General features: G+C 39.3%; 1 protein-coding gene across 4 annotated transcripts; it reads left to right on the forward strand.

Annotated features, from left to right (window-relative positions):
* Nucleotides 1-26,200: 26,200 nt before the first annotated feature.
* On the forward strand, nucleotides 26,201-108,721 carry CDC42SE2 (CDC42 small effector 2). 4 transcript variants are annotated; one of them, XM_039567136.1, is made up of 7 exons: nucleotides 26,201-26,287; nucleotides 27,233-27,290; nucleotides 41,113-41,177; nucleotides 75,073-75,396; nucleotides 101,483-101,584; nucleotides 106,127-106,244; nucleotides 106,666-108,611. In XM_039567136.1, exons 4-6 carry the CDS (start codon nucleotides 75,343-75,345, stop codon nucleotides 106,223-106,225), a joined length of 255 nt encoding a protein of 84 aa, XP_039423070.1. In that variant the 5' UTR covers nucleotides 26,201-26,287; nucleotides 27,233-27,290; nucleotides 41,113-41,177; nucleotides 75,073-75,342; the 3' UTR covers nucleotides 106,226-106,244; nucleotides 106,666-108,611. The 4 variants fall into 4 exon arrangements, with proteins under 4 accessions (XP_039423070.1, XP_039423073.1, XP_039423071.1 ...); XM_039567137.1 differs by lacking the exon at nucleotides 26,201-26,287 and adding an exon at nucleotides 26,563-26,649; XM_039567138.1 differs by lacking the exon at nucleotides 26,201-26,287 and adding an exon at nucleotides 27,086-27,104 and having other exon boundaries at nucleotides 106,666-108,721.
* Nucleotides 108,722-144,179: the final 35,458 nt, after the last annotated feature.

Here is a 144,179-nt window from a genome sequence, read left to right on the forward strand (position 1 = left end):
TGAGAACCAAAATTTTCCTTTTTTGTCAATATATAGGGACCCATGCTAACCATGTACCAAATATTTCCGATGATTCTTTTTGAGTGGTTGATGATTTCTGCTACCCCTGCTGAATTATGAGAAGAGTTAACAGCAGCCTACTCCATGCCAGATAGCTGTATATGCAACATGTAAATCACTGTGGATATCCTGAGTCCATTAAAACCAGAAAGGCTGGTGCTTCTTGTGCCTTATCTTCACTCATCAATCTCACAACAAGGAAGAAGAAAGGTGCTGTATGAAAATACAATTTTAAAGTCCCAAGTTGTGTTGCCTTCATCCACACCATTACTGCCACAGCAGTGGGAGAGGGCTTTCAGAAAGGAGTGTCTTACTTCCTTAAAGCATGACTTCATATGAAAATTTCAGCTGTGGCATAGAATTTGAACTGGGTAGCATTTGAGCAAATACATGCTTCCACTTATATAAACAACCTAATTAAATCCACTGCTTAAAAGCTTGCAGAACTGGCAGCATGCTTTATAAGGACAGCTTGCCAAGGAAAGAAGGAACTTGGTTCTAGATTTTTTCTGTCTTATGTACAGAAGCAGTATCATTGGATTCACCTTCTTGCATAAAGCAAGCAGAATTTGGCATAATCTTCAAAGTGTGCCAAGCTCCTGTGTGCCATGTGTGCCTTTGGATATGCAGTAGCCTAAAAGTAATACAGAAATCAACAGAAAGAATGCACAACCACTCATTTTATTTCTGGAGCCATTTTAAACTTTTACCCTGGCAAATATTTGTATAGATCTTCAACACGGTGGTTGATTTACTTTCAAAGAAAGTAGCTTTGTGGTTCATGTCTTGTGTGTTTTATCTCTACTGACAATGTGGCTGTTATCTAAGAAGTGTATCTAGTGCAGTTAAATATATACATATGTGTGTGTAAAGTATCATCAGTCCAAAAAGATATAGTCACAGAACCAACTGCAGAGAGCATCGACAAAGCCTTTTTCAGACCTTCTAACCAGTGCTTGCACATTGCATTTTGGTACGGAGCAAAAAAATTGTACAAGAAACTCAACAAAGCCTCACACTACTGAATGCTTGCACAGTTGCACATGCTGCTTCAAACCCAAGTTAGACACTGTGTCAAAGTGTTTTAACTTCTCTCATTTGTTATGCTCATCTTTATGCCTTTACATATGGCATATTAATGCTTTAACAGATATTACGTGGCTTAAAGGGTAGTTTGAATTATGTGTTTGATTTTAGGAACCCTACATTTGACACAATAAAGTATTCTAGTTTTCTGTCCATCTGTGTACCTGAACACCCTTAGATGGTGTTAACCTTAGATGGACACAAACACATCAAACACAAACACCAACACACAGTTGTTTTACAGCTTTCGTCTGTGCTTTTGGCTCCTTTACTACATGTAATAATGTCTCCTTGCAGGAAAGATGGGAAAGCTAGAGATGTGAATGGATAATTGATCCTTGGCATTCTAGTTAAAAGTCTGATTCCATTAGAAATGCCTTCTCAGAGCTCCAAATGGCAGACAGTATTCTGGCCTATTTCCAGCTGACCCTAAGGAGCCCAATGAATGAAGCCAGGTGAGGGGCAGTTGAGGCAGTCCGTAGGGCACTGCTCAGAGACAAGCACGGCATGGGAGCAGGGAGGGGTAGTTACACACACTCAGCCCACAGCTGCTGTTACTGGCACTTTGGAATGGGCTGTGCAGGACTTGGAGGTCCTGCACTTTTCAGGGTCCTAACATCCTTGCACAGTCATCCCCAGACTAGTCAGTTTCAATATTCCAAACAATGCTGCTGCCATGATAGCCTCTCCCCTAATGTACAGGCAGGATTGGATCCTCCCAGCATCATCTGGCACCTTGGTCAGTAGCTGGCCCCAATCTCTGTTAGACAGGAGTGGTTAGCAATGACCAGCCCCAGGCATGGCTGTTCCCAGTGTCTGAACATGAGCAGAGGGAAGAGGTACTGAGGAAGGCATGGGACGTGGCTGGGGTTTTGTGGGAGATGGGTATCACCCCACCGTGAAGAGCTGGGTAAGACAACATTACAGAGGATTTGTGGAAAGATCAAAATGCTGCTTGACAGCTGCATCCAGACCCCTGGAGATCCACAGGGGTTTTTTCATTCCCTTCAGTAGCAGAAGAGCTTCCCGCTTGGAGTTTCCTTATCAGTTGAGGCAGGTGAGTGCAACAACCAGAGGAAGAGCTAGGAAAAGCTGGTTATATTGACCACAGGAACTCTTCCCTGTCTTTCCTCCTTTAGCCAAAGAACTTGATGTGATCCAAAAGCCTCTGAGAGAGGGCCTACAGACCTCTCTCTCATTGAACAATCTGTCAGCAGCAGGTGCTGGACTGTTTGCAAGCCACAATCAGCTCAGGAAGCCCAGATTTGTCCCTGTTGTTTCATTAGCTGTAGAAATAGAAATGTATTGGTTTTAGGTTGCAAATACTTTATAACTATGCAGATTACATTTGCATTTTGATGACAGTATAGAGGCTGAGGACTAGCTGCAGTTCTAGAATCCTGAAAATTCCTTCCTTCTTCCTTCTTGCTAGGAACAGTACTCTAGCATAGAAACTATTTCAGGGAAAGGGACATACCTTTTTTTTTTTCCTTCTTCTTCTTCTTTTTTGGTTTTTTTTTCTTTTTTTCAGGACTTTTTTGCTGGGGGGAAAACTGTCAAAGTTGACTGTGTGATATTCGTATGTCAAAACCAGTAAGCAAAAGTGTGTGTCTGTAAGTCCTTATATATGTCACAGTTGCAAAACTAGTTAGAGTGGGTACTTCAAAGGAGCATTTTTTTATCCAAGTCTCAGTTTGGTAGGCCAGGTGTTGAGTGTAGACCTATAGTTATTACATGAACAAAGGAAGTAACAAGAAACTGTGAGCAAGATCTCAAAAGTTATAGTCCGTTGAATTTCATTGCTCAGTGATATTTGACTGGTTCTTTGTAGTCTCCAAAAAGATTATTTTGTGGTTCAGGCCAAACTTTGCAAAGGGAAAAGCTTCTCTATAAATTAATAATTACAACTATTTGTAATTTTAAACAGTGGTAAAAGCAAATGCCAGGAGGACAATGCCTTAAAATGCAAGGAAGAGATTATAAATTAGTTTAAAAAAATGCAACAAAGGTAGAAATGGAGCTGAGTACCACAAAAACTTGACCTATCTACTCAGACGAACACCACAAAGTTTTATTTTAGAACATATATGTGTACTCCATTAACAGAGGTGCATAAACTGAGATAAGAGTTACGAAATAGAAATGGGAACTAAGGAGAGAAAGCATCGCCAGCCAGTCAAGGGAGGCGATTGTCCTGCTCTGTTCTGCTCTGCACTGGTGCAGCTTCACTTTGAACATTGTATGCAGTTTTGGTTACCACAACACAAGAAAGATACTAAGCCTGTAAAGAGGAGGACCACAAGGTGGTGAAGGGCCTAAGGGAGAAGCCATATGAGGAGTAGCTGAGGTCATTTTGTCTGTTCAGGCTGGAGAAGGGGAGACTGAAGGGATTGCATTTACAACTTCCTCGTGAGGAGAAGAGCAGGGGCAGGCACTGATCTCTGCTCTGTGGTGAGCAGTGACAGGACCCAAGGGTATGGATTAAAGTTGTGTCAGAGGAGGTTTAGGTTGGATATTAGAAAAAGGTTCTTCACCCAGAGGGTGGCTGGACACTGGAACAGGCTCCCCAGGGAAGTGGTCACAGCACCAGCCTGACAGAGCTCAAGAAGCATTTGGACAATGCTCTTGGGCAGATGGTGTGATCCTTGGAAACATCCTGTGCAGGGCAGGCAGTTGGACATGATGATCCTTATGGGTCCCTTCCAGCTCCACATATTCTGTGATTCTACGTGATTTCTGTGATTTTCATGAAGAAAAGAATCCAGAGATGGCCAGAAAGAGACTGAGGGGACCTCCAGAGAGAGAAAACAATGACGTGAGGGTAGCAGTCTCGTAGTATAGAGGGTGAGATGCAGCAGAGGCTGAATTCCTAGAGCAGACCTGGCTCTCACTTAACTGGGAGGTCAGAACACCAGCCTTGAGTTAAAGCTAATGAAGAGGGTTGGCAAGGCCAGGTTTATAGACAAGTTGAACAGTTCTAAGATCTACTTTATCGATCAAATGGCAGTGGGGAGCCAAAGAGAAATAAGTTTTAGTAATCATGGTAGTAGGTTGTGGGAATCCATACTCACAGTTTGGTTACCAGAACAGCAGAAAAAGATCAGGTCAAAATCTTTTGAAGAAAAAATATTTCATGTGTTGTTATTTCTTCATATTCTGATCATAGCAGTGGGTAGTGTTTAGGATAAAATCTCTCTGACCTAGCTAGGATAGAAATACTGCACTGGTTGTGACACAGGACTGTTTTGAATAGAAAACAGGAAATTAAGCTCTGACTGAGATCTGTTTCTTATCACTTTTGTCCTACTTTGAAGTTCCTATGTCCAAAGTATTTTCCCTGCAAGCACAATATTGTTTTCATAGTAATAACTCCCCTCCTTTCCTCCCTTCATGAAATTAGCTGTTGATTCCTTTACTTACATATACTGTCTGAAGAAAACATCTGGAGCCAAGGCAGGAGTGAGGTATCCACGTCAGGGTCTGGAGTGTCCATCTGTGTGGCAACATAAAGGCACCAGGGAGTGTAATGAAACCTGCCCACGCTGCCTGGTCCGGAGTGAAGGAGAGGTCAAATGCCACTGAGCTCCAGATGTCTGGCTGAGTGAGGGGGTGAATGTTGGCTGTGTACCCGCAGTGCATTAATGGCCCACGCATTAAAGGCAGCTGAAGGTAAGAAATAGATGCTTTCAGCAGAAAGGACTAGAGCAGGTTATAGTTTGCAAAGGCAGAGAAAGCTAGCCAGAGAGCCATAGTCAGGTTGCGTTGTCTGCGTGACACCACAATTGCTTTCCAGAGTGACTGTGTCTCTCTTTTGCCTTCTGTATTTTATCTGTAGGAACAGGACCACTGCAAAATTTAGCAGTGTTTGGTGTGCATTTGCGTCCACAGCACAGAAGTAGCGGGGTGATGAGTGTGCACTAGAGTGGCTGTACAGAATAACCAGAGATTGCTCTGTTACTGACCCAAACATCCTGCACAATGTCAGGGCGAGTGGGTGGGATGGGGTGGGAGATAGTCCAGGGAAAAGTGAGTATGAGTGATCAGCAGCTATGCACATAATCACTACAAAGAGGACACTTCTTAAACTGGAACAAAACACACAACATGAACAGCCAAAGAAGCAGAATAGCACCACCTTGCAGCTGGCCACAAGCAGACCTGTGAAAGGGGGCTAAGAAAAAGAGAAAGGTTATAGTGGCATTGCAGAATTTCCTTATGGGAAAGTGTCTCCTCCATATTAATGGAATCAAGAGCTTGGCCCTCCAGGGCACAGGAATAAGGCTACCTGTTTAAAGGCGCTGTTTTGCATTATGCACTCCAGGACCTGGGTGTCCTTCTCTGCATAGCTTTGTGGAGACATATCAGCAGAGGCAGTTCTCATTTCTCATCTTTAAATTAATTTGCCCCAAAAGAGGAAGCTGCACCGAATAACTTGGGGAGGGAAGGGGGGCGGGGTGGGGGCGGGGTGGGTTTCACTGCTCTGGTAAGAAGAAAACACCTGCCTTTGCCTCTTTAACCTGGTTTTCCATGACATGTCCATCAAAAAACAGCGTACAAAGGCCTGAAGGAAAGGCAGAGGTCTGGTACTTGGGGTAAAGTTGTGGAGGTCAAGTCCTTTTTTTCACAGTGTGAATCCCAACAATATTGTTGGGGGAGAAATGTCCTGCTCATACAGGTCATGTCCACTTCTTGTACAAATAACTGTACCTTATCTTATTCATCTTGTAATGCCCAGTTTTCAAACCCTCCTCCTTTCTATGAGGAGACTGGTACCTATGCATGTGATTTACATGTTTGTGTATGCACTCACAAACACATACATGAAAAGTCTTGATAGCACTACTGTCATCTTGTCATAGGTCACCTTGATAGGGTTACTTTCTACTGGTTTTAACAGTGAAACAGTAGTACTCTTTAGGGCTTTCTATCTGGAATAGGAAATCTGGGAGCTGAAGAATATATCTGCAGGGACCAAATACTGCTCTAATTTTTCTGCTTCTCACAGCAGGAATTTTTGTTAGAAATCACTCTTAAAATTTAATCCACTGAGATATGGTGCAATGCTACAATTCTCTGATGAATTACATACAGCATCACTGTGCTACAAAATAAATATTTCATATGGAATGTATTTTCTGAGCAACAATTATCTGTCAGACATGCACTACCCAGAATAAAGCTGGGGAGAATTTTCTGGGGCCCACAACAAGATAGGAAAGATTATAGAAAATTGCTGGAAGTTTGTAAATCACTGTAATAGTTCTTGTGTGTGCTGTTTGATGTTGTACACTCCTACAACATAAAGAAAAAACACAGCCTGATTGCCTTTAGCTTGTCATAGAAGAAGCTCTGCGAAGTATGATTGTGTGGTTAATAAAATGCCTAGATTACGGATCATGATCTTGTGTGCTTGCATATTTATATATACCTAATTCTTGAATGTCTTGAGCCATCAGGTGACGCTTAGATCATGAGGCTCTAACACAGGGTAGCTGGCCTTTTCAGTGTTGAGCTCAGCTTAAATTCTGAACTGTGTCTGTGGATTTCCTGCTCTGCAGCACAAACTAGACCTTGCCTCAGTGTAAGGCTAGTGCTCTTGCAGGGCCGTAAGGACAGACCCAAACACTTCCTGCTGCAACATGCAGGTTTCTCATGCAAGTGTAGTGGCTGTGTTTAAAGTTGGCTTAACCAGATGCTGACACTGGCAGGCTGTGTTTGACAAAATTACACTTTAACACATATAATGCTAAAGGAAGTTACATGAGGAAACACTGAAGACATAAAACCTATTGGTTCTGGTGGTGCAAAATGTGTTCAAGACAATTTCTTAGCATACTATCATTGTTGGGATAAGCTTAACCATGATGGAATTGCCAGTGAAAAGGGAGGTTGTGCCTTGCTCTCAGGTACGTGTTCTCTTTCCTATCAAAATTAGAAGTTATTTGCCAAGTCAGATAAGCTTGTTGATCTGGTTGAAAACTGTGCCTTCAAGAAAGAAATATTGGCCTTCAGTAAGATCAGAGAGTTTACATGTCTCATGGCTGAGGGACCCCTACAAACATGCAAACACACATCAAACTTTAACAGCTGGGTATCACAGGAGAAGCAGAATTGCTTCTTTCAACAGCAACAGGGACTAAGATCAGCCCACGGTGACACTGAAACCACATCCTCACTCAGGACCAACTCAGTGCTGCTCCTGATTCTCAGGGGATAAAAGAGCACCTGGTAAAAAACTGCTACTGGCCTGTTTCATAAGGAATCTCTCCTTTGGGTTGAAAAAGTCTTAAAGAAGCCACAGACAATTTATGCCTCTGCATTTCCTAGGTGAATTGGATGTGACTCTCATTAATTGAATGTTTTTGTTCAGTAACAGCTGGGGACATTCGCAGACTGGCTTCAAGTCCTCTAAGGCACAAGTAGTCTTTATGGACATTTTCACTGTGGTACAGCTACAGGCTCATTATTGAAGGAAAACAAAGGAGGGAAAATAAATGAACATTAGATCCAGGCCATCCCAGCAGCTGTCACAGCCTACATTCCCATTTAAAATTATCCGAGCATATATTTTTGTGGAGCTGATGTCTTGTTCTATGACCTCTGCCTGTCTGGTCCCAGAGAGTTATCATGGATATCTATCATATAAAATTTCTTCATTTACCTTGTGGTGAAAAGCATTGAACAAAAATAACTTTGTCTCTGCCTTGGTAACAATATGAACCAGTTTCTCTTTGTTCACTGTAGACAAGCTTGTGAAAAACATTAAGTTTTATATTATTAGAGCTTTTTATGGTGCCTAAAACACCTTGGAAAAATAAGAATTTCATGGCTTTCTAGAAGATGTACTCAGAATAGTTATCAGAAGTAAACTGATTCATAATCAATGCTGCCAGGAAGGCATGTTTGATGCAAAGGAAGCATGTGGGCAGTGGAGTAAAACAAGCTCATTAAAGGAAATAACAGCTGCCTCCATATATAGAAGTTGTTGGTAATAAACACCAATAATATGAAATTTTGATCAGCAATAAAAATGAAATTTATTATTCTTATGACTCATATGTGATTCTTTTTCTTCTCCTTATTCTCCTTCCTTCCCTACCATATGGTATCCAAACACGACCTAGATCAAGTGGTGGAGATATTCCAGCTATTGCCACTTGTGAAAAAACTATAGGCATCTAGACAGAAGGACAAAGCCATTGCACTGCTGAATGTTGTATCCCTTAGGTTTTTGATGTCTAATTTAGTGGTGGAATGGAGTTTGTACCTTTTTTCATCAGTGCTTGAGATAAACTATGTGGCAAGAAGTGGGACTCACAAAGGCCATCATTACTAAGTCCTCAGTACAGAATTACATAAGGAGAAATCAAGTACCAAGGTTAGGCTGTTCCTTTCAGCTAGGTGACTTTCTGTCTTTTAGTGGACCTCCAAGGAACTATCTACCTCTCCTGACTCCCTTCCCTAAAACAGCCCTCGAGTAAACTGTCTTTTTTTTAGTTAAAAACTTTGGTGAAATTTAGATGTATCCTTTATTCAACCAGCTGTTACTCCCTAGTGTTGCAGCACAGTGGTATAATATAGCTCATAATAACTGAAACTAATTGCTAGTGTCAGGAAGACTGGCAGTGTTTCAGCAGAAGGGAACTGTACCATCAGTTAAATGGCTCTTGGGAAAGAGGCTTGGGGGGAAAAGAGAAAGGGAAAGGAAAAGGGAAAGGGAAAGAAAAGAGAAGAGTGAGTCAAGAGAACAGGAGAGACTGGCAGAATGACAAGCACCTCTTCTCAGGATCATTTTCCACTTTACCCAAATGCTCCATATGTTTCTCAACTTCAGAAAATCTTCAAATTGAGAGTCAAATTGTATATATTCTAAAAATTATGTTCATTTTCAAGATGTACCAAAAAAAATGAGCCTGACAATTTTAATTGATTAAAAACCATGGGGAAAAAAATGAAATTGATTGTATTTTTACTTTAGGGTTTCTAAACTATTCTCTGCCAGATTAGTATATGACACCTCCTAACAAAATTACTTGTAAAATAACCTCCAGATCTACAAACCCATGAAGTAAATTCTGCAATGAAGTGATTGTAGGCCTACACTAGTATCAACCTGCTAAGTAGCCACGGTCAGTCAGCTGCACAAACCCCCAGGACACATCAGGGTTATGCCTGTCCCTCCTACTGTGCTGAGACCATCAAGGACTGGGCAGTAACACCTGGCTCGTGAGAGACATTCTGTTCTCATGAGTTGCAAAGGTACTTTCATTGTAAAATGTAGCTGGCAAGCTTAGAAAGTATTGCCATTCTCATTTGACAGATGGAGTAACAGATGTGGAGTGGTTAAGTGGTTTATTGAAGGTCTTAGATAAAGTTGGTGGCAGAGCTGAGAGTATTTCAAGGAGACTAAATCTCATGGCCTTGATCAAAGTGACACTCTTTGGAAGGCATCTCATTATTCACACTTGCTTTTTTGTATAATAGAGAACTTAATTCCAGTTACAGGAAAGGAGAATGATAAGAAATGGTGAATTATGAAAACAAGTCTAAAATCATTAATAAACAGAGGAGGATGTCTAGTGCTGAGAGGACCACTATGCTGAGTAAATCGGAGCATGAACACTACTAGTTCTGGCTTCTGCAAACAGAATTTGTTAAATTAAAAACTGGCACAAGTCATCTTTTGCTGAATTTCCAGATATGGGCTTAGTTTCCCCAGAGCTGTCTTCCATGTATTCCTGTTTTAAATCATGTAAACTATGACTTCCTGAAAATAAAAATAGCTTTGTTAAACTTAGAGTTTTAGTAAAGTATGTCAGATTACATGAGGCAGGAAAAGTATTTCTTTGCATAATAAAAGCTTGTGGCTAGTAACAAGACATTTAAAGACTTAAAACATATGCAACATCCTGAGCTTCCTCTCATGTTCACCAGTTCAACTCTGAACTGAGTGAATGCTACTTCTCTTCACAATTAACTTTCTCCTCATGCTGAAGTTTTAAACAACAATAAAGCCCTAAACTCTTAATCTGAATTCTTCTATCAGACAGAGAAGTGAAACAACATAGAGCAGTATCATCATTTTGTATTTTCTTCTCTATGCAGCAGGACTTCAATCGGCATTCAAATTTGTGAACAGTCTTACTGAAGGCAATTCAAGTATTCCCATACCAGGGAATAAAGAAGAAGAATATGCCTTTTTAACTTGTGAGGCAGATTGCTGCTCTAGAGTTATCCACACGCAATCTGTTAGGTGAAATTGCAGCTTCTGGAAGTGTAGGAAATTGCAGCTTCTGGATGTCATGTAGGCAGCATTTAATTGCTGGGCTACCTGCACTCTCCTCAGAACAGGCACATGGCGAGTGCAAGCAGCACAAAGCTCAAGCACTGTGACAGGCAGTGTCAGACACGAGTGGCTTAGCACTTTAAATGAATGAGACAACTTGTCTGTATGAAGTTTGACATGGATGTGTGAAAGGCCAAGGCCTTAGCAATGTATTAGAATTATTGCAATTTTATTTTCAGAGAAAAACTAAAAGGAAAAGCTAAATCCTACAAATATCTCCTGAGATCCAAAAATAAGCAATGTACTATACCATCTTTCTGAGTTTGTTTCCAGGCCTGAATCACAGAGGACTGCTTGCATTGCATTTTGTCTGTTCACCACAATGTGCGTTTCAAGCAAGTTAGGGAATTTGGTTTTAATTCTGGTTCTCTGGTTAACACATATGGGGACCCTTTGCATCATCAAAGAATGGATGTTCATTCACTCTAGCCCAGTCAAAAGTATAATCCAAGAAGATTATTCCCTTGCTGAAGAGGGTGCTGAGGAAAGGGCCCTTCTTCCACGGGTACTTTCATTCATCCCTGTAAGTAGCTCTCTCTTTCACTTTTGCATTGCTGCAGGAGGTTTATAACTGTTGGCAATTGCAAACCCACTTCACCACTGACAGCAGTGAAGTGACAACTGGGAAAGATGTGTAGGAGAAGCAGGAGCTAAGAACACAGCTTTCTATATCACATTGCTGCCAGCCTGAGGAGACATTATAGAGCTATTCACAACATTTTCTGCAGTAGTTATTTTATCCGGGATAATAGAAGCACAAAATGAGAAAAAGTCAGCTTACAGAATTAGCAGCCTTGCAGTATTGGCATATTGTGACTATAGAAAGACAGCAATCACTAAAGTTGCTTCAGTTGTTTCTCTCCAGATAGCAGCATTGGCAATGACTCAAAAATACAGTATGAATTGCAACTGAAACACTGATACAAAAGGGAATAAAGAAGAACAATGAGGATGTTTTTAATGAACCACTTGCTCTTTTACAGGCAGTTTTAAGAGGTTATTTTTATGATTACTGTTATTTGCAAATGTGCTCCTGCTAGTACATACCTCTGACTCAGTTTGAGTATATTTTTTTATACCCTCACAGGAGTTTGGAGTTGCTGAAGCCTCATGGAAATGGTTCTCTCTCTGTCAACCATGCATGTGTGCACATGGATTTGATCTAAATATTTACTAATTCTCTGTAGAGAATATAAATACAACAATACAACAGTCCTTGTATGGCCAGGGCTTGACAGTCTAACACTTCTGAGCAATATTGAAGTGAAATATTCTATGCATAGCTGTTCAATTTACATCTTTTATTGTACATCACTGAATTCAGGTGGCCTAGGTCAGTTTTTAGGGCTCTCTACTATATTTTGAGATCTCTGTGTCATAATATGTTTATCTGACACTTAAACAAGTATACATAAATGTGGTTTTCTTTTCTGTACTGACAAATGAGGATCCAGCACTAGCTGTCTTTTTCAAACATGAAAATAGAAATAAGATAAATACCCTGTCTGGGGGAGATTGTAAAGATGTCCTGAGTACAGGCTGGGAAGGCAATGGTCCTGAGTTCTGGGAGAGGTTGTAAGTCACTTTCAAACCTTGATGGCAAAGTTACATATGTAAATCCATACTTAGGCATTATAATAGGGTACACGTTATGTATGGGCTGTTTAGAAGAGACAGAAAGCCTAACACATTCTGGCCAAGTTCTGACCACGGTTTGCTAAAGTCTGCTATGTGATGTGTTTACTCTAAATCTGGAATAGTTCAGAAAGAAAATTTCCGCATGAGCAAGTAGCATGGTGCAGCAGAAGCAGTGCAGTAGAGGAAAATACTCAATGCAGAGGACCCAGTGCTTGCACTACACACATTTTGGAAGTCTTGGAAAACAAATGCAGGTGTGAATTAATAGGAAATTCCTGAATCCACAGTACTTGAAAGAAAAAAATCTTATAAGCAAAAGAGACAATTAGAAAATAATTGGGCTGCTCAAAGCAGGACCTGTTTACTGCCCTCTACAACAGGAAAGGAGGTTGTAGCAAGGTGAGGGTTGGCCTCTTCACCCAGGCAACTAGAACACGAGAAGAGGACACAGTCTTAAGCTGCACCAGGGGAAGTTTAGGTTGGACTTCAGGAAGGGTACCTTCACAAAAGCGTAATTAGACATTGGAATGTTTAGGCTGCCCAGGGAGGTGGTAGAGTCACTGTCCCTGGAGGTGTTTAATACTGGATGTGGCACTTAGTGCCATGGTCTGGTTGACAGGGTGGTGTTTTGTCATGGGTTGGCCTCACTGATCTCAGAGGTCTCTTCCAACCTGGCTGATTCTGTGTGATTCTGTGATTTTGAGAGATGTGAGAACTTTCTTGTTTTGATTTTAAATATGACATAATGAGGGTCTTGAACGTTGGTTCAAGGTAAACAGTGAACAACAGCAAAACTAACAGCAATCATATTAAATATGCTGAGTTTCCATTGCATTTTCAGCATGTTTCTGCTCCCTGTTTTCAAAGCAGTTGACCACCCTGAGAAATGAATGAAGACATAATCATTTCCTGCTTCTGTACGTCGTTTGTTGTACTAGTAAAAATTGTATATGCAGGGGTCATATATGGGTGAACTCTAAACAGAGAGAAAAGCCAGAGAAACTGGTTCAGACACATACACATCAGTAGTTACAAAACTTGAACTGAAACTTGACGTATCTGAGTTTTTCTAACATTAGTATGGGACAAACAGACTGTGTCTTTACTGTGGCGTAAGGGCACTTTGTGGCACATCCCACATTCTGGACCACCAACATACTGAATGTAGGACCTGCTGGAGCACATTGCACGTCCCCAGTAAGCTGCTACTCCTGCTCAGCTCTGCATAACAACCAAGGTACAAGAGGCAGGTGCAGTGTGTTCCCATATCCCTGCCTGTCCACCAACTCTATCCTGGCATCTGCCCTTCAGCTATATCCTGGCATAAGTGTGCACACCTAGATTGAGAAACTGGAAAGACAGTCACAACCAAATTAATAATATATGCTGAAATGCATGGAATTGATAGTGACAGGTAAACATGAAATTCTCAGCACAGATGAGGCATTTTCTGAAACTGAATCTGTCCTGTTCCTGGGTTATAAATTTGCATGTGTGGAAGAACTATGATGCAGAGGTAGTTTTGGGAAGGAAGGGAGGAATTTTATAGCTTCAAGAGGAGGGTTTAGGGTTGTGTGTCTGTGTGTATATGTTTGTATTCTCTTTAAGTATCATTTGGGAGAAGTGGCAGTACGAAATTTGTAAAGGAAGACCAGAGCATATTGAGGTATTCTGTTCCCACACCAGATTGTTGGGCCATAATAAACAGAACACAACCCCATGTCTCTAATTTGATACTTTGATAGTCCCCCACTGTCTTTCTGCCCAAGGTAGACAACTATTCTGTTATTAAAGTTCCTTTAAAACTAACTAAGCTTAACCCAGCTCCCACTGAAGTCAATGAGAATTGTTAAATTGATTTCACTGGGAACAGAAATAGGCCTTTAGGATATATCCTTCCATTACTATTTATTTCCTTTTATTTTGTCACATTATGTCATCATAAGTACATCTGCATTCTTGAAGAAGTGGGCATGGGAGATAGATAAAGAATTTCATTTTCCAGGAAATCTCACATTATTTTCTAAATCTAGGATGGGTTGGGGGAAGAGCCCTCCAAATCTGTCCTGTAACCCAAATTAGTACATTCTTTTTGTTTAAATTCCCATTAACATGTGCCTAGATATTAAACTTGATTTGCCCTTACAAATATCTTATAAAGTATCTCGCAATACCAATCTGTAAACTTTTGCTAAAGGTTAGAAATTTTTTTTGTCAAAAAATTCCAACCTTTTCTGAGTGGCGTGAATCTGCTGGTGTAACATTACAGGGAAAGCTCTGGCAGCTATGCGGAACAGGTTTGAGCAGCATTGGTTGCCAGCAGCATGTCTTTGCTGTTGTTCCCACTTGTTTTCCACATTAGTGAAGTTGCTCTAGCACTGACAGCATGCAGGTTAAAAAAAATCTTTAAACAAAAGCTTAGTGCTTGAGAGGATTTAAATAGTTTTTAAACATGATCCCACATGGCATGGGTAAATTGGGCTATTTTCCAGTAAGATTGTGGTTTAAACACAGATCTGTCTATCAGCACTTGAAGTGCCATGGGGACAGGGCCGTAAAATCAAACTACAATATATAAGCAGATGCTGACAAAACTGTAAACACTGGGGGGGAGGGGAAGGGGAGTTATGAAGCAGAACATCATTCCCAGTCCTACTCCCACAACTCCCTTGCTTTTGGTGTCCTACACACCCTCTTCTACCCAATAAAGCCCAAAATAGCCTGTGTGGTACTCTTTGATGTTTTGAATTCCTTGCTCCTGGACAGGGCAATGTGGTGCGTTAAAACAAGGATGTCGCAGCTCATTTTGGTTCTGTCACACAGGTAGGCTGCAATACCCTTGGCGAAGCTAGTGGTGGTTAACTTGTTTCCAAGTGTGTATTTGGACTAGCAGAGCTAGAGATACAGAACAAAAAGGAAGCAATCACGTGGTGGAGACAAAGCACCAGAGTACATGCTGGCTTTCCAAAATTACACATCCTTATACCCTCCAGGACACAATCCTATTTAGATATCATTGCCATGTACAGCTCAGCTATGGGTTAGACCTTTTACAGTTTCAGTCAGGTATTCAGCACAGAAATCCTTGGAATATTTTCCTAAATATATAAGTGAGTGGAATATTTTATACAGTTGCTCCCTGCTGCTGTCCTGCATGTGCTCATTATAACTCTTCTTATTTAACTTTATTTCTGTTTGGTTTTGGTTTCTTATGCACACTGTAAACAGTCTCTTTGTTCGGGATTTTTAAACTGGAATACAATTCATCAAAAGTTTGCTCGGACTATTTTTGGGATGTTAAAAAAGTATTATTTGTACTACTTAGAAAAGGGTAGCCTGTTAAACTGCTGAACCTGGTCTGCTAGAACACCTGACTAGTATTCATACACTAGTGTGCTTTGTTTACAGAATGAACTGTACTGTGATGAATAGCTGAAATCTACTCAGACACATAAAAATTCTATTGCTTTTTAATAAGACATGTTTGTGAAGTTGCTGTAAATTTCAGTGGGAGTTCAATATCTGGAGCACCACCCAGATCTAAATTAGAACCTGAATTACCTTTACATTTAAAGCATAGGTTGTTTTTAAGTTTGTTAACACAGTCTTATCGTGCAGTGCCTGTTCTTTCTTTGCAATTACTCAGAGTCCACCAAGCTCTACTCAAATTGCTAATTAGCAGGAGCTGAATGCATCTATTTAAAGGGGAAAATCAGGTGTGCATTCCTTTGCCTTTTTTTCACAGAAACTTAATTGTATGAGTTAGCTTGTTTCATTACTTTCACCTCAAGTATTTTCTTTAAACAGTTCCAGAACAAGATGGAGGTAAGACTCATGTGAGACAAGTTGTGAATTCTGAATGTTCCAAGATTTCTCTGAGTCATTTGAAGGGAAGATGTTTCTCAGCACTGCAATCACCTCCTGCTGTGCTACTGTTGATGTCCCACAAAAAAAGGAGGTTCCAGGAATACTTGCAATACAACAGAGAGCAAGTAGTGTCAGTTAAAACAACTTTTGTGCTATTAAAAGTGTTATCATAATAAAATGTATTTAAAGTCTCGTCTCACTGAATACAAATACAAATACCGGTGCAGTAGGAAGGATGCTTTGGTCATCTCCCCCTCATTACACCAGTACCAATCTACTGCACTGCACCTGCTGTTGACTGCCAGGTATAACCCTGAAGGCACAGCAGCAAACTGCTTCCCCTGAGTGCTCATACTCCTGAAACCCACTTCTTCTGACACTTCTCAGGAAGGCATAATTGATTATCTTTTAGTTTGCAACTTACCTATTAATTCAAATAGCTGAACATTTTTTTCCAGCACAATTTCCAAGGCATTAAATCCCCTTAGTTCAGAAATACGTTTGTATTTAGTTTTGTTTTTCAATATGGTAAGATTGTATTTAATTCAGGTTAAATATCACGATGCTCTGATATGTTAGACAGAAATGTTGCTACCGAGAGCTCAGCAGTTACATCTGAGGAAAGCTTCCCATGTTTTGCATGGTTTCCTGAGAAAAGGAAATAAATTAACTATAGACTGGTAATGGGAAAGAAAATGGTTGATTAAAGCTGCCTTCTCAACTTTTTTGCCGTAGGGGAGAAAAGGCAGTCACTCAACACACAGAGGAAATAGAGTTTAAGACAATATTTGGATTACAGTGTTATTCGATTTTATTGCCACTATATATTGCTAAAGGCATAAAGCAGGAAAAAATGTATTCTGGCTGCCTATGGCAGGTGTGATTTTCGTCATTTCAACTGTAGTTGGGTAGATCCATTTTCTAGACCAATTCTCCCAAATCCATAAATGTGAAAATGTAAGATTTCTCTACACCTATTTTCCTCTTATTCTGTTTGCTCTCTTTCTCAGTTTTGTGCTAGATCTTTCCTTTTTGTTTTTTTTCCTTTTTGTTTTTTTTGTGTCCGCATAAGTAAGGCTCTTCTTACCTTAGTTCAACCTGTACATACTGTGCCTATCTGTGTGTTTATCATAAGAATGTAAAGTCCCAGATTTGTAGACTCTATAAGTTTGAGTAAAAGAGGTAGCCCAAGAGATAAGAGAAACACTGTCCAGGAGATGGAAAACACCAGAATCTTGTTTCCCTTTATTAGACTGTGGAGAAATTACACAGTAGGGACTTCCTGAATATCTCCTCTGCAAGAAATATTCTAGTCATTTGACTTTTTACCACACACCAGGGAATCAATTGCAGGACAGAAAATCTAAGAAACAAGAATACATGGGTTACAGAATTCATGGAACTTCATCCTGTTCTCTTACTGACAGCTGTATTTCAACCTACATGAATACATTTGTCTTCTTTTGTAGTTTTGGCACAGACTGAGATATCTCTTCCCTTTGCAAATCTGAGACTAGCATTCAGAATGGATGCTAACATCCATTTCAACTTCAGGAAAACATTCTCCTACACCATTTTCAATGTTATTTGCTACATCAGTGGGCTTGTTTGGTTCAGGAATGAAAAGGCAGGTGTTTGGGGGCAGGCCTGTGCAGACACCCATGCCCTGTTGTGGCAAATTCTCTCTGTCTGGCAGTGCAGCTGGACGTGCAAAACTGCACCTTCCCCAAGAATGAATCAGTGAGGCTGATGGCAAGGTGATAAAAAACCTCTATAACCTCACACACACATTTTCTGGGGCGTGAATAGCAGCTGAATTTAATTTTTCAGGTGACTTCTTATATATTCTGCCTCTGGCTTGACCTGAGAGTTTTCCCAAAGACTCCCAGCTGTGCTAGCAATTAGTGGGATTCTTGTTCTAGGAAAAACTCAGCATGGTTTTCCAAGCACATCAACTAGTTGTGAGCCCCAACTCTTTTGACCAGTGCTATGGACATGAAATAAACACCTCTACTCATCCCTGTCTGACATCCCAGTTGCAAGTTCAAACCCTATGCTTCAGGCCCACAGTCACTGTTCAAATGCTGAGGGCAGTTATTTTCTTCTCATGAATATGAATACCCTGTTCAAAACAAATGTCAGTTTGTGGTGGCCTAGGACTGAAAACAATTCCAAATTAAACTAGCAGGTTGTCAAGAGATCAAAAATACCAACAGTGTATGAGCTGATGCAACTTACTGCCAGTTACATAAACCAGGAAGGCATTTTAATGGAGTGATTGATGGCACAGCAAATACTACTGCAAGAAGTCTTTTAGAGTTGACCTATCATTTTTAGGTTACCTATCCATTAGCTGAGTAAGATTCTGTTCACTTGCCTAAAATTAAATAATTAAATTTAACTAGCTATAATAAACAGTGTAGGATAAGAAAAACAAAATCAAAGGAAAAGATACACTGTATTTTATAAGGTGGAACTGAACATGAAAGCCCCTGGTATAAAGAAAAAGTATGCAAACACACACAGCCCTCTGTTAGGACCTGAAATTTTTTACAAGGTGAAAAAACTGGTCCCACGGAAGACAGTTGTATGTCTTCCACTAAGTCATTTAAGGTCAGGATCAGACTGAGATACTTCCCTGTGTTTGGGAACCAGGGAGCCTTTAATGGATATGACAGAGATCTCCTTAGAAGCACAAAATACCCCTGACACTGGATACACCATTTTATTTTTCAAGACTCAGAAATAGAATTATTCTGAATGTATAGGGAATGCCGGTTTTCTTTTCATGTTCCTTTCGTTTTGGTGATGGGGCAAAGTGGGTTTGCACAGCTTAAAGTAAGAAAAATCAGTGGAGATTTATACTGTTATTAAATGACGGCTTACCAACTTGTCATTAATCCTCAGTTACACTGAGTTGGTTCTATTGCAAGGACAGGCAGCTTAATAGCAATTAGAATGTGAGTACAGCCGGCTTGCAGTTCAGAACAGGGCTGGTGTAGTTGCACTGAAAAAAAAAAAACAACAAGTATAAATCTTTAGTGGAAATGGCAATTAAAAAAGAAAAGAATGTAGTGGGAAAATTAACTCAAAGAACTAAACCCATGTCAGCTTTCAAAAACTGCTGGCTGGATGCTAAAAAGTCAGAGGACTTTTTCCCAGACAGATAAAAGCTTCCTAGAAAAATACTTGAACCTAGCTAGCAGCACTAATGAGATGTCTGTAAAACTCTTTGTGCCATTAGCAAGGCACTAGGAATATTAACAGCAACAGTAAGAAAAATTAGATGTCACAAAGGATTCCAGAGTGTTTCCTCCCATTCCCAGACCATTCTACCTGTTTTCATGGTAGCATGTTGCAAAGCCTGTAAAATGCAAAGCCTGCTTTTTACTGTGCCTAATGGAATGCCCCCAGTCTCTGGTAAAACCAGTAAAATTGTATTTTCATAAACAGGAAACCAAAGTTAATCCCTAGAGCTTCTGAAATAATAATGATTTTTAAAAGTGTGGAATTATTTATAATTTGTATCACAATAGCAAGTAGAGAAGCCAAACAAATTGGGAGTTGCTTAATACTGGGCAATGTGCAAACATAGCACAAACATCACAGAAATATGCAACCTAAACAGACCAGACAGCCAGAGGGTGAGAGAGGAAACAAAGATGCATGCTAAATAATTACGAATTTCCAAAGCCAGAATAAAAACCAAAGGAAGTTACAGAAAATACATTAGAAATCTAATTACCATGAGGGTTCTTGCAAGAGTAAAAAACGCTATTGTTTGTGGAGCTTCATTTCTGCCAGAAAAAAGGATAATGAATGAAGGTATACAGATATTTCACTGCAGGCTCACAGTGAACCAACTACATCACTGCAGCTACTTAGCAAAGTTCCTTTCTGATAGAAACAGTACTATTATCTGAGAAAATCCCATTGGATTTTCACTTGGTGAGTTTCTTTTGTATAATGATCTTTGTTTTATTATGCAGAAAAGCTCTGAGCCACTTTGCCAAGTTCAGGTCTTTACATGTTGAGTGAGAAGTTACTGAGTCAAGAGGACACACATTCTTTTCCATTCTCCCCACAATTTTTTGGTGAGTGGTAAATCTGCCTCACGCTACTTGGTGAAAGAGCACCTCAGCTTGCGTTTCAGGTCTCTGGATCTAATTCAGAAAAAGACATATACTACCTATAAAGCTTTAAGGGAGCACGCATGGTGCATCAGCTTCTGCACAGGCAGTTTGTCAAGCCAAACACAGGGATTTGTATGCAAAATGCATAAAGATTCAGAGAATTTGTTGGGACTTCCAGGTGAAACTTCTGCATCTTCTGGAAAAAAACCACAATTTTTTTCCTTACCTTGGCTTCTTCACAGAGAAGAACCAATTAGAGGAAACAGTGGAAAGTAAATATCCCCAGCAGCTTCCTCTTTCACCCTAAAAGACAAGCAAGAAGTTAGTCTTTCTGCTCCACTCCCACCACCTCCATTCACTGGGCTGACCTCCCCTTAAAACTGGCAGCTATGATTGGACTCTCCTTCTGCATTGGCCACAAACAGACCCTTGCAACCAACTGAACAATCAGAGCATAACACATCGCCTCTTGTTAGCTGAGCCACATTAATGGACTGTATTCCTGGTTCCTTGGCTCTGGCAACTGCAAAACAATACACATTTGCCTAGGCTGCTATCAGAAATCACAGAATCACCAATCATTTAGTTTGGAAAAGACCTCCAAGATCATCAAGTCCAACCTTTGACTGATCACCACCTTGTCAACTAGACTATGGCATTGAATGCCACTCCCAGTTGTTTCCTGAACATCTCCGGGGATGGTGATTCTACCACCTTCCTGAGCAGTACATTCCAATTTTTAACAAACCTTTCCATGATAAAGTTCCTCATGAAGGTATGAAGGTAGACAGTTGCCACAGGTAAGGAATAAAGGTATGGTCAGCTAATGCAACTCACTGAGTAGTTGTCTTGACCACTTTTAATTGCTGGTACACCCCTTCACTGGCTTCTATATGGCTACACCAGAAATAGGGGAATCCCATGATGTTCATGAGTGTTACATCCACATACTAGTATTTAGTCACAAATAGCATGCGCATTTTATTGCTCATTCAAGAAAAGCAAACAACACACTTAAATTTGGAATTATAAGCTAATTTTTCCCTTTTAAAATCAATCTTTCCTTTTTTTCACAGACACCATCAATCCCAGTAATGAGAGATTTTTCTGTCTGTTGTGTTCGGTATGTTAACTAGCAAACATTCAGGACCACAGAATGGGAAGAATGTCATTTACCATGAAAGGTTCATATAAATATTGAGTTATTTCTGCCTGACCATTTATTTCGTTCTTTGGCATGAGGCCCTGAGGACAGCAGGAGAGGAAGAGGTTTTTAAAAGATGACGTTCTTGCTTATCTTTGGATACGGCAGAAGTAATTAGTAAAAGTAGTCAGTAATATGGGCAAGACTGTCACTGAAGAAAGAAATAGGGAGAATTGTCAGTATTTAGTCAGAGGGACACAAGAGAGATACTTGGAAAGTGGTAAAGACACCATGACTACACTTTTGAGGAACTAACCATAATAAAGTAGAAGAAAAACTGTTGGTCAGAGCACATTTGTCCAACACAGTTCAATCTTTGGAAGGCTTAATTGAGTTTATTTGCAGGCATGGCTGCCTCTATACACAGTTTGTTCTCACACACAACACGATTAGTACTTTGTTAGTAACAATGGCAGCTGAATACATTGCTGCCAGAAGAAGCCTGGCACATGATGGTCCTCTGACAAGAATTTGGCATATGCTTTCACAATGCAGATCAATCTTCTGACTCTGATGCTAGACCTGGTTTGAAGAGGTTGGCTTCTTACAGGTTTATGCTGTTGGCTACACAATGTCACTTTGGGCACCCTAGTGTCTGTTGAGACCCATGATGGTAGAGAGGCCTGAAACTCTGAAGTTGTACCAGCAGCATCTAACACAGATGACTGTGGATACACTTGACACATCTTTGTTCCTTGAGGGGAATTGCTGTGGGGAACAGTTGAAACTGGGTGTTATCACAGTGCATGACGAAAATGCCACAACTCTTTAGAATATAATGGTACTACTAATTTGGACAGTGCTTCAGGATATCATTACTGTGTTAGCAACTTTGGCCAAAGATTTTTATAATGTTTCTGCAATTCATCTGCTCCTGCATGAAATGTAACCAATAAAAACTGGAAGTTCTTACATTACATATCTTAAATGTACTATATTGAAACAACATTTTGCATGGTGTTCCCCTTATTGGTTCATATGCTTACGAAACCAGAATATTTCTGCTGATGCGTAAATATACTTACTCCCAACATTTCCACATTTTTTTCTGTGCAAGTTCAATGCAATTTCTTTTAGAATGTCTTTTTCAACATTGTTTTGCTCCTTCTCACAATAGTTTTTCAGGAGTGGACTCCTGAGAAACAGAACTTGAGAAAGAAAACGAACTTGTGGTTTTAGACTAACTGGATCTGCACCCAAACTCTGAATTAAGTTTCTGGTTTTACCACATACTATATATGTATGACCTGAGGCAAGGTATACTGTCTCTTTATGCTTCAATTTCTCATCTTGAAAGCAGGGATAATAATAGTTTCTCTACATCACAGGATTCTTGTGAAGTAAAATCCATGAACCGTAATGAAAACCTTCAGCAGAATGGAAATAACAGTTGCAGGTGTTCTTTGCAGGTATGAAATAAGGCAAAGTGCTGGGTCCTGCATTTGGGTCTCAGCAAATGCATGCAGCTCTACAGGCTGGGGGAGAGAGCTGCTTAGCAAAAAGGGACTTGGAGGTGCTCATTGAGAACCAGCTCAATGGGATTGTGTTGGTTTAACACAACCTGGTTTTTGGTGGGCGGGAGAAAAGCTTTGAAACTTCTACTATGTCTGGCACAGAGCCAATCACTGAAGGCTCTGACAATGAGCAGGTTACTAGCCCAATTAGAGAAGTTGGTAATGCCTCTGTGATGACATATTTAAGAAAGGAAAAACCACGGGAAGTTCTATTTCTTCTCCTGAGGGGTGGTGAGGCGGTTGCCAGGGCCCTCCCGAGACCGGGGCCCTCCCGAGACTGGGGCCGCCCGTGCAGTGCCAGCGGGGACCATGCAGCCAGGGCTGCCCATGGAGTGCTGGCAGCGACCACATGGCCTGCGACGAAAACATGGCGAGCAGTTCCTCGATGTGGAGCCCAGGCAGGATCAACCTCTCGGCGTTGCAGAAGCTTTGTAAGAACTTTTCCATTGATAGTATCCTGAGAACAATAATGCCTATGGACAACAAATTCCTTTCAAGTCAGAGAAGAATAAAAAGTGAGGACATGTGAGGAGAACCAACATGGCGGCACTGAGGTCAGCACAAAGGCTGGAGGGGGAGGAAATGCTTCAGGCGTCGGAGCTGAGATTCTTCTGCCCATGGTGAGGACTATAATACAACAAATTGTTTCCCTGTAATTCATTAGGTGCGTGGGGGGAATGCATGTACCCATAAGCAGCCCATGAAGAAAAATGCTCATGCTGGAGCGTGTGGATGCTGAAAAGCTGTCACCTAGTGAGGATCTCGAACAGAGAGAGAAGACCCTTGCTTCCAGAGATAAAGAGAACCCTTGCTTCCAAACTAGAATAGCTTCTCCTTGAAAGATTAAATCCCATGAACTAAAATGGTCCATGCTAGGCAGTTTTGGAAAGACTGCACCGCTCATGGGAGGGACTCACATTACAGCAGGTTGGGTGGGCTGCTGTTCGTGAAAGTTAAAACCATGCTGGAAAAGTTCACAGAGAACTATCTCCTGTGGGAAGGATCCCATGGCAGAAGAAAGAAACTCTTTCCCTTAAGCGTACTGAAGAAAGAGTTTTAAGAAGTGAAAGACTGACCAAAACCCCATGTTTTTTCTCCTTGTGCGGTCGGTGGAAAGAGGGAGGGACTGCAAAGGAAAGGTGTTCTAAAGGTTTATTTTAGTTCTCATTACCCTTTTTACTTTTAATTCTGTTAATAATAAATTTTCTTTATAGTGTTTAAGTTTTGAGCCTGTTTCGTCTTTAAAATATTTTTCCCCTAATCCTTACCTCAACTCATGAAGTTTTCATTTTAATTTCCCCTCCTCTGCTTAGCTATAGCAGAGGAAAATGAGTGAATAGTTTTTTCGTGGGTGCCTAGCACTTAGCCAGCGTCAAACCCCGACAGTGAGCCAGTGCGTGCCCAAGTGGCCAAGAAGGCCAGTGACATCTTGGCCTGAACCAAGAATAGTGTGGCCAGCAGGACTAGGGAAGTGATCATCCTCCTGTACATGGCATTGCTAAGGCTGCACCTCAAGGTTGGTTCTGGGCCACTCTCTTTAAAAAGGACGATGAGGTGCTGGAGCAAAGGGCAAACAAAGGTTTGCCTTTGAGGTGCTGCAGCAAAGGGCAACAAGGCTCATGAAGGGTCTAGAAAACATATCTTATGAGGAGTTGCTGAGGTAGCTGGGTTTGTTTAGCCTTGAGAAGAGGAGGCTCAGAGGGAACCTCATCACTCTACAACTCCCTGAGAGGAAGCTGTAGTGAGGTGGGGGTCGGTCCCTTCTACTGTGCCTGCAGTGAGAGAACCACAGGAAATGGCCTTCAGCTGAAACAGCAGAATCAGATTAGATACTAGAAAAAAATTATCACTGTCAGGGCATGTCAGGCATTCGAATTTGGTTGCCCAGGGAGGTGGTGGAGTCACCATCCCTGGAGGTCCTTAGGAGGCATCTGGATTTGGTGCTGGGTGATGTGGGTTAGTGGTTTAGGGGTTACAGTGGTAGTGCTGGGTTGATGGTTGGACTTGATGATCTTAGAGGTCTCTTCCAACCTAGAGTCTACAGTTCTAAATAAGGTTGTTCATCATCTAAACACACACAGCAGAAACACCATTGGCAGGGCACTGAACTGAAACTGGTTTTCAGTGAGTGGCTCTTCAAGGGAAGATCAGTGTCAGGGCATGCCTGATGCAGGCACTTCTCACACTATGTCCTTCTGAAGGCAAATTAGACATAAGTCTATTGGTGGACACATACAAAGTCGTTTTAGAAAAATATCCAAAATTGTAAAAACACAGTCTAGAAAAATAATAAACCACAAATATGTTGACAGTCAAAAAATGTAATGTATGCCACATTTTTCATTTTAACTCATGCCATCGGACCATGAATGATGTGCAAAACCGGGAAAAGTCATTCACAGGTGAGACAGCAGTTTAAGTCTCTCTGTAAAGAACCACGGCTTGATGGCACCACAGTGTCAGAGTATAGCTGCCAGCCATAGTTCTGCACCCAGCAAGAAATACCTGATATTGCATGTTCATCGTGTTTCATATTTAAGTCATGCTTGCCACCTTCAGCATTTTTCCTTTCTTTCTTATTTTTGAAAGACAGTGTATGACCTGTTGGAATGGAGCGGAGATAGCTCTCTTCGAGAGTCACAGTGGTACCCTATCCATTTTGAAGCAGTAAACCAGCTACAGGTGTGGAGGACCCATGATGAATCACCACGTCTCTGTCAGCAACTGAAGTTGCTGCCGGGGCTACGGGGGTTGTAGGACGCAGAAATTTTACCGACACGCAGAGTGGGCTTGCTGCTGTCAACAGCTGGGGGTGAGAAGACAAACCCCCTTCTCATTTCCTTGTCCGACCACCAGCACACCAGCTTTCGTGACCTACTTTCCGCTACTCCTTAAGCCCGCGGCGATGCCAGCACATTTTGGCTAGGCGACGGTCAGCGCTGGGGTCCCGCTGCGGTGGGCAGCGAGCCGCGGGCGGTCGCAGCGCAGCGGGGCGGGCAGGGAGCGCTGCGGCGCCGGCGGAGCCTCGAACGCGCGGCGGCAACGGAGGAGGAGCGGGCGGCACAGCGATAGCGCTGACAGGCAGCGGCAGCCGCTCTTTGTCCCCTCCCCTCCCCGGCGCGCCCAGACCAGCCGGCAGCGCGGAGCGGAGCGGGCCGGCCTGGGGACTCCTTCCCCGCGCCGCCGAGGTCGCCATCTTCACCCCCGGGCTCGCCTCGGACGCTGCTGGCCGGGCTCCCGGGGAGCCACCGGGAGCCTGCGACGCGCCCCCCCCGCTGCATGTGACCGGCGGGCGGTAGCGGCCTCCTCCGCGGATCTCGGCTGCGTCCTCCTCCGCCCCCGGCGCGGCGGGGAGGGGGCGCGGGGCGCCCGGCAGCGGGAGACGGAGGTGCCGGAGCGCGGCGGGCACACAAAGGAGCGGGCGCCGCCGTGGGCAGCGGTGAGTGGCGGGGCAGGGGTGCGGAGGTCCCCGCTCTCGCCGCCCTTCCCTGTACCTGCCGGCGGGCTGGGCTGCGGCCACTCCCTTTCCCGGGGGCCCGCAGAGAGCGATGGGGGGGGTTGTGTCGCGCCGCAGCCTGGGACCGCCGGCGTTTCCCGCACCGACAGCCCCACGGCCGGGCAGCGGCGAGCAAGGGCCGAGCGAGGTGCCCGGGCGGCGGGGCCGGTGCTGGGCGGGGCGATGCGGGGGAGGCTCCGGCCGCGCCGCCTCGGGAGCAGGCAGTGCCGCGGGCGCGGTGGGTGATGCTCGGCCGTAATCTCGCTTGACGCTCGGACAAAGAGGAGCGAGCAACAAATTTTGTGGTGGGCGATAAAAAAAATTATGAAGAGTGGTTTGATTTTCCTGGGTTTGTGTTTTTTGGGTTTGGGGGTTTTTTTTTGTTTGGTTGGTTTTTTTTTTTTTTGTTTGTTTGTTTTTTTGGTTTTTTTTTTTTTTTTTTGTTGTGAGGCTTTTGTGGGGTGTGGGTTGGGGTTTCTTCCGGTTCTTTTTTTATGCCGTGCGCCCCCGCCCCCTAGCCCGAGCGTGCGGCGGAGGGCAGGTGCCGCGGTGGGCGGGAGCGGCGGGCAGCGGGGCCTGGGCTCGGGCTGTGCCCCGCGCAGGGCGTGGCGGGGATGCCGCGACGCCTCCGTCCCTCCCGCCCGTGTCCCTGAGCGCCGTGGGGAGCCCGGCGGGGCCGCGGGGGGGGTGTAAGGCCGCCCGGGAGGGGAAGGAGGGCGCTGGGGTACAGCAGCGATGACTTTCGTGCGCATCCAGAGAGGTAAATTAGCGTTTAACAGCGGATATTTAAAACGTGGCGCTTGTCTTTTGGGGCAAGCGTGTGGTTTTCAGGCAGTTACTCCGTGTGTGTGACCCTGTGCGCTTACCAAAATTGTAACTCTCTCACAGGTCAGGAGAACTTGAGGCCCTGTGGCATTTTGCTCTGAAGCTGGATATGCATTAAACTGTAAGTTTTCCAGTTTTGTTTCTGAACTTGGATTGATGAATGGAGTGATTGCTTCATGTCTGCGAGACAAAAACTTGAGAAATAATTTAAGTGAGATCCTAGGCATACTTTTGTGATGCCAGTTGCATATATACGCCCCTCCTGGACTGCAATAACTGGTTAAAAAATAGAAAAGTAAAGAAAATCCGGGAGAAAGGGATGCCTTAAACTCTTGCTTTTACGTATGGTTTTGCTGATGGGTCTTTATTAATTCTCCAGGGCTGACAGTCACCTCTTAGGCTTAAATTAGTGTATAGGAAATACCTGTTAGTGTAATACTGGTGTGTTTCCCTATATTTTAGTGAAATGACTAAGACTAGATGCTGCTTTTTCATCATTCTTAAGGCATACTTAGTCAGTTATTTTACTTAGGTGATCTGATTAATAGCAGCTCGTTGAAGGTACAGATATATTTCTGAGTTGTTTCTTAAAGTGTTAAATATAGATGAATTTTTGAAAGATGTAATTAATATTAAATTTCTACTGTAATAATGGGTTTTTTTGAAGGGTGAAGGGACTGTTGTAGATAAAATTGCTGGAAGTCATCAAGCAAATGACTACAACCACTAATGAAATAAGTAGCAGATCAAATAAGCAATGAGATAATTAGCTGTACAAATTTAGTATACACATAAACTTCACTGTCTGTCAATGGCTGCGTTACTGCTCTTTTAAATTTGGGTTCTTCTATTAGCTTGAATGAGAAGCTGGAACCTGGATATAGCTGTCTGGGCATCTAAGTGGTGCTAATGGGTATCAGTTATTCAGTGTTCAAGATGCTTCCTGGTGAAGTTTCTCTAGATCTAGGCCAGAGTTGTATAGCTTAGAAATTACATCGTGCAGTCCATGTAATATTATATGGCATTTGTGCAGCAGAGGAACGAAGAACTCTGACACTGTTGTTATGTGTATCTTGCCCAGAAGTGTTACAGTTAAATTATCTTTTATTCAAAGGCTGTTTTGCCAAAAAATAATTGTCAATTTAGTTATGCTGCTGTATAACCACACCAAATAAATTTCTTTTGAAGCCTCCTGGTAATTCTGACCTTATGAGGATTTTGGAAGTTCTTTGGTGGCTTGGTGTGCAGTGTGCTGGTCTGTGGTCTTGAGGGCATGGTGGCTGGTCAGGATAGGGAAAAACTGTTAGAAACGTTTGAAATATCCCATCGTGTCAAAAAAATGAGTTGATTTAGAAACAGCTAAAGGAGATGAGAAATATAGTGTGTGTTCCAACTTTCTTTCTGAATATTTTACTGTGCCTTTTTTTACCTATATATCAGAGCTTTCATTGCAGTGATAAAATATTAACCCTAAAGTGGTTTCAAAAAATCAGATCATGTGCCATAGAGGTATTATAGTAAACAAGAAGGATTCAATGTCTCATTTCATCTCTTTCCCCAACAAGAAGTGTAATTGACACTGTCCTGCTTTTCTAGGAGTAATGGCTCATGGTGGTGAAATAGCGCTAATCAACAGTTGTTGCTGTAATTGATTGTCCACTGGGGAGGAGTCCACGTAACACCCATTAACTTGAGCAAGCAAACCCTTAAGATACTTTTGCCAGACCTTTTGACCCTGCAGTGGGGCGTGAAGGGGCTTCTTTTTTTGCCTCTTGAGTTTCTCCTTGCTAGAATTACAGTGCACTATTAGAAAAATACTTTTTCCTTTACACCGCTGTCAAGGAAAACATATTTCATTCTGTGATATATCACTGAGGTGGCAGTTTCTTGAAGTTCAAGAATTTTTTTTCAAACTATTAGGAACAGCACTGAGATACTTGCTTTGCTTAATGTGATTTATAGATCTACCTTTAGGCATGAAGCATAATGTGAAATTAAATGACTCAGTAATGGAAAAAAAGAACCCCGGTGTTGAAGTACTCCCTGGAGATACTGCTCCTGTTGAATTTTTTTGTTGTTGTTACTTTCATTTTCAGTGAACTTAGCTTAACAAATTAAATGTAAACTTAGCATACCATACTGCTAAGGAAAATCTTACGCCAGTCTGTTTTGCATACTGTGTCATGATTTGTGTTAGCTCCGGACAGAAACCCGTTGGGTTCTGGTCAGTGTCAGTGAGTGCTTGGATAGAATTCAAATGTCACTAATTTTCACTTTTGAGTGATATAATTTGACTATTCAAATTAGTTCTCAGTAACTCAGTTATATCTCTTGATTACATTTGACAGCCTGAGTCCAGGTAGTGAGTAGCAGTTTATCATATAATTCATTAGTGCTACACATATTTTTACTAGACATAATTCTAGCAAGTATTATGGACTGTTGCCTTATGTAAACGTATGTAAACACTTATCTTTGGTCACCGCCTTACCCTTGGGTGTGTGTTTCTCGTTCTGCGTCTCTGTGTGTGTAGATAGAGAAAGTGGATGAAGGCTAGTGTGGCCCATGTTGTTCCTCGTGCCGTATTCATTAAAATGTGTTTGTTAGTGACTACTGTATCTGTTTAATATTAGTCATCTTGTGTCTCCTAATTTTAATATTGGCCTGTATAGCGAATAAAGAGTTTTAAAGGAGCTTAGGGTCTTGTGGAAGTGTTAGTCATTGTTGTCATGCTTTAAAAGTGAGAGAATTGCTTTCTTATATATGCTGAAGGACTGTAGAGAATTGACTGCTGAAACATGAACGCCTGTCTTCCAATCCAATTTTATCAATGATCAAAGTATATCTAGCAGGGTTAGCATGAAGGAGTTATTTTAATATTATAGCTGCTGTATTACTTTTGTGTTAAAAAGTACTGAAACAAAGTGTATATGATGACTGCACAAATAAATTACTTTATTTTTTTGAATAGACTAGATGTAGATGCACTAGAAAAGCAGCAACATGGTGTTCCTTCCTGTAACCAAGCCTGGGAGGAAAATAAAGGAGAAAGGGGGGGGAGGAATGCTGCTCAGAAAGATGCTGGTCCTGAGATGGGTGGATTGGATTCCTTTTTCTTTAAAAACATCAGTTGATCTGAAGAGAGGCTTTTGAGTATTCACAATCACTTAAAGGTTTCATGTTATTTTGATGAAGCAAGGCTGTCTTGCATGATGAGCGTCTCATTTTATTGTATGACTAGCAATGATAAGAAATAATCACGAATTCAAGGAAGAAGCAAGCTGAAGCAATTGAAACTGGGTAAGAGAGCAATCAAACAGCTACACTGAACATATTTAAGTAGGGACTTCATATAAAGGGCAGATTGAAGAGGAATTTTAGCAGTGAGAAAGCTGCCTGTTAGTAACAAAGTGAATGTAGGAAAATTAGGCTGGTGAGTGTCCTACAAGAGGGTCTTGGCTCAATGCCCATTACACAGATGGGTAACTCTGCCTGAGGACTCCTTTGGTCTTTTTCAAATTCAATGTTTTGTGTCTGCATACAAGTGGATGTGTGAGATGAAACTACTAAACCAAGAGTAGTCGTAAGAGGATCAGTATTTTCTGTTGACTGCTTCACCTGACTCCAAGAGGAAGAGGAGCTCTCTTGTCCATGTAAAAGGCAAAGTTATCGGAGTGCAGACCTACTTCAAAGCAGTCTTATATATTCTTTGTCAGTATCACATTAACAGAAGGACTTAGGAAGGAGGTGTAAGGAGGAAGATGTAAGATGTCAATACAATTGTCAGCAGGTTTTGCAGGCTTCTTCCTGGAAACATAACTGAACTGTATTAACTTCCTCTTTTAATTTATTTCGTTTTCTGTCCAGTCAGATTTGCAATATTTGTTGTGAGATGTCAGAGGGAGAACTGCTGGTGTGACTCTTGGGGATGTCATAGGCAGGGCTGAGAGCTGGACTTGATTATCCTTGGGGGTCCCTTCCAACTCAGCATATTCTATGATTCTATGGTACCTTCTGTCTGCCTGTGCAGTAGTGCATGGGCTACTATGGGAGAAGGCAAGCTGTAGATAATTGCACTGCTTGAAGCGCTAGGAACTGCTATTCAGCTTGCGTCTGTGTTATGGCTGAACTATATTCAACAAAAACCAAAATGGGTCTCTGAGTTGTGTTCAATGGTTTACTTATTTGGCTGATGTTGAAAGTAGGGATCATATTAGAGGCTGATATCTAGTAATGTCAAAGGCCTATTGAGTTGCAGTTACCTGAGCCCTTGATCTGATACCATAGTTATTAGAAAACAGTTACCTCAGTTTTTCACTGGATAGAGTTTGAATCCTTTCCCCACCATACATAAGTTGGCTTGTGATGAGGTTCGTTGCACTGCATGAACCAATGCCTCTGTGTTGGAGAAGAGGTGCTGGAGGAGAAACTGCAGTTCATCTTTATAGAGAAGGAGAAACTTTGATCTAAGCAGTGCGGGGCTTGTAATGCTGTGAGAGTATTACACATGGAGGCAACCACTCTGATCTAATAATTTTTCAGAGCTAAACAGCTAGAGTGCTTAGAGTTGCACTTTAGGCAAGCAGGGATAAAATATTTTAATTATTGCTAGCCATTTAGGCTAAAAGAGAGAGCTATTTGTTTTATTAATATATGAATAGTACAAGGGCAAAACTGTGCATGAACCAAGTAACTTATTGCAGACTGCATCATGGTTCACTGGGTATTTTGGTATCTTGTACTTTTTTGCAAATTGCTGTACAACTCAACCTGGTTTTTTCTGATTGTACGTGCCTTGGACTTTATCAGTTATTACAAAGAGTTCAAAAATGTTTCCTTAGGAAAACTTTCTTTTCATAGAACAGAAAGTGTGTTGTCACCGAAGTCTCCTCAGTTAAAAATCTCAATTATCCTCATAGAAAAAGTAAGTGTCTGCCTTTTGACTGAGTTTTGTGAATTCTGTCTTAAATTTGGTACATTTTCTGTCTTAAGTACTGGCTTATCTTTGTATGGGCTTGATATACTTTTCCCATGGTTCATTTTTGGAATGGGACTCTTAATCATTTTTCTTGTACTCATCCACTGAATTTGGAGACCAGCTGTTTAAATCTTGTGCAAAAATAGGACTTTTCTAAATTGCAGCTGGCTTCCTTGTCAAAACAGTCACACTACTTAACACTGAAATATTATATGCAGAAGGTGTCTTGTTACATTTATTGATTGCTTTTATCTTACAGCTCATATTCAATAATTCTTGTGCTGTCTGATAATATCTCTTTTAATTGGCCCCACGTGATGCAGCTATTAGCATCAAACACCATTTGCTAAAGGAATTCCACCTACTCCTTTAAAGCTTCCTGAGAACAGTTTTTCACTTGAGCTCAAGTACCTATTTCTTCTCTTAACCCTTCAAGTGAATGGTATCTTGCCCTGATCTTTTTGCACTGAAGTTCTTTTCTAGTAAGCTGAGTTTTATAAGGTTTGTTGTGCCTTGATAGAGTTTAAAAAAATTAAAATTGATGTAAGAATGTAGTTTCAAGTTGAGTAGTCCTGTTCACTTGAACTGTACACGCAGATTCTGAGATACAGTAGAAGCTGCTTCCCCCAGCTGAAAGTACATGTAAGTATTTCAGAAACAGGAGTTTACCCATTTTCTTTGATGTTGACATATTCAAAAAGTCAGTGTACAGTGGACTAGAAGAAAGCCTTAAAAATGTGTGTTTTACAAAACATCTAATTTTTAAGGCGAGGAAGAAGGAAGCAGGGAGTAGTCTTCACCAATTGTGTTATTTTTGGTATTTCATGCACTCCTTGCTGATCAGTTTGGTTTTGGTTTTTTTGTCCTCAAGCATATGTGAGGAATAATTTGCAGAGCTAATACAAAACTAAGCTCTGATGCATTCCGTTGTTTTATTTCTTTTTGGTTGGTTGATTTTGTCCTGTCAAAAATTCATCTTGCACAAATGTTTAGGTGATGTGCTCACAGTGGGAACATGTCACTGGTACAGCCAGGGCTTGCTACATAATCAAGTCTTTTTTTCAGTGTTGAAATAGGGACTTTTTTTGCAGGATAAACCTAGGTGTGTTCAGCTCTGTTATTTCTTATAATTGTACCTTGTTTTCTTCTAAGCTGTCTTGTAAATGGCAAAGCCTTGTGATACTCTTCAGAAATGTTAGTTGGACTTGAGACTGCATTGACGTGAATTTGAGGGGGCAGTATGTCAGTAGTCAGTTTCACTCTTGTGAAACATGTGGACCATCCTCCAGGGTCTACCACTTCCAAGCTTCCTGTAAGCTTTTTCTATAGAATAACCTGTCAATCCCTGCACTGGTGCCTTTACTCTCCATGCACGATTGTTAAGTGGTGCTTTCACTTAGCTCAGGCCTTTCCTGGGAAGTCAGCAGGAGTGGTGACTCCTTTCAGCTCTTAAGTGTTACAGGTCAAACCCTGGCTGTGATCAAGTTAGCGGTGAAGCTTTCATTTGAGATCCTAAATTCATTACAATTGTGTCTGCAAAGCAAGTTAGCTGCATCTCTGCAAGAATGCATTGCGAGGATGATACTGGCCATCACCCAGCAGGTAGCAGTTACAGTGGAGTCTTGTTCTTTGTATTTATTCAGGAGAATTGCAGTTAATTGTATCCAGAGCTGCTTACAAACCAAAGTATGAGCATTATCAGTGTATATACAGGAAAATACAAATACTGGAGGTTGTGGTGGATTTGTTTTTTAACATATTTATTACTTGGTTGGGGCACAATTGTTACCTTTGCTCCCAGTCCTTTGTCCTCAGTGTTGTCAGGATATGTGTGTATTCACAGTAAGATGATTCTTATTTCTTAAGATTTAAAAAATTATTATTTATTGCAGTTGAAAATTGTAATAAATAAAAGGAAACTTAATGAAGAATGATGACATTTGGGAGAAACTCACAGCAGGCACAGACCTGTGATAGTCCAAACAAGTGTGCATTTTAGTGAAATAGTATGTCGGTTAAGAATTCCATTAAAGAAAATATGTTCTGAAAATGACACTTCCACAAATAGGTACTCAAATATTTACAGAGGTAATGGGTGATTCTAGATTATGCTTTTTATACTGCATATATGCCATCTTTTTTTCAAGTTCTTAAACTTTGTTATTTTTCTTTCAAGGACAGAAAGTGTGATCTGAAAGCTTTGTTGCTTTGTTTCTACTGGTTGAGATCATATTAAGATATTTTTGTCAGAGTTCTTCTGTACAGACAACTTTATCAAACTATATGTGAATTATTGTCTCTTTAAATGTATCTTAATTTGTGTTTGCATCTATTCAGAGATGCTGAGGGCATTTCAAATGTTGTACTGTTCTGAAGTCCCAGGCAGCAAATTTTGCAAATCACCATGGTAATGTGCGTTTTGCACGTGGGAGGAAGGCTAAAGTTGGAATCTGCATTAACAGAATCTGTTAATATTACTTATGCTCAGTGGCACTAGCACTGCTTGTTCTTTGACATGCGTGTTCTTTGACTGCATGTTCTTTGCTTAATTAAAAGCAAAGTAATATGATGGCATTAAAAGCCCCTATTGTCTGATTTTTAATATTTTTTTTTTGTGATTCTGAAACAAATCTACTGAAATAATCAGACATGGGGGTAATTGTGGAATCTTCTTTCTGTTCAGAAAATGGCCTGTGATAGTCTTGTAAACTAGCAAAGAAACTTCAAAATTTCTTTGTTCCCTCTCTAAGAACTTATGGATAGACTTAAAACTCAGTGTGTTACACTACCAAGGATACTTATTACTGATAGTGCATGTCCTATCATTGTGAATGTTTAAGGTTCTTGATTTTGGATAAGCTTATTTGGATTATTTTGTACTTGCAGTTGTTGTCTCAGACACAGAATTAGTTCTGAAGTATCATCAAGGCTAGTCTAATTTATTTTTTTTAATAAAGAAGAACTGTGTTCCTTTCTGAAACTGGTTCTTAATTGCTCTCAGTGCTGACAACATATAAACTTAAAAAATGCCTGTGAATTTGTAGGAAAAGTGGACAAAAGAGAAGTTCAAGCTGATTTTTCTTGTCTCTTTATTACTGTAGTCTAAAGAAGCTTGAAAAAATTGGAGGCTTGGATGAAGAATTATTTATTTTCCCCGTTACTATATTGATTGTCTCAAATCTCAAAGTAGGAGAGCAGTGAAAACTGTGAAGGATGTAGAGAGGAAGGCGTACAAGGAGTGGCTGAGGTCACTTAGTTTGCTGAGCCCAGAGAAGAGGAGGAGACTGAGGAAAGACAGAGATCTCATTGCAGTCTACTATCTCCTTGTGAGGGGAAGAGGAGCAGCAGGCATTGATCTCTGTAATGACCCGTGACAGGACCCGAGGCAGTGGTATGAAGCCATTGTGCTAGGAGAGGTTTAAGTTGTATATTAGCAAAAGGTTTTTTACCCGGAGTGTGGTTGGTTCCTGGAAAAGGCTCCCTTAGGAAGTGGTCACAGCACCAAGCCTGACAGAGCCCAGAAGTGTTTGGACAGTGCTCTTGGGCACATGATGTGACTCTTGGGGCTGTCCTGTGCAGGGCCAGGTGTTGGACTTGATCATCCTTGTGGTTCTCTTTCAATTCAGCATATTTTATGATTCTATGAAATTTTAATGAGTTGCAATAACTTACTAGTTTAAAAACACTGACCCACTGCTATTGAGAATTATAGGCATTAATATGGGTTCAAAATGCAGTCATTATGACTTGTGTTAGATGGCCTGAGAGAGCAGGCTTCTTAACTCTTTCATTGCATGGATAAACCTTATAGCAAAACCACCGAGAAGGATGGGGAATTGAGATGCTCTTGCTGCATCAGGGTTGAAATGAGTCAGGAGGTTAGAGCTGCTCATTAGAGCTGCCTTTGCTGCCAGCAAAGCAGAGTTATTAGCCTGGTGTGACATGAACATTCAGACTGTTCTGGACTTGGGAGGTCATCTGAAGATCTGAGCCATCTGTGTGTGCATTCACATTACTTGGTGCGTTTTGTTTTTACAGTGCTATTCACTTGTACGCAATCTGTCATAGTAATAATGCTTATTACTGTGATATTTTTCCTTCAAAATGCCAGGCCTCCTTTTGAGGGTGCAAGTATGGGAAGTGATGACTTTGACAGTCTTTGCCTTAGGAAAACAAGCTGTTTTTTCAAGGCTGTTTTTGCAAGGGCTGAACATAGCTGTGTATGCAGTGTAGTCATTTGTACACCTAGTGACTTGGTAGGTCTTTTTTTGCTTTTTGAGGAGGGAGATATTTACTGTCCACTCCACTATCTCTCTTTCTAGTTCTTTAAAAGACAAAACTTGAGGATCAGTAGGACTTCAGACAGTGAACTGTTGTAGTTTTGGGTGGGATTTTTTTTGGTTGTGTCATTGCCTTAACTTGTCTATTTCTGTTATGTACAGGATCTGTGGTAGCACACGGGTTGATTGTCAGTCACTTGGGTGGTTTAAAGCAGACAGCTATGGGATTATTGATACTAGATTTTGAAGAAAAAGCTAAGTAAACGACATCCTTTATCTGATGGATCAGTGGAGTTATTCGTGTCAGGTTTTCAAAGTCTCTATTTGCAGATATGAAAACACAGTACCTGCTTCTGAAAAGCATGGTACTAAGTGCACCTTTCTCCCAACTCCTTAGAAAAAAAGAAAAGCCTTTATGGTAGTAAAATAATCTGAGAAGGAAATATTAGTACACAGATACTTTCCCCTTCACTTTAGAAAGGCTTAGCCTTTCAGACTTTGTTATACATACTGAGTTTTCTCCATACTGAAAATTCAGTGTGTCTAATTAAAGTGAAATACAAGATTTCACCCTTCATGTAGCTGAATTTCTGCACTTCCTGCTTCTGATCCCAGGGTATCTTTCAGTCTTCTACCTAGTGTGTTCATGCAGTGTTATGTGTTCATCTTCTAAAGTAGACACGTGTGTCTTTGATGAGCCAAGGAATTTCATTAGAAGGGGAAGAAATAGGAAAGCCTGATGCCAATACAGATAAACATGACCTGGACACTAGTCTTCTGGGTGTCTAACTCCTACTAGTTTCTGAGAGAATTATTTGCCTTTTTTTTCTGACTTGAGGAGATTTCTGGAGGCCAAACAAGGTAAATGCAAACATTGTAAAGTATTGAAATGTCTTGATGTTGCTATCATCTAAGGATCTCATGAGAACAATGTTTGAGGTGAGGAAAAGGCACTCGGAGGTAAGTTTAAGTAGGCCACTGCCCCAAGTCCTCTTGTAGGCTAAGTCGGTGAATAGAAGTATCTTTCTCCTAAAGACGTATCTTAAGTGTAAACTTCATCTCTAGTTTGTCCTCTGAGGAACTCTAATTTTGAGATTTATATCCCTCTGATAGGAATGGGAGAAACTAAAATGAACCCTCATGGTTTTTTTCTACTTACCTTTAATGTTGTATACCTTATGGCTCTTCTGGTGCCAGATAAGCACAGCTCTGAACTCAGTGACATTTACTGACTCCATTCATTATGGTTCTGTGAAATGAATTGCTGTACCAGTTACAAGCTTCATAGTGAAATAATAAGATATGCTCTACTGACTGTCTGTAATTTTCTGTATGTATGTGACTTTGCCTTTGACTAGAATAGAGAGAGAATTGTAAATCTGTGTGTGTATATATGGTATATGTCTACAGAGATGAAAATGACTCAGCAGGTGCAAGATTAATCATTGGTATTTTTTTCCATTTCTGTTTTTAATAGCTTTCAAAAGGATGAAGAAGTTAGATGTTCTAATGAAGACAGTGAAACCCAATACAAACTGTAGTTATTATTTTCTAATGGATAAACCAGTGAAACTGCTGAAGTTCACTGTTTCTTTTTTTCTTCTAGTGGACAGGACTGAATGTTTGCAGGCATTTAACTGTTCGTATATTGTAAAATCATGGCCTCTTTGGCTTAGAAAATATTGTTCTTTATGGTAGAAATACATTTTTAAAGCTCACGCTGTACATGTGTTTTCAAGTTCTGTATCAAATTTCAACCTGTTTTTGTGTAATTAGAAGGCAGCTTGGAAAATGTTATGGAGCTACACTAATGATTTTACTCTCTGAATTTGAGACTTAGGAATAACAATATTAATTTTCTGAAGCCTCTTGATGCTTATGATGCTTTTGTAGCTGTTCTAAATATGCTTCTTTGGCATTTAGATTCTCTAAAATAATGTGTCTCTCTTCAGTAGAAACACTGTACTAATACATATGCTTCACTTTTCTAAGGGAACCCATATCTCATTTACCCTGTTGATTTGTATTTTGTCATCTTTATTTTCATGCACAGGTTTTATAGTGAACGCCTCATAAAAGGCTAATGTGACTTGTAAGGTGGGACTAAGTAAAATAAGAAATCACCTGAGCAGATAATATCAGGATGACAATGAAATCACCTGTTAATGTGGCAACACTAGTGATTTCTTGTAACTGGTTAAATCAGTAATGTAATTATTATTTAGAAATACAGGCTTGAAAACAAGGCTTCAGACAAGCATAAAGCTTCAAATTCTCACACAAATGATACCACTTAAACAAATGTTTGTTAAAACTGGCTTTTTTAATGAATGTGGTGTGGACAAGTCTGCAGTAACCTGTCCAGAGTTAACAGAAAGTTGGCACAGCTTGTTTAGTAGTGTGCCTTGGCAGTACCTGCAAACAGTTACTCTTTCCACTCTGCTGTCATTTAATAGCCTTTCAAGCCAAAAGTCTACCATTTATAGAAATGATTCTGTTAATTAAATTGTCCATTATAATGTAGGTTTAGTCTACAGGCTTCATTCATCTGGGATTCCAGATAGCTGTGACATGATGACTTAAGGCCACTGGTCCAGATCATCTCATTTGTGACTGGCTTTTTAAAATGTTACTGTACAGGGGTTGCTTTCATTGTTCTGTCCTGCTGCTCTTACAGCATGGCCCTAGATTTCTAATGCCAAAGTTCAGGAAAGTCTTGAAGTCTATTTTTCTTTAAGGAGAGGGGTGGAGGAAGACATTTGGCTTAGAGACTGTAAATATAGATATTCTTATATCTACTGTTACCTCATATGTATAGATGTTATTACATATTTAAGTTGTTTATTCAGAATTGGTTGCTACATGCTTAGGATGTTATGTGTGCTATTAATGTGTAGCCTTTGGTAATTTCTCATAATGCAGTTTTGTGAAATTTGCTAATATGAATCTTTCTCCACTTTGCTTTCAGTGGCATTGCATTTGAGTGAGTAGGTCTGTTTAACTGCAGCAAATTAGTTGTTTCTCTTGTCTATATATCAGCTGTTCTCCACAGAGTCTTTAACTAGAAGGTAACTAACTTGCATTGACAGTTGAAAGTTACAAAATTGACATCTACTCTAAAAATACATGCTTGCCTTGCTCGCTTTAAGGATTTTATTTGCTTTCTTATTGGGCCGTCATAGCTCTTGACATGTCTATGCAGACAAATCTCCCCCGTTCCCTTTTTCCTTCACAACATTTTTCTTTTCATTTACCATTTTTCTGCATTTATAGTCTGTTTTACCTGCTCTCATCTGCCTTAGCTCTTTGTTTGTCCATAATTTTTTTGACAATCTTTTCTGAAAACTACATGAGTAAAGATAAAAACCCCTTAATTTTACTTTTTAGGTCTGTCTTATGTCAGAGAAGACTTGGTTCCCTAGTTTGTGAGCAACGAAAGGCTAAGATACGATAAACAAGCCCCCAGTAAAAGTCAGCAAGCAAATGCCTCTCCCTATAGCATGAAGCCTAAGACATTGGGGGTCTCAAGTGTAGTAGGGAGGTGGGGCTTTTTGTTTGTGGGTTTATTTTGCTCTGGTTTTGATTTTTTGGTTATTAATAAAATCTGTAAAACATTGCCCTAACGTAGGAAGTGTACAAAATTTCATTTACTACTGCATTTACCTTATTTTCATATGTGCATTTGAAGTGTAAACTAGGTTGTTTGGTATTTTCAGCTTTCCTCATGTCTTCTGTCTGTTTTGAAGCCCATTTCTGGTATATCAATGCTGTCATGACTGTCATTGCAGGTGGATGCTCTGTGAATACTGGGGTGTTCTGATTTGTTTGGGTTTGAATAGAGGTTTAACAGCATTAGATATTCTGCTGCTACTTCAAGTAGCAGTGATTCTTCTTGTCACTCAGAGCCAGCTCTTACCAATGTGTTTCCTTTCTGTTATTGCCTGCAGTATTTGTAATCCATCCTTCCTTTTACTGAGAACTGCTGTACTTGGTAACAGATGTCACGGACATAATTCAATAACAAACTTGTTTGCTAAACTTCACACACTTCATGACATTTAACTGCCAAGTTACACGTTTTTATTGGGAAGTAGTACAAAACAGTTATTCCCTGAATACCTGGTGTTACCAGTCATTTGAAATCTGATCACTAAGGAAGATTACCTAGCTAATTTTGCAAAAACAGTGTTGGTGTATACATACAATTCTCACATGCCCCTGCTAATATAAAAGTCTGACCCAAGCAAAGGAATCAGCCAAAACTAAATAGGTGCTGTTTTTGTACCCATGCTTCTTATTTGCTTCGTTTAACTATGTCATACGTGTGAGTATATATAAAAATCATTTATATACTTTAAACACTGTCTAAACATATTGGGATATAAGAATTAAGAGGACCTGAGAGTGCACAAGTCAGTGAAAGTTTCTTTCAACACTGCTGTGAACAAGGTAGTCCGTAATCCTTGAGATCATTCGCAAGTGGAAGTTGCGAATGTCATTCTGACGTCTGTGGTTGGTGCTTTGCAAAGGAGAAGCCTTGGAGGAACTCCTGACTCTCCCTCTTGGTAGCTGCTTTCTTCGTGGAACCATGAAGTTACACTGCTCTTCACTGTGAATAATTTGCATTAGGTGCTGCAACAGGTAGTAACTTACGCTGTTTTTTTCTCTTTTTCCTCACTCTCTAGAATTGGGGATATCTTCACTGAATAACTTGCTGCTTAAAGAAAGTAACAGAAGTTGGGAAATTCAGGTAGGCAATACTTTCAGTTTACTTTTCGCTTTAAATGTTGATGCTAATATGGATGACCAATCTGTAAATATTCGTTGTGGTACTAAAATCATCAAAGCATGATATACATTTTAACCTTACTAAGATTGAATCTGGTTTCATGGCCTCTCTTGTGAACTCTTAAGCAGCCCCTGATAAGCCCAACAGACTGATGATATTCAAGTGTTCTTTCTGCTTATAAGAAAAATATATTAATGTTCATATCTAATATGATAGGAGGTCCGGGTACTTTGTAATGCTCAATAAATATAAGAAATTATTTTTGACAGCACTGTCTTGCTGCCCCAACAGACTCTGGTATTCATGGTACGTGCAGCCACATACACTTCAATTTCTTTTCCCAATTTCCTTAACAAGCAAAATTCTTGATGGATTTGCTAATTACATCCATTTCACATTTCACTTCCTTTGTTTCAACTAAGGCTTCTAAATAGATCTCCAATACCTAATTCTCATAAAAGATGACAAAATTCTTTTGGTGTTCTTTGTGCAATAACTTCCATGGCATTAATAATTTAATTTGCTATTCCATATAATACACCGTTGTTTGTCCTGATTCACTCTTATTTTGAGGACACATCCAGCTTTACTTCACTACTTTCTCATTTTCCCTTCAAGTACATGTGCTTTGGTGTGGTGTTAAATAATGTGTAGGAATGGCCAGTGGTTTTAATCACCTGAATTTGCCTCCACCAGAATTCTCAGATAGATCTATTCCTATTTGGCTTCAGTCATAGATAATGATTGTAGCACATTTATGTAGGGTTAATTGCTGTGGATTACATGAATACTGATGGAACAGTTAAATCCTGAAACTATTGGTGATTTCTTATCAGCTCAGTTCTGCATAGCAATTTTAATTTTAGAAGCTTGTAGATTCTCCTTTAATATTTTTCTTTACTGTTTTCATAATTTACTGTCTAAAAATCTGAGTGAACTGTGGAAAAGGATTCTGTAGGATATCAGTACCTTAGGAAATGTACATAAAAATCCCCTACACATGCTTTTTCCTCAGAAAGAGATGTAACTTGTGGAACGCATTGCAAAAAATCCCCATATAGGGTTGGCAGGCTTGGTTCTCAATTTCTTTCTCAGGAACTAAGAGAAATCATTCTATTTTATCTTACTCTGTGCTTCTGATCACCATTCATGTTGTATGTAGTTCAAGTAGTAGTAAAAATTGAGGCTTTACCCTAAAAATACTCAAAGTACGTTGAATTTTGTTTAGATACTGGTAAAATTACATATTACGTTTTAAAATCCTGGTTAAAACTACATTTTCTATTTCATTCTTTCTGTCTCCCTTCTCCAATGTTTCTTTGACAACTCTGAAATGTTTTCAGTACAAATGACGATACCAGACATGTTTGGGCTTATCCTTCATGATGTGCACTTCCTTCTCCATTATCACCTGATCTTTTTAGCTCTGATTTCACTGCTACTCATAAAATGTTTCAGCCAAAGAGTCTGGGGAAGAAAGAGTCTGCACATGAATTTACCCTGGAGAAGCACGTGATGGAAAGGTGGTTGTGTTGTGCATAAGAAACTGAAGTGTGAATGGCATCCCACACTGGGAGCAGGAGCTGCAGTCTCTGTTGCTGACCCTGCAGTTCCTTCTCTGGCTTGCTGCTGGGACTCAGGAGCATCCCCAGATATTTTATATGCCCACCCCATGAAAAAAATGTTTCATTGCAGAATGAGAATGGGCTGTGCAGATGGGGAATCTCCTTCCTTTGGACTCTGTCAGAAAAGGGGAGAGAGAAAGAAATAGTAGCCCAATTATGTAATTCTAAAATAATTTTTTAAACTGCCAACCCCATAAAAATTGACAACCAGAAAAATCCCATTCTCTGAGGGTGGATGGAAGGGGGAAGAAGGAAGGCAGGCAGTTGGGTAAGCATGTGTAGGGGTGATAAGGGCAGGTAAAAGATGACAATTATGTCTATTTGAAGAAGACGACTCAGATGAAAAGGAGAGCAGTACTTAATAGCAGAGTTAAGTAAGTGCTATATTGTAAGTAAGGGTTGTACTGTAAGCAGCAGCAGGAGGGCCACAGGCATGGATGAGAATGGGTGCAGCAAGACAAGTGGGAAAGAAACAGGACTTCTGGAGCAGTGGTTCAGTGAGTGGTGATCCCCACTGGTGCAGGAGCAGACAGGAAGCAAAGAGAACTCCACAGTGCAAAAATATGTGTACTTCATTCTTGCGCCAGAAGCAAGTGAAGTGCAATGGGTGTTCCCAACCTGTTGGCTGGCCTTTCTGTATGAGCTCCAGGAGTGTCTGCAGGAAGCTTCAATCATAGATCCGGAAGTACAGCCTTCCTGACTTGCCTTGCTGGCAGCTATGAAGTTGGTGAGAGTAAAATCTCCATAAACACCTTGTGATATGACCTATTCCAGATAAAAAAAAAAATAAAAAGAAGAAAAAAAGTCTTAGATCCTGGTATTTTTCTTCATTTATCTTAAGTTTTTGGGGTTCAATAATTGAAAGATTGTAGGAGAGTGATGCACAGTTCTCTAGGGCCATTTCCTGCTGCCTCTTTGCCTGGAACCCTGCAACTTTTCCTTTCTCTGCCTCACTGCAATTGTGTGGGTGGACTTGCATCTTTGTTCATGTGCCAGGGTTTTTTGTCTCATGACTCTGACCATGTGCTTCGTGGATGTACTTCCAGTCATGTGAAGTACAGGCATTTAGGCTTGTGGCTCTTCTTCATAGTTAGTATGTTCCTCATCCGGCCTCACAATACTCTTAAACGTACACTTTCCAACTGTTCAGAGCAAACTCAGAAAAATCTGAAAAAAATACAAAAATGTTTTTCTCGACTTTTCCATTCTAGTATTGCTACTTCACTAAAGTTCTAGAATACTGGGGTGTGGGGAAAGATGGAAAAAAATGCTCGCTTGTGCAAGTAGTGTCAAGCCTGTGAATCACTTGAGTTTGGCAAGGAAGCCACTGTTCCATTCGTGTCTGGCACTAAAAGCTGGTGCAACACTCCTGCATTACTCTTTGCGTCCAGAAGTCGTACCCTAAAATGTTGGTGAACTGTTCATATGCTGTGTGCACATCTTGGTGCCACCATAGGAAAACCCATGTATCTTCAAAATCTCAATTATGTCTTTTATATTTCCTTGCTTTTGTAGTATATGATTTTAAACTTTGGTTCACGGGTTGGCTTTTCTGTGCAGGATTTTAATGGGTTTTAGTTTCCTGTGTAAGGAAATGTTTAGACTTCACCCACCACACTTTCATTAATTCTATACGATTCTAATTTTCAGTTTAATAATTGATTCATGAATTTGGAGCAATGCCATAAAGAGAAATTTTAGTTCATATATGTAATTGAAATTTATTTCAGTGCTTTTTACTTTAAGGGCAGAAGAAAAAAAAAATGTAAGATGTTGGATTTCAACATTTTATTTCATGAAGAACTTTTGGTTTTCGGTGTAGCTTAACTGCCTTTAACTTCTGTGTTTGTATCATCATATTAATCCTGTAGAGTAACTAAAGTAACACATGTAGAAAACTGTCCATCTGTTATTCCATTTCAGATGCCCATTTGTGCAACACATTTTGTTACTGCTGACTCTTTTGCCACCTGTATTTGTATCTGACTGTCCTCCAGTTCCTCCATTGTTAAATTTAGATCAAATCACTGGGGTGCAGCTGGATTATGTGACTGATTCAGCTTCCCACATAAGTGTTCAGCAACAATTTGGTTTATTTCTCTGAAACATTTTGTTGGCATTTTGAGGTAGAACGCAGCTGATTCAGCTGAACTGTATTAATGTGAACGTCCACGGTCCAGCTTTTGCTCTCACTTTTCACAGTACGTGGAACATGAAGCACAAATTCTCTGAAGCTTTGTGGCACTGGAAACCATAAAACAGGAAAGCTAGGAATCAAAGTCTGTCAATAAGAGAACTGCAGTCACGGAAACCGAATTTCATTATACCTGTCTGTATGAAGAGAATAGTAAACAAAAAAAAGGATAGAAAAGTGTGTTGGGAATATTGGTTGATGTCTAAATTAGATACTTAAACTGGTTTGTGCCCCTCTGTGGTGTAATGGGGAGGAGAAGGAAAGCACAAGGCCCACAAAAGAATTATGCTAGGAAATACACCTGCATGTGATGTCCCGTTTCTGTAATTAGAAATAGTGAATATACAGAGATCTTTAATTTTGGGGGTTTTATAATTAGACTTCTAATTAGCTAAAGAATCCACCTTATTTAACAGATTGGGTAGTTCTCTTCTATAAGACTTTTTTTTCCCTTTTGGAAGTTGTATGCTTCAATTTTTCTTTTAATTGGCTAATCTTATGTACAGTGTGAAATAAGACTTCCTGAAAAACCTGTTTCCTTTCCTCTTACACAGTACTTTGCAATCTTTTTTTTTTAAATATGTGATTTTATGCAGGAAAACCCATCTTTTTTTGTAATTTGTAGTTAAGGCACAAAGCCCAAGAAGCGTAAGAGTATAATTCTAGCTTTTTCCAACTTGAATAATAACATCTCCACAGAAAATGCCCAAAGTCCATGTAATACTTAATGTTTGGGACAAAGTACTATGTGCAGAGAGAATGCCAAGCACAGATATCCTGGGTGTACTTGAACATTGGCATCCTGTTTCCTGGGAGAGCCTGGGCTGAGTGTTAATAGTCCTTGCTACGTTTAGTGCTCACTGTTTGTCTTCTGTATTTCAGATTTGTATGTGCAGTGCTGTCCATTCAGGAAAGCTGCCAGGCAATGCATGCATGTTACAATTAACAATTAGATTTTTATAGGTGTGAAATAATTAAGGGCTCCTGTTCTGCAACATTAAGTTACTTGAAATACTTAAAACCTAGTAAGTTAGGGAGCTCAGAGGCAGAAAAAAGCTCCTGTGGAGTCTAAGAACTGGCTGAAAGTGAACACAAGCACAGGAGATCCTGTTTGTTCCATTAATGTATCTAAATGTTCCTAAATTCTGGGTGGTGCTTCTAATCTTGCAGCTGTCCATTTTCTTCAAAGGAAAGAAAAGGATCCTATTCTCTCCTATATGAATGATCTAGTATAAAGAAGAAAAGATCAAGTAATGAACAGACTTGTGCTAATGGCAGAATTTAACTTTCAAGTTCATCTTTGCCACAATAAATAGTCTTGCAGTCTGTCTTTCAGACCAGCAGTCACTACAGCACCCTGAAGTCTTATATTCTAGCCTTGTTTTTAACATTATGTGCAGCTTACTGTGTATTCCCTTATTAGGAAAAGCACTTTAAGCTATGTCCCTTGAAGGAGTGATGTGTTCCAATATGCACTTGTTCAGAGTTTTGGCACATAGATTCAGAATACTGTCTTAAAAATTTTAGTAACATTTTGCTTTGGACGTCCGGATTTTACAGACTTCTTGCTTCCTTTCTATCATTTCACAGACACCTAGTTTGCATACCTGTTCATGTCCAGAACTGTTTGGGTGGGCTGTTTGGGCGCTACCTTGTCTCCAGGAGAGACTGATCCATTTTCTTGGACTATGCTTCATTCAGATCATATTAGGCTTACCACAAGACATCAGTCAGTTATGTAATTTTCTTTTTAAAATACAATGAGTGGAAGCACTATCTTGCTGCTCCTGCCTCCTTAAGCATGAACTAGTGGCTGTAGATTTTTCAAGAATTTGATTTCTTTTGACCAAGGCAATTCAAAAGAAGCACGTCTTGTCTTTAAGTCTTTCTCTGCATTGAAATGTATATCAGTCTTTAATCCTTCTAGTTTTTCTTCAGTCCCAGTTATTAATCCTACCAGGAATGTTTTCTGTTACTGAGTAAATTGGGGAGGAAGGGTAAGTAGGCCAGTATTTCCATTATTCCTGTTGTGTAATAGGTCTGCCTCTCTCTGGCTGTATTATGCATGACTGACCTTCCGTTTGGGGCTGGTTTATTAGACTTCATTTCAAGTATTTGTCAGCAGTTACTTTGTCAGTCATGTTGGGCCTTAAGTGTGAATCACATTCAGAGGCTGCACTGCATTTGTACATCCTGGGTGCATTCACTCCTTGGTGCACAGTTGGAAGACCTGTAAGAGTGGGTGGGCTCAAGCTGTAACATCACTGACAGGTGGAAGAGGAATGCTACTTCTGAATTATCTCAAGCAGGAAAATGGTGGGGAGCTTCAGTGGCTTCAGTGGGCTTTTGTTTGCTTTTTAGTTAATATGAGTGAATTAAAAAATGAGAATAGTAAGGCTACCCTAGCTCCCTTTTTAAGAGTAATCTATTCAAGTTAGTGCTACTATCATCAGAAAGATGCTTTTACTGTGGTAAGGAGGAAATGTGAAATACCTTCTCTTAAAGAAGACTACATGGGTGATAGTTACTTGCTACAGTATATATATACATACATATATATATATAAAAATTACCTTAGGCAGAAGAGGGATGGGAGGCACAGAGAAGCATTGTAACTAATTACTGTGAGGCAGGAGTGCCAGAAGAATTGTTTGCTTTGTGAAGTAGCAAGCTAAATCTGTAGTTGAGTAGCACCTGCATCTCAAAAAATCTGTCAGGCGTTGAGTGGAGACTGCTGCGTATTTACTTGGCACTTCTGAGAATCTAGCAACCTAACTTTCCATCTGAGTTTTGAGATGCTTCTAACATAAGGGCCCTAACTTGAGAAGCTACAAGAGACTGCTGCATTGAATGTTTCCTGCCTTTTAATGGACTGTGACTTAACAAGTAAGTGAAAAGCCACACAGTGACATGAATCTCTAGTCAACGCTGATTTTAAAGTGCAGATCCCCAGACTAGTTTGAATGTAGATGTTACTACTTGATTTATTTGTTGTAATGAAAACAAAGTCATTGAAGTTTGCTGAAATTTCTCATTGTTGACAGAATTGCTATGGAAGAAAAATGTGACTTGCTGTCAAAATTTTATTTACCTTCAGATAACCCAGTTTAGAGAATGGCTTTGCCAACAAGTGCTCTCTTATAAATATAACAGTTTCTTTGTTTCCATACCGTCTTTCTTTTGCTCTCCATCTAGCTCCTCAATATCTCCTGCAACTATCTTTGCCTGTGAATATTTAGATATATTTCAGAAAACCTTTTTAATGTAGTAGGTTATCTGTTGTGCTTTTACTTTTCCTTATTTAGGTTTTTTTGTTTAAAGCCACAGAAATCTCCCACCTAGTTATTTTATATCATATGTAAACTTCAGACCTGTTTCAAAAGTGTAGTTTCTTTTACTCTGCTATGCTCTGCCTTACTTCTCCTCTTCATATCTTTCCACCATCAGAACACCAGCTTTTCCTGTTACCCCCAATATAGCACTAACCCTTCCTGTTACATTTCTGCCTCTTCCTTTCTGCTGCTTGTATCTCAAAATAGCTGTAGTGGTTGGTACCACTGTGGTGATTCTGTTAGTTGGACCCAGGATTTGAAGGCTGATGGATGATGTTGCATTATGAAGTCCTTTGTGGGGTGGTACAGGAGAAAGACTGGAACTATTTCTGTTTTAAAAGCCCAGGAAAAAGTTGATAGCTCTGCAAATACTGGCTGTAGTGCCATTTACAGGGAAGGGAGTTGGTATGTGTTATAAATCACAGAATGGTTTGGGTTGAAAGGGATCTTTAAGGTAGTATTGGAGACTCTTGAATGCTCCTTGTTAACTTATATATTGGTTTGCTGTGACTAGTAATCCCTTGTAGACATCCAATTCCAAAGCGTAACGTTTTGTTGCAGAAAAATCTCTCTTATGTGTCCCAAAACAAACTGTTAAAAAGGCATGTGCTTGTTCCAGTCTCTAGAGGTTGATATACTTTCATTTCCATATGTGTTTAAAGAAGTCATGTAGCATTTACTTACCGGAAGCTTTACAGTAGAGTAGCACTGCAGCTCTTGCTAATTTGGTAGGTCAAGTTGAGCTCAAGTGTGGAAGTGGTTTTTTGTTTGTTTCACTGCCTTTTTTTTTTTTTTTTTAATATAGCTGAGAATCCTCTAGAAGTGAGATTCACATACATCCAGAAATAATAGCTTGTTTTGCAGAAACTGATGATACTCCGAGGCTGTGTTCCATAACACAGATACTAATAACATGCATTTACAAAAGGAACAAAAGTCCATCACTTGACAAATTAGGAGTAGTAACTTCTCAGAAAAGCTTCTAAAAGAGTTTTCACTATCTCATTTTTGTTCTATTAGTATTTATACACTTAAAGAGGACTTGATTTTTGATAAGCTGCATTTTTGATATTACGGTAAAATAGGATATTCATCAAGAAGTGAAAGAATGTATTTTAGACTATTGTTTTCTGAATTTTTGCAAAAATCCTAAGCACCATGTCTTTTTCCATCAAAATAGCAGTGCAGTATTAGTCGAAGTTGATGAGCACTGTGCACTGACTGTTATTACTGGTGTTACCAGCACTGTCTAAATTTTGAGCTGTCTGGGATATCCATGTATTACAAAACAAGTTAAATCAGCATTTTTTTGAGAGTGATAACTTTGTGCACATCTCACTAGAGCAGTTGGAATGCCTTGAGGTATCTATCTAGTTATATAAAAATATACACACCTGCTAGTTATTTTCAAATGTTCAAAAATGGGTGTACTAGTGACATAAAAAGATTCACTCTCTTTTGACAGATGTCAGCATTATTCACTACTTTGCATGTTCAAGAACTGCAGTTATTTCTGCACTACTGTGTATTATTCTGCTGTTCCTCTGACTCTTATCCCTCTTTATTTTTCTGGTTACTTCTGCCTTGTGGGCTGCCTAATGTAAAATACATGTGTGGTTTGTGATGGTGGTTTTTTTCCCCTTGGACACTGGTTGATATGTCTTTAACATGGAAATTGAAGTTCTTTCTACTAGTTGTTCTATCATCCCAATTACAGAGCTATGCAATAGGAGGGGGAGAGAGAGAGATAGGAGATAAGGCTAGATAAAAGAGCAGGTAGAATCAAATACTGAAATACATAGTATTACAAGTAAACAATGGTACCTGTATCGTTTCTTGATCTTATTTTGTTCCTGCTTTAAATATTTATGATATATTCACATGACGGAAGAAAGCCCACAATTGTAGGTTAAGAAAAAAAAATAAACCTTTTGTTGTACTAGAAGTATTTCAGCTAGGGTCCTTGAATAATATCAGTTGTATTCTTCAGCATTAAATGCTTTACATGGAACTGAGACAGTTAACTGTAAATATGCTGCTTTTTTCAAAACGTGAACTTTTATTTCATTGAAGAAGTTAGGTTTGCTTAACTCTGCTTTTCTTTGTGGCCTTCAGAAATAATCATATGAGGCTCGAACACCTCAGTAGAAGTTCCAAGGGGAAACACATGAGGGAAAATGTAACCTGTTTCTCAAAAAGTTACCGTGAATTAGACTGGGCTGTCCTTTGTTACCCAGAGTTAAAACAGCATGCTTCTGCCTGTGGCCCTTCCAGTCCTAGGTCACAATTTTCAGATCATGGGACAGGTACCAGCCTGTATCTGGAAGTCATCATTCCTTGACTATTCAGGAGTGCAGTAAGTACACAGCCTTGCCACCATGCTCTGGTAATCTTACGGGCAGGAAACAATGGAATTCATGTTGCCCGCTATGGAGACTTGGTTTCCTCAGCGCTGGCACAGATCCTAGATGTTTCTTCCACTGTCCACTATTGTAAAGAGAGAGACCTTCAGGTACAGGACTGCTAAATTGATGACATTAAGTGAAAAACTAGTCTAGCTTTAGTTAAGGCTTAGATAAACTGTGATTTCCTTTCCACCTTTAGCTGTGTGATAGTCTGACACCCTATGTGGGAATGCTTTTGTACTCTAGTTAGTCTCTGCTTGTGCTATTAATGTAGAACTGATAATCACTTCATTAAGGCATATGTGTAAGATGCACATGAAATATTCTGTTTCCATTGTAAACAACTTATTTGTACATAGCCCCAAAAACATATTTTATTAATTGTGTGTTGATACTCAGAATTCTCATGAAGAGTTAATGTCTTTCTCTTCTCTAATAATTTTCTTCTCTTCAGCAGTGAATTTTCTGCCAAAGTAAAGTCCAAAATGAAAACAATTATACTTCTTTTCCTTCTTCTGACACGAGAAATGCTAAACAACTTATTTTTAGGAAATTGCTGACAATATTCTGGCATTTACAAGCAAGAAGGTACCAAAACCAGTCCAAGAAATAATTGATTTTTAAATATTTCAAATTTTATTTATTTAGCTACATTTTCTGAATGGAAACACTGCCTCTATCCCTCTCCTTCACAAGTGCCACAGCTACATAAATGTGTTCACAGAATGAATCCAGCTCTTAATGCCCATAAAGATTTAAAGTAGACCATGAGAAGGTGGTTCAGTGTTAATGAACAGTGCTTTGGACCACAGCACAGTATGCTGATTTGGTCATTGAGTCTTCTTCTATTTTCTGTTCTCAATCTGTATGTCCTGGAGAAGGCCACATGTCTTAAACAGAGCTCTATTTGGAGACTAGTTTTAAAAATACAGGGCTCATCTCCGTAGTTCTTAAGTTCAACTGCAGTGTGAGCTCCCCATCAAGTCGTGAGTCAAGACTGGATCATAAATGAGCAGCTTCTGCAGAGTGTCCCTGGAAGGGAGCAAGCTGGTGGTGACAGGTAGCTGAGCTAGGCCACTGTGCCTTCTGCAGCTCTTCACATGTTAGTGGTCACGTCTGGTGAGGGCTTGCCTGCCTGCTTTCTGGTGGGGGGAGGGGAGGGAATGCTCTTATCTGGCTGCTCGGAGGAGCAGATAATGAAACCCTTTGTGTCCCCCTCTAGAGACATGTGCTTCAACAGCAATGAGCTGTGCAGCTGCAGCCCTAGCAACAAGGGCCTGGAGAAAAGAATGAGGGCAGCTTCCCAGTGCAGAAAGGCCGGAGGGTTAAGGATGAGCAAACTGAATGGGTAGCACAGTATTTAGGTGAACCTGTGTGCCTATTATTCTTCCTAGGGATATATATTTTTTTTGTTTTAATTTTGACCCTTAGATTGAAATATATCCATGTGTCTTTCAGTACATAGATAAATAAATGACTAAAGACTTGCCAGTGTCTTTGTTGCTTTCAAGAGTCTTGATAGTGCATTTTCTGGAGAATCCACAGTGTTGTTTGATACAGTGTAGACAGTTCATTGTCACCAGTTAAAAAACATGAAAGAAATCAGTTTGAGCTGATTTTTGTAGTGTAGGTGCACAAAATCCTTCAAGATGCAATGGTTTAAGAAAGGAATTTATTTTTAGAAGTGCACTAATTCAAAAGGCTATTTGCATTGGTGCTTCTAAAATGCTTATGCATATTGTGACAGGTGTTTTCTAGAGAAATTGATGTTGAATATTTCATTTTTAAGGCGCAGCAATTTGATCTATTTCCATGGGAAGTTCCATGAATGAGTTGGGGATAAATCTACTGATGAGAATACGATAGGCTTCATTAATTACCTGGCTGTGGATAGTGATTCACAAGCACAGTTTGGGCTGCATGTCTGGGAGAGAGGGGGAGTTTGTTTGAGGAAGAGACTGAATAATGAATACCTTAAACCAAATGATCTGTGTCTGAGTGGCAGACAAAGAGGGCTTTGGGGCAGTGACTGATTATTCTGTGTGAAAGGACCACAACCATATCTGGCTTGCGTGCTGAATCTCGCATGTGAGCCATCACTCCTTGTGTCTCTGGAGAAAAAGGGGAGATCAAATCTGCTTAGGAAGCAAGTGCAGCTTGCCGGTGAAGGTGCTGTTACTGACTGCATGATGCTCATCTAGTTACTGTAATGAGGAATGGTGATGAGGAAATTTTGGTTATTTTAGTTCTGTTTTCCAGTCTTTTGACAAATGCAGTAGATATTTTTTAACAAATTAAGCGCAGATCTTTGTTTGTTCTCCCTTCCACTTTCATACCTCCTAGATGCAGTCTGTAATGTTCATCCTACAAGCTGACTGTAAGTTACAGCCCAGAACAAATGGAGCAGCAGATGTGGTGATTCCTGGATGTTCTCTGATCAGGCCAAAATGCTGACCTGAGGCAATTGCAAGTCCAGGACCACGTTCACTTCCACTGGCTGTACTATACAGCACTATTGTCCTGCACATGAGCTGGGTGAAAAGCTAGAATATCATCACCTTAAACTGTTAAGCAAGATTTAATGAAGCTTGATGGTAGAATGAATGAGTTTATGAGTTTCTAATTTCTTGGCTTCCTTTTTTTTTTTTTTGCCTCTCAACCTGAGCACTGAAGAAGAAAGCTAAGGAGAGCATGATCATTTTACTAAGTTTATTTTTTGACTTGCTGTAAAGTGCAGAGGGAAAGGTTAAAATATTCGGAGACACCTTGATACTCAAAATGTAGAATTCTCTGTATTTTTTGTGAAGGGTAGGAAAAATGAGGGAAATGTTTTGGGTTGGGAGAGGATTTGAGGCTGTACTTAAATGCTTAATTTAGTAATTATATCTTGCGCTCTTTTCGGAAGTTGCTAGTGAAAACAAAGCTACAGATTTAAATTTTGACACCCTCTTTAACAGTCCTTTTCCTTTATTTGAGAAAGAAGAACATGTTCAATAGCAACTGCAACTTTTATCTAAGTGCATACTTCTTGCACCTTAATCTTAACTTTTAGATAAAAATTGTTATCCCAGGAAAAGGAATTGGTGTGCGGTTTTCAGGTTTTTGTTTCCAAATATACAGAGCAAATCTTTGTTAGCAGATACAAGGAAGATATCTCCCACTCCACCCACACACAGAGAAGGAAAAATGACCTTGTTCAAAACAGAGAAACTTTATATGGTAAATTGAATTGTCACCATGCAGCTGTTTGACAATTTAGTCTAAGTAGTTGCTGCTTTCATTTGAGTTTATTTACTTAAGTCGATTACACATGCAGATTCGATTGTACCCTCCAGCAAAACTCTAATGACTCACCAACAGATCTTTCACTGGAAAGAATTATACAAATGAAATACTATGATGTTAGTAAATAACTCAAAACGAACGAACAAAACCAGACAGAATTAAGAAAAGTGTGAAGGCAGAAAACGCCTTTTTTTCCTGTGGTGAGAGGCTTCCAGTGAATTTTACAGCTTAAATTGTCATGATAATAGAGTTTCACAGCAGTTCTGTAGTGTGCAGACAGAACGTTCACCACAAAGTTTGTAAGCATCAGTACGAAGATATTTACCAGTTGTAAATCAATTTTAAATTTCAAAGATACTACAATGTCTTTTTCAAAAATGTCTGCAAAGCTTCTTAGGAGTTCAGTGTAATGGGATAGGGGAAATGTCTCCATAGAACTAAAGAAAATAGTGCATCTCCTCTCAAAGTCAAAAAAATCTCTCATTGTACCTCTTTTGTAAAAGGCAGTGTGCTAGTCTGGGCTATTTTTGTCTTTTCAGAACTCGTCTAATGCCTGTTTTGTGGTCATTTGCCACAGTAGTTCTTGAGAGAAAATGAAGCTGTTGTACTAGTCAGTGGTTTGTATCTCCAAATTGCTGCAATGAGGGCATGGAGCAAGTTCCACTGTGTTAAATGAGACTAGGTCTGTGTTTTAAAAGGGAAGCATGTACTGAAAATGGCAGTACCAGTAAAAGTAGTGGATTTATATATTAGGAAATTCTAGTGGTTTGTCTTGTTTCTCCGTAGTAACAGTTGGAGCCAGGATGTTACTTCTGAATATGTATTTACCTTGTGGTCTAAGGAACTAAGTATTCACCAAGAGAAATAACTGATTAACTAAGTTTATCTGTCAGAAGAGTAGAATAAGACACCAGATGGTGAGAGTAGCATAGGAGCTTCTGGAAAAGCATTTTTTTTTCCAGGCTTAAACTTGAAAGCGTCTGATCTGAAATCTATCAGGAGCTAAACCTTGTAATTTACTGTGCTGTCTGTGGCTTGTTTAGGTCTTGGAGGAACCTGGTGGTCCTTCCTGATACAAAGAGCTACAATAGTTGCCACTGCTATTTTCCTTATGGCTTTGTCATGTGCGTTACAAAAAATTGCTTGTTGTGTTGGCTGTCTGAAAAATCTGTAGTTGATCTTGAGTAAAGGAACTTGTGTTTTCCAGTCTCAGCTGGGTAAATGGTTTTGATTGACGTGAGAAACACTTGAGTCTTCGTGCTTATATTTATTGAGATTCTTACTGTGTGTGGCAGCAGCATTCTTTTCATAGTGAGGCAGCACAAGTATCATACTTCACATTTGTTATTCAGGACTTTTCAAGTTATCAGGAGAAGTACTCCGTGCCTTGTGATTGTTTTGGCATGAGAAACACTATGGTCAAAACATTTTTTTTTTAGGCTTCCCTTAGGGTTTCTGTTTAAGTCAGAAGTTTGGGAACCAGAGGAAAGTGTTTTGTGTGTGTATTTCATTTGCCTTCCTTACCTGTTGGCAAGCAGGTAACTAACTGATATAATGTAAGAGAGCTTGGTGACAGTATGCCTCTGATCTGTACCACAATTGCTGATACTGTTTTCAAATACGTTTTCTTACAAATAATCTCATTTCTTCCCTTTCCTCCCTCCCAGACAAATTCTCCAGAGCTAGGTCTTTGTACTTGAAAGTGTTCATTCACTGTGGATAAGCAAATATTGCCAGGTAACGTGATGGCCAAATTGAAGTGCTCACAATGGGGAAAAAAGTGTAACTTCACTGCTGTGCCATCTTACAGCAACAAGATTTTATTTCACATTGATAACATCTGCTGTAAGTGGATAGTATTTTTACCAGTACAGAATTTAATATTAAGTGGATCATTTTTCCTTGCCACATGTGTTCAATGGAGAGAGAAGTGCAGATATCTTGAGGAGGAAGAGGAAGCAAGAAGTAGGTAAGAGAAATGTCTCAAGACTGTGCTGGGCTACTGTGAAGACCTGGACGACACAGAGCAGGGACATGAAGTGCAGGCTCCTCTATTAACAAAACTTGTGGGAACATAAAGTATAAAAGGACTCCAAAGCAAGAAGAACCTAGTTCTCTTTGACTGGCTGTTTTTCACCATTGCTATGTAAAGAGGTGAACACAGCATGAAAGGGCTGCTTGGCTTGATCTTTCTATTTTGTTGTCCAACTTTTGGCTCCTATCCCTGTTGTCCCCAGGATTGTACATGCCTGCTTTACAGTGCAGAATTGCAGGAAGAACAGAGACAGCACGAAAGGAAAAGCACTTAAGACTGAGAACTGGGCAGCTTGACGCACCTTGAGGGTGATTGTTTTGTTTCTTTGAAATACCAGCCAAAAGGTAAAAGTTGCACACAATTGTAACATCGGTTTCATCCTTAAAAGCAGCATTCTAGTGCAAGTATCTTGAGGACTATGCGTAGTAGTTTGGGGAACTTCTCCCAAGTTCTGCATCCTCTGTCACTCTAGTATCTTTGTATCTCTGAGATTTGAGCTGTACCAATTAGATCATCCTACAGAAGCTAGATACGTAGACAAGAACAACAAAATATTTACTAACTTTTAAAAAACCCAAAACATATGGAATGCATCCATAGCAAAAATGCCAAGGTGATTGATTGTAAAATAGTGAAAATTCCTACAAAGCTTCAGTTAATTTATTTTAAGTCAGTGTGTTACATGTCTTTACTTGGAGTTATTCATAATGAAAATAATAGTAAGAGGCTAGTGATGTGTGATCTCCCCCCAACATGCACACCTTCCAGATGCTTATTTGTACTTCTTCCTGTATCTTGCCTTTTGAAAAGCAAGGAGGTAGAGAAGATGTTCTTTGGGAAGGGGAGTGGGGGGGCAGTTAAGGGGAGAGGGAGGGATGAGAAAGTGCTTGTGAACTGTAAGGAAATGGAGGGGCATATTTTTCAGACTTAGCTGGCTTAATCATCAGAATAACTTTCTAAGGGCACTAATGGATACTGCATCACTTGTTTTCTTCAAATGGCATTTGAATGCCTATTTTAAAGAATAAATTATACAAACAGATTAGAAGTTCAAGATCTTCAGTTATTACTTTAATGTCTCTTTGTGTAGAGTATTGGTTAATGGTGTTGTGGAGGCCTTTTCAGACTGGAAGCACACCTGTCCGTTTATCACTGTTCCTGTTTGTAAGTAGAAATTCAAAAGCAGGTTGTCTTTAATTAATCTGGCATGTATCTACACAATGAACTTTCAAACTTCAGGGAGGTTTTTTCCTGTTTCTTAGTTTACAAAATAGAACAAAAAACCTCAAACATACCAACAAAAAACCCCCACCCAAACAAAAGAAGGCTGAACATTTGGGTAAATACAAAGCAGTACTAGCATGTTAGTGGCCACAAATCAACCAATGAGTTAATTTATTTGTTGTTTTAAAAATCTACTTTCATCTTAATAATGCTTGGCAAAGAGCAATTATGCAAAGAAATGCAGTTCTAGCAAATATATCCATCAGAAAACAGGATGTTACTACTTTTCCTGGTAACTTCTGTAGGTCAGCATTAGTAACTAAGGTTTCTTTCCACACCATATTTTCTTTAACCTGTTTTTCTTGTGCAGCTTGTCTCACTTACAAGGCTTTCGACTCTTATTCATAATCTCAAGCTGTAAGTATGAAGTCTGTATCTTGAGAAAAAGATCAGGCATTTTAAAATCCTATTCTGTCATATGAGAATCCTTTCAAAATAGAAATACAAAATTCTAGTGACTTGCACAAACCCTTGTAGTAATAAACAGTGAGAAATGAAATTTTACCTGGCACAGTTACAGTCCTGTATTGTTTACTATTTGTAGCAGACAACAAATCTTCTTTTACGTTTTGCTTGGTGTGTACCTGGCAAGTGAGCGTTGATAACTATAACGACTGTGTACGTGTTTTATTAATGTTACCCAAGGAACAGACTCACTGTATCCATTAGGGGTTTGTTAGACTGTTGTACAATGAGTTTTGTCAAAGAGCTGCTGAGGATACTGCAGAGCTTTTATAGATACTCAAGATGGACATAAGGGGAGTGAAACTACTGAAAGTACATAAAACTTGGTAAGTATATACTCAGGGAAAAAAACTGTGGTTTGCTTACCTGCTTGGTACTATTTCTCAAAGTTTTGGCCAAGTCTTTGAATCATTACTGAATCAATTTTACTTTTTTGGTAATGTAGCTTTTTAACATACATTAAGGACCTTTTCATTTCTTCCCCCCAACGGAATAATGTGCTGAAACTTCCGCTACTTGCCTATTGAGACTGTTGTACAATTTAGGAAAAAAAACAAAACAGGAAGTGGTTTTTTGGTAATAGCTTTCTTTTTTTTCCCCTATGCCATTTAACTTGGGTAAATTAAGTCTGTATTAGATTATTAAGGGGGGGCCTGAAGTCTGGGTGTCAGAGTACAAAAGTGCTGTTTTGCAAACCTGCCTTAGAAAGTAATAACCCAGTTATATCAAAAATGTCATTTGTGTTTTGGACGTAATAGTCATTTTTCTAATTAAAGTTGTGTTTTATGCTTCCATCTTTCATCTGAAAGCATGACCATGCAAGTAAAAACCTTCAATGTTTGATAAATAAGCTAGATAACTTGATCTTATGTTTATCCTTTGTAATTTAACTTAAGAGTTTTTATTTATTGGTGAAAACACTGTACTGGTCTCTTAATTGTTCTCAGTGACTAAAAATGTTCAGTTAACAGGGACTTTCTAGCTAATACCAACTAAATGAGAAATCCACGTCTATGCTCAGCTTAGGCACCTCTGTTTCCCTTCAGAGCAACAGTGTCTTTCTGTTAAATTGACAGACAGGTGTCATACAAGGTGTCTGACTTGGCAACATGCTCTGAGTTTGTCTGTGCTATGTCATAGCTATTGACAAGTAAGTCAATATTTCACAATAGAAGACATTTTTGAGCACAGTGCTATTACAAAGCATTTACTTAGGCCAAACACAAAATCTCTTTAAGTCCCTATTTTTCTGTTGTTATTACAATTGTATGGAAATAGTTATTTTAGTTTTGACATGATGCAGCTCTGATTTTTTTGTGCTGGATAGCAATACACTGCATTTTTTGGGAGGAAAAGCACTTGTCTGACTAATTTGTAGCTAGGTCCTATGGCATGACTCTGCTTTGCAATTGTCACGTCTTAAGAACAAAGTTAGATGTAGCTCTGGATGCCCAAGTGTCAACCCTACAGAGATGGCCATGAAGGGGTTGAGGTACAAGAATGTGTGAGGGGCAGGCAGACATTTGAGGGGGTCCATGCTCTGAGGCTTGGGCGAGTCTGGGTCATGTCCGTATGTGGGAGTTGCAGCAGCTGGTCCAGACTCACTTTCTGTAGCCTTCTCCAGAATTCTGTCCGGTGTAGGTACCACTGCTCTGCTTGTGAAAGGCAGCTTCCTCACATACAGTGACATTTGGCATCTCCAGAGGTGCCATCGTGGGATGTGGATGAAGTGTAGCACAGTGATTATGCATGAAATCACATCTCAGCTAAACAGCTACCTCTTCTATAGGCACAGTGTGTGTAACAAAGGGCTGATCTAGTCTCATATCCAGTGTGTTCTTCATTGCCTTCTTTTTTCCCCCTTTCCAGAATATGTTTTCTGATTTCTTGGTTAATAAATTGGTCTCTAATTTGTGAATCTTGTTAAGAACAGACTTTCAAAGGCAGAAGTTGTTGTGTAGAAACATGACTAACTGAAAGCTAATAGGAATTAAGCAGCAAATGCTGTCTGGCCTTGAGCTAAATAATGGAATACCCTTATTTGGGAGCAGGGAGGATTGTGATGTGGGTTCTTTGGGGGCTTTTTTGGGTGATTAAGATTTTTTGGGAATGTCTTATGTTGTTGTGGTAGCTACTTACTAATTCAGAATAGAACTCTCTGCTCAGTCCAAGAGAATGAACCTGATAAGCTGAGCAGCTTTTTAATTTTTGTTTGATGAAACTGTGTAATTAAGACTCCAGACAGCAGAAGCACTGTGTTTGACTCTGCATTCACAACATCTGTTTCTGAACACCAGGTAGCAGGACATAGAGTTTTTCAAACTGCAGTTAATTGAGAAGCATATAACTCTGTTGTGAGTTGAGTTTTACCATACAGAAAGCATCGTCTACCAACAGTGAGGTTAACAGCTTATCTTCACAGTCCCTGGATTAATTGATAAAAAAATTTTGTGTTGTTTAAATCCTCTTCAAGAGAGGTTGTATTTAGTAGCTGGCATGACTCAGCTTTGCAAATGTCGTATTCTGCCTCCAGTGAATATAATTTTTATTGTGTGACATGAACTTAATCTAGATTGTATTGGAGAAAAAAAAGAATAGAAAGGGTGTTTATAGTGCAAAATATGCTTAAGAGAAAACAAAAAACATTTTTAAGAAAGAGAACTAGCAGCAGATGCATGAGTGCATCAAAGCCAGCTGGCTGAAGTGCCTCTGCAGTCAGAGTGAATGAGTAAATGTAATGCAGGTGAATCAGATTTTGTTTGTGGGGAGAAAAATAAAACTTTAGTAATCTACATATCCATCTGTTTTCTCCTCCAGCTTTTAAAAACATCAGCTACCTGCACTGAGGGTGCTTGCAGAGGTACATAACGTCCAGGAGGCTGTACATGGGGGTTGGAAAGCTGTGTGAGGTCCCTGACCCAGGGCTTGCCTCCTGGGGTAAAGTCTGGAGCAAACTGGATGCCCGGTGGCTGCACACACCCACCCTCTTGCACCCTTGGCCAAGAACCTGCTCTAGATCTTGCCAGTCTACCTGTTGATCTGGTTATTGTCCCCTGCTGTCACACAGCCCAGATCTTAAACAAACCAAATGCTTCTCTTTCATAGAAAACTTTGAAGCTGATGGTGAAATGGACACAACCAAGAAAGCTGTTACCTTGAGAGCAGGCAAGAGACCACCTGCTGAATCCAGATGTATCCTGGAAATTTTCTCTGTCTGTGTTCTGAGGAACAAAACAGAAAGTGCCAAGGTGTAATGTCTCAGTTCTCTCATGCTTATTAATATAATTTATAGAAAATACTTCGCATTACAGGGAACACAGGGTTCTTCCGTTTTATAAATTGTATTTTTCACAATTTGTTTCATAGGAATGTGTTTCTGACTGATTAAGAAATTGAGGTTTGGTTGATGTTTTGTTTTTTAAAAAAATAAACCAAAACTCAGAATGTAGAAGAGCAGATTTTTGTTATGAAGCATGTTTTAAGCATGTTTAAACATATTCTGTTACTAGGTTCTTGGTTAAGATTGGACAGTTTATGACATAGGATAATCTGCAATTTATTAATGAATTGTTAGCAGAATGTGCATCTATCAAATTATATCCTGTCTGTGAATATGCCTGTTTTTTACGAGGATGTTTCTAGCTACATTCTGTTCTTGTATTTTCTGTCTACTGTATGACAGTACAATTTTGAAGTTGTTAATATAACTAGGAGTTCATTGCAGAGTTCAGAGTGTGTCATCCTGTGGTTTTTTGGTGTCACAGTACACTTTTCACATTACCTATTGACTTCCTTATGGTGAGAAGCTAAGAATTGAGATATGTAAGATTTCTTTCATATTTAGTGGACAAGTACTGCAAGTTGTTTGTGGTTTTGTCAGCAGTTTGCAGTTTTGCAAGCTGAAATTAACCTGTTTAAGATTTACTGGTATGAACAAGTTAATTCAAAGCTCATAGGAAAAAAGACTTGTAGTCTTGACACCTTTTGTCTCAGTTTTCCTCTCACTGGATACCTGTCAATGTAGGTAAGCTGTACACCCCTGTATATGTGGGGGTTTCCTGTAAAAGCCAAACCATTTGGGATTTCCAGTGGCTTTACACTGGCTGTAGAACTCCAGGTGAGTTTTATTCTGCCACTGAGATACTACCCACAGGACATTTCCCAAATGGACATTTTTAACAGTAATGGCCTTTTTGTGGGTACGCAGGGAACACAAGTTCCTTGGCAAGATAGGCAGCTCATTTCTGAGGAGACAATCTAGTTTCCTTTGGGTTCAGATTGCAGAGCGACAGTAACTGTTCTGAGAATATGTACTTTGTTAAAATGTTTCTGGAACATTTTGAAACTCCCTTTTTTGTATAGCACTTTGTTTCTTAACTACGTCAATAATTCTGGTATCTTCAATGAAATTGCATTTCAGTGTTGAAAATTTGTTCACCATGTATTTTTATTTTAAGCTGACTATATGTACATAGTTACTTTTCTGCATATGTAGGAAAGATGGCATAGTGTCCTTTGGGTTTAAATTGGACATCTCTACCTGGTTTCTTGTTTTATTTTTCTAAATTTTAATAACTTATAATTGAACTTTATTTGGTAAAGTTTTTATATTATCCAGTATATAAAATGCCATGTGGCAGGTAAACTTAGAGAAGTCATGCTTATAATGTTAACTAAAAGGCTTTTATTAGTGATTAAATGGTGATCAAATTACTATTAATCAGTGATTGAATGGAAATTAAATTGTAATCAATTAAGCAGTAATTGAATGCAAACTAAGCAGTGATTTAACCCAATTTTCAAGAAAGGTGAGAAGGACTGGTGACTACAGGCCTGGCAGTCTCACTTCAGTACTTGGTATCAGAGTTATTGAAAAACATTTTAAGGACAACGCAGTCATTGGTCACAGCCAGCATGAGTTCATGAGGGGAAAGATCTGTTTGGCAAACTTAATTTTCTTTTACAAGGTAACCCACCCAATTGACCAAGGGAAGCCAGTTGATGTAATCTTTTTGGATTTCTGTAAAGCTTTTGACACTGTCTCACAGGATCCTTGTGGAGAAAATGTCCAGCCCACAGCTGGAAAAACACATCATGTGGTGGGTGAGCAGCTGCCTTAGGGGTCAGGCACAGAGGGTTACAGTGACCTCAGACTGGGGACCTGTCACTGCTGGGGTTCCATGGGAGTCCGTCTTAGGGCCAGTCCTCTTTAATGTTTTTTTTAAATGGTCTGAATGCAGGTATTGAGTAATACATGAAGTAACCTTACCAATTATACTAAATTAGAAGGATCTGTGGACTCGCTTGAGGGTGGGGAGGCCTTGCAGAGAGATCTGGATAGACTAGAGAGCTGGGCAATCATCAGCCACATGAAACTTAATATGAAACAAGAGCAAATGCCAGATTTTGCATCTGGTCCAGAGTAATGCCGCTTGAATATACAAACTGGGGAGCAAGAGCCTGAAAAGCAGCCGCCCAGAAAGAGAGTTGGAAAGAGATCTGGGGCTTGGTTTTATGGCAAGTTAAACATTATTTGACATCATGCCCTGGCAGCCAGGAGGGCCAGCTGTGTCCTGGGGTGCATCAGGCACAGCATCACCAGCCGGGCAAGGGAGGGGATTGTCCCACTCTGCTCTGCACTGGGGCAGCCTCACCTCGAGTGCTGTGGGCAGTTTTGGGTTACACAATTTAAGTTCATAAAGCTGTTAGAGAGGGAAGGGTGACCAAGACGGTGGAAGGTCTCGAGGGCAGGAATTCTGAAAAGTGATTAAGGTCACTTGGTTTGTTCAGCTTGGAGAAGAGAAGGCTGAGGGAGTGACCCCATCACAGTCAGCTCAGGCTGGTTCTGTTAGCTCCTGGTAAGACATGGCCTAGATTCCTTAGTTCTTGTGAAGATACGGCCTAGCAGAGTTTTGCACAGCAGGACTGACTTCAGTCAAATCGTCTGGTTGGTGATGTCTGAATCAAAGCACTCTTCACTCAGAATGGGTGCATCCATCATAGACTTGCCAAACAAGCTTGATCTCCAACCAAGAAATTAGTAAGCATTTATCTGTCTATCTATCTATCACAAAATGAAAGCCAGTGAGGATTTTCAAGATTTTTTGTAGTTACCTTTTTTTCATACTCTGTGGAGATAAACATTTTATCAGTATAAGCAGCAAGAGCTTTCTTTACTCTTTTAAAGAGTAAATTAAATACTCAAATTCAGCTCAATGTTAAGGATCATTTGCAGTGAATTTCAGCTTGGGAAGGGGAGAAGCAAAGAGGAGTAATTCCTTTTAATTAATGCAGATTAATTAAATCTGAATCAAGGTGAAGTTTGAAGATAGTCACAAAAGAAGGTCTTTTGGCAATTACAGTATTTCCTCTAAGATAAACAGCCCTGTATAGGTACTGGTGTTATTGCTACTAATGAGGTATAACTCTGGGCATGTGTAAATGGCTTGGTGTGAGCAACTGTAGGTACAAAAAAAATCCAAAGAGTTTCTGATTTTTCTCCCTTTTCTAAATTGCATTCTGTTTTGAAAAATGAGTGGTCCTTCCAGCAAAAAAAACCCAAAAAGGGCTGTTGACCTGAAAAATGTTATTCATACTGACTGCAACTCTAGTATATATGCATTAGGGGTTTTTTGAGGTAGCCCTAGGAACTTTTCTCAGTTTGTAGTTGTTCTCCTTAACACAGGCTGGCTGTCTGAAGTTTGTAGAGGTAAAAGCTTGGTAGCTTTCTGGTTGGTGTTTTCATACTGGCTGGATATAGCATGATAGCCTTAGCCGTAGGAATGAAATACTTTATTGCTGCAGTTACTAATGATAGGTTGTGTGTGTGGCTTCATATGAACATGAGCATGCACATGCAGTCATAGTATTTAGTGGGTTTCTTGTGTGTAGAAGTGGCTAGAAGGGGTTATCTGTGCTGTGGAAGTATAGAAAGAAGCTCTTTGTGGGTACTTCTTAGTAGCTGTATTTCAGTTCATCATTTTCTTTGTACTTGTTTAAGTGTTACAGAATTAGGCCACTCTTTAAATGCATTATGGCATAAATTATGGTCCTTGGACCAGATTTTTTTGTTGCTATAGTTATGTCTAGATTTTCCTTTCCCTTAAGTGACTTAAGAAATGTCTGGAGGCAGGGGAGAATAACATTTGTTGCTGTACACTGCTAGAAGAAGATGAAACCTGACCCTCCTGTTTAGGCACCGCTTTGTCCTGCGTGTTACACAGTTATGTGCTAGCTGCTCTCTGGCTATTGATGGAGAATAAGAAAAAACCAATAATTTTACCGATTTTCTTTCTCTCCACATGGTCTGGTCTGAAACCATACATAATGCTATGGTAAGGATTTTTACATGTACGCAGGTTTCTGACGAGAGCATTCTTTATGAGACTTGCTTTGTGAGTCTACTGGTGCTGCTCCCCACGCTTATCTTTAGAGTGAGATCTAAACAGGCCCAGTTAGCACTTACCACCTCTCACTAGTTGTAAAATTTCTTTGCTTTCTGGCTCTGCCATATGCCCCAGTAACATACTGGTTTTTCTGCCTGATTTGGGTGGTATTTCTGGAACCATTTTCAATCAGAAGATGGGCTTAATATAAAATGAACCGAGTGTTTAGTATACTGTTCTCAAGTGTCTGGTCAGGAAAAACTGATACCGTTTCAGACCAGTCAAAGCCTAATTTAGACTTGTGTATGTGTGGTTCTTGTGTGAGTGCTCTTCAAGTGAGCAAACGAAAAAAGTAAAGGTGGTAGAACTTGAAGGCAAGAGATGTCACCTGTATTAAGCTGCCGAGTGGTCATTTAAGTGAGTTCTGAAAGTACAGTACATTGGGCAGTAACAATAGACTGTACTGCTTCCTGGGAATTGGTACACCTGAGCAAATGGACTGCATGAACTCACAGGCCTCTGCCTACAGCTTCTGTGAGTATATGCTCCAAAAGTCCTAAATTCCACTTCTACCGTAGAGTGACCCAAAGTACCTTCGAAAATGTGATTTGTCTTAACTTTTAAGTTTCTTTAAGTAATCTCCCATGTGCCTGCATGAGGGTGAATATACAGAGTGCAAGTCATCTAAACGAGCCAATAATAGAGAAATTATAAAAGGGCTAGAGAACAAAATTAATAACTGGTGAAGCCTTAAATGCTAGCAGATTAAAAATATGCAGTTCTGTTGTGCTTCAAACAAAAACCTACTTCTGTTTTGTTGCTTGCAAGCTGTGGAACTGAAAGTTAAGGCAGAGACATCCTGCTGATGCACTCTTCCTATTTGAAGCATCCATTGTCACATGCTAAGGAGGACTTAAACAGAGATGATTAATCTGGCTTTTCAAACGGGCACTTGTGAATCCTGGGTAGTGTCATGGGGTAACTGAGTAAAATTGACTTACCCAGTCCCACAAAACGTGACAATACTTGTGCTTACTGCACTTGGTCTCATAATTGTTTTGTACATGAGTGGGAGGTGAAGAAGTGATGTCCAGGTATTAGATAAATTACTTGTAGGTAGAATTTCCTTGTTAAGATTTAAAGTTTGACATCCTTCTGTGATCTCAGACCAATGGGAAGGCTGACAAAGCTTGGGGAGAAGGATGTACTGCTGATAGTGGACAAAAACAAAGCAGAATTTATGTGCCACAAGGACTTTTGGCAGAACTCCTAAGATAAGGAAGAAACTAGTAAAGCAAACACAGCAACTGTGCTGAGCCCAGCTCCAGCTGGGTAAAACTTAATTCTGGCAGAGGGAGACTGGGATCACTGACTCACAGCCCACCAACTAAAGAAACCCACCAACTCAGGAGAAAGTCCGAGCATGTGGACTAATTAGCATGAGAATCATTTAACCAGTAGAAGGTGTAATACTAATTAAAGAGAACTGTGTAACTTGTAGCCAATGAACTGTGATTTCTTTGTTTGCTAAAATGTATACATGGTGTAAAATTTTGATGACTGGGGAGCCAGCCTTTTGTGGGTTACCACCTAGCTCATACTTTGCACAAACTAGAATGAAAAAATAGAGATCCCTTTTCTCAGTGTGTAAATTGGCCCTGTGCACCAGGCAACAACAGAAGTGACAGCAATAATTTACTGAAGTGCATCAAAATGTCTTTAGATACGATGTTAGACTTGTGTTGCAGGACTGTTTTACAGTAGCTGGTTAAAATCTGCAATAGAGGTGTGCCATGGTGATACATTTTTTGGCATGATACACTTATTGTACTGGTAAGAGTTTGCCTATGTGAACTCCTTGCACTTCTAATAACCTTTTCTTCTCTTGTTCACGCTTACTCCTTTCCTCCATCCCAAACTTTCCTTGGGAATTGCTTTGATGTATTAGTTCCCTGTGGAAAAAATGAACATTATAAATGCTGTGAGTAGTGCTTTTTATCTATTATTGTACTAAAAACAGGTGAGGGTCCCTTCAGTATCTTGTATGGTCTGTCATGCAGTACATCATGAGCACAGACTGTTCCATTCTCTCTAATGCTGCACTGTTTTTAAAATTATGCTCTCCCTGGATGCCAGTGTTGAGGATTCCCCATCATTACTTTAGAAGTAATAACTGGGCATTCTTTGGGAAGGTTCCTTTGTTTGTTTTGGGGTTTCTTTCTTTCCATTCTTTGCAGAAATGGTATGTTGTTGACAGTTTGCCTTGAACCATTACTTTGCCCTGTTTATTTTTTTCCTCTCTGACTAGTATTACCTGTTAGAAGTAACAAGGAGGCCAGCTGAGAAATGTATTGTTTTTCCTTCAGTTGGACTTGCCAATTAAGAAGAAAATGTTACTGGCCAATTAACACTTAGTGTCTAACAGAATATGTATTTTTTAAATGCAAATAGGAAATCAGTATGAAATCAGAGGTGCTAAACCATAGAAGTGAATTTTCCAAGATTTCTCACTTGTTCTTAACTGACAGTTTTCGTAGGTAGGGCAAAATATGCCTAGACTATGTCTTAGGTAGGACAGAACATATTCATTTAGTCTTTGGTTTGCCTTTCCATTATTTAGTAAATAATTTTGGATGATTAGTTTTCTATTAATCTTCATGTATTTTTGTAGTGCCTAACTATGAGATATTCAGTGCTGTGGTTTCAAGAGAAGTAGGTTCTTGCTGGCATGTAAATGTGGGGAATAGTACGAGCTATGAATTGGCTGTTTCAGAAAGCTGCATTGAACCCATATATATCAAAAGTAATTATTAATTAAAGACAGGAGGAAGCTTTGAAATGGAACTGGACATGAAAAATTTTAATGTGACTAGTGTGATACTGTCTCATTTATTGGTTCTGTGCACAAAAATAATAGGGACTTTTCAAGGGCTGGATCATATTCTTAGGGGAAATAAATAAATGTAGCTGAAGGGCTACAGAGTAAAACTCAGGCAGCTGCAGATGGGAGTGTAAAAAACAAAATCGTAAAGATACTTAAAGGCTTTCTGCTTTAAGGTCACAGCTGGCACTTGCAAATATGTTTACTGTCACACTTGGTGAGCTGTTCTTGATGGAATTGTGTGCTTTTCTGCCATGCCCTTCTTTACAACTCTCTCTCATGCCATCAGTGACCTAATAAGAAAAACCTAGTGTTTCTCCTTACAAATTTGCTGTGGTTTCCTTCCTGTATCTTTTGCTGCCCTCCCATGTATTATTCCAAGTGGGTACATTTATTGCAGGGGAGCTTGTGATGGCTTTGTGTTGCTGACTTAGGCAAGGGAAGACATGCAAACAATCAATGTGATTGATAATGCAAGCTTCGTTTATTGGTAATCTAGAGGCACTTTATATAGTATTAGTATATATGCTTGTCAGTTCTTGATTGGCTTACAATTATGAGAACACTTTCTTGTTTCTGCTTGATTGGTGTTAGATACAAGACTACATTGGCAAGCTTCTGCCTATATTAGATACATTAATGTTACAGCTTGAGAAATCGGAGTTCTACCTCCTACCTCATGGTCAGTACATCTTGTAAGCACAGTACTACATCCTTAAAACGCCTTTTTTGTTCTCAGGCCTGTTTCTCACACAGGCTTTTTCTCATGTAGGCATTTGCTTGTACAGCTCTTTTGAAGTTCTGTTTCCCACAGCTTTTCCAATGATCCATGCCCCTGATCCTTTAACCATTTCTCAACAGCTTTGTACAAACTGAGAACCCAAAAACTGGAGCTGTTCCAGTGAAAGATGTGATTGTTCCTAAAGCTAAACTGTGTTCCATTAGTAACAACAACAATTTAAAAAATCACCCCATCTCCTTTAAGTAAGCTGTAAATAGTACCTTTATCCTATTCCCCTGTTTTCATCTGTCTTTGAAACTTTTAACTCAGAAGCAAATTGCTCTTATAATAGTAATTGTTTATGGCTATTAGTTTGTGTTGAGCTTGATTTGAAGTACAACCTATTTCTAAGTTGCTTAAGGAAATAAATATACTAATGAAAACCATTTTGGTATAAATGGGGGCAAGTAATAAGAACTGACTCCAAATGATCAATAATCCCAAAATAAAACCCTATAGTCTTACCGCTTTAGTAATAATGTGCAAAACTGTATCAGGGAGACATGAATAAACCTTCTTAGAGAGTCAGGACATACATTTCAGGATTTGAAAATGTACAAGAAAGTCTAACTCAGACTTTGAAGAAGAGTTTTAAATGTCTTGAAACTAAACTGTAAAGCACTTGGGAGGGGTTTGAGGCAGAATCAATATGAGAAGATTATGAGGAAATGAAAAAAGGATTTCAGCCTTATTTGGGCTACGTTGATGGTGAATGTTGTCTTTTGTGTGGCAAGAGTTACTTGCAGCTCAAGTTTCTCAGGATTTGGAAGTGCAGAACATAGTTGCTGCATTAAAATCCATGTCAAAGTCCCCAGAAGTGTCCATTCTGCTAGTGAGAAATGGAGGAAGAGTGCTTCGGTAAGTGCCATGCCCCGATGAGATAAAGCTTTTGATACAAAATTTCTGAATGAAGGCAACTTTCTCTGTAGGTTGTCTTTGTTTAAAACCTCTTGCTTCTTGTAGATTGTTTTGTTTTTTATCAAAAAATGAGGCTGGCAAATGAATAAACACCTCTCACTTTCTTTGAGAGCTGGAGAGTGTCCTCCAGTTGCTACAGCTGTAAGCGTATGGAAGTGTGCACCAGCATAACCTCTCCCTTGGTTTGAACACAACTTAGTCCTCTCCCCCCTGCATTTTCAGTTGCCACATGACTTTATTTAGTCATCATTAAGAGGAAATAGTGCGGCTACAAGAGGAATGTAAAGTGAGAAACATGGAAGAAGTCTTAAAAATACACTCAGAAATGATAATTTTCTACTTACACCTTGCAGTATTGAAAGAAATGATAGCTTTTCAAAGCCTTTAAGGCAAAAAAACCAAATCAAAATACCTATATATTTCATGGAATGAATCTAATATAGTAAGAATAACTGCAGAGTGTTTTCTTATTAAGTACTTGAGACTAAAATAGTAGTAGTAGGCTTGGTCATGACTTTGTGCCTACATGTGCTTATTGTGATACATCATGTTGTGTCATGACATACCGTGACATGGCATACTTTTGACTTTTTGTTCATGATTTGCCTTTTTTTTACCCTTTTTTCCCCATTCTCCTTAAATAGTAGTCTGAGCTTTGGAGCAAACCTAGCTAAATTCAAATACTAACACCTGTAATTTTTTTTTTCTCTCTTCCTGTGGTTTTGTTTGCTTCAAGTGGTGGTCAAAGAGCATTGTTACAATGTTCAAACACTTTCTGTTTGAAGCCACAGTGAACAGTATGAAGTCAAAGGATATAGAAAGCTCACCCTTAAGAGGAACTAGAGATGCTTTTTTAAAAAGAGCACGCTGTTCTCAAGCTGTATAATTAATTAAGTAGTTTTATTCTAACTGACTCTCTACAGTATAGCACGTATTCCTGTTTGGATCATTTAAGGTAAATCCTGTCTAACCTGCTTTATGTCAATAAAAGTGAAGAGCTCAGAGGGAAAATTGATTTCTTAGTTTACTTTTCCTCCTTTCCTGCTCTGTATATTTCTCACAGAACAGCTAATACTGCTTTAGTAAGAAAAATGGATGATACTGTAACAGAATGTGCTTTGCCCACTACTCATTAGTGCAATGCTTGCACTTAGTGCCTTTGTGACTGGTGTTTAACAATAAGCAGTAGTTTTGGTTTTTGCATTAGACTGGCCACTGTGGCGTAAACCTTAGAGTAATGAAAATTACCTTAATAATAAATTACTTGCTTTTCACTTCAAATTCTAAACAATGTATTATTTTTAAAATCTTGATTTCTTCATACTTCAGAATTTCCGTAAATGGTTACGGAATTGAAATGATAACTAAAGTATAAACGCCTTAAAATGTGACAAAGTTGTTCAGCATGAAAGTCCTGTGCATTTTTGTAATGTGAATCATCCGCTCTAAAATAAGTTGCATTCAGAGTTCAGAAAGTTTACATGGGAAAAGCAAATTGGTGTTTCACCACTCATCACTCTGATAAATTTCTGGTTCAGACAGAGTATTTGTGTTGTCTTTTCAGTGTGAGCTCTACAGCGTTCTGCCACTCTGAGCACCATAAACTGGGCAGACAGCAAAACCTAAGGGTAGCAGAACTGTTACCTCGAAGTGTTCTTCAGCTTCTGTTGTGCTCTTCATCTGGCAGATCTGCACAGACAAATGCTATGTTAGGGTGGTGAGACACTGGCACAGGCTGCCTAGAGAAGCTGTGAATGCCCCATCCCTGACAGTGTTCAAGGCCAGGTTGGATGGGGCCCTGAGTAACCTGGTCCTGTGGAAGGGAGGCTGAAACAAGATGATCTCTAAGGTCCCTTTCAACCCAGACCATTCTAGGGTTCTGTGATTCAAGTCTTAATCCAATGAAAAAGCAGAGAACTAGCTGTGAAATACTGCATGTATTTTGAGACCTCATTAGTTGCAGCTAGGTTTGGGGTGCAGTTCAAGCTTTGCAGGAACAATTCCCCGTGAGATTGCTAGTGCGCTGATATTACGTAATTGCCTGGCTAGTAGCTGTAGGTCACTATGGTGCTTTTTTCTTCCTTTCTTTATAACCAATAACTTGGAAAAGAGGAGCAGAATTTTCCTGATTCAACTTGTTATTTAAACAAGCAATTGGCAGTGTAAGAGAAATTCTAGTGTGTTGTCATTAACACCACAGCACCAATACACCTTTTTGCTTTCAGCTTAATTACTTTTCCTTTCCATTTTGGTGCAGCAGATTTATACTTGATATTTATATTAGCTTGGTTCCTGTAAAAATAATTTGTTTAGTAGACTGGGAAGGTGTATGAAATTCCAGAGCTCTAACAAATACTGCTAAGCATTTGTTTGCCTTTTAAGAGGTGCAGTTAATGTCAGTTTTCTCCAGACCTACTGATATGTCAACTGTGTGTTTTTATCAAAAATCAACAGATTGAAGAAGTGTTGTTAGTGATTGCAGAACCACCAAACTAAAAGCAAATGTAGCACTTTGCAGGCCTAAAAATGCATTTTTAAGAATAAACATGTTATCAGAGATTATTATTTACAATTTTTAACTTGACTTGGTCATTCAAAAGCTTTAGATCTGAAGCAGGGAGTCAGTTTTGACTGTTCTGAATGTCACAAGTCCTGCATGCAGAGGATGGCTGTGTAGAGCAAGACTTCTGCACCCATGGGTGTTCTGTAACCCGGAGGAGCTTTCCAGGTTCACAGGTACACACAAAAGCCCTTCAGGTTTGTTCCCAGGCCTTCAGCTCAGCGCAGCACTTGAGGCTGCAGGGAACTGGAGGAGTGTGCCAGTTATCAGTGAACAAACACAGAAGGCAGATCAACAAAAGGAATTTCCCTGCCTTTTCAATGTATGTCTTCTGCACTTGGGTGTAGCAGCCAGATCAAAGTTAATCCTCCGTGAGAACAAGAATTTCATATGTCAGTTCTGGACTCTGTCAAACAGAGGTTGTGAGGGAAGCAACAAGTGTCCTAAGTTCAGGAGTCACAAGTCAGAATATTGGGGCACCTGCAGAGCAAGAAAAACTCACTGCACGATATCCATTAATTGCTCCAGCAGCTTAAAATATATCAAACTTCAAAATGCAAACTTTGAGTATTTGATTTCTCAATTTCTCATAATCTGAGCAGCTACCTTTGGGGATGCATTGCTATGTTTCAGGACAACTTCAAGCATATCTTCTCAGAAGTAAATCAACCAACATTTAAGGAAACATAAGATGTACAGACACGGGACTAGAATTGTTAAATGTTACATGCTTAACAGGAGTTAACTGTGTTTTACTTCTGATTTTGTAACATACTGAATCAAATTTGGAAAAGAACTGTGTAGCATGCAAATTCTGAGCCTGCAGAGAACAGCAGAGTATTTTCCTGTCAAGGTTTTCTTTGTTAGTCATGCTATTTAAAGTTCGTGAAATTTTTAGTCACCAGAGTAATTGAGAAAATGTGTGTGTGAAGCCACCTAATTACAGAGTGAGAACTTCCTTAGAGACTTTTATTTTCATTCTTGGATTTCACACTACTGGTTGTTGAATCCTGTGTTTTATTGCAGTTTCTTGACTCATTCATGGGATTTAGATGGTGATCTTTAAAGCAGGAAAAATGCATTCTAAGTAGTGAAAATGTCATGATAGCACTGTTCTAAGACCTTTTTTTTAAGTGTCTGACAAGCAAAAGGTTGTGTAGAAGTATTTTTGTCAGAGCGGGGGTAGTTTGCTTGTTAAGGTTTTTTCTTATCCTCAAGATACCCTGTTTAATAAAATTGCTTTGTTTTATGTGGTTTTAGCAATAGGATAACCTATCAAAGCATTTCCCCCACTTCCTATTCTGATCTTTAGGCAAGGTATGCCAGAAACAGGCATACAAACCTAATTTGACCCTATCAGTTGATTTTTCAAAGGTAGAGCTGCAAGTATGCAAGTACTTTGGCTGGGGTTTTGCTATTTAGATGGTGTTACTGCAGCATGCATTTATTTCTCAAAGAGCTTCAGTTAGTGTCTTAAAAGCTAAGTGTGAAAGCTTCCCAAAGGCTTTGGGTATAGTATGGGGAAGGTTCTGCTGTGTTCCTTTTGTGTGTGTTGTAGACAGTAGTCCTGGAAAGTACCTAGGTAGTCGTGACCATGCAGTGCAGTGACTTGGTATGTGTGTAGTAAATGAGGGATATCTTTGCTCTCATGTGCTTGGCACATAGAGAACTAAGGAAGGTAGCAGCAAAGCGAAACTGCTCTGCCACAGAACGTGTGTACATAGATGTGTAGTTTTATGCATTGCACAGAGTCTCCAAACCATGCTGTGAGGAATTGCATAGAAATAATAGTTGTGCAAACATCTGTGTGGTGAAGATGCAGTCCTGTAAAGAATTATTATTAAGGAGTATCCTGTAAAAACTTCTGAATACTCATTATCTCACTTTCTCTGCAAGTAAATTTTATTATATATGGCAAGATAAGAGGAATTTTTATTACACTCCTGCTGAAAGAAACCCGAATGGAGGTTTACCAACAAACATTATTTTAGCAAAGGAATGTTTGGAATTTGGAGCCTCATTTGTTCCACTTGAGGAGTTTTAGAGGTTTAAGGAAACAGTTTCAAGCTCTACAAGTAATATCCTATTTTGAAGTAAACTGTAAATGAAACATAGGGTAGAAGAGGGTGGAAGGAAAATACCTTGTGTTCACCAGGTCCAGCCATTTTGCAAAATTTTCATATACAGAATATACAGAAAATTTATATACAGAAATTTATTTGTTCCCTCAACATTTAGGAGAGCATGCCTTTGATTGTGTTTACATATTGATGAATTGTGTGACAGGGCTGGAGTTAAATACCATTTAAACCTCACACTGTGAATGGACTGGGTAACTTTTCTGTTGAAAAATATGATGTGGTAATAGGTGCAGTTCCCTAAGAGGTGTAAAGGGGTGTATGGACAATTATCGCTTTCTGAAATGACATTTGAAAGTTAGAAACAAACCAAGATGACTGCCAAGAGATTGGACACCAGTTCTTGGTATCACTTCATCTAACCAAAGCTGGAATATAAGTCTCATACAGATTTAGGGTATATGCTGTTTTTGGTAGTCACTGTAGAAATAAGCGCGTGACTTGTTTGCTAGTGTTTCCTCAGTCTGTGACTCAGAGTATTGCAAAGAAATCAGAGGTGTAGCTGGCTGGCTGGGAGATTCAGATTATTTATATTCTCTCTTTTTGATTAATGTACTTCTGTTTTCAGGTTCACGTAACGCTAAGGACCAAAGAAGCATACGTAATATTTCTCTGGTGCTGGGATCAACCTTCTGGAAGAAGTTTCTAAAATAACTTTTTGCCTTCAAGTTCTTTGTCCTGGGACTGACTTGTCTTTGGAGAAGAACTCAACAGAAAAAAAGATTTTCACATTGGAGCCATTAAAAATAAACCTGTTCAAAGAACTTATTACCTGCAGACAGACTTACGAAGGTTGAGTCCTGCTTTTCATCCGTGTTCCCACTTCAGACTGTAAACAATGAGTGAGTTTTGGTTGTGTTTCAACTGCTGTATTGCAGAACAGCCTCAGCCTGTAAGTATGAATATTAGCACTGCTTTGTTTTTTATATAATTAACTAAAATTTTAACATTTTTTAGTTTCCTTATGTTTCTTTTTTTTTTAGTTAGGGCTGTGTGGGCAAGCTTAGTGAGAATGAAGCAGTTAACTGATATCCTGCCTTGATGGGGATCAAAAATAGTCTGTTCTAAACTGCTGTCGTTTTGCTGTCCTTGAGATCCAACCTAGCCAAAGTCTTCAGAAAGAGCCTATATTTGGAATTGAAAAAGAGGGGAAGGGAAAAGGGTGATGAGGATGTAAACTGTCATCCTAGAGTATAATTTTTTATATTCTATAAATAATTTTATATATTATAATTTCATATCCTATAAATAACTTTCTAGTGGAGATGCGTAAATGTCCTCACTTCCATATGACTTCAGGCTTGCCTTTGGGTGTGACTAGACACTGATGGTAGAAGGAAATGATTATGTTAGAAAGTCCAAAGTAAAATCCAGTCCTCCGCCACCTTAGTTTAATAAAGGATTTCATCTTTAATTGTTTGGTTAGTTTTTAGATCAAATCTTGGAAGAGTGAAGGGATGTTGTAAATACTTTATTTTTAATAAAATTTGAAATGGCTGTTGTGTGAGTGCGTAGTGAACATAGCAACTGGTTAGATAAAAGAACATTTCAAAGCATTTGTTAGGAATACAGAAATATTCTTTTTTTTCATGTATTTCTAGGTACCTTTAGAGTATGTTTCTGGGTCCAGTGCTGTTGGAGGAAATTCTGCCTGCATGAAGGTGGAATCAACTAGGAGTATGGTTAGGTCCGTGAGAAAGATCATTGTATAGTGTGACATCAAGATCAAGCTAAATTAATGTATAGAAATGACAGTGGTCATACAGTGGTTTTACAAATATGTAAAAAAAACCCAAAACAGTTACTACTGGTGGCATTACAGTAAACAAGAGAAACCCGGATTGAATAAAGAAAGCTCACATTAATGTGTTCAGTTGCTAATACTTGGCTTTAGGGAAGCCAAAGGATTGAAAAAAAAGCCTAACATTAGGCGTTGTCATTGCACAAAGCCTGAATGCCAGACTGATCCTCAGATGGCATGCAAATATTGAAGTGTGACTATTAACATTTTGAACTAATGAATGCAACTTTATCTCAGTCTTAGTCAAGCAGAGTTGTGGGAGATGAACTCTTGAGATGAAGCTGTGATCCTCCTCTCTGGCTTGAATACCATGCAATCCTTTAAAATGCTAGCTCTAGCCATATATAGCCAAAGTTATTTGTCTTGGTTTTTGAGCATAGATATGAATAAGATCTGACAGTTCAAAATATTTCAGATAGAAAAATGGCATATTCTCTTTGGTTTGAGAATCCTGAGGCTCAGTCCTTACAAAATCCTGACTCGAGTTCTATGATATTTAAGTTACAGCCCAAGAAATCCATATATGTTGATACAGCGGTCTGTGGGTAATGACTCACGAAGCAGGTGGAGATTGTACCTGGAAAGTGGAGGAGAGGGAAGCAACCCGCTCGGTTTCTGCTGATACAGTGGTGTGCATTTGCTTGATAATTAAAACCATCCTTTTGTTTAAGATACTAATAGCACATTGCTGAGGACTGATCTAGTTTCTGAAATGTGCCTTTCAAATGTTACAGGAGACTTGCTTTTGTGCCAAAATTCTCCAGGATACATCTCAGAAAAAAAAGAGATGTGTGCCCTTCTTGGCATGCTTGATGAAAGGCACTTAGTTGTCCTTTCCCTGCAGTTCCTCACCTCATTTTGCTGTGTTGTGTTGTACAGCTGTTGCTCTGCCATGCTCGGTTGCACTGAGTGTTTAATCAGACACTTACACCTCTGAGTTAAGTACAGGAATGTTTTCCGTCTCTGACAAATAGCAAAGCATGTACTGTAAGTCTGAGGCAAACTGATAAATGAGACAAGGGATACGGAAGCAGTTTTTCCCTGTCTGTGCAGCTGTTGTATGATTGCATGTTTGAGAGAACTTACATGCTGAAAAACTAGTTTCTAGTCCCAAAATACTGTTACATATTTGCCCATTTTATCATAAACTAAGTGAAACTTGGATAAAAGCCATGTTTCAGTCCCCTGCTGTGCATTCAACCTGTCACTGGGTCCACTTTCTAAGGAGAAATGCCTAATCTGCCCAGTTTCATTCCTTTCGTGTGCCTTCTTTCATTTTAACTCCTGCATCTCAGCTTTGTAATGGCCTGCCTGATAGTATCCCAGCCATTTCATGTTCAGCCATTACATGTTAAGAGGCCTTCTTCTGTAGAAGGACTAATACGGTCTTGTAGCAACACCAACAACCACCAGCCTCTCAAAATAGACCTTGAAAGTAGGAAGTTGATTTGCTGCTTGTTCTGATCAATGTTTAAAATGTTCCTTCTCTTTTTAAGCTTATAATAGAATATCCTGAGTCGGAAGTGACCTGAAAGGATCATGGAGTCCAGCTCCTGGCCCTGTGCAGGACAGCCCTAAAATTCACTCCATGTGCCTGAGAGCTTTGCACAAATGCTTCTTTAGGCTGGTGCTGTGACCGCTTCCCTGGAGAACCTGATCCAGTGTCCAACCACCCTCTGGATGAAGAATCTTTTCCTATATCCAGCCCACACTTTCTGGACACATCTTCATGTGTTCCCTTGGGTCCCATCACTGTTCACTAGAGAAAAGGAGGATCATCACAGCAGGAGAACCTTGTCCACATTATCAGTTGTCTGTCCATCCTGTTCCAGGGCCTAATGCCTATTGTGTGAGAGCACTTGGGAAGGTGAGGCAGCCTGGGAGGAACTTGCCTGTCACCACAAGCAGTAGTAACCTGCTTCCATTCTCCCTTGTCTCCTAGGTCTCCTCCTTCTGCCAGGTGACATTTTCTGAAATGATTTTTTTTCTCATTTTCTTTGGCAGATGCTGATATCTGAGGCATCTTTAATGTCTTGGATTGTGACATAAATGTTAACCCTCTTTGCTGGAGGGGGAAAAAAAAGAAAGTTTTATTATGTGCTTGTTTCTGTGATACTTATAGCATTCATTGAGCTGAGGAGTTCCCTTCTCTCTTGAAAAGCATCAGAATTGTCTCTGCTTTCTGCTGGCAAAATTCTAACATACTATATTTGAAATGGTCAAATACAGCATCTCTGTTCTTTTCAGCTGTAGTGCACTTAACATGAGATCTGTACATGCATTAGTCCTTTCAGTCAGTTTTATAGAAAAACAATAAGAATGCATTACTTTCTGAATTTCACTGCCATGACTTCTCTAACAGCATACCCCAGAGCAGAACAGTGTTGCAGTTATATACTAGTGTCCTTTGAGGTTCCTTAAATCAAGGACAATGTTCAAGTATTACCATCATCTTTTAGTGAAATATATCTTGGCACAGCTTTTAGTCTTTTGTCCATGCTAACTGGGTGCACCTTGCTGGTGTGAAATAAAACATGGGTGTCTTGGAAAGCATTGTTTTACTCGCTCTCCTAAATGTTACTTTGGTTGCTAAATATTTCACTTGGTGTATCCAAAACTGCAGTACTCATGATCAAAGAAGGCACACGTTGGAAGCTGGGTCTCTAAGCTTCTCTGAAAGAGAGTTATAAAATGAAAAAAACGGGTATTCAAAGAAACAAAACTAATTGGGGATGCAGCTGAGGAAAGCATATTCCTGATGGTGGCTTCTTAATAGTCTGAGGTTCTTAGCACAGTAGAATCCAAACAAAAGCCAAGGGAAGGTGTTCCTGTATCACCCTCTAGGTTTTTTTGGATTCATAATCTGTTTTACCACAATGAGGACTTCAGACAACTAGTTGCTTTCATATCTGTTTTCATGATACCATGGAGGAGATACTAATCTATTAATAACTATGCTCATATTTTCTTGGTGGTTTAAGTAGCCTGAATTCAGGCTGTGAATTATGATCTGACCCAAACCATTATTTTGGGAAAAGTAGCACTTTCTGTGATTGCACCAGTTTTCTTACACCTCCCACTGATACCCTTTATAGGTTCAGTAAGCTGATTTTGCACTTCCCAGTGCAAAATCAGTCATTTTTCGCATGCTTCCTCTGTGCTATCATCTCATCCACTGCTGTTTCAATAAACTCTGCCAAATTCCCACTACCAGATGCATTGCTCGTTAACAGAAGTTTAGAAATCTTGCATGTTTTCAGAGAAAGTGTCCATGGCTTCTGTCTTAGGCTGTGCTTGTCGCCTACACCAGGAATCTGTTACTTTCCTATATGGCTTTCTTCCTAGTCTGTCCATTTTTAACTTGCAAAGTTAATTTTTGGTCTGAGAAGCCTTTGGTCATGATCTGGTGCACTCCCACCTGATTTGGGCCAAAGCTCAGTACAGCCAAGCTTTTCAGGTTGCTTTGACCTTGCAGTAAAATTAGTGCTCCGCTACAAAAGAATAAACTCTGTTCTCGTACTTCTGGCTCCAGGCTTCCTTCCCTAGTTAATTAGTTGATGTTTGTTGCTTGTCTCTTGTTTAGGTGATTTCCATTTTGTGTTTTGTCAAGGGGCTATTAACAGTTTTGTTGCATGCTATGCCATAAACGTTTAAAGTGGTTTGGAAAGCGAAGTTTGTTTAATGTCTCTTTTGATGTATGAAAGAGCGACTGATAGGTATTTAGGGTGGGGAGGCCCCTCTTTTTAAAAGAGTGGTAGAAAAAACCCTGCACATGCTGCTGTATTTATCAACTGAACTGAGCACTGGGTGCTTCAGAAGACACAAATGATCTTATGGTTACTTAAGGAAATTATCCACTGATTAATGTTGTCAGCCCTAGGTTCCTTTCTGGAGAAGGAGTCATAGATACATCTAAGGATACATCTAACACTGCAAGTTGTGTAACTCTTAAAAACGTGAACACAGTGGAAGAGAATGAAGCATTCAGTGTGCCTTACAGCTACAGAATAGGTCACTCCCAGCAGGCACACATACCACCTTGCTGCTGAAGAAGTACTGGTTTAGGCTCCCTGTTCAGTACAGCAGTGCTGTGCAAGTGCAGCTTCAGGCTTAAAATACATAAAACTCAGGCTTTCTCATTAAATTGAATCAGCCTATCGCATTCAGTAAGCCTATGAAAGAATCATGTAAAAGATGACAACCTTAGAGAGCCCTCAGATTTCAGAGTTGTCCTACAGAGCTACATATTGAGCTGCCAGTTTAGATAGTCCAAATTCTTTCTTTTTCCTATTCAGTGCTGTTGTTAGAAGTAGCTTGAGGGAATACCTTATCAAAGGGGGCAGAATCAAATAAGCAGCAAAATGCTTGGCTTGTATTTATAAAACCCAATCTGCTTGGATGGCTTTCAGCCTGATAGAGCTGCTTTAGGTTTTTCTTTTACCTTTAAATTAGCTGCCGCACATCTTAAAATATTTTTGTGATGTTCAAGTATTAAAGTGTTCACAAAGAAAACAAAGGAAGCATTTTCTGTTTATGTATAAATACCTGAACGAAAATTAACTGAATGTTTTATGATCTTTTATTATGGCTGTGAAATTTTTCGCTCTTCATTAACTGCACTGATGCTGTTTACTTAATGTAATACTAGTTGATGACGTGGAAAATAGCTCTTTGGGGGAGGTTGGAAACAAGAATTATGCCAGCTTTCCATTGATGAGAATGTGTCTTGCCATTATCAACATACTTGAAGAACGATGTAATATGCTTTTAGTATCTGCAGGCTCCACAGAGCTCAGGCTTTCCATTTGAACATGGGGAGGAAGTAGACTGTGCTGTTTGTTGATCTGGACACCAGTGCTAGAGCCCTTGAGTTTCTTGTTTCTATTAAATCTCCAAATTTTTCAGTGAGAAGGAATTTTCAAGAGCAAAACCATGATATGAGTCACTGACAAAAGGAGCTTCCACAAGAACTAGCTGATACTGGTTAGCAAAAGTTGGTAGTTTTGCAAACACCCTTGGAGACTGTGCTGAAGCATTTCTAATGCAATTTTGGTAATTTTTTTGTGATTTTTTTAATGGAAGTTGAGGCTACAAAGCCACCCTGGTATTTTTGGTGTGCCTTAGTTGTAATGTTTGGCAGGTCAGCTGTTTTATTCCATTCTGCTTTTCATGTCAGAGCAGGGAAGATGGGGAAGCATGAAGATTTAGGGGCATTTCTACTTCCCAACAGCTAGAGGCAGGGGTAATCTGGACATTAGCCTGAGAGATGTGCACTTTCACTGACACTGTCTGGAAGTATGCTTTGTGTTAGCGAATAGAGAAGTCAGTCGTTGCCCTGAAGCTAAGTGTTCAGCCTTTTGGCTTTAACTGCTTTTGATGTGAAAGGGAGTATTGAGACTAGAAGCTTCCTCTGCTCATATCTTACTGTATTTTTATTGTAACTTTTCTGGAATGGATCTCAGATATTCTGTTGGTGATAATTCTTAAGACCAATATGCAATTTTAAAAATACGTATTTTTAAATTGCTGTTTTAAAGATCTTTGCCTGCACTGACATTTTCAATTCCCAGCATTAGCATTTCACAATGCTCAAAGTTTTCCTTTTTCAGACTGTTCCTCAAACCTCTGGTTCTGCAGTTCCTGTCATGACACTTACTTATGCATGAGATATTCATGATACCAAAGTTCCCATTTACTTATAATAATGCTATTCTTCACTGTTCTCAAAGATCCTGAATTCATAAGGTATCCATTAAGTCACAGACTTCAACAGGTAATCACTTGCAATTAATTTCTTGCCTTTGTCTTCAAAGTGGCTTAGCTGATCACTCTAAAATTCTGACTTCTGTAATTCTGGGTTAATATCCTGCCACAGAGTGAGGAGAAAGAAAAGTGGAGGCTGGGCAGAAAAGCTGAAGCTGTGAACTGCACTCTGATGCAGATTCAGGGAAGCTATGACTCTCTGAACCCATTGGGTATTTTTTGTTTTTTCAAATAATTTTAGAGGGGTTTTTTTAGTTACTTGGGTGTATCCTCAAGAGGGCTGTAGTTAACTGTAGCCAAAGAAAGATACCATCTCTCTTCGTGTTTACTCCCTCAAATAAATGTGTAACACTGAGTGATTTGTTAATATGCTATGCTCGGAAAGTGACTTAACATCAAAAGGGATGAGGCTCACATAGAATTTTTTTAAATAGTTTAAACTACGTTATCTTTCTTATTGCAGTTGTAAATTCATCTCGTTCAGGCTTAGAAAATAGTCTGGGTTTAGAGTATGTTGTCTTTCTCAGGCACAGGGTCTTAATAATTGCTTTTCTCTTGCTCATGGTATAACCTTTTTAGGGTGAACACAACCGCCCTTTATGTTCTGCTTGATAGTGTATCGTAAAGGAGTACCTAGTTCATAAGTTTTGGTGCTGGGATGCTCTCAAATCAGACTGTTTTAATTTTGCCTTATCTCTGGCAGGACTGCATTATGATTTATGTGTTTCTAACCTGCACAAGATGGTTGAAAGTTGGTATGTGTCTCCCTTATCTCCAGAGACTGAGAAATTAATTGAGACCAAATAGTGATTTGTCTTTTTAAGTTTTCCCAGACCAGCCTTTCCATCTCTCTGGAGCAGAGGTTCAGAGCTCATCCCATCACGGTGAATAGGAGGCAATACTTACTGCTTGTTGCTTATCAGTGTCTGCATTCCCTCTGGTTTGCATCCATCTCTCTGAGTGGGATATGGAGTAACATAGAGTTTGGTAGTTTAAGTTCATTAAAATAAATTGTGACCTTTGAAATTATTGTACTTACTTAAAAAGTAAAAACATTTCCCATGGGCATTGTGTCATGACTGCCGAGCGCAGGTAGATGCTCTGGAAATTCATCATTCTTTTATTCTGGCCTTAGATGCCTCCAAGTAGGTTCAAGTTTTGCCTTCACTAAACCCCTTCATTTTTCTCAGTGATGCTGATTTACTGTTGCCTTGCAGTTCAGGCCTGATTCGTTTGAAGCATCAACATTGCAATTCTTGTTTTACATCTGGAAGATGTCAGGCAGGTTTTTTGTAGTCCTGTATGGTGGTCCATCAGTGGCTTCAGAACTTATGACCTTAAATTAGGAAAGAACAGAAAAATGGGGACATACAGGATGACATGGTGAAAAATTAATCTAATTTTAATAAAATGGAGGAAAATACTTTCAACAGGATTTATGAATAGATGTTAATTGGAGATTACATCAGAATGATAGAATTTTAGAGGTGATACCACAATCAGTTTTCAAAAAGACAGTTGCATAAAATGTAGTTATTAATCTTTACCTCATTATGTATTTTGCATAAAAATTGTCTTTTGGAGTGCTTTATCAGTTTTGTGAACTGAAAACCTGATGCTTTTAGAATTAAATTACCTAAAGAAAGCACACTTGGCTATGTTCAACTGGGAATTGGAGTTGTGTTTCAAGGGAGTGTATTACTTATAGAAGAAAATTACTCTTATGATATATATTCTAAATGTAGGTGGCTTACAAGCTATAATCCACTTCCAGTAGATTTCTTGAAAGATTGGAGTAAAATCTGTGTAGGACATGTCCTATTTAACTCTGTTTAGGACAAGTATTACTTGAAATACAGCTTGTTGTACTGCAGTTACTAAAAACACATTTAATTCCTGGGCTCTAGGATGGTGGTAAAATAATGGATTACTGTTAAAATGAGAGAATAAATCCTGCCAGGCACATATTCCAAAGAAATGTGCTAGGATATGTAAACACACACACACATACGTGCATGTGCATGTGTGGAGCATACTGGATTGCTTGCATTTGTGGCAGCAGCTTGGCATTGCTGAACTTGTAAAGAGCGGAAGAAATGCCAGCACAAGAATAGGCATGCTGATCCACAGAACAGCTGGCAAAAGAGCTTACAGGCCTTTTATTCTCCGTGGAAGAATATCAAATGCGTGTTTTCTCTTTTTAACATCAGAACTAAACTTTTGAAAATGGGATGGCTTTCAGGTTCATAATGCAAAGAAGTGGAGGTTTGCAGGAGGAAAGAAAAAAGCCGCAGTGTGTGTACTTCAGGGAATAAAGAAACAAGTTTTGTGTGTGAGAGAGAACTGTGGCTTAACTATTGCTTTTAAAAATTATTTTAAAACCTGTGAAAGATGTGGTCATGATGAAAGCAATGTGGATTAAACTGACTGCTGCAAAACTAGAAACGATGCAATTGAGGCCTCTTTGTATAGTTCTACCCCTAAAGAAGTAAAACATATGCCATGCATCTCACGTCAGTGAGATTCAGCTGCTCTTTTAAATTCAGGAATAAAATGCCAACATTTCCATTGTTAAAGGAGATTAATGTTCCTACACAGAGAAGATAATGAAGAGGAAATTTACGCCTTTTCATACATACACATCTAGATGAAAACCTGACAAAAAACTGACTGAGGCATGAAGATAGCTGTGTGTTAGATGATTTAGTGGTTAAAGAACGGAACACTGTGGGGATTTATGCAAGCTGTAAACTTCAGGTGCTTCTATGGAACAAGGACATTTTCTCTGATTTGTGAAAATATTTGTTGCATGGTGGGTTGGATTTTGGTGTTTAGTCGATTTTTTTTTTTTTTTGGTCTGTTTTGGTTGGTTGAGGTTTTTTTGTTAGTTTTTGGGGGATTTTTGGCTGCTTTGTTGGTGGGGGTGGTGATTTTTTGGGTTTTTTTGTTGTTGGTTGGTTGGTGGGGGTTTTTTTGTTTGTTTTGGGTTCTTTTTGTGTGTGTTTTGGGATAGTCTGCTGAATTACGGCAAAACCCAACTTCCAGAATATTTTCATTGGTGCTTGCCTGGGATCTGGCTGACTGCCGAGATACTCTTGGATGCTTATTAGTAGTTTCTGTGGGGCATGTGTATAAGCATCATGATTTTCTTTGAAGGCAGCTCACCTTGGGTGTTAAGGCAAAAATTTCTTCTAGACAGATTTTAAAATGGATGATGCTAATTCTGGATTGCATGTATTTTTTCCTTTTTTTTTTTTTTTTTTTTTTTTACTTACTTGATGGTCATTCTAAACAACTTTTTTAGATTATAGAACAAGAAGGGTTTCTCAGGGACCAATATTTCCATGATGTAAGTGCTGCAAAACATATGCCGTACCACTTTACAAATGTGAGGGTGTCTTGATCATTCACAGTAAAATTACTCTCCTTGTGTACTAGTAGCATGTTTTGTATCACCAAAATTATGTTTTGCGGCATCTTTGTTTCTCAGTGCCTCTGAACTAGACACCAGTGTAAGTAATGTTCACTCTGTTTAGCCAGAGAAAACAGAAGAGCTTACATTAGTATGATCTATCTTTATATGATAGGAAAAGTGACCAGGTACTCTGCAGTACCTTACATTATGTAACAACTTACGTAATTTAGTTTTCCAGAATTAGTCAGCTCACATTATTCCCCAGTGAAAAAAGAAAGAAAAATTATGAAGGGAGTGAGAGGATTTTATTTGGTATTGGTGTGTTTGTAACTTTTGTCTAAACAGACCAACAAAGCTTTCCCTTTGAAGGCTGCTCTAAACCACAACTCAAAAACCTGTTTTACTCTAGAGTTGTTTGTTGATCACTAAAATGTACATCAGGTGGTTGACTCTTAAAAGGAATCACTTTTGAACTTCTAGTTACCAGCTCTACAAGCTCCCTCTGTGTTCAGAGAGTCAAGCTGAATCTTTTTCCCACACTGGTACACTAAGCTTTCCATTAACAATCCCTCTGCTTCAGCTCACTGGAATTTAGTAAATAATTTGGTCATGCCCAAGAAGGAATAGAATTCAGCTTAGGCTCTGCAGGCATTGCAGGGGTGAGCATTACTGACAAATTGGTTTTTATGACCAAACTTAGCAGACGCTTGTTTTTATAATGGCCTAAGACAAGAAATTCTGTAGGATGTACTGCCTGTGGTATGGTTTGTGCTTCTACTATTATCCCCGATAAACAGCCACATCTAAGTTTTGTATTGTGGTTTTATGCAAGTTTATGTGGTTTAGTTTCTTAAAAAGAAAATGAACTGTCACTATACAGTCCCTGAACACAGAAGAGTGGTCTGAAAGTAAACCTTGCTGGGAAACAATTGGGAAGGGCAGAAAGGTTTCAGTTTCTCAGTATTTTTGTGTAGTAAACCCTAAGAGGGAGTGTTGAATCCTGAATTTTTTTTTTTAGCTTGGCAGCTGAAAAATAAACACTTTTGTGCTGTACTTAGTGGAGAATATTTTGTCTTGAGTTCTGACAAATACTAGATTCATAAATGTTACTCAAAATGTATTTGCATTTTCAGTATGTATTAATATGAACTTTAAGCTTAAAAATTATGTTTAAAATTGTCTGTATGATGTTATAGAAAAAATCAGAGTCACTTCCTGTCCTAAATTATTTTGATGTAGTATACATTTCTCCACAGTATAAAACTTTACCACAAATGAGAAGCACATGTTAATGTCTGTTCAAGTCAGCAGTTGTAGACAATGCCTCTGTCCATGGATATTAACAGAACTTCAGGGAAATCTGGTGAAATAGTGAAGCAAGGTTAAGGCATAGAAACCATGGTGGAAATCTGGGAAGAAAATTAAATTCTTGCAAATTCTATGCCTTGATCATGGAAGCATGCTTCTGTGTGTTATATCTGATGACAGTGTGGCATAGGGAACTGTTAAAATAATTGGATATGATTGAAATTTGGCAGTTGTCTCTCTTCCAAGTCAGCGGTTCAAAACTTTTTTTTAATTGCCATACATGCCACAGTCCACAGAAAACCTGTGTGTTAATAGAGGGTACCTGACCTGTTTCAGGTTATGAAACACAGAGTGCTGGTGGTAATACTTTAGCTTAGTTGTTGGTGTTTTTCTTTAATTTAGGAACAATACATATCTTCCTAGCAAGAATAACTATTTGGTTCTGTATTCATAGCTCTAGTTGCTAGGAAGATGGAGTTATGTCCTGTCTTTTTGGCTATCTCATGGTTCCATTTGCTGAAGAGTAAAAGGAAAAACATTTACTATGAATTATCTACACTTATTATTACGCAGCCAATTTAGAAATTTCTGGCCTGCAGCTCTTCAGAAAACCTGATTTTGCTCTGTATGTTTATTGTTCTTTGTACTCTTCTTTCTGACTTTAACTACCAGTCACTGTAAATCTGTAGCTAAAAGCTGATGCTGGGTGTATCTTGGTTTTGGTAGAAACTGACTACACTTGTGGAACTGGGAAGCAGTTGCCCTGAAGTTGCCAGTAATGCATGAACCTGGAGGAATCTTGGGTATCTCCACAGTGCTCAGCATTGCAATGCCAGAGCTTCCTGTTCAGCTGTCAAAGAACTGTGCTTTCCTATTCTTCCTGTCGTAAGAAGCTCCCACACTTGGTTTTATTCTGGCAAGATCACTAGATCTGACACACTGAGAAAACCACATTATTTCCTGGATTTCCACGGTGAATCCAGCTTCAGAATTTCCAGTATTAGGCTGAAGGAATTGTATGAAATGGTATGAAAAATTATGCAAGTAGGAGACACAATAAGACAATAATAGAAAATCTGCTTTTGCAGGAATAAATTTATCATGGATAACTTGGTGCAGAAAACCTGCAAAAATAAGGAAGAATAGGCTTGCCACAGAAATTGATTAGTAAGTAGGAAGGTTCTGCTGAGCAGTATGAGCATCCAACACTCTACAAATGATTGTGTGATATGTTGTTGATACTACTCATGAGCCTAGGAGTAGATGATGAATAGTGAATGTACTTGACTTTGCAAAATTACTGTGTCTTTGTAGTGCAGCTAGTGGAACAGTAAGAAGCTATTTCTGCTACTGCTCCTGAATACTTCTTTTCCACACACTGAATTTAGAAGAGTAGAATGTGACAAATAAGTCAGGAATATGAGGTACTTTCTGGCTTGATGAAATTGAAATAATGATGATTGTTTACACTCAAGACCTGTGGAATTGTGGCATGCCTCAGCAAGACTACACATCCAAGGGCCTGTACATGTTTGGAACTGATGTTTTCCTTTTGATGGGACACTGGACAAGGCAATAGGGATTCCTTTGTTTTGCCAAGGAAACCAGGACACTTCTTGAAAGGGCTTCCTTTTTATGTTCCTTGTTGTAATATAAATACATAAAATATGTAGGCTTACAGTGCTTGACTGGTTTTCCTGCACAGTGACCTTTTTTCTTTATTGTCTGTCTTTTGAGCCTACAAATTTTCAATGGCACACCATGTTGCTCCTCCTTTGCTGCCATGCTTCTGTTGGAACTTGTTAATTAGCTTCCCTTCTGTCATTTGGGGATATTTGCCACACTTCAGACATAGGCTTTTTGTGTTGCTGCTCTGTGTCAGTTACTATTCTGAATATGTCAAAAGCTGAGCAGAAAGCTAATTTAAGTCTAAGCACAGCTGCTGATTTGAACATTCCTTAAGACTTACTGGTAGACTACTCTCCAGAGATGCTTCTAGCCATGCTGTGTTTGGGCTTGATGTGTAAGCATCTCTAAAATACCTACTGGGCCATCCCTTGCTAAATTGTCTTGGCTGCTTGTTGTATTGTTTTTTTTTAATTTTGTGTATAGTGTCACCATTTCTATGTCCACTAGAGAAATCACCTTTCAAATGCGTATACTTTTCATAGTATGGGAAGAACATGAGAGGCTGTTCCTGCTTCTCTTGTGTATGTTCTAAATCCTTCTTGCTTTGATGCCTCAAGAGCAAGGAAAAACAGATTGTCACATTATAGTGTATTGTGGGATGCATTTTTACAAAACGACTTGCCTAAAATGAACTGATTGACAGTCAAATTTGGGATGTTTGCTGAGAGCAAGAACTGGGATGGCTACTGAAGGAAATTTGTGATTCCATACTGATCAGTATGCCTTTGGAGCAGCAAGGACAACCCCAAGACAATGCTGAGGTCACTCAGGTGACAAATAACTTAGCAAGGAAATGCCAATGGGGAAGATCACCGGAAAGGTCAGCAGTCAGGAGTGTGTGTCACAGACTGAGACACACAAAGCTGTAATGGGGTTACTTCCCTTAAAAAGGGATTTGTACAAAAAAAGAGAAAGTATCTACATTTAGAGCAAGTTCATTTTGATAAAACTTCACTGAGAAGTAAGTAGTACAGTACACCATTAGAAAACCAGGAAAATATTTAGGTATTTTGTTACATATATATACACATATATATAAACAAGAAGTTGCTGCTGTTTGGGAAAACTAATGCGAAGTTTCTAAGATGATACAGAGGTGTTTAAAAACTCATGAATTCACTATGTGTGTGTGTGTTGATTCCTGAGGATATTGGAATTAAATATTGTGGCTTTGTTTTTGCCTGCAGCAGAAGTACTAGAGCTTCCAGTCACTAATCCTACTGCTAAAAAATAAACAGTGCCATAACTCATGAAAATCCATTGTATTCCAGTAAGGGAATTACAGTGAGTCGCATAAAGAGATTTTCTGAAAATACCATGTGGGCCCTGATTTATTATCGTAGTTAAAGGTGAATCACAATGTGCAGGCTTGTGAGAACATACAGCAGTGCCTTTAGGGGTATTACCTTTAGTGTGGTGGATGCTTTAACTAGCTGGTCCAGAGGAAGTGTTAGACTTACTAAGTGATTGGTTTTGTATGGTGAGTGTGAGGATCCTGTGTCTGACAGTGGCTATCACCTGTTTGGAGGTAATATTTCAGTTTATTTTTTGTTCTTTTACTTTTCTGCGGTGGAGGTTGGTGTGTGCCTATCATTCTGATGCAGAGCATTATACAGAGTGTACAGAGGAATATAGAAGGCTTGCATGTAACGTACCTTATGCAACATGTGTGCTTCCATCGAGATGCAAATGTGTTCGGCCACCTGCACACCCAGGACAAAACAAACCTGTTCATATCAGCTAGCCTTAGGAAGTCTTATTACAGCATGAAAGATAATTTCTTAACAAAACTGTTTCAATACTCTGTTCTTATGCACACCCAAAGCTTTTGTTTGTGTTTGTATCTGTGGGGGAAAGAGACATTCATTTGGTTGAGCAGGAGGAGCTACATGATGTAATCCTGGCACACATCCTCTGGAGAACTACAGTTCTCATCATGCCAGATGATCTTTCAAGTATTTCCTGTGTTCTTGCTGGGGAAGGTCAGTAAGTGAAGAGGAAGAAAGTACAACATGATACAGTTTATGGCGTGTTTTTATCAAGACTTTGGCGTTCGATTTTTGAATGAACCTGTTAGAAGTTTCCAGAAAGTTTGTACTGTGGTGGGTCCTTATATCATTTGTTTAACCTTTATGTTACTATGTTTTTTGGTTACTGGGGAGAATATACAGGGAAGTCAATTGCAGCATGCTCTTCATCACCATCTGAAGCTAGAGACTTGTAGTCTAGATGACAAGACACTTCTGCATGCTGTCTAGTGCAATGCGCCTGATCGTAGCAGTACCAGCTAGACTTGACTTCTGCAGGGTCAGGACCAATTGTGTTCTGGGGATCTCAAAGGATGGACATTCAAATTCAGTAGGTTTTTGGTCCAGTGTTTGACCACCTACATAACTGTTTATTGTATTTATTTGTTTAATCAGTGTTTTCTGTGTTGTAACTTCAGGCTGTGGCTTCTCAAACTGTCACTGTGCACCTTCAAGTCTGTCTGTCTTCTGTACCCTCCTATATAGGTAGTGGAAGACTGTTAAGGCTACAAGCAGATGTCTCTTTTCTTAAGGGTGAACAAACACGCTATTTCAGTCTCTCATCATATGTCTTGTACAGCAGAATTTTCCTCCCTTGTCCGTGTCATAGGTCTGGATTGACTCTGAAGGTTCAATGATTAACTTTGTTTTCATCTGTGCAGGCTGGTAGTAAGCATTTCATCTGAGCAACAGCTAACCTGTTGGAAGTTACTCAGCTAGGCAACTGTAAGAAGAGAGTTAATATGTTAACATTAAGTTCTGATTTTTGCTGAGATACTACAGCTGGTATCACAGACAAGGGTGCCTACGAAGGCTGGAAAAGGACTTTTCGCAAGGGCAGGTAGTAATAGGACATGGGGAATGGCTTTTAACTGAAAGAGAGTAGAATTAGTCTGGAGATTAAGAAAAAAAATGCTTTACTGTGAGGATAGTGAGCCACCGGAACAAGTTGCCCAGGGAAGTTCTGTTTGCGACATGCCTGGAAGGACCTTTGAGCAACGTGGTCTAGTGGAAGGTGTTGGGAGGGGGCATGGAACCTGGGGGTAGGGATGGTCTTTAAGGTCTCTTCCAATCCAGACCATTCTGTGAATCTAGGACTTGTTGCTTTCACCATGCTCCACTGTCCTTTAACTGATTAATTATCTGTAAATCTACAGTCAGACTTCACAGTCTGAAGACATTAAAGCAGTATAGTTACTGTCCTAGAATACCACTATGATTCTTTTAGATGACTGGGGTTTTTTAATTACTTCTTTAAAAAATTATGTTAGAGACATTAAACCACCCAAAGTAATTAAAATAAAATACTAGAAAGATAAGTAAGCATGTGGACAAAGTGACAGTGAAGTTGAAAGTTGCAAATGTCACCTTAAAATTGTACTAATGTGTATTTTGAAAAGGACAGTACTTACTAGCTAATACCAAGGAATAGATTCAGATTTACTATGTAACTTAAAGTTGGTTTAAGCATCTGGAATGGAACAAGTTCCCTTTGATGTGTGAGCTGAACACATTTCTTAAAAGACCTATTGTCTTTCAGAGTCATTTGACCTCATCTGGCAATTTTTTTCTGTTTATTTAGCAAACATAGGCTACAATTGCCAGTTTTGTCATATGATGACTAACATCATCATAATATAATGGAATATTGTGTAAACAAATCAAAAAGCTTACACTTCAAAAGATGCAAGAAGGTGGTGAATTTGCTAAAAACAAAGGAGCTGTTTGAGATAATATGCAATCCAGTTTGATGTAAAAAGTTACGAAATAGATTGATTTGATGAGCAGTTGAACTTAAAATCAATCTGGAAAATTAGATGATGTCAGCTTTACTGGCATTATAGATTCTTTTATCTTCCCTTTATTTTTGCTTTTTTCTATACATGAATGGAACTGCTAGTAGTTGTTTTGCTGAGGAGCTCAGACAATCAGATTTCATCATTGGTTTTTTTTACCACTTGAGTCAGTCAGTACATTCCAAGTGATTTTGCTGTAAAAACTAAATCCAGTGTAAACTTGGTAATCAGGTTATTAGATGCTAGTTGTAACAGCTCACATTACTAAAAAACTTAGCTCTTTTCAGTCCTTCGTCTCAATTTCCTAGCTCCTTTAGCTAGAGAAATCACGAGGCATCATGAACTTTTGGGAACTTAATGAAAGCCGAGTGTGCTGGAGACCTGCTACTTAACCTCTGTTGCTTAAGAGCTGGTGTGAAAGCCTGTGCAGGTTTTCTCCTGCTTCTGTTCTGATGAAGCTGTAGTTTGCAAGGTCGTTAATCAGTCAGGAGTCTTCAAACAATCTGCTGAAGACTGCCCACATAGGAGACTGAGCAAAATATGTTTTAGTGAAGGCAGCAGCTTTGGTATGTTGTGGCTGATGGAGACCACAGCATTACTCAGAACATGATTATGCTGGGCTTAGATATCACATGTTACTGCTTTAGAATAAATCTGTCACAGAAATTCAGTGGTTTGGAGGCAGTGTCTAGCATTTCTATTTATCTTGCATTACCTTAGTTGTGCTTCTCTCTGTGTTCCTTCTGTGTGGGAGATGTTTTGATGTGAGGCATTTGAAACTCCTAAGTCTACTCTTGCTTATTCAGAGAGTATGTGGGCTCCTACACTTCAAATGGTCATTGTCACTTTATGGTTCAAAAATTGAATTAAATTCTGAAACATTAAACATATGCTAGTGCTGACTGGAATTTTAACATTAGTCTGTATCGTATCGTTTTCATCAACTTTTATATAGTTCTTAGAGATTCTATAAATTATGGCCTCTGCAGTGTAAACTCACAGATTAAAAACAGCTGAAAAAATGAGAATACCACAATATTCAGGGAAATGTTTAGGGAATGTGCAACCTTTCTTCTTCAAAAATACCACACTGGCTTTATGATGATCCTATACATCCAGCCATTGGTGTCACAGTGTTAGTTTGCTACCTGATGATCTAGTTGGTAGAGATGGGTGTTAGCTTTCCAGCTTTACATGCGTACATTCTTTTTGTTGTTTTTAACATGTATCAGTAGGTTCCTAATTAGGGTGGAGAGTGTGGAGAAATGTATTTTAAACACACAATGCACAAAAACAAATGCAAGGGGTACCCTTGCCCCTACAGCCCCCTTATGTAGGGTTTGATGAAAGACACTACAACATTTTTAGGCAACTTTGATGGGTCGGTACTGGGAACACAGACATATCACTCAGACCACAATTTGTCTTGAGATACATGCAGACGTTCTGTGCACGAGACTATTTTGGAAGTATTAACAGCATGTGTGTGGGAGGAGAGAAAACTACCTCTACAGAGTGATCTGATACTTCCTATTCTGAGCAAGTACCTAGCCCTTCCTGTGTGTTATTGTCTGGAGGATCAGATGGGTGCCACAGCAGAGGGATTCTTGCTGCTGGTATTTTTTCAGGGCAGATATAAAAAGTATGAAAGGTCAAAGAAGGAAAATAAAGGGGAGGATTTCAGTTTCTCCTGTAAATATCCAAGTCCTTCATCTTGAAATGGTTGACTGTCTTGACTTTGATTAAATCCTTTCCTTAGATTTCTGTCTTGGGATGTTTTTTATCTTTGGCCTACACTGCTTTTGAAGTTTCAGCTGAGTTTTTAAATACAAAGCTAGAAATGGCTCTGTTTCAACAGTTCTATCATTGAAATATCACTTTGTTCTCACAGAAGAGATAGGAAACACCTATCTTGATTGGTGATAAAGAACCAAAGAGTGAATTTGCAGATTAAGAGTTTGCTTTTTGCATTGGGTAATCGTGAAATTAGCACTAGAATAAGTGGTAACAGAAATTCTCCAAAAAAGGCTTGCTGTTTGAGGGTTATTTCTGAAACATCAAACACAGTAGGTGTGAGACTCTATGTAAGTCTGATAGTTCCTATGTAATTTGAAAAAAAATCCATATCATGTCCATATTATCAGTGTCTTCATAGTGCATCCATATAGCATGAAAACAAAATATAATGAAAACATAGCAGGTAGATACAGAGGAAAACCAGGAGCATATTCCTTGTTTGCATTTTCCCCTGCCTGTCACAGGAATGGCAGTTGTAGTGACTCTACTGGGATTTATTTTGTTTTAGGAAAGTTTGGGATTTGGATTGGTTTAGTATGGAAAGATGTATTAGCACTAGTTCGCCTTGTGTTACAAAAGGTTAGATGATGTGGTTAAAAGTTACTGTATTTCATTATGTTCTAATTACCGTACTGTTACTTAAAAGTCAAGCTTGCGAAGAAGTACCAGAAAGTGAATTGTTTCTTACTGTATTTGATTGTAATGACTGAGCGAGCAGTCAAAATTGACCCTCATGTTGCGGAGACAAGTATAAAAGCTGTGTAACTTTCAACTGTTTATGAATGCACTGTCATCCTTTTGCTTTTAAAAAAGAAAACTTCTGGAGGCAGTAAACGTTAAGTGATTATTCTCTGATGACAGAAACCCATTCTTTATAGAAACCAGCTCTTTATAGCGTACAGCTGGATCATTCAGTTCTCTGCTCCCCAGGGAGAGTTCCCCTGTAGGGAGTTAGCCAGTAGATAATTATTAAGTCTTGAATAAGGCTTCAGAGAGGAATTAAATATTCTTTAGTTAGCATTTGCCAAGATAGATAAGCCTGTTTTATGATAGTATTCATTTAAAGAAAAGGGGAAGAGTTACCTTCTGGTTTAGCAAGGTTGCTGAGCCTGCCAGCCAACAGTATAAGTATTGCTGACTCCATGAAGACAGTCCTAGCAGGTGAATGGGGCCCAGTGAAGCCTCAGATGTTCCTGCCATAACCCATTCAAATGTGGAGTGTTATTCATACCTTGATCTGCACAATCTGCACTCCTTTTAATTTTATTTTTTTAATAGTCTGAAATGAGAAAAGAAGCTGGCACAAGACTGGAAAATTAATCTTGAAAGCTGATGCTTTTAATCTGTATCGGTTGAGATGCCGAAGTACGGTACATAGTTTTGTTTTTTCCTGATTATATATCAAGCCAGAATAATACGTCATGAACAATAATAGTGTCTTGAAGAATAAGGGGAAATTATGACAGATTTGAACAAAAGTTCCTCTTCTACAGATAGTTAAAATGAAAGAGAAGACTTAAAAAAGGAAGGTGTATCACTTGGCATTTTATGTATGGAACACTTCAAGTTGATCTGGATCTGAGTGGAAACATATTGCACGAAATCAGACTAGATAGATCAGATCAGCATGTTACATCCTTTCTAATATATTGTACTGTGCCCTACACTTTTTGGAACACAGATAAATATGGAGTGATGGAAAAAATGCCTTGAAATGCATGATATGTTAATATAACTTAAGTAATACAGAAATATGGTGTGTGCAATGTATTTTTATTGCATATGAAATAAGCTATATGTATATGTAGCTATTTGTATAAAACTATATCTATGTATAAAGCGATATATATAAAGCTATATGTATAAAACAGTTGTTAAAAATTACGCTCATAACATTTGGGTAAATGCTAAAAAGTTGGCGGTAGGAAAGTTGTCTTGTGATAGCTTGGTGATATTAATAAGTATTAATTTTTAAAATGTCTTCGATAGAAACATAACTGTGTCTGTGCTAGTTTTAGACAAGAATGATTAAAAAAAGGATTTACTACTTGTGACTTAAATACCAAGTTTTGTTATTCTGAATGTGAGGTGCAAAGATCCAACCCTGACCCTGATTTGTTGCTCATGTAGACACTAAGGTCAGTGGGTATTCTGTTGCCTGGTTTCTTACAGTTTACTTTACTGAGGTCCTAAGATATAAAAAGCCAGGACAACACAGAGCTGGATATATTTCTGTGTGGAAAAAAGAGTTGGCACTTCTTCTCATTTTGTAAAGTGGAGATAAATTAAATGGGTAGGCAGTAGGTGAAAAGTGCCATATGTGTGACTTTTAATAAAGAAGCATTGTTTTCAGGAATTTCATGTTCAGAATATGACAATAACACATCATCCCCTCTGAATTTCTTCAGTTTCCACCATGTATTGCTTTCTGCTTGGAGTGTAACTGTGAAAACATTCTTCATCTGCACCTGCAATACCACTTTCATTTGAGGGTTGCCTGCTGCAGATAAAATACACACAGACTTGTGTTGTAGGGTTCTTTGCAATGCTGTGTCTCACTTACATTTCACTTAGACTTGGATTTCTGATATGTTTGTAGCATCTATCTCAAAAAAATCTGGTGTAGAACTAGCAGAACATGCTCTTCTTAGGAGCTTAACATATTCCTTTGCTTTTGATACCCGGCAAATGTAGGTTGGCACTTGACTTTGGAATATCTTCATGTGAGATTCTGGTTGACTTCACTCGCAACTTCAACTTGTAGCAGGAAAATAATTGTCAGCCTCCTAAGATCTAAGTGATACCACTTAATTTTTTTTTTATATGTTTGAGACATTGGTGTTATTCTGCATGTCTTACCTTCTTTTTTCTTTGAGAGGACCTCTCATGAAGAGCAGAGAGGGGTGCATGACTATGCAAAGGAGAAAAAATTCCAGAACTTGTCTTGTTCATACAGGCAGAGAGCCTGCCTAATTCAGAAGTGTTGCCATCACTTGTGAAATGGCTTGGAGCTAAAGAAGCGCAGCCCAACCTCTGGACAAAATCTGGAGATAGTGAAAAGGGATCACTTATTTCCTGAAAGCCAAAAATAGAGGGGAGTAAAAAGGAAATTTTGCATACCTCTGGACTCATCAGTGGCAATTGTGTGTTTCAAGAAACAAATTACAGTTTTGAATTCTTGCAATAAGTAGTTTTTAGAACTATGAAAAACAGTGTTTCAGTGAAATTTTTGTGGCTTTGCTGAAGGGCAGGTTGAACACATGATATAATTAGTTTAACTTCTTAGGCGAAAGTTTAAAATGGTTTAAAGTTTCGAGAAACTTGAAGGGTTAAAATATTTTGTGTGATGCAACTATTGGAGGCTTTCTGATTTCTGATCTGGTATTTCAAAGGAAATGCTACCCAGTGTAGGTGCAAAACATCACTTGAAGTTTAAGAATAGAAAAGAACAATTTTTACTTCATTTCTATGGTAACTGAAATGTGATCCAGTTTCATTGCATCTAGTACACATTCAAAGCAAGGCTTCTTAGATGGGTCTTCAGACTACTTCGTTCCTCTCAGACGTTTAACACACAGACCTGCATCTCTTCTGCTTCAGTTTCAAGATCAGTTTTGCTTTTCATGGTGTGAAGATTGCCTGGTATGTGCTTTGCAATCCAAATTCTGCAGCTTTTTGTCAAGGGAACAAACTAAGTAAAGCCATTAAGTGATGGCAGTTCATGTTCCACTTCCAGGATCCTTTTACAGGTCTTTTCCTCTCGTCTCATCTTTGTTGTGCTCCTTGTCACCCCTTGCTCTCTTAGTAAAAAGGGAAATGCTTTGGGACAAGGCAAAGGGGAAAAAAATACTTCAATACAGATTTTAAACTTCTTTGTCCATTGGTACCAAATGTTTTAGTAACTTGACCTAAACTATCAAGAAAGATAACAGTCAAGTTAGCTAATCATAATATGAACCTTCTTCTATTTCCCTCCTGCTAGGAAAAAAATCCACAAGGAATGCAGATACAGGACACAGGACTCATTGTAGTTAGGCTGACCAAGTTGGGGCATGTATTTGTTCTGTCAGAAACATCTTGAAAACAAAGCTTTAGGTGGTACAAATAATCGTGTGTGTGTTTATGTAGAAGTTCTTTGCACTAGAGTCATAAATATTCATATATTTTATAGATGACCTTTGTAGTCACATCGCATTACTACTCATTACTAGGTTGGTAGTGTGTAAATATATTCTAAGGGTAGTTATTTATGGTGTGGTATCAAGCAGTTTGAGGTATGGGTGAAGCCTAGTGGGATTAAATTTTGCTGATCCCTGTCAGCATTTTTTATTTCTTTTTAACACGAAGTATTTTATATGTCTTCCCCTCCTGAAAGTCATCGTGATTATCTCAGCTGATCAGCCACAGCTTGTGTGGCCGTGGAGAAGACAGGGGCGACTTCCCAAGCACAATGCTTTTAACTCCCAGAACACAACCAAAATCAGTCCTTCACCACAACAAATCAGTCACGCAAGAAGGCTTGTGAGCTGCACTAGGAGAGAGCATGGAAAGCTGAAGATGATAGAGGGAAATGAGTAGAACTGTACATTTAATTTCTTCCCAAGCAGGAAATGAATGTGCTGCTTCTCAGCTTCTTTCAAGTTAAATTTACTGAAGAATCAATCTTGTGTGTTAATTCTCACTGTTTATAAAACAGTGGTATTGTGTGTGTATTCTTACAGGCCCCAGAAAATACAACTACAAAACAAAATCCGGGCAAAGCTGATATTTATGGTGTCCTCTGCAAAAGCTTTTTAATCTTTCCAGGCATGTTCCCCTACTACTTTCTCACCTGTTACATTCCTTATAAAGAGGTGATTTTTTACAGTGCTCCCCATGTCCCTTTACACCCTCTAATTGGTCATTTACATTCTGGCTGAGGCTGTGTCTACAGGAACAGTACATTCTAGTAGGAGCAGCTATGTAGGAGAGCAGAACAGTTGCTGTTGGGGAGCCATGATGTGCATTAGATGTCTTGTGATCTCCTCCAGCCTGGCTCACCCTTTTCATTGGTCTCAAGGTCTGCTAGCAATGGGAGGGAATCAGTTAGTCTTCCAGTTCAGCTTCATCCAAAAAAAAGTCTGATTTGTACGCTCCAAGATTAGTCTGAAATTAAAATTGAATCATGGTAAGTGGGAACTGTTAAAGTTGGTTCAAAAGCATTCTCAGGATGCAAGCTAAAACAGTAATGTAAATGCAAGCTGGGTGCTCCTGCAGAAAAAAAAAGGCAAATCAATTTTTGATTTGCTTTCACAGTGAACTGTTTTGTGGTCTTAATATAGCATAGCATTTATATACTGTTCCATAGCCCATGGAGCTCACGTCACTGGGCACATGTCGGGGAAAACAGGCTGATGGCCTCTGATGAGGAACTCACTTAAGATAAGGGACATAGTCTGATGGCAGTGCAGTTTAACTAGTGGTTACTGGTTGACTAGCTGATGATTAGTGGAGAATCACTTACAGTCATTCACAAGATCCAGCACTCTGTTACTGGCATGCCAGTGATCTTAGCAACAAGTTAAGGAGTAAAATAAGTTGCATGAAAAAAGTTTAATTGTCTGCAAAATTCATAAACAAGAAAAGAAAGATCTAAAGTCTTCGGGTTTGTCTACATCTTCTCTGCATCGAAACTCTACTAAAATGAAGATGGATCATGGATGTATTGTTTAGGTATATAAATTTGGCTGCTATTTTTTAAAAAGGGGGAGAGGGGCAACTGCTGCAGACATGAAACAATTTTGAGTGTTTTAATTAGAGCAGTGTGTTTTCATACAGCTGTCTAGATCATCTTTCTGTGTCAACATCACAGCATATTACAGTACTAGGTGGTGGAAATGCAACTTTTTTTACAGCCGGACTATTTTATTTGATTGATTTTGTCAAGTTCATTGGAATTAGAGAATTCACTAGTAGTTTTAGCATAGATCAGATAATTGTATTTAGCTGTTTCTACAGAATTTTATGTGTTCCTCCTCATCCCAGCTATTCATAGCATGCAAGAAGGTACTGAAACCTACTGAAATCTGGTTTTTGTAATAGGGAAAAGGTGCAAGACAGGATTAAATGTGTTTTGTACTTGCTGGCTAAACCCTGTGATGTATTCTCGTAGTTGTGGGCTCTGATTCATAAAGATTTCATCTGTAGCTATTGGAATAGTAGCTACCCCACTTGAGGCATGTACCTTCGTGTCTTGAGTCTGTGTGGTCTTACAGTCTCATGGGCAATTAGAAATAGATCATTAAAAACGAGACTTAAGTGGACTTTAAGGTAATGGGAAGGTTTCACTTGAGCTCAAGTAGTTTGTTAGCTGTTAAACTCTACTTTGTACAATATGCCTTAAACTGAGAGGCTGATACTGTGTTTTGTGGCTTTTTTTTTCCCCAAGTACAGGCATTTTTCAGAGTATGGGCATACAGTGACTACACACTGCATGAATTGCTCTGTGTAAGCTCCCTGGCTCTGGCCTAAGAAATGAGGAGAGGCTTTTATTTTTTTTCGTCCTTTAGATGCAACGCTCAGCTGGAGGCAGGCAACCAAAGCAGCTTCAATTAGAGAAGGTCTTTACTGCCTCTAATGTTTTTGATTGCATGTTATTAGATTGCTGAAAACTGAAGCTGTGGCTGTGAAAATTGGGAAGCAGCAGTTAGGCAATTCTTGCTTTCTGTCGCACGGGATAGGAATCAGAAGAGTCCTTAAGCTGGCATTTTGTCTTACTACTCCGCTGCACCCCTTCAGCTCACAGTCGAGAATCATGCAGACTGGAATTTATCTTGAGTTCGTGGGTTCAGAGTTCGGTAAAGATACGTCTGTGTCTAACCCTGATCAAACTCAAGGCACTGTTCTGGACATAGCCATGAAGTGTATTACAAATAGTGACATCAGGGCATGCAGAGCAGAAATTTCCTAAGTTAGTGGTTTCATAGACTATTCTAACATGCTTTGATCCTTAATTCTTGTTTTGAATGACTAAGCCTCAAATATGATCTGTCCCACCATGATTTAAATACAAATACAGGTAGAAGTTACTGTATGAAACATTGCAAATACCAGTTAATAAATGTGGAATTCAGTAAGGTTATTTACAAATGTTCTGTTGGCATAAATGTTAGGAGTGGTATCCATGCTTGTCTGCTACACATCCTCTTAAGTAAAAACTACAGTAATACTAGTGTCTTGGGTTAACCTCAGAATTTGGTCTCTGTTTTTTGAGTCTTTTGAAAGATCTTATATGCAAATATAGGATATGCAATATCCTATAGATGGTTAAGTTCTACATTTATGGCACATATTGGTTTTGCCTTTTCAATGAATCTCAGATGTTTTCTTTGCCTTCCTTTTAGAAAAGACGACGGCGGATTGATCGAAGCATGATTGGGGAGCCGACAAACTTCGTTCACACAGCTCATGTAGGATCAGGAGACCTCTTCAGTGGAATGAATTCAGTAAGCATGAGTGGATGAACATAATTTCATACTAGACAGAATACAGGAACACTGTATATGTATATTGTAGCTGAAGCAATGAGTCTTTCAACTATAAGAATGAATCTGAGGAATGACCTGATAGCATTTTAATTCCAAGTCCTAAACACTTGCATACAAGAATATGGAATATAATTGTTTTAATTCCTGTATTTACTGATAAAGCATTTTAGATGCTCTATAAATGATACAGAATACTTGTTAAATTAAAAAATCACTCTGATTACATGTATGAACCAAAATAGATGTATACTTGAAAATATACTCAGGTTTTATGTAGAAAACTCCAAGTGCATTATAGTTGACTAGATTTCTTCCCTTAAATGCCTCAAGCTGTTCTAAATATAATTTATGTAAAACTCTTAACTTACCTCAGTTTATGGTGCACACAAATTTATTTTTGGGTGTTGTTGCTGAGCTTTTTGTATATTCTGTAGCCCTGTTTGCAGTGTGAATTATTTCCAGAGCAAGCAGTGTCACAGGTAAGGTTTTGTGGCTTCCTGTAGAAGATAGGAACAATAAATATTTTTATCTCTCTGAAAGTGAAAAACAGAGGCTAAGATAGATAATGAAAAAGAGCTTATGGAAATAGAGCTTCAAATACAGCTTCAAATTTCTGTGAAATGTCAATCTGTTTCTAAGGTCAATAATACAAAATATAGAAAATGGTTGTATGCATATTAAAAAATACTTCTTGACTTCAATAATCATCTTTAAAGGAAATCATATTTGGAGATTACAAATACTTGTTGAGAAAGAGCAAAAATCTCTGTTAGAGGTATCAGAGCTAAATAGAAATAGAATCAGAGCTAAAAAAGACAGTTTTAATGTAGGGAAGGGAGGTTGTTCGTAGTTTCAACTAGTTTAAGTTGGTCTTATTGAGATCAGACAAAAACTTCAGTAACTCAGCGTGTAAAGGGGAAGGACACAGCTAGAAAATTTGACATCAAAAAATACACTACATTTTCCCAGAAACAACATGGTAGTCTGGAAATTATTTGTACTGAAAGCTCTGTAAGCAAGTTAAATGGCTAGACACAGATTCAACTTGATAAAATCTAGTTAATGCCAGTTACTTATTTAATGTGATATAGTACATTAATATTTACAGCCAGTGTAAATTGAAATAATAAACTGATAATAATGTGAGCAGCTTGTTTGATTTTTTTTTTTTTTTTTTTTTTTTTTTTTTTTTTTTTTTTTTTTTTTTTTAGTACAGCTTTTGCTTTTTAAATATTTGTAGTTTCTCCTGTGGGAAGCTTCCTCATTCTCACAGCTGAGCTGCCTCATGAGAGGTTTGTGTAGGTAGCCTGAAGCTTTATTTTTTTCACTTTCCGCCTGTTTGCCCTCACCTTTGTCTTGCATAGTACCCAATTTATCTCCAGATAGCAGATAATCATTATTGTCTCTCTACATAAACTTTTTCATTTTGAATGCTTGTAAGTAGCTCTTTCTGTCTTTGTTGTTGGTGGTGTTGTTTGGATAACGTGCTGCATCAGTGACCAGAGAAATTCTTCTGATCCTAGATAGAAAGTGTATGTATGTAAAAAATAATCATTCCTGCTCCCCCTGCTTCAGAAGCTCAAGTCTCTACTTTTTCACACTGCATATTTTCTGCCTCTTCTGTGGTGGTCTCCATGTTCATTTTTCGCAGTGTAAATTCTGGGATTATGGTGTTAACCTTCATATGTTTTTCTGCTGCATAATTTACTTTGTAGTATGGACACTGTATTCCTTCAGGAACCTCTTAGTGCCTTCTTCTTCTAGATAGCTTAGGTGAATACCTGCAATTTAATTACTTTTTTCCATTTAAATTCGGTTCTTTGTTCACTTTGTATCTGCCCTGTGCCTTTTTTCATCAGCATTATTATTTGTATAAATCCTTACGATTCCAACTGAATAGTTTTCTGACTATTCAGAATATTGCTGGAATATTTTGCTTTTTTGTTTGCCTTCTCTGTAGAGTGCCTTTCTCCTTTGTCAAAGGTATACTTAAACAGCAGGAGCCCTCTGTGCACTGTTTCTTTTTCATTCCCATCCCTTTTTTCCCTATTTTGCTTTCATAATCCATAGTGAAATCTCTTTCTTCTTCTTTTTTATATTCTTCAGTTTGGTCTTTGATTTCATGTATTTCTTGTAGTTTCCCATTGTTTTCTTTCTCAAGGTCTATCTTTCTTTCTCAAGGTCTATCAAGGTCTATTTCTTAATTCTGAAAAGGAGGGAAAGAAAAGGAAATAAGGAAATTTAATGAGATAAATAAGCAGCACAACAGTTGACATGATCCTTAATGGGTACAATCCTCTTTCCCTTCCAAAATATTTAAAATCTTTTAAGTCACATCTAAATTAGACATAAGAGAGAAGAACCTTGCTGTTACGTATCATCAAAGAAAGGCCTTTTTGGGAAAGAAGAAAAAACTGCATTTCATAGTGCTTGTTCTTGTTGCTCAAACGGCCTCAGAAGGAGGGTGCTTCAGGAGGAAGCCTACAAATGTTAGACCTTTTTTGCTCAGCGATTTTAACATTGTATGTCTCCTACAAAGTTTTCATATGCAAAATAGCCACTGAACTGTTAATGCAGACCAGTTTCATTTGTTGAATTCTGTTTTAAGGGCAACAGTCTCTGTGTTTGAGCCTGATACTTCCTTATGCAGTAACACAAACACTTACGTGTGTGACTCATGACCCGGGGAAATTATTCTAACCTTTAAAAAACTCCTAAAAATTTACACCTTAACCTTGCAATTTTTGTTGATTTGCTGCTCTCCAGAATTATCAAGTCTTGCAAGCAAGTTGTCAGGCTGAAAGGTGATGTGGCCTGGACGTTTTCGTAGTTCCTTTTCACTGGAGTAAGAGTTCATTCAGATAAAATTAACAGCATCCTATAGTCACTCTTCTGAATGCATTTACATGTATATTAATTATTTTCTGAGGAAAAAAGTATTGAATTCAAACTTCGTTTTTTTCAGTTGGCAACAAAAGATGCTTGGTGAAGAAGATGAGCAGCTTGGTAAAATGTGGAAGTTCTTAAATACGTCCCCGTGCACTTCTGCACGCTCTTTTACTGAGCTTGTAGTCTTTGATGTCAGATGCACTACAAAATTGGCTCTGAACACTTTTCCCTGGAGAAAAATGAGATTGTAATATTGCTTTGCTGTGGCTATATCACTTATTTCAGCAAAAGGCCAAAAGTATAAAATGGTTTTACATTGCACTGCTTAAATAAATAAAAACAATCTTTTGCATAGCCTTCCAAATGCCATATTGCTGAAGATAAAGATCAAAACAACAGGCTCTTTTGTCACATAAGTTTGAAAAACTGTGTGGAAGAATGAGTTTGCTGATTCATTTTGTACGTGTGCATGTGTTTTGCTTGCTGGCGAAAAAAAGTGTACTTCTTTTTCCTTTGTAGACAGGGAAAATATCGTGCAAGCTGCTTGGAAATATTTCTCCTGTGCTGTTTTAATACAGCTTTCCAGTGATGTTTTTAGGTCTCTGTGGAGGAGGAGCGTAGATGAAATAATTGCAAGTGGTGCTCTGCAGGCATAGCCTTGAATGAATGTTATTTTCCGCTCATTGTGTAGTTGTTATGTATGCTCTGGGATGCAGAGAAAAAAAGGGACAAACCTTTAAGATTCGAGTTGTCTTCCTGCAGGCACTTGGACATGATTATTTTGACTCACGCAACACAAGCAGGAAAGAGCTATGGGCTCCTTTTCTTTTTGGTGATAGAGGCAGTGAAAGTCATAGCAGGATGTGCATGTCTTGGAAACGGGGGGCACAAAGCATGTGTCTTTATGTATTTATTTGCATGAGGCTAAAAATACCGTCAAATCAGCTATGTTCAGGGAAGTTGAGAATTACTATGGTTTGAACAACAAATGCCCTCCACTTAAAGGAACAGTGTCAATTAAGGAAAGCATTGTATGTTCTTACATAAATAGATAAATCAAAAACATTCCACAAACCAAAAGGTTCTTTTTGATTTAGAAAATCCTAGTTTAGCCCTGTTTTAATGATCTGAAATTAGACATACCGATATTTTTAAGTTGTCTATTATACTTTTAACATAATGATGTTAACTTCTCTGGTGTATCATACTTGCCAAAGAACATTTTCCATATAACAAGAATTATATATTTATAACAATAAATTATAGTTTCTCAGGTGGAGTCCATGCCAGTAAGAGACTTGATTTTTTTTTTGTTTTTGATTAATCAAGTGGGTCAGTGAAACCCTGAATCAGCCAGGTTTTTTTGGGAGAGAGGAAAAACTTTTGCCTCAGCACCAGTTCTTCCATCTCTTCCACTGCGCTACATGCCGAAGTTACATTTCAGCAAGCCTTTGGTGCATATGTCCTCATGCAGAAATAATGTAGCTTTACTGGTAATAAAGGAGCACTTGAAAACTAAACCTAGAAAAGAAATAAAATTAGAAGCAAGAAGATGTCGTAGCTCACTGTCTTTCTTCTTTCCTCTCCCCTCCTTTTTCTTTCTACGTCCAGGTCAGCTCAATTCAGAATCAGATGCAATCCAAGGGAGGTTATGGAGGTGGCATGTCTGCAAATGTTCAAATGCAGCTCGTAGATACAAAGGCAGGATAACCTTGGGGATACCTTTCCTGTGAGTATTGTGCTCTACTTTTTAGGCACTGTTAGAACAGTAGGAAGAACAATCGTACTGCTTCATAATTACCTCCCTATAAAAACCTGTGTCTTTATGATGACCAATTTAAAACTTCTGAGTAAAAAGTTAGATATCTTGTAAGAATGTTAATTTTTCACAGAATGGACAGGAGATTGTTCTGACTCTATCAGTCTGTCCTTAAGTATGTTTTAACCAAGATGATATTGTAGACTGATCTTTGCAGGTGAAGTTAGTTGTAAAACAAATCTCAGAAGAATTTTGTGATGTGATTATGATACCATTTGCAGTGCTTCCATAAGATGTATGGTGTTAAGTCAATGTACAGCAGTATTACAGCTGGAAACCGGTCACTCAGAATGCTCAAAACTTGGTTTAATGCGTGTTTTCTGTCTTTTAGGTTTATGTGAGTTCCTGTATCTTCTTTCCCGTGTCCTCCCTTTTGCCTTGGTGACTGCTTTCTGTGCTCATGACAAGAGAAGTGATGGCTCATTGTTCACCCTTTGTGATTAGTCCAGTGAAAAGTTGCTGTTCTGCTCTGGTGATGCCATTTATCAGATTGGTCCGACTGTGCCTTTTAGTGGCATGCACGCATTGGCCTCTACCAGTATCATGGATGTAGATTACATGTTTAGGATTGGTTGTCACTTTTTAGTTGTGTTAAGGCAAATTAAAGCACCAACTTTAGCTTTCCTCATTCCTCAGAAATACTAATGCACAACATCCTGTTGCTTTTTAGTCTTTCAATCTTTTCTCCACTCAAATAGTTTAGAAATGAATGAGTTTCCACTAATGTCTTCAATCACCTAATGTTCATTCATTTTTGAAAGGTCTGAGACCTGCAAGCACAAATAATTATTTCATACAAAATCAACAGAGTAGATGACCGCATGCTTTGTGAGGTTGCTTTGTATGGTGGCCTGCTTGGTGCTAAAAGAAAAAAAAAATTGCTTACTGCAGATGTGAAAAATTTTGCTGTGGCACCAAGTCATGCCTGTTTCTGAAAAAGGACTTATAACTTAGCTGCTTCAGAGTTATGTCTTTATTTTAGTTTTTATGCAATTGGTCTTGAAATAATAAAGAGAGAGCTTGCATTCATAAGGCATTTGTTGTAAATGTTCAGTATATTTATTTTGAAAGAGCTGACCTTCAGACTGTAAAGCAGTGTAGTACCGTATCTAAGTGTTGTGGAATCGCTTTAGTCTATTTAACAGAAGAGCAACATGTTTGGCTGCTTCTTTTTCTTTTTACAATTTTTCTTAATTTTAACCTGTACGGTCATTTCCAGTAGCAGCATGTCAGACTGCCTGCAATATTGGCTGAAAAGTTTAGTAGACCTTTCTAAGTAGTTGGCAGTTTCTGTGTACTAAATATTTAGGGGCCATGGAAGTTGCTAAGAGCTACATACTAATCTGGCAGAACAGGTGCCAATCAAAACAACATACAGGGTGACTTTTTACTAAGTCAGTAAAATGCCTTTTGCTCAGGTTCCAAAGCATGTTTCTTTCACATGTTGTGAAACTGCATTTTAATATTGCACTGTTTTCAGATTATCTCTGTAAATGGTCCCTTTTTTTGCTCCTTGCTGGTGGTTTTAGAGAAGTCAATTATTTGAGGCCTGGTTACATTAAATTTTTATGTGATAAAAAACCCCAAACCATCCATACAAATATGGCATAACTGAGCCTAATCAAATTCATTTTTATATGCAAAGACGCATGTAGACTGTTGTCATAAATGATCCTTTATTCTATTTCTATCCTTTCCCTGATTTCACATTGCAACAGCTGTCTGGTTGACTTAAATATGTATGAACCTACCTAATCTTCTCTCTCTGTTTGTAAGCAACACATAAAATACACAGCCATGGAGGTAGTTCACCTTCCCTAGGTTGTATTTTAGTGGTAGATGTCACTTATCTGGTTGAATAGTTCAAATTAGGTTGAATAGTATTCACTGATAAAGATACTGATTCCTGATGAGATGTTCAATTGTCTGGATGCGTAAACACATGGCGGTGCAGTGATATACTTTTTTTAGGGGATAGCATTTCCAATGCCACTTTAACAATGACTCTTAAATATACTACAAAACTATTACAAAATTATTTGATCTTTGTTATTGGTAATAGCAGCTTAAATTTGCTTGCCAAACCTATCTTGCACTTGCCAAAATGTTTTCAGCTCAATAGCCAGGAAAAAAAATTGACATATTTTTATAACAGACATACTTTTTTTGTACATTGTGTTCATTCTTGAATAAAGTCAGTTCAGTGTTGGCTTGTAGATATTAAAAGGAAAGTATTGACTTTGATTCAATAAATGTTTTCTTTCAGTTGGTGGCCTACCCTTTTTTTTTCCGTAACTTGTATTTGCATTAGAAAAACAGCATCTTACAGACAAACTTGTGGTGAAAAGAGTAACCTATTAGTGTCAATAAATAATTTGCAGGCTTGAGTTTTTACATGTCACTTGACCCTTTTGTTGCAAAATGGATTACAACATAATTTTATCAGTATTATTGTTGCATTGATTTAACATGCATGCCAGGGGCTTCTGCAAGGAAGGGAGAGTTTCTTAAAAAATACTTCAGAAATCTTCTCTTTTGACTGCAACTCATATGCGTGTACCTTTCCTGATTGTGATGCAGATTTACTGTGGTGATCAGTAGAAGACTTATCACCATAGTATGCTCATCTGCATTAAAAGTACCTGGAAGGCACAATATTGCCTACTCTGTATTTGGCTCAATTCATTTTTATATTTGACACTCTCAAAATTTATTCCTTAAGCACTAATTTACTACATTAAATTTCATGCCAAATTCTTCTAAAGACTGATAATGAATTCTTTAGCTCATGCCAAGGCCATTAAATTGCCAGTGAGGAAAAAAGGCAGCTAGAGAGAAATTAGGTTCTAAAGGAAAATAAAGAAGGAGATAAATCCATGAGATACCAATCAACCAAAGGGTTCTTTTTTTAAATGCTGAGGTTATAGAAACTTAAAACTGTCTGCAAAGGTATGTCCTGAAGACAAGATGTTCCACTGTAAGTGCATGACTGACATTAAAGCTTATTAAAAATTGTGTGCTAGTTCTGCCAGTGATTAGTAGGATTACTTCAAAGGCATACCAGTGAAGCTGATTTCGACTGGTCATATCTATTTACCCTTACAGTCTGTACTAGCACTGACACTGATTTGGCTGCTAAGCTGACTATTGGATAGTGACCTATAGTAAAGGTTGGGGATTTATGACCAAATTGGTTAGTTTCAACCTGGATCAGTTTCTTAATGCTTATTCAGAGTAAGCGTGGGGAGTGAGTGTCATGGGATCAGGGATAATCTGTTGTGGGGAACACTGATAGCTTAACCTGGCTATAGAAAAGCTTTCTGAATTTTAAAAAAACCACCCAAAACAACAACCAAACAAACACAAGAAACAACAACCAAACAAACACAACAACATCAAACAAACAAGAAACAAAGCAAAAAGTAATTTAAAAAAACCCCAACAAAACAAAAAAAAAACCAAAACAAAACCATAAACAAAAAAAGGAAAAAAAAACCCAACAAAACCAAAAAAACCACCAAAACAAAACCATAAACAAAAAAACCAAACAAAACCAAAATGAAAACCCACCCAAAACAGAACATTCAGCCTTTGCAGCTGTGAATACATCTACTGGAAAATCTACTGTAAAGACTAACTCTGCATTTTGGGAGCTCTTTTTCCATGTTTTGTGCTCACCAGTTTTGTGCAGAGTATTCTGTTTGGTTTGGGGGTGCAGAGTATACTGAACATGTTGCCAGAAGATCAACCACATCATCACCAAGAGTCAGCCATCCTCATGCAGTATGATTTATTTCTGCTGCCAGTGATAATTCCATCTATCAGCACTGCACAAGAAATAATTTTCTACCTTCACACAGGCCAAGAGAAATTATAAGTTCAGATTTCAAGCAAGTTTTCTATTGAGCCTGGAAAACTCAAAGGGCTGGTTGAGTTGGCAATGAATTGTTGAATACCAAACTTGCTTACTTAAATATGATGCAGAATGATATAACCCCATTTATGAATAACTAAGTCATGCAAAAGTAGCATTTATTTGTAGCTACTTAAACATTTGTGTGAGCTTCTTACGGCATTCATTGTCTATAGACAAGTTTATGGTCTGTTGGAGGTGTGTTTCAAGAAATTTGATGATGTGTTTTTATATACAAGATAGTAACAAAACCTATTAGCAGAAAATAAAAGTAGAGCAGTATGTTTGGTTTATCAGTTCTTTCAAGTGAAGTGAACATTACTTTTGTACTGGGCTTGCTATATAAGACACTTCTGTATGCCATACAGGCACAAAGCAGGGCTGGAGATCAGGTAGGTAACACTGAAATTAGCTTACTCTGATTTTCCAACAGGTCGAGAAGGTGTTGGTATTTGTAAGGATCATGGTAAGCTTTGTTAGTCCAGCAAGTGACTGAGGGTAGGAGCTGTTTTAGCATCAGTGAGACACCTGCTGTGGATACCTGTCTCATTTCCTCAAAGTGCTAAGCAGTAAGAAAGCTTTATATACTGATGTCAGCATTCCAGGGGTGCACATCATCTACCAGTGCTCTGGATGTCAGGAGTCCTGGGCATATCCCTGTTTCCCAGGAATATGCTTCGTTTCACCCATACTATGCCTTCAGTGCCAGGAAGGGGTTGTTGGCTTTCAGTTTTTAAAATCTCTCACTATTACATGAGCTTTTGTAGCTCCCAGTTGATTTGAAATAATCTGCTAGGAAAAATAAACACATATCAAATTTGTGTCTTTCCTGGTGGGAGACTCCAGGTGAATGACTCCTGTTGACAGAGCAGTGGTGTGAGAGGAACCCTCATGCACCACACAGGAGCCTGGATTTATCTTTTGCACCTGCTGTCACTCACTGTGATCCCTCATCCCATGTGTGAGGTTGGCTGTTGTTGTGCAAGGCCAGTTCTTAAAACATCGCCTCAAGGAGGAAAATGACTACTACATGAAATTGATTTTGAAGTCCCCAGCTTTCTTGAAATGTGGCAACTCTAGGGAAATGGCTGTTCTGAAACAGTTTTTCTTGGGAAATCATCTTTGCACTATCAGTAAAACTTTCAAAGAACCATACGCCTGGGAAAAGAGTACTGTTTCCAAGTGGTTGATGCTAATGGACATTTTGGCATTCCACAGATTTTTCCACTTGTCAGAATTCCACCTTCTGGAACAGTAAAAATAATCTCATGTATGGTATATGCATTAAGCAGTAGAGTAATGCATTCATATGGGGGCATTGTGCAGCATTTCGTTTCACGTTTATAAAGGAGAAAAACATTTCCAAAGGTGCAAATAAGGAATCAAAAATCACATTTCAGTAAGCAGCATTGGGTTTGGAGGAGTGGAGGACTGTGGGGAGGGCAGACTTAAATGATGGGTGAGTGAAAAGAAAAAAGAGTAAGTGGGGGAGAAGGGTAAACTTTGATAGATGACCAACACTGTATGTATGCCCCATGGTATTCTTTTCAAGAAGGGGCTATTGGCAACAGCCGCAAAAACCAGAGCCCAGTGCAGCAAGGTTTGTTCATTTTTCAGTGTTTTAGGTAGTAGGTTCCAAGACAATTACTCTTTCTGTAAGTTGCAACACATTTGGTTTTCAGCTGGCATAATCAGGATCTGTCATAATAGGCAATAGGAGCAGCCCAGGGCAACAGGACTGCATGGTGAACAGATCTGGGAAATGACACTCTATCTGACAATTTTTAAAGTCTGTAGTAAATGTAAACTGTTTTTCTTACTGTGAACATACATAGGATGGTGAATGGATGCCCATCCAGCTTCACATTCCTTTAAAAACTTAATTATTCAGAAGTCTGTTTCCAAACTCATTTGCTGGTGCTGGACAAAATCAAGATGATACTTGGACCTACTGCTGTAGGTTCAAGTCCCACTATTTCGTTTTGTTTACTATAATCACCCACTTCTATCTGCTTACACCTCTCTGCAACTGCACAGATGCTGTTTGCCTCAGAGACTGCAAAAATGCACCCGGCCCAGTCCATGGAAAGGAATTAAATTGCCTTGCCATGATTTGGTTTAAGAGCTTCCTTGCTCATTCTCTGAATCACAACCAGAGCACTGGAAATGCACGATAGAAGGAAACACTGTGGCTAAAACAATGCCTATGTAAAACCTTGAACCATGAAGTTATATGAAGATGACTGCTTACTGAAACAATTTGAAGTAGGATTTTCAGGCTCTTAAAACACACTTGCATAGTCTCATAGAGCAAAATTAAACTTTCTGACCTATGTAGATGCAATGGCCTGTACTGTCCCCAGTGTACGTGCTATAAGTACACATATTCTCTGAGTGCCTAGCAATTTCTGAGAGCACAAGGCACTTCTCAGCTGCTGTGTGAGAGTCCTCCTTTTTGGAGCAGCACTTGAAACATCCATCCCACAGCAATGTGGAGGCCAGTGCAGCACTGATAGAACAGACATGGTATCCCAAGCCAAAGTGCCAAAGCCATTGGGCACAAGGGACTTGCAGCTATTTTTGTCAGTGCTTGCAGCAGGTAAAGCCTGATGTCAGTGTTGCGCCCCCAGCTCAGTGGGCCCACGGGGTCTGCCAACATGTGCCGCCACAGCAGCTCCCCTGCTTGAGGGGCAGCTGAGGCAGCCCCACACACTGAGGCATTTGCATCATATTCCTGGGCAACACTGCTGTCTTCCCAAGTGCAAATGTGCACAGTACTGCACTAAATTAAGAAAATCCTTTTGAAGTCAGATTTTCTAAGTAAGTGCACTTGGTTCACTCTGTGTAAAGAAAGTCAGGTCCTCCTGCTCCCTGCCCCCATATAGCAGGGTTATGCCAGCACAGTCAGCTAATGGAAGGGCGACTGGAGCTGGTTATTATCAATACAATAATCAGAGCCATCACTGCTTGGAAAACTGTGATCAAGTATGTGCAGCTGCTCATTTGGATAGCTTTCTCACTGAGGAAAGCTATCCATACCCATGATGAAAAGTTCTCCACGGAACAGACATACCTTCTAAATTTAAGCTTCCCTGTAAGTAAGAAATTTCCATAGTCCTGTCCAGCAAACCATGCCACATGGCCCATAACCTTCTCCTACCCTGCCCCATTATCTGCAATATTGATGTTCACATTACAATATGTTTAAAAAGTTGTAGTAAATATTTAGGTAATTAGAAAGTGAGCACTGGCCTCCGTGGGTGGGCAATTGCTTCAGATTCCCTATAGTCTCATGGTAAAGCCAGTTTTCACAGCACGCTGGACTATTTCCCAATTGAGAAATCTACAGTCCAATCCCCTGGCCATGAATGAACCTGCAAATGGTTCATTTGAATGGCCTTTTCTAATCAGGCCAGGAAGATCCAGAATCAGGGGGCTGCAAAAGTTTGGAGGATTTTACAGAGCTAAGAATACTTTTCCATGGTTCAGGATTTCAGTGCTTTGCTTTTTCCTCTGTACAACCTTTTGCCCAAATTTCAAGTACACCACATCATCTGCATTTTATCCCTTTGCTCTGTACTAGTTAAGGTTTTGGGGCTTCTGGGAACTATTTCTAAAGACTCTGTACTACTGCTGTTTCTTGTTTCACACCTGAGGAATATATGAATTCTCCCACCACAAATGGCATCTGGGCCATATCTCAGTGGTTTATCAGGAATATGCAGCAGGATCTAATGAATTTTAGTGAGACTTGACATAGCAAACATACACTGCCCCTAAACATGTACAGTGCTCCCTAAAGCAGTAGCACCAGCAGTGTTTTGAAATTTGTATAGGGGTTAACACCCTCTAAAGGGTAACAGCAGTGACATGTTTGCTTTTGTAACATAGCATCAAATGATTGACATCCCATGCCTTATCCTCACTTCAGTCAATGATACTTATTGAAAGGTTATTTCAGAGCTTCCTAGTTAGATGCATAAGCACACATGGTATAATAAACACTTTGAAAAACTAATTTGTTTTTTCTTAATAATTACATAAAATTTCCCATAAACTAATTGCCTTGTTCCTCACCTGTGTTCTGCAGTCAGAAAGATAAGACTGCTGCAGAAGCAGCAGGGTGACGAGAGAGTTCTCTGCCACTTCAAGCAATTACCATGACATAAGAAAAAATAGATACCCTGAGAAAAGTAAAAAGGGTCACAGCATTCTTGTCAAAAAGCCTCATTTGTTTTAATAAAAATATTTATTTGAACAAGAGCTGCAGGAACTAAGCCGGGGTAGGACAACTTGTCTTACCAGAGGTCACTGCAACTTACTTTTACTTTGTTCATTTATGTCAGTAAGAACACTTAAAGTCATCTGGTGCAAAGAGAAAGATACTTCCACTTCTAATACAGCATCAGATACAACTTTTAGTGACATCTATCACAGTTTTTCTTTTTTTTGGGACACAGGGACAATATCTGTCCTGTGCCAAGCTTCTGCAGAGACAGTCCTATTACCAGCATCTTGGCACAATGGACAAACTCCAAAAGACAGGAGGTAAGTCTTTGGAACTTACACAGATAGATGGGATAATTCTTTTTCCTCTGGTTCCTATAACCAACACCTCCAGAGAGAGAGGGGAAGAAGAGCAGAAGGGTGGCTGTCACAGTTATGACTGCTGTAACTGAGAGCTCTGTCCACAACGGCTGCTCATCTGGCATTTTGCTCAAACACAGTGTCACAGTATATCACCAGCTCTTTGCAAGAGGCAGAGCTCTCTGGCTGTGCAACTTTGCGTGGTTTTGACAAATATTTCTGACTCTATGCCTGCACATGATCGTCAGAGAAGTTGTTTACAACACTAAGACATCCCCTTAGCCCCAATGACACAACACTGTCACTGATGTAATACCATCTTCAGCTCTTATCTCTGAGAACAGAGGTGTGAAAAACATACCACCTGTTCCCCTTACAGACAGAGTGATTAATTCAGGAACGCTACTGTGAACATGGCACATGTCCTCCTCAGAGCTAAATGCTTCAGGGCTTGCCATTTTGCTCTGGTGGTTAAATGCAAAATCAATATTGATTTTGATTGTTAGATTCTTTAATCAGCAAGTGGGTTTGATGTTTGCATTTGTGTGTTATGGGAAGCAACAGAAAAATCCTAGCCTGCCTGGAGGTGAAAGTGCACTAAAAGATGTGTGCTGCAGAATCAGCAGTTCTCTGAAAAGCCAGACCCACAGTGAGGCTGTCCAGCTGCTTTGAGGCTGAGCACAGGTCTCAAAAGCTGACAAATGCAAGCCAGCCTTGGCAGTTCTTGAGAGTGAGAAAAGGAAAATTCAGTGGCTACTGAACTTAAAGGTTCCACTTGCTTTGGTCAGGTAAAACTGCTAGAGGAAAATGGGAAAAGTCTTTGGAGTGATCCCATACCTGGTCCCTGAAGGAAGGAACCCTTTTGGGACAGACACCTGGTCCTTTTGGACTGACAGATGGCAATGTGGAAAGTCTCAGATGACATGACTGTCAGCATCAGGACTCAAGGAAGATAATAGGCTAAGTGACATTAATGTCTTCTATCTCACAGAAAACTGGAAACTGACCTTCTACTGCAGCAGCCACCTTCAGGAGGAGCATGATGCAGAAGTGACTAAGGTGAATGACACAGTGGTGCCTGCTGATGAACTGAAATATTTTGTTTGTCACAACTGACTGGTTTGCAATTCTGATTTCCCTATCAAGTTTTCTTCCCTTGCCATGTAATCTGAGGAATCGTAACTCTGAAGAAAAGTTATATTGTCCAGCTCCACTCCCTCTGCTCTTGACCCTTGTGTCAGTTTGCCAGCTATGGTGCGTTGATACCAGGTGCCCACTAAAGCTGCTCTATCCCTCCCTTCCTCACCTGGGCAGTGGAAAGAAAATAAAAAGTTCATGGATCAAGAGAAGGTCAAGGAAGACTTATCAGCAATTACCATCACAGGCAAAACAGGCTCAATTTGTGGAAATCAGTTTAATTTAGCTAAGTCTTTTTCCCAGGCTTAGGTTCACTCCCAAATTCTCCATCTCCTCCCCTGCACTGGCATAGGGGGACAGGGAATGGGGTTAGTTAATCACGTATCTCTGCTGCTCCCTCCTCCTCAGCGAGATGAATTCTCACAGTCTTCTGCTCCAGTGTGTGGTCCCTCTCACAAGAGACAGTCTTCTGTGAACTTCTACAACATTGTCCTTCTCACAGGCTGCAGCTCTTCACAAACTGCTCCTGCTTGAATCCCTTCCAGAGGGTGCAGTCCTTCAGGAGCAGACTGCTTCAGCATGGTCCCCATGGGGCCACAGGTCCTGACAAGACCCTGCTTCTGTATGGGCTTTCCAGAGGGTTACAGCATCCTTCTGGCCAATCCACCTGCTCTGGCATGGCATCTTCCACAAGCTGCAGGTGGATACCTGCTCTACGGTGGACCTCCTCAAGGGGGACAGCCTGCAGGGCAACAGCCTGCCTCAACATAATCTTCACCACAGGCAGCAGAATCTCTGCTCTGGTGCCTGCAGCACTTTATTCTCCTCCTTCTTCACTGACCTTGCTGTCTTCACAGTTCTTTCACTCACATATTTTGACTCCTCTCTCCCAGTTGCTGCTGTGCAGTGGGGTTTTTTACTCTTTCTTAATTATGCCGTCACAGAGTTGCTACCACTGTTCCTGACAGACTCAGCTTTGGCCAGCAGCAGGTACACCTGGAACTATTGGGAGCAGCTTCTGGCATCACCTCACAGAGGCCATCCCCACAGTCCTCCCTGCTATTAAAACCTTGCTGCATAAACCCAACAAAACAGAGAAGTACACCCCTGGTGTTAAGCTCTCCTTTATACCTGAGAGCTTATTTGAAAAATGTGGTGGACAGACATTATCCTCTTTTGGACAAGGTGAACTGGTGAGTGCTAAGCTTCCTTTTCTACAAAACACTGCACAGAACAGGAGATGTAAGACATCTACCAACATGCATATTAACAGCTGACCTACCTGTGAGAGTATAATAGTGATTTTAACTGGTGCCGAACCTCAAGGGTTCAGAGGTCCTCTGGCATTCTGCAAGTGGTGATGGGACCATGTAAGTCTCTGTGGTGTGCTGCTGCTCTTGGTCCTCGACATGTGTCTCTGCATGAAGGCACCACAAACAGGTGAGAAACACCCTGATGTGATTGGTATACAGGTTTCTCATTCCAAGACAATAATAGAAACACATGAATCAAGACAAAAATAATAAGACCCCATATGCTTTTTCTTCCCCCTTGACTTTGTTTTCTTGCCATTGCAGAACACTCTGCAGCTCCAGGGAGACCTGCAAGGCAACCCCATTTATCACTGAGCATTTGGTTGTCTGTCTTACAGCAGTCTAAAGTCCTGAAAAATCATATAAATTAAGAAGAACTCCAGTGTAACATTGCTTATCCACTAGATACCAAGCACTTGATAATTTTTGCTGCAAATCAGCTTACAGTGGGTGGTTCAGTGGAGCTGAATGAGGCCAGAATTCCTGCCATGCACCCATCTGCACTGTGAGCCCCTCTTCCTTTGGGTTGTGCCCTTCGGCAGAGCAGGCAGAGTTTAGCACCTGCTGTGTTTAGCTCTGTGATGACCCTCATGGAACCCTCAGCTCAAAGGAGAGGCAAAAAAGGCAGCAAAACCCAAGTTCCTTTCTAAAGGGTAAAACAGAGTTGCTTTTTTGACACAGTGCCATATGTTCCATACTACTCTCTGCTCTAATATTTTGCTTGAGCTAAAGCTGAAAAGCCTAACTGGCAGTGCCAATGACTGACTGCTGGCAGCCCTACCTCCTGTTGCACTCTGTCTCCTCACTTCTAGCTGTGAGGCTTGCTCCCTGGCATTTTAGCACCAGTTCCACCCAGAGACCTACCCATTTCCCACCAGACACACTGAAGAGAAACGTTTTACTGCCCTAAGACATTTACCACCTCAGAAACACAAAGGCTTCTCTGCATGTCCCTTAAGACTGTTCCAAATCTCTGAGGACCAAACCAAAGAAGTAACTAGAGACTGTGCTTTTTCCTCCCTCCCCCACAGCAGGAGACTAACAAGTTCTAATAAATATGTGCACGACCAATAAAAAAGTTATCCATTTTTTGCTGCATTTGGCACTCAGAAGTATGTCCTAGTTAGCACAAAAATATGGATGAGGCAGAAGAAAATGCATTATTCAGACTATGATACTATCATTTTCCAACAAGCCTGGCTGAATTCTTGATGTCTTGTCTCTTCTTACACCTGGGAAGCAGCTGACCTGGAAAGCACTGTTGAAGCCACTGTTGGTTTTTGACATCTTTCATCTCTATTACTTCCCTATAGATAAATTCAAAGAACTGTTGTGTGTAACCACCTTTATTCTGTCTAGGTGGAATAAAGGCAATTCTGAATTAAATAGGAAATAAACTGGTTTTGGAACATGCTGTACAAGAAGAGTGTACACAGGACAAAACAGTACATGCATGTACAGAACCAGCATGCCTGGTTCACAGGTCATGATACAGCCTAGTATTGGTTTTCAAAGCTTCATTGGCTCTAAGATGCTTGTGAGAAAGGTAAGATGAGATGTTATTAAATGGGAAGAGAGCACGACTAGCCTTCCAGCCTTATCTCAGGTCTTCCTGCAGTGCTTTGTTCTCATATCCCACTCCATCTTCCTTGTCCCAAAGCTGATCCTAAGAAGTGTAGGATATACAGGACCAAGGTGCTTGAACAGCTCAAAGCGTAAGGAGTGAGCACCACAGAGAGCACATCATACCCACAGTAATCCCAAGGGCCTTATGCTGCTCTGATACTGCCATTCCCCTTGGGAAGGCTCCAGTCTCTCTCCACTTGGGAGTGGCAGAGCAAATGAGTGTTTCCCACTTGGTCCCTGCATTTACTTTGCTTTGAAATGCTGCTTCATGAGGACAAGCTGGTTTCTAGCACCACGTGTAGAAGTTCCCTACCGACACCAGGAAAAGAAAGTTCTCCATCCTGGGAATATACACTTTGTGCAACAGCAAAGCTCATACACATGCTTCTCCAAATCGTCACTTAGGATAAGAAACCAGCTCTGCAGACACATGAAGTATTTTGAGGGCAGATGTGAAAGGTGCCTGGGCAATCTACAGGGCATTGTTCCAATTCTTGATGAAGCCATTTATACTGAGGATATGCTGCTCAGCTACGAAGGGAATAGCTGCTCTGTGCCTCACACAGCTCTGCTGTCTTGTCTGTTCCCTGCACACTGAAAATGGTGGCAGTGTGACTGCTGGGTGCAATTGTGTGCTATCAATCTACACATCGCCCAGTTTTCCCCTTCCTTCACTCCATGTGTCTGCACACCTTGTACTGTTAGAAGGTGTCAGGTACATTTATCACACAGATAAGGCCTCTGCTCCCTGCAGTAAAGAAAAAATAAAGTTAGCACTCTGTAAAATAATAACCAGAGCAAGGTACGCTGCACATATAGGACATTAAAATTGTCACACATGCATTTAATTTGTCTATGATTTATCTATATTTATCTATAAAACCCATTTTCTTGTACCAGTGTAATACTGTCCCTGCTCGGCTCCGTGGGGTCCCATGTGCACGCACAGAAGCACGGATGGGTTCAGTACTATAGTCGGTAGCAAAGAGTCGAGAAGGGCGTTTGCGTGTGTTCTGGCCGGAGCATTTATTCCTGCTACACTGTCAAAGGGTGCAGCAGCAAATATGAACATGATCCTGAAGCTCACAGTTTTATCCGGGGCCGGGGAAAAGGCAGGACTAGGGAACAGGGACCAATGGGGAACTCTGGGGGAGTGACGAGGGGTAGAGGCCAACAGCCAACCGGGGAATCCAAACTGGGATAGATTAACAGAACAGACAAGCATCCTGGGAGAAGGTTTTTTGGTCGCCCTAACATAAGTGGTTCTTGTGTTACTAGGGTCTTGTCTTACTGAAAACTCTCTGTCCCTTGTAATGTATGTTCACCAGCCACCACATCAGTCTGTAGCATGAAAATCGTCAAGATATCTGTGCAGCAACTGGTTTCTCTGCCAACTCCTTCTTGCTCCCACACTCCTCATACACTGATAAAATAAGTTCAATCTTCCCCTCAAGCTGCATTGAACAAAATGTGACTGAAGACGCTTGAAAAAAAGCACCAGAACAGGAGTGTTTTTAAAGTTCTGTTGTAGTCTGAATGGGAGCTTTTGTTCTTTTGCCCTATTTTAGTCTTGTGTTGTTGCAGAACCTTGTGGTATGTGTCCCTTTTTCCAGTTCCTCTGTGCATGACCACAAAAGGACAGTGCAAAGCACAACTCTATTTTCTCAACCTTTGACACAGAAAAAAGAGGAAAAAAAAAGCAGGGGAGAGAGGGGGAAGATTAGTGAATGAGCGTATGAACAAGACATCTGGAACTACAATAATAGGTACACTGTCCCCTAAGTGTGATAAAATACCAGCAACTATATAGTCTTGGCTTTGATAATTAGGTTCTCTAGTAGAGATATTCCATGAATCTTGCTCATATAATGAAGGTTTTTCATTATAGCAATGAAGCACTTGGCAAAAGCTGCTCTGCAGAGATGCAGAAGAAAAATATTTCAGCTACTGGAACGCTTCTATCTCTGGTGAAGTATCTCCTGACCTCTGACACTAGAGTTATTTCCACAGATCATTATCTCCTTCAAGTAAACTTCTCTTGGGTCCCATCTAGTGTAAGAGAGCTTCCTCAGGCTGGCAGGTCTCAGGAAGTGGTGCATATTGGGGTTGACATTTAAGGGTGCCTTGATTATCCATAATCTATGAGCTTTTCTTGAGTGGTTAAGAAGTGGTAATACACTTGAGGAAAGATGCAAGGAAGTTTTAATGTTAAGAGTTCCCAAGCCCGTGACAGAGCATGGAGATTGGCAAAGCAATAGCACTGTAGATAGTGCTTTTGCACTTGAACTTCAAGCATGTTGTGCAAAATATGATGATTTCCTCAAGCCCTGCTGACTTCTTCAGCAGGCCATAGTGATGGGAATGTGCCTGTTAGAAAACAGCCTCCTAAGTATACAGTCAATTCTTTTTCTGTATTTTCTTTTCATGGTTTTTATTCTTTAGGTAAGAGTTTTACTAGGGATGAGGAAACAGCACTGCAGCAGTATGTCTCATAAGAACAAATAAATGAGGCACAATGTGCCTCACAGGACACAGGACAGCTGTGATCTCAGCTGTGAGGCTGAGGGTTGTGTGGAGCCTGATGACTGCTAAGAGAAAACAGGGACTGAATGCAGCCTGCAGATACTAACAACGAAAATTTCTAACCTTCACGATACAAATATACATAAGTGGACTCAGACAAAAGGCAGTAACAATGGGCCATCAGGGATAGTCAGGTTTCTCTAATTTCTTTTCTGTCATTCATATATGGGTGAACTGTTTTAAAATAGTTTTGTCATTATGAGCCAGGATTAAACAGTTTGGTGAAAAGTGTACACTCATTGGCCAGTAGCTGATGAGAAACATGAGGTATCATGTGCTTATATTTGGTATTCCTCCATTTGGGCTCTCTGGCTTTAACAAGACATTCACCCTCTGTATGTAAGCTGTAGATCAAAATGAATCTGTCTATGTTCAAAATGCATATATAAGCAAGCAATTACTACCAAAAGGAACTTGGCTGCTGCAGTTTTGGAAAACATGCTGGAGCACCCATTCATTTCTTTTCCATGACTCATAGTGGTAAATGCACTGAGAAAGAAGTGCATGTGATCCACATATCCTCTGAGCTGTTGGTGCTCCCATAAACCAGTGAATCCTAATTACAGACACTTCTGTGTTCTGAAAGTGTTGCACACCTTTTGTGATGTCTTTGCAAGAATATGCTGACAGAAAAGTAATAATGTCAAAAGAGGAGCCAGAGGGTCAGAAAGGTAAGTGCCTCCCAAGATGTGAAAAGTGTAGTTCTGGTTTGCTTTGCTTTTTCCTTTCCTTAGTTGCTGTTGGGTTTTTTTACACTTTCAATACACAGACTACATATATGTGTTTAACAAATATCTATAAAGATAGTTATCAATCTTGCCAAATTAAGTAAATCACTGCCACGTGCAAGCATGAACACTCTAACATTGGCTTTAAACTGAGAGCAGATTGAGAAGGGACAGTTATTTTGAAGTGAAACTTGGAGCCTGTTTCTTGTTGACATTTTTGGGGACTGTGAAGGAAGAAGTGAAGGACAAAGACTGAGAGGAACACAGTCAGGTCAGGTCATTCTGACATTTTCTGTGTTTTTCCACTCAGAAGCAAACCCAAAATACAAGAGCATAGTGTCCCTAGCTAATAATGGGGTTGGTACATTTCTGAAGTCTCTGCTCAAGTATAAATCTTTCTTAACTGCTCAAGCCAAGTAAACTTTCAAACAATGTCAGAAGAATAGGCTGCAGTCCTGACTTACAAGCATGAACGGTGCAGGCATTCCCTCAAGGAGAGTGACATATGGGAGAGAGAAGTGTGTTAGCAGCAATCTTCAGACTACATCTGCAATGTCATGCTTGTTACATAATTAATATATTTAAAATTACTCTCAAGGGAGAGCAAGTGCCTTAGGATATCTACAAATTCATTCATGTAAGTACCCTGGACTATTTTTTTTGTATTAGAATTATGCCTAAAGGCTCCAGCTCTGTCTGAGAACCCCATTTGCAATAGGCTCTGAATAGCCAGAGTAGTCACTATAAGCTCTCCAGGGAAATCTGAACCAACAAAACTAGAGACAAAACATCATTTTCAGGAGTCAGACCAAAAATACAAAGAGTCTCCCTTTTTCACCCCCAAAAAATTTAGTGCCTTCAGGTTGTGGCATAATTTCCTGTGAAGGAGGTAACAGGCCAAACTGGGAAGTATTTCTGCAGAAATAGTTCAGGATTTTCTTTCATCAGTCCTAAAAACATGTCAAATGTAAAGGCTTTGTCCTCACTTTCCATTCTATTACAGAATATAAATGATACCCACACTGAACGATAATTGCTGGATGAATAACTTTAACATCACCATAGTTTTTTTCTCTAGATGATAGGTGTGCCAGTCCAATCTTTGAACTGGAATTAATCTAGTTCTCTTTCCATAAGCCGTCTTACAGTAATGAAACAAATACAAGCCAGAGGGCTTAGTACATTGTAGGTGGCATCTGATGTAATCAAACGCTAGTTTAAAGGAAAACCACGATGGTTTCTCTGTCATTCTTCCTAGAAATAGCTCATGGGAACCCTTCCCAATGAAAAAATACTCCTTAGAAGAAAGCTCCAAAAAAGTAGGAGTTAGATGAGGGAATGTCCATTCCAATGTGCTTTCTCGTCTGGAAATAGCCTGCCTGCTTCAAAAGTGTATTATCTCCTCGTTTGTGGTAGACTTGACATACAAAAGTGCATCATTCCACTCATAATTTCCTTATGTTATATTTCCTTATTTTACAACACAATGGTGTTAGCATAACCTCATCGCAAACAAACCAAATCTACTTTTCCTTCTTCCCTGTCCCCTTACTACATCAAGAGATCCAGTGTGTCATGTTTCTCTTGGTCAGAGGCACCAAAGCATTTCTGCCCTTCCAAACCCCTTTGCTAAAGAAAAAAGTGATTTTTGCCTAGCTGAGGTAGAGCCATCCATGCAGAAATGGTATCAGTAAGGCATTTCTTCTAGGAGACTAAAGGGGAGAAACTGTGATATTTCATGAGCCAAGCCCTAAGGCTGAAGAAAAGCTCAACAGTCATATGTTGCTTTTACACAAATAATGGAGTATATGTACATAAAGGCAGAAAAACATCTACTTAGTAAAGGTTTTATTTGTTTAGTACCTTAAGTCAGCTGTTTTGTTGACTGGCAAGTTTTTCACGGGCTGAAGCAAGCCTGCCTAATGCTGAATCTCTCAGTCAGCAAAAAAATGCTACTGCAAACAAGAGATTTAATTACTCCCATGTATGCAAGAGATAGTTTCCATGCATGTAAAAAATGCTAGATGGAAGCACACCGAGTAATTTGCTGAAACACAAGCTTTTTCATATTTTCAAATATGTGTCTGACAATACACAAACGCATGCAGAAATGTACTCATTCCAGATTTATCAGGAAAATTTTTAGCAACTTAGCAAGGGAAAGAGGTCATGAATGTCATCATAATTTGTTCCAAAGCACTGTATTAGGTAACTCACAAGTGTTGCATATTCAATATAGAAGTTTTCTTTCAAATCTGTAAGATTAGAAAGAAAGGAAAAAACCAAAAATAAATGAACAAAAGACTCTAAACAAACAAACAAAAAAAACCAACCAAACCCCCCAAACGTAACAACTTGTTCTTTAATTTTATTAGACAAAATTCTGAAACTATTGAAAAATTTTCATTTTACCAACATCAAGAAAACTGTCATAAATCTGGAGATATATTTAATTACTAGATTTGTTGCATTATTAGCAGGAATTGTCCCTGTTGCATTCGATGAAGAAAGAAAATGTGAGGAATCAGCTCTCTGTCTGTCTAGTTCCTATGTTGCAGTAAAATATTAAAAAGGATACGTCAGAGAACCCAAGCAAAAATGGAGTTATTTATCTTGATGGACAAAGATTTCAATATTCTGGGCTAAGGTCATGCACATCAGTGATGAAACAATGACATTGTCCCACCAAAATATCCCTTCTTACTGTGAATTCCCAGCAGAACCGTTAAAAATTGAGACTCAATTTTAGCATGGAAGATTGAAATGGGGAAATTAAATATGTTTCACCCAATAGCCATTCACTCTCGTTACCCCACATCTATTGTCTTCCAAGAAATGAGATATGATTTTTGACAATAAATTTTTTTAGTTGCCCTGAGCAGAGGTTTCTGATAGTGAAGGCAGCAGATTCTTTTTTTCTCTATACACAGAACATATCCAAGGAAATCTTATACAACAGAATTAAATCTGTTTTCCCTTTTGCTAACCAAATATGACACATCTAAGAACTAGCAGAAACTGATGATTTAAGGAAGTATTCAAGGGGGGGACAGGAAACAGGTTTACTCAAACAGCCTAAAGCTACAGAGCAAGCTCAGCAGGTAGCAGGAATTACCTCTATTTCTATGTAATGTTATTGAAAAATAAGGATGTCACAGCAGGGAACATGCACTGGAAACATTTTCCCATGTGGCTATTGCTCCGAAGCTGAGAAATTCTACAGACAGAAAATTGGGTAAGGCTTTAAAGGAAGTGTAAATGCAGATTTAAAAAGCATCTGACTTAAAGCAGCAGTTTGTCTTTGGATGCACCATAGGGGTTTTTTCCTCCTTTGCACTTCTTGATTGAAGAATCTGGCCTAGCGTGAGGCAGGAAGCTTGGAAACAAAGAGGGGAACTCTGCATCTCAACATGAATATATTTAGTCCCCTAATAATTTATAGTATCTGCCTTATGGTGTTGAAGACAACCAAAATTAATAACCCATACAGAATGAGGAAGATAAATTTAAAGAAAAAGGCTCAAACTATATTTTGCAGTTTTGAAAAAGAGCATCCTAGAAGCTTGTAAAAGAAATTAAAATATAATTCTTTAACGAAAGAGAGAAGAAAATTTGAAAGCATTATTGTGTTCTGTGGTGTATAGTAAAAGCACACAGTGTGGACTGGCTATTAGTCACACTGTCCTTTTTTTGCCTGAAGCTACCATAGGGGGCTGCCTGGACCATCATTATATATGCCTTTCCAAAAGCATACACATTTCAAACATTCCACTAGCAACTGAGACACCAGCAGGGCCGCAGGAAGACTCTTGCCAAGCAACAGCTGGAGAAGATATGCCAGAAACAATGAATAACATGCTGAGAGAGCTACATGAGCAGCAAATCACTGTGCTGAAGGAGCCTGATGGTTTGCATGGGAAGACAGTTGCAGCAGCAGGAGGAAAGCAACAGAATGAGATATCTGCCCAAGAAAACTCCTTTACTTTCAGTTCTCTTTTTTGATACACATCACTGTCTTTGTGGCTTTTGAACTTCCCTGCTACTCAAGTACCCTGCCCTAAATCATTCTGAGGAAGTAAACCTCACAGAACTGCAGTTTGTTGGCCTCAGGCACCAGAGTGATAAAAGCTACAAAATGTATTCTTACTCTGTTTAGAATTATACAATCAAAAGCCCCAGGGGTTTTTGCTGTAGAGGTTTCCTGTTGGCAGTAAATCTCAAAATACTAAATAGTAAGAGTGCTCTGCTGACACAGGAATTGAAAAAATTTGGGGATGCTTCTCTAAGGCCTTTGACTTACTGACCTCAACATACTTGTGTCTTACAAATAGAAACCTGTGAGACATTACTCTAGTTTTTCTGGATAGTCAAACCCGTCACAAATTTCCAATTAGCCTGCTGACCTAACACTTGCAGATAGGTTTGAATTGATGATCAGATAGAGATCCAAGACAGCAAAGACTTACCCTGTGGGACCACATACAGTGTTAGTGCTAACACTGCACTCATTCCTTGCAGAGATAGATCAAAACTCTGGGCAGCACTGTGAGTTAGGAAGGCCTGTTATCTAGCTATTGTATCTTGAACTGCACATCCTGGTTAAGTTTTGTGGTACTGCCACATGAAGAGATAGTTTCCTGCTAACAAATGTGGAGTAAGCACTATTCTATCCTAAATATTTAGCCACCAACAAAAGAAATTGATGATATGCTGACTTAGCCTGGCAATGGTTTGCTCAGCAGGTGTAAAATCCTCCTCTTCCCCTGACTCACCAGTAACCCATTTCTTGATAATTTGGCTAGCTGTTCCCAGGTGATGCAGAAATGGGATGTTTTCACACGAGTATTTGCACAGGACCTGGAATCTTCATCACCTAAGCCGTGTGAAGCAGCAATTAACATGGGCAATATGTCTACTTGACATATATGCAGGATCAGGAGTTGCTTGTGTTTATCCTCAATTATCTATAAGCACAATGTAGTATGCCCTACAATGCAGGCCAGATAACAAGTCCCAGGAAAAGGGCGTCTCTGTGCAAAAGCACCTCAGCTTTGACATGACAGACGAACTTCCCAGATATACAGGTTATAGGAATCTGGCAGAGGACTCTGTAATAAAGCTTTTCTGTATCGACCAGGGCTCAAGGTCTGAAGAGTAAAGTCAGTTTGCTTAGGAAAACTAAAAGTCATTCCACCATTACAGGGCGGAACTTCAGACACTTCTAAACATCAAGTTGCCTTTTTTTTTTTTTTTTTTTTTTAAGTAGCATACAGTGATATGATTTTTTCAGTGTGCTTTGGGTTTTCTTCATCTATATCTTTAGGTCAGTGAGGATTTACATACTGATGATGAGGAGTTTAACACTGAAATTCTAAAGATGGTGCTCAAAACCACAGTTTCTGAGTTCAATATAAATTGAAGCAGTTTAACACCTAGAAGGCACTTGTGAATGCAGCTAGGAAGATTACCAAGGTATTCTGCAGAACAGCCAACTAGTGATACAAGTTGCTATAGACTGCTGGGACAGTTTATCCTTGAGACAAATTATGGAGTTCACATGCTGTCTAGATAGACATTATTAAACTGTATTTGCAGTAGGCTCAGCTGCAGGCACAGAATAACCTCCTGTCCCCCACAATCACCACTGTCCCCTGCCCTTCTGCTGGCTATTGTGATAGAGACACTTCCTGGCAAAATCAAAGCCAGCAGTTCCTGCATCCCTGTTCCCTAGCCTCTTCCCTGTGTCATGCTCTCCCCCAGTTTTGGTGGTTGTGAATTTTGTGAGACTGCTTGTAAAGCCACAATTGACAAAACCAAGGAAGTGACTAAGGTTCAAAATAACTTTTAAATTAGCAAGTAAAAACCAGTAGCTTTGCTCTGGGGTCAGGTATCCATGGACCCATCACTTCTACAGTCATACCACTGCTTCCGGCCTGACATGTATAAACTGCTGATGACCTTAGCTTATATTATGAACTGAGAAGAATGGGGAGCAGCTATATATGTTTGCACTGCAGGTTCCTGCAGTGCTGGGGTAAATAGTCCCTGGGGAAGGCTTGAGGGAGGAAGAGAAATCACGGAGTTCAAGTTCCTTTTGATGGTGAGTCAGCACCCTTGAGCTTCAAGTAGCAGTATGCATCTGGTTCAATTTCTTACATGTTTATTTTTCCTTTTAAGAAACAGTAGTATTAAAATGAAGTTTCAAATTCTGGAGTGCAGTTTTGTGGCAAGGGCTTGCATAGAAGGCCAAGGAGACTTGCTCAGTAAATTGACTAGGAGTCTGTGGTGCGTTGTTTCTGCAAATATTTTATGTCCTATCACTTCAGAATAATTCCATCTTGGCACTGGGTAGCTTTTTCCAGACTTTTCCATCCCTTTAGAACATGAGATCAAATTTATCCTAGAGCCACTTGGTTGTGGTGATTTCTGTTCCAATTTCAATACACTCAATAATAACCATGTAATTATTCTTCCTCACTCTCATGACTAATCAGGAATCTTTTCTTCTCATGATTACAGACTTCAGTCACTTATACACTTCTCAGGACACTTCTCAGTTCCTGTTACCGGCCACCATAGGCAGGTCAGCAGAATTCCCTTTTGGAGATACCATTACATTTTCTCTTGTTTCTGCAGCAGATGAACACTTGAGAGAGAGAAAGAAGAAGAAAAAAACAACCATCTTTTTTCCCCACTTATTACAACATAACTTTCTATTAAGCGCCAAAAGAGTTTTCATTAAGTAATATGTATCCCTTTCTATAAAACCTGATTCTTCTAATATATTAAAGCATACCTTCTTTATTTTTTGTGAAGATCTGTTAACTACTTTTGGCACATATAAAATACATAAAGAAGAAGGAAAAAAAATCCCGAATACTGTATCACACTTCTATCAATAACTTAGAAGTTCGAATAACTTACAAAAACAGATGTAATTTTTATAGAAAGCCAGGTGACACCACTACTATATTTAAGGCTCCAGATAATACTCTAGGGAGCACAGCTTAAAAACAAACATTTCCTAATGCATACTAAGCAGTAAAATCAGCCAATCATTTTCTGCAGTCATATAAGAAAGAAAGGCATCAAAAAGAAAGGCATTCACTAGTTAATTCCGGTATATTTATGACATCAAGCTTGTTTTACTTTTGTAAAACTCAATCTGCTTTGACAATGTCTCCAGATTTCCCTCTGCTGGGATAATGGGATCATTGCTCACTAGAAATTAACCGTTGCAATCTGCTTGTGATACTTTTGTAGGGAACACTCTTAAAAAGCTTGTAAATGTAGGAAGACAGTAGAGCTTTCCTTATGCATGTGCAGAGAACTGCAAATAATCAGATTGATCAGGTATTACAGTCCTGTTTCTGCTAGCAGCTTAGATGGCATCAGTCACTTTAGTCTTCCTGGATGTACCTGGCTGTTCAGGAATTGAGGGCAGATGTAACAGATGAGGTGCTGAGACATCTCAATGCTGCTACTTTGAGAATTTTAGCTTTATATTTTCATGCAGGTGCAGTATTGGCTGCTGCCCAGTAAAACATTAAATCCTTGCTGTCATGACCTCAGCATCCAGTCTTCCCTATTTCCTGACCTCCCATGGGTAAACTTTCTCTGAAGGCCTCTTATTCATATTCATGCCAGTAGAACTGGCACCGGCAGCTCTGGCTTTCATTCCTATTAAAGCAGTTCACTACTGGTACAAGAAGGTAACATTATGCATCAAAAGACTGATTGATCTGAAAAAATTAACAGGCTCACTGGGTTTAAAGAGAATAGGGTAAAAAGACATGGTGTACATCTTTGAAATACACATTTGTTTGCTGTGTAGGCACACAGGGTAGTTGGTGAATTCAGACCAGTGATACTTCCAAACTTTTTTAGCTCAACATGATTGTAGAAGGTTCATGTTTGAGGATATAACTGTGTGGGAGACAGCTAACAGGGTTTATTAAGGCTAGTTTGACAGCTCCCAGAGAGAAAAACTGCAAAAATTCTTTGTGCTGTCACAAGAGATCAAAATAGCTATGCTTTATACACAATATGAGAAGCTGCTATGTTAAATATTAAATTGGGACCTCTACATGTATTTTTCAGGTTACGTAATATTTTACTTCACTATAATCTGCAGTCTATTTCAGACACTTTTTTTTTACCCCTACTCCAGCATTTTCTACAGAAAAACATGCAGATCACTGACAATACTCTAATTCCAAAGAGATCAGCATTTTTGGTTTGACCTCGCACACGCACCAGCTAGAAGGTTCCTTTACAGCTCTGGGTCCCCACTGTGCGCTGTGATCCTGCCCTGCTGAATGCAGACTGCATTTGCATTGCTTGGAGACTCTTTCAGTGTTCATGCATATGGACAGTATTAAGTTTGTACAGCTAGATAGCAATTTGGTTCAGCTATCACCACATTACATAGTATTTCTTTACTTACTTACCGCAATAATTTTCCTATGTTCTTGCAGTTACTCTCAGACAAATAACAGAGCTCATTTGGTTACAGTATGGAATGTTTGACTCCAGGATATGGATCTACTCATTCTTCCCCATACTGCAGCCTGTTGCAGAGCTGTGCTACTCCACATAGTGTATGTAGGAAACATTATTTACAGCTAACCATTTCTGCAATCTCCCATACTATCTCTTTTTGCCCTCCTTTAAGAGTGTATGAATTTTACAGGCTTAGATTAATTTTTGGATTTTCTAGGAATCTAATTTTTCTGAACTGCTGGGGAGATTTCCTCTTTCACAAGACAAGGAGAGTGAAAAGTAAACCAAAACAAGTTCAAACAAAACTTCCACCACTGACTCACTGTGGTATCCTGCCCCGCTGGTGTATTGGGCCTGTGGGGGGCGGACTTAATTTTCTCTATAGCAGTCCTGATAACGCTGTTCTTGGTATTTGGAGCTAGAAAGGCATTGATGACATACTAGTGTTTTGGCTGCAGGGCTCCCACAGCATCAAGGTTGCCCTTCACTCAAAGATGTCCTTCAACAAGGACAGCTGAGACAAACTGACCGAGGAATAATCCATAAAATATGACATATATTCAGCAACAAAAATAAGAGAAAGGGATGCAAAGCATTCATTCTTAAGGTGTTTGTCTGTGGACCAACTGCTATGTGTTCTGAGACCCTTCTTGACTGGACATAGCCTGGTGATGAGATGGAGAGAATAAGTATTTTGTTCTCCTTTGATTCCATGCATGGCCTTTGCTTTATCTTTATTAAACTGCCTTTATCTTGATCCACAAGGTTTTTTCCATGTGATTTTCTCCCCCACTATCCTGCTGAGGAGGGGGAGTGATAGAGCAGCTTCCTGGGCCCCTAACATCCAGCCAAGGTCAACCCACCACAGCTGGTCTAAAGGAAATTTATTCCAAGTGTTGAGGTTACATTAATTTTCCTGACTTACTCACTCTTTCATCATCCTTCTCCAGTCATTCAGGAGGTTTTACAGCTCAGGCATCTTGCTCAGGAGAACTGAGTTTGCTGAACCTATTCAATTCGCATTGGTTACAGGGTTACCCAATATCGCTGGTTGCACAACCTCAACACCTACCCACCATAAATTCATAGTAATCTCAGATAAAGGAGCCAGACACACCCACAAATCCTCAGAACTAGTGCTACATTGTCTGCTCTGGATATAACCTTGTCATTTTACACTGATTCACAATTCTGTGCTCAGACAGACAGAAAAATACATTCCCTGTTTCCCAAAAACCCATACTCTACAGACACAGGCTCACTATAGTTCAACAGAATTTCTTTCAAATTGTGTTGAAGTGTTTATTGAAAGTCATCCATACCACTGCAGTAGGCAATTAATTTCTGGTTGTAAGGCCTAAACACATTCAAGAGAGTCTGAAGCTCTGTGCTCCATCACACTAAGTGGATGTGCTTTGCCAAGAATGGAAATGTTCCACATTTTTGTATATATTGTATACCATATACAGCACGGGAAACAAAATCCCTGGTCTGATTCCCACCTATATTATTAAATGTCTTTACAGGTCTAAGGTGCATAGGATTTTTGTGCATAGAAAACCTATTTTTCCCCATTCAAAATGTATGTAAAAACAACTACCTCTACTCTTTCATCATCCATCTGAGACTGCCTAATTTCAAAACTATGGGTTATGAGAACTTGTAGTAACAAATCACTCCTTGTAAAGAAACCTTTTTCTCCTGATCAGACTGAGGAAGGGGCAAAGAGATATTTTTCCCCATACAATACTAGAAGATTTTCTCCTGTAACACAACATCACCATGCGTGATTCTGAGAACTGTATCTAAAGAAAAACCATTTGGCCAGGGCTATAAAAATTTGCATTGTGTTGTAATATTTTCTTTTTCTGATTCATTATCTGAAAAAATCCCAAATGGCACTCTAATTCACTGGCATCAGAAAGGAGGTTTATTTCATTAATTAAAAAGTTACAACACACCATTTTAAATCTCCAGTGTTTCACATAGATGTCTGCACACCAGGGTTGCTTGGTATTTGATGGGAAGTTAGTATCTTGAGAGAGAAGTGAGGGGGCTGGGGTTTGGGTTTTCTGTTTGGGTTTTTTTTTTGCAAATGCATCTGAAATATACAATTTCTCCTGCCTGTAAGGCATGCATCAGGTTCAGCATGCATCATGCATCAGGTTCCATGTCCTATGCAGCAGTACATAGAAAATCAGTAGTGCTGCACAAGCACTCCTTGAAGCTTTTAGATTGATACTTCTTAAGATCAACAAAGCTGTTATCTGAGCAACAATGGGAATGGCATGGGGCACAGGCAGAGGAGACCGCCATTTCAGACAGGGATTTTCTTGCCACAAATAGATTCAGGAAAAAGGCATTTCTTACCTACTAATTTCACTATTTAGTTACTTTAAAGAAGTTTTAGTTCCATTTTCTATTTCTTAAGCTTCCTTCTGTGTGTCTGTGAAACCACTAAAGAATCCAAGTATTAGAGTGGTTTTCGAACCGGGCAATGCCAGTTTTCAGAGCTTAGTGTCATGTAAGGGAAAGGGGAAGGAGACAATAAGGGACTCAGTAAAAATACATAGAGTCAAAGAATATTCTGAATTGGAAGGGACTCACAAATCCAACTCCTGGACCTGTACAGAACACCCCAAGATTCACGCCATGTGCCTGAGAGCATTGTCAAAATGTTTCCTGAACCCTGTAAGGTTTGATGCTGTGAGCACTTCCTTGGGGACTCTATTTCTAGGTGAAGAACCTTTCCCTGATATCCAGCCTAAACCTCCCCTGGCACAGCTTCATGCCGTTTCAAGCCCTGAAACTGTTCACTACAGAGAAGAGATCAGTGCCTGCCCCTCCACCTATCCCTCTGAGAATGGAGAAGACCACAATGAGGTCTCCCCTCAGTCTCCTATTCTCCTGAGCAAGTGACCTCAGCTGATCCTCATATGGCTTCCCCTTGAGGCACTTGACCATCTTTGTTGCCCTCCTTTGTCCCTAATAGCTTAGTATCTTTTTTATATCGTGGCACCCAAAACTGCCCCCAGCACTCGAGATGAGGCCACCCCAGTGCAGAGCAGAGCAGGACAATCCCCTCCCTTGTCCAGCCAGTGATGCTGTGCCTGATGCCCCCCAGGACAAGGTCGGCCCTCCTGGCCACAGGGGCACTGCTGGCTCAGATTCAACTTGCCCTAAATAAGGACCCCCAGGTCCCTTTCTGCAGCGCTGCTCTCCATCTAATTCCCCAGTCTGTCTGTTCATCCAGGGTTGTCCCAGCCCAGGTGCAGAATCTAGCACTGGCCCTCGTTGAACTTCATACAGTTGGTGATTGCCCAGTTCTCTGATTTGTCAAGGTCTCTCTGCCTTCCTTCTGCAGACTTAGTATCCCTTCAAGTACCACCTATATTATATGTATTAAGAAGTATCTGAAGATAAGGACCACACAATTGTAAACCAACAGGTGCTATTCTTTTCATTTTCATTAAGAAAGAACATTTGGAGATTTTAACAGACACCTGTTCCTGGATTATGTGGCTAGTGGGGAGAAACACTGAATAATGAAGCAGGACACAAATGTGTCAATTAAAATTGCTCTTTGTAACACATTGTGAGCTACAAAGCTTGAGAAGACAGTAGCAGTTGCCCTGATTTACTCTTGGAAAGTGAAAAGACACTTGTAAAAAAAAGTAAACTGCAGTAAAAAAACACCTAAATAAGTCTAAGTAAAATCAACCCAATTAAATCTGCAGCAAAATAGTGAAGACTGAGGGTGACGAGTTGCAGGGCTCCCAGGCTTTCATGTTGCAAAGTGACCTTTGAGGGGAACAGTAATGGTGATTGGGAATGCCTTGATGCTCCAAGTACAGCAAATTCAGTGTAAAACACAGCTTCAAGAGGTACATAAAATCTAAGCACTGAGGTTGAGTGCCTGCAGTTTGTTATACTGTATTCCAGCAATAGCTTCAGTTCCCTGCAAGTTATGTCAATGGATCTGGAGAAGAAGCATTTTTAAACCACTGCTGGCAGAAATTACGCAACTAACATGCTGCTGAATCAGTATAATGAGAAGTTCTCCATTGGCCTAAAACACAGAATTAGCTAACTTATGACTGATTCAGAAAGGATCTCTGTAGTTAAGTAATCTGACAGCCTACATAAGCACAAGTCATAACCTTGCATGCACTATGTTCTGCATTGAATTTTCTAGATAGAATAATACATTATTTTTTAAGAAGAAGACACACAATTTCATTGTTAAAATTGCTACAACTTCTTGAGACAGTTCTGGATTATGTCCTGGTTCTGGCCAGGACAGGATAAATTTTTTGCAGGAGGGGGCATGGCTAGAACCTGAAGGTTATTCCATACCACCTCACATCTTTGTCAGGGACGGAGGAAAGGGAATATCCTCCAGGGAAGAGGGGTTCTGGTCTGGTCGAGAAAACATGTTGGAGGGAGCCATCTGGTATTGCCTGTTGTTGGGGGGGTTTTCATGTGAATGATTTAATTTCTTGTTCCCTCTGTCATCAGTATTGTTGCTGGTACTGTTACTTTTCTCATCTCATAGCAGTTTCCAGTAAATTGTTCTTACTTTGACCTGTGAACTTTGCCTTTGTGCTTTCAATTCTCTCCAGTTTGTTGCAGGTGAAAGGAGAGGGGAAGCAGGGGAGTGAGAGAAAGCGTGTGGTTTGGAAGGTCTCAGTGAGGGGCACTCAGTTGGGGAGTACTAGTTCTAAACTATGACAGACAGACAGATACCTTGAAAGTCTGTGTGAATGTCTGTGTTGAGATCTTTTTTGCAGGGAAAGGAAGCAATTTATAAATTTAAGGATAAATCATTTTTATTGGACTGAATAAAGTCCTTAGTAAAATCTCTTTTTAGAATAAAGTAATTAATATATTCTGTGATTAATTCTGTTGTTGTCCTGTATCAGGACATAGAGGTGCTGCAACTGAGGCAAAAAATGGGTCCTGCTACTTTCTTCCTTTATATATTTGTACTAGGCAACTAAGGAAACTCTTCTCCTTGGTCAAGAATTCTCTCATTTTCTCTTGCCACTTTCCACAAATACTAGAGTAAAAAGAATTAGTAAGCAGGCCAGATTCCAATCTATTAAAACATGGTTTGTCTGGAATGGCTCTATTGTGACTGACATAATCCATCTGGGTTTGCAGATTTGTCACCTAGATCAGCCGCTGACTGTTGACCTCAGAGTTTTTGAGAAGATGGAGCCTGAAGTCACTGGAGTGAAGTTTGCACACTGGCAACTAAGTACCTGGTGTTTAGCTGAACAGAAACATCTTGGGAGACTGCCAAAACCAACCAAACAAAAAACCAGGGAGAAACCTAGAGAAGAAAAATAGTTGCATCACTTCTCTTGCCTTCTGCTTTCCACTGTAATTTCTGGCCAATCTGTGTCGTGTTCTATAGCTACATTACAATTTAGGAAATTATTTCACCATTAAAACGCTGAGTCATCTTTGCTGAGACAAGTCTACAACATATAATGACATAATTTAGGAATATCTTGATTCAGCATTTTAATCCATCCTTTTATGTGGTTTGGCTAGAATAAATAAGGGATAGAGAGGCAGTCTTGTTCCTTGCAGTATCTTATGCTGTGGATTATGGTGGGAAAGGACACGTGTAATTTAGCCAATAATCTTGACTTCATTCTGTGTAGGAAAAGACCTTGAGTCATGAGTAGAAGGTGAACACATGATGTGAGATTGTTATGTTTGTTTTACCAGTTACTGCCACTACAGACTTATTAGTAATGAAGAGTTCCTCACAGATTCCAACCAAAAGTGAAAGTATTCTGATGGAGTATTTTGTCAGCTCCATTTAGCAATTATTTGTGAAAACTGAGATAGATAACAGACTTCCTGACAGTTTTAAATCTTAATCTCAGAGGCACAAAGGTTAATTAAATGCTGCTGCAAGACAAAATTAAATTTCAGCCAAATATCCTTTCAAAACCAACATAGGATGGAAGGCTGCCAAAAACCCCACATGATTTGGAACTCAAGAAAGAAGAAGGGCCTCCAGGTCTGCAATGCAATAACATAATACTTTTGACAGTTTCTCAAAGGAGTAGGCCAGAGGATGCAAGGATGATCCTGTCGTTTTTTCTGTAATAGCTGACAAACTACTAAAAGTAGGTTGTCAACTAAAACTCTACTCATTTCTTAGTTTCTCTGGAATACATCAATACTCTAGCATGTCTTCAAGCTTACTTTCTCCTCCATAGAACAATTTAACATTATAACCTGATTTTGGACAAAACATTTCTAAAAACAAAATAAGCAAACAAATAAACAAACAAACACAAAATGACACTCACTCCCTCCCCCAAAAAACCCCAGACCAACAAACCAACAAAAATCCCAATTAAACCAAGTAAAAAAATTCCTAGAGCTTGGAAAGAGGAACCACAATCCATGGCTTTTCACAATCAGGATTAGACTATCAGCCATAATCCTTCCTGTGTTTTCTTATGGCAATAGAACTTTCCCATGCTTAGTGGCAACACCAGACAAGGTGGAAGAAAAATGCTCTGAATTCAGTTTATCATGATTATTTTGATCTTCCAGGATCTACAGAAATGGATTTGGTCACATATTTCTTGCTTCTCCATGACAATTTTCACCGATGCTGATTTCAATAAGAGCAAGCAGCACCAACAACCCGTACCAGATTCACTGCTTTTGCGCTGGCAGAATCCTCTTCCTCACTGATGCCTACAATATACATCCTGGTTTGGCATGTATCTGGGTGTATCACTATGCTGCACTTCACTCATATACTGTCTGTGCTTATCTGAGGAGGTAAATAGGACTAGGAATATTTTTGTTGACAATCAAAAGTTCAGAGCTATGGAACAGTGTGAGGATATGAAGGTGGACCTCCCTATCACTTAGCGTTTCAGCTGGGCTGACCCTGCAGTTTGCCATAAACTCCAAATGTTACATTCAACAACCTTACCAGGTCAGGCTTCCCAGTTCATTTCAACACACCAGATGAGCCATTGGGACTAATGTGTTTTTTGAATGCACATTCTACCTTCAAAGTATTTAATTCTGAAAGCATCCAAGTGAGGTCAGCTTTTTGCTTACACAGCATTCAGATGAAGAAGGCTCTGGATTTTTGCACTGATTATATGCATCTTATTTTAAATGCAATGAAGAGCTAGAGCATAGAGACATGGATTCTCCAAAAAGATAAAACATTTGAGGTCTCTGGTTCAAATAGCTCAGTGGTAAGAGAATAAGCATTTCTCTCCTATTTCCTGGAATTGTGTAAAGAAATTATGATAATGAGTCATTCACACTGCTCAAATGTAAACCATTTCATTAGTAATGGACATTAACACAGAGAAGGTCTTTTTTTTTTTTTTTTTTTTTTTTTTTTTTTTTTTTTTAATGTTTATTTAGGTGCCTAAGCATAAGTTTATAGTGACTTTCCCAAAACTACCCATGTAGAGACTTGCCCTTCCTCCAAGGTCTCTTGTGGAAAAAGTCACCTGGGCAAGACAAAGAATTGACTCTGTGACACACGGACATTATAAAAGGTGTCTAAAAGAAGAAAACTCTTTTCAGCTTATGTTCTGGTTATGAATGAACCCCAAGAGGAAGACGGTCTTTTATTTCATGCAATCACTTTCAGAAACCTAATGCATTTTTTCAAAAGCAGCATTGCACAATAACAAATATTGTAAATCATGTGTCTTTAACAAGTGATAAAAAGAACAGAGAAGTTATATGGACAAATTAAACTGGAATCATATGAAAGGAAGTTCACAGTGCTTTTTAATTATCTTACTGGTTTAAAAATAACTCTTCTGTTATCTTCAAAGGAAAAAGACCATGACATCTGAGGAGTTCATTAGCTCTACATAAAGAACCAAATAACTTCAATACGAATTCTAAGACAGAGAGCAAGACAATGCTTTTTCATAAGACAATACATTTTCAGAGGAAAATGTATATAATTTTAAACTCACATAAATATGTAAACAGTGAATTAAAAGAAGTGTGCTAGCAATATGACTGCTTGTAGTGGCAGAAAACACTACTTCTTTATTTGAATTTTTCCTAGGATAGAAATATTTTAGAAATACTGCTGTTAATATTTGAAAAACATTAGGAAAATATACTGGTATGTCAGATAAACAAAACTACAGTTTTCTTTTTTTATGCTATGAATACTAAGACAGTTCATAGGAAATATATCGTGTATGGATATTTTTCTTCTCACATTAATATAGGAGGCTCATTTCAATATCCTTGAAAATCTGCAAGGTAGAGCCAGAATAATGATCCTTCCTCTGCAAGTTCTTCTGTGCAAATATTAAAATTATACATTCAATATTAAATATTTTTGCTGCTTCTTCATCATCTGAGCACCTCAAATTCTTATGATGTATCACACCAGAGAAGTAAAATTACGTGCACTTCCCTGAAAGAGAAGTGAGATTGAGACACTTGGAAATACGCATTTGTGCTGAGAATCAAACCTCATTCTCCTGAATTCCAGGCAAATGTGGTAATTGCTGCACAGCAATTAAAAGCAGTATCACATACACAAAAAATCTTCTTTTATCTAACATCGATATAAGGTTAAAAAAAGTCATCAGTACTGTAAGGAAGTATTGCACTAAATATGCATATTTACTATGCTTGAAGTCTGAAGGCCTTTAGAGGAGAGACAGCAAAAATGGCTGAGATCCTTACTTAAGTTTCTACTGGAGTCCTCCCTAGTTTAAGAAATGAACACACATGAGAAACTTCAACCAGCCTAAAGAATCTGCATAAATAATATTAACTAAAGTTTATCTATTCCAATTTAACTTGAATATCTACAACATATTTAAAATATTCCAGCATTTATACATAATTATATAGCACTGCCACTCTATCTTTGCAGTTTGGCTTCGTAACATTAGAAATACATCAAGATGTCTTGGGTTGATTATTTAATATTAGCCCCTGTTTGAAGATACTCTTGAAGAGCACTTCTCCATCAAAAAAACCAGAGTTCTAATTTTAAAATGCTGTTATTAGGAGGCTCATAACATACTATTTCACGTTGTGAAACCATATGTCCTAAGACAGAATCACAAAGTCAATACTATGACATATTCCTAGAAATTTCTGGCACATAGCAAAAGCAGGGCTATTAGAAAGAATCAGAAATACTTTGAGACTGTTCTCAGTTGGAACTACGTCACTGGATGGCAGCTCTTGATTAACATTTCAATGTTTCAAATAGCCCCTACTATTTTTCCCCTGATCTCAAAGATGGTTCTGGAATAGCAAGAGTTGACACTACAGGAAGAAATCGGACTTTCCTGCAATAAGCAGAAGCTTCTGACTAGTTACAGATCTATTTTTCCAAAATCTGTGGGTGTATGAGCTTGGCATTTCTATTCTAAACAGGAGGAAAACTACACTAAAGGAGGACAGAAGAAGTTGCAAATGGATTAGAAGGAAGAGCAGCAAGGATTCCAGCTAGCTTCACAACTTACTGTGCATGCTGGTTCTCTTTCCATGATCCACTGCTTCTCAGTGCTTAGCATCACCCTGTGTAACAACCTACTTGTCTAAGCTGTAAATGTGAATATCTAAATAGTCAATTAATCTAGGCTGAATTCATTCAGTCAAATGATAGAAGATACATGCTGACTCCTATCAGCCTTAAAAAAATTGCTGTACTCTGTCAGCAGAAGTAAATCGCAAAGCTTAGCATATTAGCTACTGCAATGCAGTAAATACTGGGAAATGCAGCTGGACAGCCTAAGGCAGGAGGAAGTTGTGTTTTGCTTCCTTTTTTCCGATGCGATATGAGAAATCAGAATTTCCCGCTGTGTTGATGGCAATAAATAGAATTATAATTATAAAACCACCAATCAGAGAACACTTTCTCTTGGTCCCACTTTCTTGTCATTAATGATGAAGTGGAGAAGAAATGGTAGTGGCGCATACTGTAATTATAATTAAGCCCAGTAATGCGCTGCGTACTCAGCACCGTAAATCTGACTTCACCAGCACCCAAACAAATACTACTTTGACTTACACCTAACACACTTTTGTAATGTGGTAAGTATTTCAGGGCAACTGTTGGTTTCTGATCAGTTGGTTTCTGATGAGTTGGCTATGCTTAGGACCAGCTTCTGCCTTCCATGTAGTAGGGCTGTATGCATGGCAATTAACCAAAGGGATAATACTTAAACCATACCCTCTACATCCAGTTGAGAGTCCTAACATAGCTAAGTTAGACATAGTAGGCACAAATTTTGCTGAAGCTACTCTCCTTACTTAATGTTTATAATGATGTAGCTGCCTTAAAGGAATAGGAGCAGCTATGACCTGAGCTGCTGAGCTGGATTCTGCCAGCAGCTGTTGAGGAGTCCAGTTCTTCTCTCAGTGAGCCCTAGGTGACATCATCAAGGTGACATCAGCAAGTGTTATGGTTCTGAGCAGCTGGTGCTGGTTGTGGAATACTCAGATTCCCATCACAGATGGAGAAATTGCTAGACAAGGACGGTGGCATCTCCTAGTATATTTGAAACTCTAAGGTGTTTTACAAAGGAGAACTAGGGAAATAAACCACATGGAATGACAAAGTCAACATATTATTTGATTGTTTAGGAAGAAAGCAAAGGAGACATCATATCATTGCACCTCATATGACAAGATTGAACCATATCTGATCATCCTCTCATCTCCTTTCTGAGGCACTGAAGAGAACTGGATTTCACCATTCTGCTCTTTTACTCATAGGAATCTTCAACCCTGCTCAAATGATATTAGGATATCATTAAACCATAATATTTAAAAAGCAATTACATAATTGCCATGTATAGTACAGCAGCCAACAAGTTGTATCTTCCTGGGCAATAGAGAGATATGTCTTCTCTTCCCTGTCATCTTGTTCTCCAGTAGCAAGCGGATATCCCAAAGGCAAAAATATTGAGCGTATAGTTGAGAGAATGGATGCAGTGCAGCAGCATTTTAGAATATCTGAGTTACATAAGCTTCTATGGTTGAAGTTTTCTGAGGACATGCATTTGAATTCCTCTTCCTAGTCCTACACATCTCAGTTTGTTTTTCCACTGTAGCTTCAGCCAAAACACAGAACAAGCATATAGTGAGAACATCCAAGAATATGTTCATCCATTTTTTGAGTATAACAAGATTAAGTGAAATAAATGCTTCTGTCAATCCTCTCACAGAAGGGATCTGTCACATAACTTACAGGTGGTTAAAATTTAATTTGAAATTTTTGTGGTTCTTAACTTCAAGCCTCCCCTCACAAAGAGCTACACAACTGTTACATGGGCTAGATTCTCTGTACTTCTTCGAATTTATAAGATAATCTTAAATGAGATCATACGAGACTTAAAACATTCTCTTATATAGATACATTTTCTACATAATAAAAATCTATCTATCTATAAAAAAAAAATCTATATCTATAAATCTTCAGAGCTATAATAGTGTCTTTTATCAGCAATACATGCATTTGAGTTGACAGAACACAACAAAGAAAATTGAGTAGAAAAAAATCAACTGTTAAAATTCTTCATGTGTCCTGCAGTGTGTGGTCACAGGATATTGCATGATGGGCTTCTAACCCAGCTAGAAAACTTCATGTGAAGAATATGTACTACCTAATATATGAATATGTATTACCAGAATAACATAAGGGATAAATCACTGTTGGCCTATGAATCTTGGTTGTCACACTGACCATGTCAGTTTGTGACCTTGTTCAGCAGCACTTTTTCTCCATGCTGTGCTAGCGAAGCAAGAAAATATCTTGAACTGTTTAAAAAGATACAGTTTTATACAAAATAAGTATCAAAATAGTATCTCAAAATATATACAAATTATATTATATACTAATTATATACCAAATATCACTTTGGATATCTATCAACTCTCCTCAATTGAAGGATGCAACATGCGTAAGGATATTTGCCTCACAGTAAATTTTGGGTTTACACCTATTTTGTCAAAGAATTAGCACAACTACTGATTTTAACAGACTCAGAATTATCCCCTGAATATTACACTTTTGTAGTGTATTTGGACAGCCAACAGGGTTTCTGAGCTTTCCTTTTCTGCTTTTGAAAAGTCCTTGTTCCTTTTAGATAGTCAGAAAGCTTGAAAACAGACTGTGAAAGCCCTGCCCTGCCCCACCATAGGTATTTTGCAATACCTCAATAGCCAAAAGGTGTTTCCAGGTTGCTTCTAAATACACCTTAATAGAATGTCCAAATAAAGGAAAGGTGATTTAAGAGAGTGAAACATTGAAGAATTAGACATAAACTAATTTGAGCTAATTATTTTCCATCAGTTCATACCACATTTACCCAGCTAGTATACTTGAAACAGTATGAACTAATGTTTTGTTCCTTACTGAATTTCAGGTTAACATGAAGAGAATTGTAGAATTTCATTGAAGTCCTTAAACACACGTAACTTTCAAGCATTGTAGTTTCTGAAAGAAGCAATTTATAATAATCAGGGAAGATTCTAAAGTAGCTTTGAGAAGAATACATTAATATATGCATATTACCAAGTTCTATTCGCAGGATGCTGTTCCTAGCCTTTTGACATCTCTGGCGAGGATGCATTTACTTTTTATAGAGCAAATCTGCTCTCTAGTGGCAAAAATTACCACACCAATTTTATAGAAAAATGCTTAGTTAATCCTGAGGTAATTAAGTCAAATCATTGTTGTTTTGTAGAGCAGGTAATAAGAAAGAAAAGATCAATGAAATAAATATTTGCGTGACTGAACTTGAGAGTATGTAATTCTGCTCAGATCTGATAATTCTAGTTAAGTTTTTTATCAGTACCAGATCAATCTCTTTTAATATAGCTCAAAATACAATTGAGGTAGGGTGTGTAATCATAAGAAGAAATATAACAACAACAACAAAAAGCTAATGTACTACTGGCATGAATGGTGAATGAGTTTAGCAGGTTTGAATGAGCAAGCTTGAAAGCTTGTAAGACAGGAATGTTGACTGTCAATGCCCATGCAGGTTATTACTTGTCAGCAACATTTCTTCCTCTTTCAGCTAGGAAGTAACCATAGAAATAGGAGATAACAATGTCATTAGATCATTATAATAATTTCCTAATTACATCTTTCCTTGCAGAAGTTTTCAAGAGAGACTTCAAGAAAGACTGTGAAGAAATATTACACAACTGAACTTAGAGTCTGCTCATTTCACTGTGAAGACTTTTACACTTTGTTATTAGCTCCTGACATCATGATTGTGTTTAGATTAGATTGGGTAGCACAACCCTTTCTAGCTTGTCAGCTACTTCATTCTTCATTTTAGTAATTCACACATGTGTGCTTACTTATGAACACTGGTAGATTAAGCTGCAGCAGAATAACTAAATTAGCCACAACTTCCACAGGTCAGTACCTGGCTGAAATACATACATG

This window comes from Corvus cornix, chromosome Z (assembly GCF_000738735.6).
Source record: "Corvus cornix cornix isolate S_Up_H32 chromosome Z, ASM73873v5, whole genome shotgun sequence".
In the NCBI taxonomy this organism is placed as follows: domain Eukaryota; kingdom Metazoa; phylum Chordata; class Aves; order Passeriformes; family Corvidae; genus Corvus; species Corvus cornix.

Coding starts and splice junctions, on each gene's coding strand:
- CDC42SE2 (XM_039567136.1), top strand. CDS start 75,343: ATGAGTGAGTTTTGGTTGTGTTTCAACTGCTGTATTGCAGAACAGCCT. Junction 75,397..101,482: donor TTGCAGAACAGCCTCAGCCT/GTAAGTATGAAT, acceptor CCTTCCTTTTAG/AAAAGACGACGGCGGATTGA. Junction 101,585..106,126: donor TCTTCAGTGGAATGAATTCA/GTAAGCATGAGT, acceptor TTCTACGTCCAG/GTCAGCTCAATTCAGAATCA.